General features: G+C 46.1%; 2 protein-coding genes across 3 annotated transcripts; one reads left to right on the forward strand and one right to left on the reverse strand.

Moving 5' to 3' along the window:
• Positions 1–4,912: 4,912 nt before the first annotated feature.
• CCDC157 (coiled-coil domain containing 157) lies at positions 4,913–50,468 on the reverse strand. The gene is made up of 11 exons (XM_044288516.1): positions 50,331–50,468; positions 43,861–44,112; positions 39,992–40,154; positions 39,174–39,810; positions 39,001–39,078; positions 34,132–34,319; positions 26,194–26,370; positions 25,850–26,012; positions 23,976–24,115; positions 11,129–11,226; positions 4,913–6,297 (listed from the first exon to the last, which is right to left on the reverse strand). The coding sequence occupies exons 2-11, from the start codon at positions 44,106–44,108 to the stop codon at positions 6,111–6,113; spliced, it is 2,079 nt and encodes a 692-aa protein (XP_044144451.1). The 5' UTR covers positions 44,109–44,112; positions 50,331–50,468; the 3' UTR covers positions 4,913–6,110.
• Positions 50,469–50,736: 268 nt separating this feature from the next.
• SF3A1 (splicing factor 3a subunit 1) lies at positions 50,737–93,834 on the forward strand. 2 transcript variants are annotated; one of them, XM_044275267.1, is made up of 16 exons: positions 50,737–50,902; positions 56,347–56,462; positions 56,571–56,772; positions 57,144–57,401; positions 74,041–74,115; positions 86,927–87,077; positions 87,421–87,614; positions 89,032–89,149; positions 89,254–89,439; positions 90,428–90,549; positions 90,644–90,934; positions 91,492–91,702; positions 91,817–91,971; positions 92,078–92,179; positions 92,691–92,762; positions 92,963–93,834. In XM_044275267.1, the coding sequence occupies exons 1-16, from the start codon at positions 50,849–50,851 to the stop codon at positions 93,062–93,064; spliced, it is 2,409 nt and encodes an 802-aa protein (XP_044131202.1). In that variant the 5' UTR covers positions 50,737–50,848; the 3' UTR covers positions 93,065–93,834. The 2 variants fall into 2 exon arrangements, with proteins under 2 accessions (XP_044131202.1, XP_044131200.1); XM_044275265.1 differs by having other exon boundaries at positions 50,740–50,902; positions 56,344–56,462.
• The last annotated feature ends 47,746 nt before the right edge of the window (positions 93,835–141,580 follow it).

Here is a 141,580-nt window from a genome sequence, read left to right on the forward strand (position 1 = left end):
TAAATCTCCCCGTTTGTGTATTTTGTACGTGTAGAAATTGACCTGCAGTGTGGATTTTAGAATCCGCGACATGTCAAATATTTGCGACACCATGCCTTGTATATAGTGGCCTTCCTCATAGACTTCAATAGGATTGTCAACATAAACAGAAAATTCACACCAAAAAAACATACCAAAAGCGTGATAAATAATACTGATTTATGTGCCTTTCTATGCGGTTTTGGTGCGGATTTTCTGCATAGAAATATGCAACATGTGCAGGTAGACTCAGGGTCCTCACACACATGGACTTGGCACTGGTGTTTTTTTTTACCAGTAACGTAAGAATGTTTATTTATTTTTTTCCCACTTATTCTTATGTTTTTTTGCACACAATGGGGGTTGATTTATCAAAACCTGTGTAAAGGAAAAATGTCTTATCTTCCCATAGCAACCAATCAGATTTCACCTTTCATTTTCCAGAGCTCCTTTGGAAATCAAAAGGATCAATCTAATTGGTTGCTATGGGCAACTAAGCCAGTTTTTCTTCATGGCTTTTTCCTATATAGAGAAGGTGATGTGAAAATGCCAGAGCTCCAGGATGCAGAGCTTTGGAAAAGAAGCAATAAAGACAAAAACACCAGTAGCAAAAAACAAACAAACACTTGTGTGTCCTGTTTCACAGACCTTCAGCTAATATCTAAAGCTGGTGTTTTTACCACAAAAAAATGCCTCAAGTAAACTCAAAAAGTGCAGAAAAAAGCCGCTATGGGTGTCATTTACAAACACATATACGCCACTTTTTGATGTATATATGTTACAGATTTCGGTGAGTAGGGCCTATTTTAGGCGTAGAAAATTGTCTAAATTTGGTGTAGATTTAGATAGGTGGTGGATACGCTAAAGTTATGCAGAGGCCGGCGACTCTACCACCAGCTAAAGGCATATTAAGACCGGAGTCTAAAACACCAATCTTAATAAATGACCCCCCCCCATGTGTGATACCGGCCTTCAGATCCCAGGTTCCATGTTTCAGATGTTGGACTGGTTCATTTCCATTTGCACCAGTTTGTCTCCCCCATTTCAATGCAACAGACTCCTTGGTTTTTATACCAGGCAGATTATCTGCCCATGAGGTGGCACAGAAACCTGACAGGAGGGAACCAGAGTATTTTTCGGAGGTAATAAGTGTTTATTACAGCCCAGTGGTTTTCAGTCTTCTTACCGCTGTAGAAACACTGGAAATTGGCAGGAAACTTCCACTGTAAGTATACTGGCACATGTAGCCTGAAATGAGCTGGTGTTTGTGGTGGCATTGCTGTTGGCATCTCAAGGTGTCTTCTGCTGTGTTGCAAGGGATGAAAGTCGCAGGTATAAGCCACAGGATGTATTGACATGATACACGTAAAATCCACATGCTACAGATTTTCAGCGCTAAATCGTGCTGCGGACAATCCACCGCATTCACACAACATGTGACCGTACCGTTACTGTTACCTCAAAGAACAGCCGGCTATTTGTGTAGATCAGTTTCCTGTCACAACATGGTCCTGATGCATTTTTTTCAGCAGTATTTTTATTTTTTTGTCATAAACCCATATTTTAAAAAAATGGCATGAAAATCCAGATTGATTAAGGGCTGTATTACATTCAAATATTTTGCAGGCTATGGTTGGGAAGGAAACGTTCCTTCCCGGTAATCACCTGCTTGTTAGTGGAGGAGACCCCACCGTATGGGCTAATGCCAGCATTCTCCCCCATACTGTATAGCTGTTTGCCGCAGCAGATCGCGATTAGACAGCACAATCTACCACTGGCATAGATTTTTAAGACCTGTTTAAAAATCCTGATTGCCTGATGAACGAGTGTTCGCTCGTTCATCGGGTAATCGGCAGCAGTATTACACTGCCAGATGATCGCTAACAAGCGTTACTATGAACGCTTATCTGGCTGACCATCAGCCAATGTAATACAGCCTTTAGACTTCTAATTAATGGAGTTGTAAAGGATTAGAAGAAAACGTGCCTGCTTTCTCCCAAACACAGCACCACACCTGTCCTTAGCTAGTGTATGGTAGCCCCCATTCACTGCAATACCGGAAATAACCCAATGACAGTAAAAAGCAGCTATATTTTTCTAAACCTATAAGCCCCTTTAAGGGCTCTTTCAGACGATCGGCTGCCGTGCGGCTAATCTGCTGCGTGAAAGAGTGCCAAACCCCGCTGCAGAGAACAGAGACACAGTGAGATAAAGTTGTCACCGTGATTTTGTAGTAAAATGATCACAGAGAGGCACGGAGCATTATCAATCATGTCAATGCTCCGTGTCTCTGCTGTCCGGAGCGGGGCTTGGCACTCTTTCACGCAGCGGATTAACCGCACGGCATCTGCAGCCCTAAGTGTTGACCGGGTTCTGAGGAACCATCGTTGAAAAATCAAGCCCTAGACCAGGGATGCTTGGCCTTTTCTGGTCTGAGGGTCATGTCGTCCTATGGAACCACGTCCAGGGATTCCAATCTATCTAAAGAATGGTGGTCCCCTTCTCCAGTCAGCACCGCACAGAGGTGGAGACCTTGTGGGCATGTGCCTCTGTTCATTGAGGATTATAGGTGTGATGGAGAAAACCACCAGCATAGATGACCGCCACTCTGCCGCATATACTCTTTTCAGCAGTGCCAAACTGTGGTCAAGGGACCTAATTCTCCTGATGTAGGGATGACCCAGAGATGGCTACAGTGTCCCATTGGTACTTGCCCATCCCTTTTCCTGAGCTGTGTCCCACATACAAACATGCAGTTCTGTGTCCAGATGGTTGAGGGATGCCCAGAATAACATCATGGGCCTGTCCTACACCATGTACAACAGTAATGTCTTCCTTGGTGATATTTACCCTATTGACTACTGTGAAACATGGAAGGGTTATTTAGTAACATGAAGACCACACTTTTAAAAGAGTTGGACATGTATGACACAACAAAAATGTCTAATATTAGATTTATTACTGCAGTTTACAGCACGTTACTTATCTGCTATCATGTTCTTACATAACGTCTGCTAAAGCTCAAGTAGATAGAACGTGAAATGATAGTGATAGCATTCAATCAACTGAAGGCATAACCTTGAACAATATCATTACAAAGAGGGTAAAGTAAAGCTCTACCGGTGGAGCCGCCGTGAAGATCATGTTAGGAAACTGCAATCCCCTCGTATGGTATGTATTTTGCAGTCTGACAACCGTAAATCCGCAAAAACGGATACTGGCTGTGGGCATTGCTGGCCCATTGTCAAAATGCCTATTTTTGTCCGCAAAATGGACAAGAATAGGACATGTTCTATTTTTTTTTATGGGATGGACATGAGGAGATACGGATGGGGACAGCACACCCTTTGTTGTCCGCATTTTCTGCGGCCCCATTGAAATGAATAAGCAAGCATCCAAAAAGTGCCACAACAAATACGCCCCTGTGCATGAGGTCTTAGTGAAGGGTTATAAGACAGCATTTCATGAATATTACAGGGAGGAGGGAACAGAGGTGTGTAGACCAGATCTTCTACAACTAATTATTTATTTACAATATTACATACTTTCCAAAAATGAAATTTTTTTTATCTAAAAATTGTGTACACTAGCTTGTCGGTGAAATATACATCTTCAAGACTCTGCAACATACAAATACAAGCCCATATGGGACACGCTACAAATTGGGCTACAGTGACAGATATTATTTTGCGGTTTCTTGGTTCCAGAAAACAGGTCACCTCCAAGACCACATAGGAGAAAAGATCTGCTTGACATGGTTTGTAAGACTTGGCAAGAAAAGGACTATTGTCTAATGTGAACGATGCTTATTACAAATGTGTTACATGACAAACTAGTATGGATTATCACTACGCGTCAGTCCCTTCCCTTACATCATATATTGTGGTGAACACTCAGCTAGCGCCGTCTCAGTTGGCATAAGGCTATAAAGAACATATCAAGCTTCTGATTACTCAATAGCCCAAATCCAGTTTTACAGATAGAAAATCAAACAAGTGCAAGGAAATGTGCCCGGTCAGGGTTTTCTCTGCCAGAATCCAGTAGAATCGAGCAGCAATGAGCAGGGAGTGGCCCACAGGATTTAACCATCCATAGAACATCTTTCTGTACACACATTTATTATAGGATGTGCTTGTACTTTTGTCTACACATCAAGCAGTTTTACTGAGGCTCCACTCTAGAGTCTTTACTGTCCCATTCAATGGCATTATGAATATTTGATAAGAATTGTTCTTTATCAGGAGATTTTTGCAGTGTATGGGGGGTGGGGGGGGGATGCTCATTTTTGCAGTTCTGATATATTTTTTAAAAAAGAGCTTCATTCTGCAAGAGGTTTTATGTAAAAAACAAGATTTTGTTGTTATTTTGTTGTCCTCCCGGTAGATAAGCCATCGCTAGAGGTGTCCAGCAGGGGCTTTCTTCTCTCTACCTACTAATGTATTATTATCCATATTGCCTTCTTTGCTGGCTGGATTCATTTTTCCATCACATTATAACACTGCTTATATCCAGGGGTTACGACCACCCTGCAATCCGTCAGCAATGGTTGTGCTTGCACACTATAGTACAAAGTGCTGGCCTCTCTAGTGGCTGAGACCATGAGAGTGCGCGTAGGGATGGCATGGACAGCAACTTTTGTCCTGGACGGGAGCTGCTGTGCATGTGAAACCATTGGAAACGAGCAGTGTATGATGTGATGGAAAATGAATGAATGCCAGCAAAGGAAGCAATATGGATAATAAGAATACATTAGTAAGGGCTCCTTCACACTTATGGCAGGACGGATCCGGCAGGCTCTGCGAAACAGCGGAAGGACTGATCCGACAGGGAGACCAGCCTGCCGGATCCGTCCTGCCGCAAGTGTGAAGGAGCCCTTAGTGCCTTGTATTAAAGAGGACCTTTCACCGGTCCCGACATTACAAGATAAGTACCTGGCAATGTAGGGCATGTTGAGGAGATGTCCTTGCCTTATTATTTTTTGCTATGTGCTGCCTCATTCCCCCGCTGTGCCGCCTCTTCTGGTTTACCGCTTTATATGTTAAATCCATACCAGGGAGGAGACTGTCGTGTTTCTCAGGGGACGTCTTCTTCTCCCTGGGGAGAAGGTGAGCTTTTATTTCTCCCTGGATGTGACACGCTCCGCTGCAAATGAACCGCGCCACAGCCAGAGAGAAGGACACGCTCCCTGAGAAACACGGCCGTCTCCTCCTCCAAGGCGGGAAACCAGAACGGGGACACAGCGGGAAACAGAGCAGCCCATCAGAAAAAAATAAGCGCAAGAAGATCTCCCCAACATTGTAATGTCAGGACCAGTGAAAGGTCCTCTTTAACTTTCTCTACATATTCAATATCATTTACCGAAGTGAGACAACCCCTTTAAATTTATAATACCTTTTAGTCCAAAAAGTGTCTAAAACAATAAATGTGGTGCAAAGCCTGTACGCCAGACTTCTGGGGCATATTGATTAGTAAATCTCCACTATGCAGTCTAGGCAGTGTGATATGTCAGCAGTGCACTGTCCATATTTCTTGTTGTCCAGGTGTAAGAACAGAAGAATAAAGAAAATGGAAGCACCCCGGCACCTAATGTATGACTATGATGGGGTCCATCGGATCTCCGTTATTCAGCCAGGCAAAGCAGGATCACATGCACTCCGCTCATTGATTTCCACAGAGTGAGAACGCTACCTCTCATAGCTCTGCTGCCGAACCTTATATTCTGTCTCATGTGTGTCCCTATAAAAGCATGACTGAAGTGGTCATGTAGCCAAACCACAAAGCAATGGTGCGAGGCAGCCGACAATATCGCAGGAAGGCCTCATGCACATGACCGTGGTGTGTTTTGCGGTCCTCAAATCGCGGATCCGCAAAACACGGATCGCTTTGCGAACAAGAATAGGACATGTTATATTTTTTTTTACAGGGGCCACGGAACGGAGCAACGGATGCGGACCAAAACATCCGTGTGCATAAGGCCGAAGGCTGTAATTCCAAACAGACACGTGATTCTGGCTTATATGAAAAACAATCAATGCATGCAGTAATCCCACCCGATACAATAAGATCTTTTGGGGGAATACTGTACATTTTAGTTACTTGCGATCTGAACTAGGGGTTCGGTTTCTCCCTTTCACTTGTCTGACACGAGCGAAAGCTGCTATGGGGGAGTTCTCAGGTGGGAAAGTAAGAAGGTTTAGAGAGTGAGGGGATCCTTTTCTTTCTTGAGACTTCATTGGGTACTTTTGGAGTGTTGCTGTATTCAGTTCGGGACTAGGAGGTCTACAGACAGCAAAGAGATAGATTTAAAAAAAAACGTTGCAAAATTAAGCAATAACACACAATAAAAAGACAAATCATAATTCCTAAACAAGTCTAAGGCCGTGTTAGGCTACTTTCACACCAGTGTTTTTACTGGATCCGGCAGAGTTCAGCAAAAACGCTTCCGTTACCGATAATATAACAGTCTGCATTCGTTATTAACGGATCCTGTTGTATTATCTTTAACATAGCCAAGACAGATCCGTCATGAACTCCACTGAAAGTCATGGGGGACGGATCTGTTTTCAATTGTGTCAAATACGTTTTGCTCCGTATCCCAGGACGGAAAGCAAACCACAGCATGCTGCGGTTTGCTCTCCGGTATGAGAACGGAACAGAATTCATTTTGGAGCACTCCGTTCTGTTCAGTTACGTTTTGTCCCCATTGACAATGAATGGGGACAAAAAGGAAGCGTTGATCTTTATAGGAAACCTGACATTCATTCTGTCAGACAACCTTGAAGTGACTAATGTGCTGTTAGCAATAACATAGAATATTCTCCTAGCTCGCAGTGATAATCACCAAGGGTAAATGCAGAAAACCATCATGATGAATGATAGCAACATTGGTGAAAATTGATTGCCCCATATAGGATAACTATCCCCATCATCTCTTGAATTGTTACATGTAAATTATCCTTCTCAAACTTGTCTTACAGTATGCTATTAGTTTAATCAGAACACAAAACAGAATCAATCCTATTACAATGATTCCAGGTGTAAATAGCCTAAGGCTACTTTCACACCAGCGTTTTTCCTGGATCCGATATGGATCAGCAAAAACGCTTCTGTCACGATAATACAACCGTCTGCATTATGAACGGATCCGGATGTATTATCTTTAATATAGCCATGACGGATCAGTCATGAACACCATTGAAAGTCAATGGGGGACAGATCCGTTTTCTATTGTGTCTGAGAAAACTGATCCGTCCCCATTGACTTACATTGCGAGTCATGACGGATCCGTCTTGCTCCGCACCACATCGCGGACAGAAAAACTCTGGTGCATTCCATTCAGTTCAGTTTTGCCCCCATTGGCAATGAATAGGGACAAAACTGAAGCGTTTTACCCCCCTACTGACGGATCTCATTAGCGGAAAGGGAAAGCGCAGGTGTGAAAGTAGCCTTAAAGGACTTTTCTATTTTTATTTATTTATTTCCAACTGAGAGTGTGATACTCAGCTTCTCCCTTCTCTGGTCTTCCAGTCCTCACCTATAAACTTCCAGATGGACAGGAGACAAGCCACCGCAGCGGCATATGTGACCCCGTCCGTCTTGACTGGAAGAGCCATGAAAATACCTCACTGAGGGCAGCGTAAAGTAGTGACCGACATGCTGATTTTAGCGGTGTGTCATACAGGAGTTGAAAGCAAGTGGTCGTCAAGAACTTAAATTATAATCATAGCCTGATGATTGGCGGTTCTCGCCAAAGTGAGAAAACTAAGGAGAACGGCGGGGAAAAATGGGGGATTATGAATAACCATGACTCTTTTTAAGCAGCCACGACTCTTTTCCAGGCACAGGGTGCGAAGATTGTGATGCTGTTTCTTGGCAAACTTTAGCTGAAATCAACACGTCCGTCACTACTTTTTGCTGCCCTCTGAGCGGGTTCCCTTTAGAAAGAAAAAGCAAGCTGTAACCCCCCTTTAAATGCTCCGGTATAACTAATGGGCACTGTACTCTGCGTCCTTTTCCTTGCAAGCTGCAGCACAGCAGGGATATGAGATCAACTTCTTTCAATTGCAGTTTGCATTTTGACACCCATTGTAGAGCTATTTATAATCTGATGGACAACTACACCCTCTTTACAATGGAGCCAGGTATGCGGTATTACTAATCCTGTATAAACATGAAAGGCTGTCTATACTGTCGTCACTAGCTGGATTACTTTTTTATCTTGCGTGTGGTATCCCATTCACACATGTATACTCTGACTTCCGACCCATTCAATTTAGAACTATCAAAAGAGCATATCTTAAAACGTCTAAGTGGGAAACAAATTGCCCCGGGGGGATGGGATAGCTGGGGAAGGGAAATGTAATAAAACAATAAAAGAAGCATTACTTACTGCTTGATCCACGCCTCTGCTCGGGTCCACCCTGCCGGCCCCTATACTTACGTGACCACTGCAGTATTCACCAAGTGCTGAGGCCAATGATTGGCTGCAGTAGTCACGTGTGTATATGGGCACAGCACCGCTGCAGCCAAGTAAATGGAGAGGCAGCGTTGGATCGGTGTGGTGAATGAACAGCTAAGTAATACTGCTTTTATTTTTTTTAGCATCCTACTTGAGCATTTTTTTGTCCAACTCAGACAACCCTTTTAAAGGGGTAATCCGATTTTGCAATTTTCAGCATCGATTGCTCATGCTCAGGACCCTGCCCTGTAGATGTGATGTCAGCCATGCTGCTGTGTCTTAGGATGGGGTATTTCCAGCAGGGCTTCAAGCAGGCTGCCATCAGAAATTTCAGGGCCCCATACAGGCAAACCTTGTGCCCCCCATTTTTATTCATACTGTTTACCAATCACCATAAATAATATGTTCACTATATTCTATGGGTTGTTATGATTACAGGGATACCAAATACTGTTTTGTGATATTTAATAAAAAAAATGTAAAATTATAAGGCCTCTTTCAGACGGGCGAGTATTCCGCACAGATGCGATGTGCGAGTTGAACGCATTGCACCTGCACTGAATCCCGAATCTGTGCGTTGCGTGAAAATCGCAGCATGCTCTATTTTGTGCGTTTTTCACGTAACGCAGGCCCCATAGAAATGAATGGGGTTGCGTGAAAATCGCAAGCATCCGCAAGCAAGTGCGGATGCGGTGCGATTTTCATGCACGGTTGCTAGGAGACGATCGGGTTGGAGACCCGATCATTATTATTTTCCCTTATAACATGTTTAAAGGGGAAAATAATAGCATTCTGAATACAGAATGCATAGTAAAATAGCACTGGAGGGGTTAAATAATAAAAAATAAAAAATTTTAACTCACCCTAATCCACTTGATCGCGCAGCCGGCATCTCTTCGGTCTGTCTTCCTTTGCTGTGTGCAGGAACAGGACCTGTGGTGACATCACTCCGGTCATCACATGGTCCATCACATGATCCATCACCATGGTAAAAGATCATGTGATGACCAGAGTGACGTCACCACAGGTCCTGTTCCTGCACACAGCAAAGGAAGACAGACAGAAGAGATGCCGGCTGCGCGATCAAGTGGATTAGGGTGAGTTAAAAAAAAAAATATATTATTTAACCCCTCCAGCGCTATTTTACTATGCATTCTGTATTCAGAATGCAATTATTTTCCCTTATAGCCATGTTATAAGGGAAAATAATACAATCTACAGAACACCGATCCTAAACATGCCGATTTTTCTCACGCGAGTGCAAAACGCATTACAATGTTTTGCACTCGCACGGAAAAATTGCGCATGTTTCCGCAACGCCCCCAAACTTTTTCCCGCAATGCCCGTCTGAAAGAGGCCTAAAAAAATCTTCACAGCCAAACTTTTCTATAGAGGAGTGGGTGAGGCAGCTGTTCACTGTACAGATGGTCTGGGGTTCATATCTCACTGAAACCTGAAAAATAATCCTTATAGTAAAAGTTATGGCAGAAAAACTGAATTTTTACTTTCCAGCTTTTTTTCTTTTATGATTTTGCAAGGTTATTAATTAAAGTTTTTGTAACATCCTTAGTATGAAATATCCCAAAACGATATTTGGTATCCCTGTAATCATAGCGAGCTGTACAATATAGTTAACATATTAATTATCATGATCGGTAGATGGCACATTTGTTCCCTTTCGTTTCAGTAATATATTATTAAGAAAATAGCTTTTTTTAACACAGAAAATCCAGCCCTTCCAACAGAGCATGTCTGTAGTGTAATGGCAACTCTTCTGCCTGACATACAGAAGGTCTGGAGCTAAAATCCTGATGAAGACCTGTTAAATGATTTCTTTAATAAAAGTCTATATGCTGGAAGAGGGCCCAACCCACATCCAACACAGCCATATTAATATTCATGGAAGTGAATACAAATGAGGCTGTCGGCCCTGTTTGGATCTATGATGTTCCAGCTGGGAGGGGAAGGAGAGGCAGAGACCTAATGCTACAGATACTTCCTTTGAGACTTGTGCTGGGATGTAAACACAGGGTGTGTGTCACAGATCACAATTCTGCTGGAGGAGTCAAAATGCACTGATATGACTTATAATGCAGCGAGGTTGACTGCTGATGTTATTTACTTTTTTGTGTAACTGGAAACCCCTTTTAAGGCCTCTTTCACACGGGCGTGTGCGCCCCGTGGTCGTGCTGCGGCCCGCAAAATGCACGAGCACACTCCGTGGGGCAGCCGCAGCGGATCGCGGACCCATTCACTTTAATGGGTCCACGATCTGGCCGTTCCGCAAAAAGATAGGACATGTCCTATCTTTTTGCGGAACGAAAGTACGGGACGAAATCCCACGGAAGCACTCCGTAGTGCTTCGGTAGGGTTCCGTCCCGTGCTTCCGTTCCGCACTATTCTGCATCTCCGGTTTTGCGGACCCATTGAAGTGAATGTGGAATGCCCGCGGAATGGCACCCGTGTATTGCGAATCTGAAAATGCGGTCCACAATACGGCAACGGAGCGCACACGCCCATGTGAAAGAGGCCTAAGACAGAGTGCAAAAATGATATACACTCTTTGGAAAAACTAGATTACTAATGAATCAACAGAGGAAAGCTCCCCATGAAATATGACATTTTCCAGAAGGCTAGTGATAGAATACTCACTTTGTTGTGCTACTTCTGCGGCTGCTTGGCAAAGAGGATTCGGGGGTCAAAGGCTCTACTGTGGCAGGAAGAGTCCAGAGCTGAGTTTGAGGGATTACCTATGATATAACAACTGGATGATAACATTTGTTTCAAAATGTGCGCAAAGTACTTAATATCATCACCAGAGCCAAGAGTGGCCATACAAATAGCAACTGCACGATACAACGGTGAAGGACTGTTGTAGTATACTTGTATGGTAAGGCCTCATGCACACGACAGTATGTATTTTGCGGTCCGCAAAAAACTGATCCACAAAAAATACAGATAACATCCATGTAAATTCTGTTTTTTTTGCGGAACAGAACAGCTGGCCCCTAATAGAACAGTCCTATCCTTGTCCGTAATGCGAAAGATAGTAGGACATGTTCTATATTTTTTGTGGAACGGACATACAGAAATTGAATGCACATGGAGTAACTTCCATTTTTTGGGGGGCAGACCAATTGAAATGAATGTTTCTGTATACGGTCCGCAAAAAAAAAAAAACAACGGAATGGACACGGAAAGAAAATACATTCATATGCATGTGCCCTAAGACTGATTACTGCAAATAATTGCTGCTGGTTTGGGCAACTGTTACAAGAATGTGTAACTGAATGAAAAAATGAATGACCAAACAAAACAAACAAGAAATGTGCATAATGAAATGACAAATGTGTGACTTATGGTTCCATTCCATAATTTGGCTGTTTATGATGCGGTTATGTTATTGTAATATTATCTTTAACCCCTTACCCCCGGAGGTTTTTTTGTTTTTTATTTTTCACTCACAGGGCCATAACTTTTTTATTATTCCGTTCACATAGCCGTATTATGGTTTTTTGGAGAACAAATTGTAATCAAATGGCACCATTTATAATATTGCATACAATTTAGCGGAAACAAAAACGCCATTCCGCCGCAATTTTATGGACATTCCCTATGCAGTAAAACTGACCTGTTAGGGCTCTTTTACACAAGCAGATGCCATGCGTGGAATCCGCTGCGTGTAAGAGTGCCAAGCCCCGTTCCGGACAGCAGAGACACGGAGAGTTAACATGACTGATAATGCTTCGTGCCTCACTGTGAACGTTTTACTACAAAACCACGGTGACAACCTTATCTCACTGTGATTTTGTAGTAAAAAGGTCACAGAGAGTCATGGAGCATTATCAATCATGTTGATGCTCCGTGTCTCTGCTGTCCGGAACGGGGCTTTGCACTCTTTCACGCAGCGGATTCCACGCACGGCATCCGCTCGTGTGAAAGAGCCCTTACCTTCATTCTCATATCAGTACGATTACGGCAATACCACATTTGTATAGTTTTTCTTCCGTTTTAATGCCTCATTCACAAGTCAGTGTTTTGGTCAGTGATTCCCATCAGTGATTGTGAGCCAAAACCAGGTGCGACTCTAAACACAGAACAGGTGCAGATCTTTCCCTTATACCTTCACACGACCATGCCGTGTTTTGCGCTCTGAAAATTGTGGATCCGCAAAACACGGATGCCGTCCGTGTGCCTTCCACAATTTGTGGAACAGAACGGACGCCCTTTATAGAAACGCCTCATAATTTTTGCAGGGCCACGGTACAGAGCAACGGATGCGGACAGTGAATGAACTGAATGGGTCTGCACCAGAGCCGCAAAAAATGCAGATCGGATGTGGAGCCAAACCACGGTCGTGTGAATGACCCCAATGTCTGTATAGCCTACACACTGGTTTGGGCTCACAATCACTGATAAAAATCACTGACTAATGGCTCATGCACACAAACGTATTTTCTTTCCGTGTCCATTTCATTTTTTTTTTGCGGACCGTATGCAGAACCATTCATTTCAATGGGTCCACAATAAAACAGAAGTTACTCCGTGTGTATTCCGTTTCCGTATGTCCTTTCCGCAAAAAAAAAATAGAGCATGTCCTATTATTGTCAGTATTATTGTCAGCATGGACTGCCTGAGGATGCGCCAAATTTATGACGAGGTAACTAAGTTCAAGAAATATCAAAGAAAGACACTTAAAATCACAGTTTTATTAGAATCATTTAAAAAAGGACCTGACCTTGCAGGTCACAATGGATGGCTATCACGGCCCTGATCAGTAGGTAAATACACAATTAAGAAAATCCAAAAAATAGAGAATGAGAAAACAATGGCTATGGATAGTGTAGAAAAAACGGAGGAGGGGGAGGGGGGTCCCTCTCCGGTGGGATGATTTTCCCTATAGAAACCCTATTATTCCCTTAGCCCGGAGAAAACCCCTGATGGTGGAGCCTCTCCGTCCTCGTACCTATCCTAATTCGCCCTAGTAGGCCCTAGTCATTGAGGTTTTCCCTTTTATCCCGACGTGTTTCCCCCAACTCGGGTTCCTCAGCGGGCCCATATGGGAAGGGTAGAAGGGCCAAAGATTCAATACAGAACTGATAAATCCTGATAGACTACATAAACAGACTGGCTATATTGATATCCACTAAGGGAGCTCAAGATATATCACATGTGGTTCCAGGCGATCCGGATAAAACAACTCCACCTAGGACACAAAGATTAAACTATGTCACAAAAGACACAACAAATGTGCAGTAGTGACAATTTGTTGTGCCACAGACCATTACTCACATGTGTAGGTCCCCAATGTTTGGCCAGGTCTCTGAGGGTGCCTGATGCTGCAGAGACATAAGATAGCCGAGGCTGGATTTAAATAGCGGGACATTGTGAGCCTTCCGCCTGCCGGAATGAACATTTCCGGCGGGTGGAACGTATCACTCCATGACGCCAACTATTTCCGGGTGCGCGGAACGCAGGCGCTACTTCCGGATCAATGGGACGCAGCGCTATGGGGCCATGGAACGCAGACGCTGCTATCGGGTATAAGGAGAGAAGGAGCAGGCGCAGAAACTGCTACTGATACCTCACGAGATATACGGGTGTGTGACTAAGACCTGGAGGGGCCTCGGCATTGGGGCGCCTTGCCACTCCCAAGCCCAGCCCATCAAACAGCTCCAGTTCTCAATGTGTCACAAGTATCACCCATCTCCCTCACTGCATTTCCATAATGAATGAGCAGATACAAATAGTAGGTGCCTCCTCTATCATTCTCCCAGTACCCTTACCAGGTACTGTATACACGCCTGATACATAAGGTCATAAAGAAAATGGGGCATGATACCATACACTGACCCAGTTAGCATCACATAAATAAATAGCTGTCCATAAGATCACAATGTCTCCCATCTCTCAATACCAGAAAAGATATTTTTTGTCTGAGAAAGGATAGCTATGTCTAGTGCCTCGGTGTCTCTAGTATTACATTTATGGAAGATAAAATATTCCTCCTTTACGCACTCTTTAATAACCAACTAATCTACTGCGGATGCACCCTTGATATATATGGATCCTGAAAAGACAATAGATCTACGTGGCAGGATAAATGCCACTATAGTCATTTTGGATGCTTCTCGCATCACTGGCTCAGGACTAACGATTACTGAAGACTGAAGCAATTAGAGAGAAAAAGAAAAACGGAAAAAGGAGGAAACGATAAACATAAAGTTCAAAATGTAATCTTCCATCTAAATAAAACAACTGAATGTCAGTCTCTCATTTAGCCCAATCAGGGATTGTAATCTAAATCTATGAATCCATTCGGATTCCTTCTGAAGGATTTTCTTGTCCCAATCCCCTTTTCTTGGCGATGGAGGAAGTACTTCCAAGACCGAGAATCTGAGGACCCGAGGATCACCTGCATGTTTCTTAATTAAATGGTTGGCTACAGGTGTGATGTTCTTTTTATAGATGTCATTAATGTCTTCACACACCCTTCTTCTCAATTCCCTAATTGTCTTCCCAGTGTAGTATTTCTGGCATGGGCATTGACAGATCTAGACAACACCTCTACTCTTACAGTTTACAAATTCACCTATTGAGAAAGTCTGATTCGTTGCAGAGTGTTGAGGGAAGTGTTAGATTTAAATATATATGTATATATGCATATACTGTATATTGGCCCTTTTATATGGGCCTGTCCAGGTGGAGTGGATATATACATAGAGATGTATGTATGCCCCCTTGGCAGCATGCATCTCTATGTGTATAATATATTTTATATGGGTGGGCTTATTGGTGTGTATATATATTTATGGATGTGCCCCAAACATCTATGAATATATATATATATATATATATATATATATGTATGTCTATGTATATATTCCCCCAGAAGATGTGTATATATATGTGTATGGATGTGCCACAAGCATCTATAAACATATCCTATACAACCTCTTTCTGCATCCCTGCAGGAGATGAGAATGTCACCAGATGGCTGGACAATTATGGTCCAGGGTCTGGTGACTTCAAAAGGCATAGGATCAATAGAGATCCAATGCCTTTTGGTTAACTATCTCCAGCTTTGCTGGGGATAGTTAACATAACAGAGAGAGGGAAGCAAACGTCCCTCCCTCTGTTATCTGCATACCTCCGATGCGATAATTATCGCGCCGCAGGGTATGCAGATGCGCTACAGGCGGAGGATCAAAGGATCCCCCCGCCTGGAAGCACACTCCGGGATGCGCGGGCACGTCATAGCACCGTGCCGGCCCATGTGTTCTTGCCTGCGGTGCGCATGCGCGCCACAGCTCGGGGGCGAGCGCCGCTGAACTTAAATAGTCCAGCGGCACTACGCTCAGGCAGTTCTTTCCAAGCCAAGCAGCTGGAGAGGATCATCCCCTGGAGAAACGAGCACCCCCTGGACAACGAGCAATATTGCGGCTGAGTATCATTATTATATCCCTGCATTAACCCTTTAGTATTATTCCCCTGCATTAACCCTTTAGTATTCCCTATACCACCAACGCCCCTGCATTAACCCTTATTCCCCTGCATTTATTTCCCTCATTATCACCCCTGCATTCCCTTGGTACCCCCTGCACAGATAACCCCTGCTCCCCTCGATTCTCCCCTGTTATACCTCCCCTGGTATAGCACCCCATCATTTACCCCTGATCTCCTGGAACCCCTTGATATTGTGTTTTATCCCTTGAACCCTGTAGGGACAGTGAGTAACTAGGCGGGTGGGTACATTGTGCTGTTATAGTGTGTTTATATATTATATTGCTGTGAGCTGCTATAAATATATATCTATTCCATTGATATAGATATATATAGTTATAAGCAAATATTATACGACTGTAACGTGTAGTGTTTTAATAAATACCTTTTATTTAAGCACAGTGTGTAGTCTTTTGTTGTAGTAGGCGCCGCAGCAATAGACACAGGTAGTTCAGTATAGAGTAAGGTAATCAGTAGTGTTTGCTTAATTGGTATGAATAGGCAGAGGCATCACTAGACGACTCACGCCTATTTATGAATATTAATTATTGAGATTGCATAAAGATCAATAATTAATATTCCCTTTAACACAGAGCATATAATTGTGTTTGATACGGAGATGAACTCACATGCTTTACATGCCCCGCAACGAAACATGTCTAAAGGTCTGTCCTGCGTTCCACAGGCCCGGAAATAGTTGGCGTCATGGAGCGTTGCGTTCCAGCCGCAGGAAATGTTCCGGCAGGCGGAAGGCTCACGATGTCCCGCTATTTAAATCCTTGTATACAGTACCTGGCGTGTATACAGTACCTGGTAAGGGTACTAGGAGGATGATAGAGGAGGCACCTACTATTTGTATCTGCTCATTCATTATGGAAATGTAGTGAGGGAGATGGGTGATACTTGTGACACATTGTGAACTGGAGCTGTTTGATGGGCTGGGCTTTGGAGTGGGAAGGCGCCCCAATGCCCAGGCCCCTCCAGGTCTTAGTCACACACCCGTATATCTCGTGAGGTATCAGTAGCAGTTTCTGCGCCTGCGCCTTCTCTTCACATACCCGATAGCAGCGCTCCGTCCCATGGATCCGGAAGCATCGTCTTTGTTCCATGGCCCCATAGCGCTGCGTCCCATAGATCCGTAAGTAGCACCTGTGTTCCACGGACCCGGAAATAGTTGGCGTCATGGAGTGATGCGTTCCACCCGCCAGAAATGTTCATTCCAGTGGGCGGAAGGCTCACAGTGACCCGGTATTTAAATCCAGCCTCGGATATCTTACGAGGATGGACAGGCTCCACCATCAGGGGTTGTCTCCAGGCTAAGGAAATAATAGGGTTTCTATGGGGAAAATCATCCCACTGGAGAAAGCCCCCCTCCTCCTCCTCCATTTTCTTCTACACTATCCATAGCCATTGTTTTCTCATTCTTTAATTTTTTGCATTTTCTTAATTGTGTATTTACCTACTGATCAGGGGCGTGATAGCCATCCATTGTGACCTGCAAGGTCAGGTCCTTTAAATGATTCTAATAAAACTTTGATTTTAAGGGTCTTTCTTTGATATTTCTTGAACTTAGTTAGGCTACTTTCACCAGGGCTGTTTCTAGGGGCGGGCGGGCCGGGCGGCAGGGGCGCCCTCTTGTCGTTTCTCTGCCGTGCGCCCTGGCTCCCTCCCTCTGAGATCTCGCCTGCCCTGCGACCTGCGCCCGAGTGCCGAGTCCTCTTCAGACAGTACGTACTACCGAGTCCAGTCACTCAGCTCCGGTACGTGCGGGCGGCACTTACTGACGTCACGCGCCTGCTCCTCCCACTAGGCGGTGCAGGCGCGTGACGTACAGTGAGTGTGTGAGCGCCACACTGCCTGCCTGTTACCGTCCTCCCTGTAGTGATGGGAAGTTCGGATCTTTGAGCTGAATCGGTTCATTTGAATCAGCTCATTCAAATGAACCGATTCAGGAATCGGATCTTCGGTTCACTTCATGAGCCGGCAGAGGCAAGTGAACTGAAGATCAATGCGCATGCTCAGCTCATCGAATCTTCAGTTCACTTGCTGAGTCGGCTCTCAAGTGAACCGAAGGTCAGGAGGGACTGGCTCCTGGCAAACACAGCTCTGCTGCAGTGGAGCAGACTGTGATAATTGCCTGAGAGTTTTAGTTAAAAGAATCGTGTCTACCCAATTTAATTAATGCTGAACAGGTGGGTTTTGTGGCTGGCAGGGAAGGTAGGATGAACACTGTTAGGATTGTGAATGTTCTACACCAAGCTAGGGAGAAATCCATTCCTTTGGTTCTCCTGGGGACAGACGCAGAAAAAGCGTTTGATCGTATTGATTGGCTTTTTATGCGTCTGGCCTTGGCTAAGTATGGGATTCCGCCCCAGTTCATTGCTGCCACAATGGCTATGTATGCTTCCCCCACGGCTAGAGTGATGGTTAACGGCACCCTATCTCCCAGCTTTACCATTGGCAACGGCACACGGCAATGAGTCTCTGACTCATTCGATTCTTTTAACTAATAGATTCTCTGAGTCCCTGCGACTCCCCCTGTGCTGGGAGTCAGTGCTGCGGCCTCTGATTGGTTGGAGGGCGGGGCTAGCGTCCACTGGCTGCCTCTGATTGGTTGGAGGGCAGGGCTATTACACTGGCTGCTGCTGCCTCTGTGCTGATCTGACTGAGCCGTTTCATTCGGATCAGCTCAGTCAGAGGAACCGACTCTTCCGGATCAGTGAACTGAATCGGTTCAAAAGAACGATTCGTTCATGATCCGGACATCACTACCTCCCTGAGCCCCTGAGCAGTGCTGATGCTGAAAAGAAGCCTGCTGTGAGGCGAGTGATGGTCTGGGGGGGGCATTAATTACAATGGGGGGCGGGGGCCACTGTGGGAGACATGAAAATGGGGGCCACTGTCACTGTGGGGGACATTAAGTTTAATAAGGATCACTATGGACATTATTTAGAATGGAGGCTGCTGTGGGTGTCATTACTCATTATAACTATAATGTCTGATAGGCCTAGTCCTGAGCTGAGTTAGGCTACTTTCACACTAGCGTTCGGGCGGATCCGTTCTGAACGGATCCGCCCATAATAATGCAGACGGAGGCTCCGTTCAGAACGGATCCGTCTGCATTATATTAGCTAAAAAAAGCTAAGTGTGAAAATAGCCTGGGACGGATCCGTCCAGACTTTCAATGTAAAGTCAATGGGGGACGGATCCGCTTGAAGATTGAGCCACATTGTGGCATCTTCAAACGGATCCGTCCCCATTGACTTACATTGTAAGTCTGGACGGATCCGCACGCCTCCGCACGGCCAGGCGGACACCCGAACGCTGCAAGCAGCGTTCAGCTGTCCGCCTGTCCGTGCGGAGGCGAGCGGAGCGGAGGCTGAACGCCGCCAGACTGATGCAGTCTGAGCGGATCCGCCTCCATTCAGACTGCATCAGGGCTGGACGGCTGCGTTCGGGTCCGCTCGTGAGCTCCTTCAAACGGAGCTCACGAACGGAAACCCGAACGCTAGTGTGAAAGCAGCCTTATATTACCCTGCCCATGCCCTGTATAATAATGTACCCATCCCTGATACCCCTTAGTTATATTACCCCGCTGGGTAAATTATTATACAGGGCAGGGTAATATAACTATAACTATCAGACGTCACATTATAGTTATAATGAGTAATGACACCCACAGCAGCCTCCATTCTAAATAATGTCCATAGTGATCCTTATTAAAAATAATGTCCCCCCACAGGCAGGCTCTGCAGGCGGCGCTCACTCACTGTACGTCATGCGCCGCGTGACGTACAGTGAGTGAGGTGAGCACCGCCGGCCACACTGCCTGCCTGTTACCGCCCGCCCGGAGCAGTGCTGATAAAAAAGCCTGCTGTGAGTGAGAGCCTGAGTCTGTGGGTCACTGGGTGCGTCACTGTGACCGTCCGTGCAATGTGGTTGAACATTTTTTACAATGTATTTCATCGAGCAGTTTTGAAGGGGGGGGGGGGGGGAGTTTTTTTGACACTCGCCCTGAGAGAAATTTTACCTAGAAACTGCACTGACTTTCACACTCGCGTTTTGGCTTTCCATTTGTGAGATCCGTTCAGGGCTCTCACAAGCGGTCCAAAACGGATCAGTTTTGCCCTAATGCATTCTGAATGGGAAAGGATCCGCTCAGAATGCATCAGTTTGCCTCCGTTCAGTCTCCATTCTGCTCTGGAGGTGGACACCAAAACACTGACTGCGCCAAATGTCCTGGCACACAATGTAAGTCAATGGGGACGGATCCGTTTTCACTGACACAATCTGGCATAATAGAAAACGGATCCGTCCCCCATTGACTTTCAATGGTGTTCAAGACTGCTCTGTCTTGGCAATGTTACAGATAATACAAATGGATGTGTTTTGAACAGATGCAGACGGTTGTTTTATGTGAACGGATCCGTCCATAGCGAATCCGCACAAAACGCGAATGTGAAAGTAGCCTTAACTTTGTAGATAAATGGAACCAATTCATATCTTTTTGTATATCAGTACATGTGGATGAATACATTTCTGACGAGACCTGCGCCTCATTATAAATTAGGTGCATCCCCCAGCAGAAAGTGCCAGTCTTGATAAATCTCCCCCTATGTTCCTATGGAGCCCTGACACAGACCTATCTGTGGCGGCCTGGGATCATTCAGGACTGAGACTACTGCACACACTATCCAGCTCCCTCAATCCCCACTAGGGGGAGACATTGCACTCCCGGGTTTTCTTAGCAGTCAGATGCCAAAGTCACATTATGGTGACATAGCAAAGGTTTTAATCTGTAGAGGTCTGAGTGCTGAGACCACTACCGATAACTAGGAGGGGGAGAAGCAAGCGTTCGTATAGTGCGCTCTCTCTCCTCGCTATAGTAGATGCAATCAAGATAGGCCCGTGGACTTTCTATTGAGCCTGTCTCCTGCAGCAAGGAGAAAGAAAGTGCTATGTGAGCGATTGGTGGGGATCTCAGCACTATATGCCACCATGACTTATCAAAAGTTTTTCCAAAGTTCAGCTAATTATGTACCATATAGTATATTCCATGTCCTCATTCAATTAGGCTCTTAAGACCCCTTTACACTGCTCAACTCAGCAGAAAGATTGTAGGAGAGGAAGCGTTCCATCACAGAGGAAGGCATTTTAGCCGAAACGTGCAACGGGGTACGTGGCTCTTCTGAGGCGGACACTACTGGTTTATGGGTATGTTATTCTATGGGAGGCTTTTGTAAAAGTGGTTGGTGCCTGCATATGCTATATGCTTTTAGTACATCTGTCCATTTGCTATATGTGATAGAAGGATTATTTGTTGCAATCCCTTTTCTATAGAGTTTGTGTTCACTAACAGTGGACACGGCCATTTAAGTGACTAATTTATATGTATGTATATATCTCTGCTTACGGCCCAATTCTAGGGTATTGATGGTTATTTCCTTCATGTTTACAGAGATATGCACTTGCACTTTGATACGACTTGGATATTTGTGTGATTTTTGTATACATCAGTAGACCTAGTGTGTATTTCAGCCAATTGTGGTTGTTTTTTTTATCGTCCTCCACCTACTGGTCTATTGTGTTATGTCCCCTCAGGTGTAGTCCACTTTTTTATCCGATGTATCACATCTAATATTTTATGACAATTATTCAATAAAGTATATCTATATTTTGCTACAAAAACCCTTTTAGTCTCAGTTTATCTTTGGTTCGTGTATGTTGATGTACACTGAGTGGGTACGTTATTTTAGAGTACTCTTTTCACATAGGATCACTATATGTGAACGTAAATCTATGTGTATTTTATGACCGATATTGTTAAATTTTCCCCTATACACAACCCAGTTCATGGCTAGTTAAAGAATAGGGTTGTTTCGATACCAAAATTTTGATTCGGTTGCGATACTCGATTCCATTCGATACCACGCGAAAAAAAACACCAAAAAAGCATCGTGCATTCAGCATTTTATCCTATTTTTTGGGGGGGCAAGGTGACTAAAAAAAATTGCAAATCGTGAGGGTTTTTTTTTTTCTGTTATGGCGTTCACCGTATAGGAGTTTTTTTTATATTTTAATAGTTTGAACTTTTTAGACGTGGCGATATGTAATATGTTTATTTATTGTTTATATATTTTATATGTGAAATTGGGAAAGGGGGCGATCTATACTTAATATTTTGGTGGGTTTTTTTTTACTTTTTTTTTATTTAATAACTATTGCCCTTAGGGACTAGAACCTGGGATCTTTTAATCCCTTGTCCTATTCACCCTAATAGATCTCCCTGTGGGCGTACAGCACACAGCAGCAGGGAGCTGACTATGGCAGCCGAGGCTTTAGTAGCGTCCTGGCTGCCATGGTAACCAATCAGAGCCCCAGGATTACACTGCTGGGGCTCCGATCAGAACTGCCACTGTACCACCAATGAGGAGGGGAGGAGACCCTGTGGCCACTGCCACCAATGATTTTAATACTGGGGGGGGGGGGGGGGGGGGGGCACTGCGCCACCAATGACTTTAATACTGGGGGGGTGCACTGCGCCACCAATGATAATTAACCTTTAATACAGATACAGGAGGAGGATATCGCCGGCACCCGTCTCCTGTATTTGTATAGGTTAATTATCATTGGTGGCACAGTGGCCAGGCACCTGCTATACTGGCTGCTTGACTCTGGCGAGGACACTCAGGAGGAGGAGGCTGCTGCCGTTTGCAGAGCTCACTAGCTCAGACGGCGCAGCAGTGTATTCCCTCCCCTGTCCCCCTCCTGCTTTAATTAATAGCAGCACATTCATTGGTGGCAGTGGTGTGGGCAACTTCAGAGCCCGCTCACTTCATTTGGCTCAGCGCGGCCACCTCATAGGAGGGAGAGACTCCCTCCCTCCCTCCTTCTCCACTGTCTGACCGCGCGGAGAGCGCCATAAGTGGAGAGTCTAGTATCGAAAAAATTAACATCCTGATACCGAATCGATACTGGCATCGATACCCGAAACAACCCTATTAAAGAATATGTACTGTATTTTTCGGACTACAAGACACACTGGACTATAAGATGCATCCAGGATTTAGAGGAGGAAAATGTAAAAAAAAAAATCAAAAAAAAAAAATCAAATAAAAAACCAGATCAGACCCCCAAGCTCCATCAGATCTCAGATCAGATCCTCATCAGATCTCCAGCCTCCATCAGCCTCAGATCAGATCCCCAAGAGCTTCAGATCAGAACCCCATGACTTTCAGATCAAACACCCATAAGCCTCAGTTTAGACCCCCATCATCCTCAGATTAGACCCCCATCAGACCTCAGATCAGACATTAAAACAAACAAAACAATATAATTTACCTTGCATGCTCTGGTCGGCGCTACCAGTGGCAGGTCATAGTGTGCACCTCGTCAGGTCATAGTGTGCACCTACTTGCACTACGTCCTGAAGCTGTACACAGTCAGGCCACAGTGCAGAGCAGGGCCCAGAAGAAGACCAGCGAGGGACAGTACAGCCGCACATCGCTTTCCTTACCGCGCCTCCTGCATACTAATGACCACTTCCATAAAGAAAGCGGTCATTAGCATTCGCACTATAAGACGTACTGCTATTTTTCCCCTCACTTTTCTGGGGGGGAAAAGTGTGTCTTAAAGTCCGAAAAATACGGTATATATTTTAAACCATTTTTAATTGCTTCATTTTTCAAAAAAAAGAAAAAAGAGCAACTTTACTAATTCAACAATTTTGTGTATACAACTCCAGGGCAAATAGTCTGAGTCTGCAGTCATGTTACAAAGCTCCCTCCAACTCCTCTTCTTGCTAATATGACCCCTTCGATAGGAGCGACAATGCATTTTTTTAGATTTGAAATGCAATAGAGCAATAAAAAAGAAAAAAGTTTGTAAAAGTGTACATCTCCTTTGATTAAACTCACACAAAATGCAAGTTTGGATTGTATGTTCTGTAGTTAGACATGTTAACCCTTTTCTTGTTCATCCTCGTCTCTGCACTCACCTTCAGCGCCCCTAGTTTGCTTTTCTCCCCTAGTTTATGCAGGCTGACTCGTAGTTTTGAATTCTCCTCCTCCAGAATGCTTATTCGGATACTGTTGGCTTGAAGCTGTTTTTCCATATCTTCGGTAATGTCCCCGGAGCCTATGAGGTGCGACAACAGTTTGTATTTATTGTGCAACGGAAGCAGAAGGAGCCTCATCAAACTGGACAACACGCTATTTACATTACACCCATATTTTTTTTTTTAAATCAGATAATTTTTATTCGTTTCCAGTGTATATCAATAAGCATCGTACATTAAAGGGAACCTGTCACCTGGATTTTGTGTATAGAGCTGAGGACATGGGTTTCTAAATGGCCGCTAGCACATCAGCAATACCCAGTCCCCATAGCTCTGTGTGCTTTTATTGTGTAAAAAAAATGATTTGATACATATGCAAATTAACCTGAGATGAGTCCTGTATGTGAGATGAGTCCTGTACGTGAGATGAGTCAGGGACAGGACTCAGCTCAGGTTAATTTGAATATGTATCAAATCATTTTTTTTTTTTTACACAATAAAAGCACACAGAGCTATGGGGACTGGGTATTGCAGATGTGCTAATGGCCATCTAGCAACCCATGTCCTGAGCTCTATACACAAAACCCGGTGACAGGTTCCCTTTAAGGTTACATCAAGGAGTAGGTCTCAACAATTCAATGCACATGTACATCTACAAACATATTATGACATGTATAATGCCCTTTTAATCATGAACCTCCCATCTACCCTCCCCATTCTGGTATCGGCTGCATCTTTACCCCGTGATATTTTTCAATCGCACAAACTCCAACCACGGTTCCCATAACTTCTCATATTTGAGGGAACATCCTCTTTTCTGGAAGACCGCTTTTTCGTGTCCTTAATAAGGCTACTTTCACACTCACGTTTTGGCTTTACGTTTGTGAGATCTGTTCAGGGCTCTCACAAGCGCTCCAAAACGGATCAGTTTAGCCCCAATGCATTCTTAATGGATAAGGATCCGTTTAGAATGCACCAGTTTGCCTCCGTTTCGTCTCCATTCCGCTTTGGAGGCGGACACCAAAACGCTGCTTGCTTAGGAGGTGAGGTGCGCGAGTGTGAAAGTAGCCTAACCTGGTACATGGCTGATCAATCTGCTCCTTTTATTAGGTTAGTGTTTGTTTTAGTCGATATACGGCGGGTGTATTGATAAGGTCTACACAAAGCATTCTGCTCTATTTGGGGGTGTGAGAGTGTTTTTTTTTTCACTCATAGTATCTGGCGGATTTTCTTTCCTTTCTGTGGGTGGGCATTTCCCAGGATGCACTGCAATGAGCTCCAGTTAATCACTTTCTCCCATGCATAGAAAATGGTCCCTGACATATAGCCCCAGAGATACATATGGTATGTAATGCCCCCACAATTTCCTTCCCCCCTATCTAGAGAGAGATAAAAATATATTTCTATGAATTCAGAATTAGGAATGAATGAATGGTGCCTGGGCGTCTTCACCCGCCTTACTATGAGATCACTATGACAGCACTGAGGGGAGAGGAGCAGGGAAGCTGCTGAGCATGTGCGTCCACCACCAGGGGAAGGTGGACCAGAAAGATAAACAGCAGGGGGCGCTACCAGAGAGGAAAATGTAATGTACATAGAAAACCAAACAATATTTTTAAAGCCTGTATATTGCAGTAATATTTCCTATTCATTGAATAGTAATACTTTTTGTTGGATAACCCCTTCAAATCAACATACACTTTTGGTAAAGATATTGTATAATATCTAAAAGCCTACATAACAAGCCAATCTAAATCTAATCTATAGTCTGAAACGTAGATCTGTTGTGATAAAAGACAATTCTCTTGACTTACTCTCAAATTCTGGGAGAGGGTGCAAGTCTGGGTAGCACACCAGCAATCTCTCGGTTTCCTTCTGTTCCTGTAGGCACCCTTGTAATTCTGTTAGCTGGCTGGTCACCGCTGCAACGGACATCTCCAGTGTCACCTTCTCCTGCCGAAGAGTCTTTGTCGTGTCCTACATGTGGTAAGATGGACGAATAGAGAATAAGAGCAGCAGATCACTGCATTTTGGTCTTTTGATCACACAAATAAGTAAAATGGCCATGCATCAAGTGGAGCTGGAATGATATTCCTCTTCAGACCTCTGTATAGTAATTTACTTTTTGGTACAAAAAGAAATCAGTCATTAATAGCACCTGCTGTTCCCTCATTTGGCTCCTTAGACTTTCCTCCTGTGTCTTCATTTGCTCTATTTGATCTTCCAATTTGGCTCTTTCTTCATCTGCATCCCCCAGGATACCGTGCAAGTTTTCACACTCTTGTGATGATCTGTCTAACTGCTGTAACAGTGATTTCTGCTTTGCCTGTAGGGACTGGTTCCAGAAGGAGAATTAGTTTAATAACATTATGTACAAATTATGCCAATAAATGAAAAAAATTATATTTAAAAAACATAAAAAATATCTAGAAGGGTACAGAGATCATTATGTCAAAAGGTAACCTGCACCTAACTGAATACTCCTCTAGGAAATAAGCTGTCATGTGGGAGTACGTAAGGAGTACCACTATTTCTGGCCATTATATGACTTACCCAGTTTCCTCTTCTGCAAGCTTCATATCTAATTCTCAGTTTCCCTCAGCACAAGCTGCTCAGATGTCTCCCATACATAGTGCACAGAGAGAGTGACTCTCCCTCAGACTCACTTAGACGCAGAAGTAGCATGTAGTACATTATACAACAGTAATGAGCAGTGTTGCTGTGAATCCAGAACTAGGATGAGATAATACAGCACAGTAATACAGTTGCAAGAAAAAGTATGTGAACCCTTTGGAATGATATAGATTTCTGCACAAATTGGTCATAAAATGTCATCTGATCTTCATCTAAGTCACAACACTAGACAATCACAGTCTGCTTAAACTAATAACACACAAAGAATTAAATGTTACCATGTTTTTATTGAACACACCATGTAAACATTCACAGTGCAGGTGGAAAAAGTATGTGAACCCCTAGACTAATGACATCTCCAAGACCTAATCGGAGTGAGGTGTCAGCCAACTAGAGTCCAATCAATGAGATGAGATTGGAGGTGTTGGTTACAGCTGCCCTGCCCTATAAAAAACACACTCCAGTTCTGGGTTTTCTCTTCACAAGAAGCATTGCCTGATGTGAATGATGCCTCGCACAAAAGAGCTCTCAGAAGACCTACGATTAAGAATTGTTGACTTGCATAAAGCTGGAAAGGGTTATAAAAGTATCTCCAAAAGCCTTGCTGTTCATCAGTCCATGGTAAGACAAATTGTCTATAAATGGAGACAGTTCAGCACTGCTGCTACTCTCCCTAGGAGTGGCCGTCCTGTAAAGATGACTGCAAGAGAACAGCGCAGACTGCTCAATGAGGTGAAGAAGAATCCTACAGTGTCAGCTAAAGACTTACAAAAGTCTCTGGCATATGCTAACATCCCTGTTAGCGAATCTACGATATGTAAAACACTAAACAAGAATGGATTTAATGGGAGGATACCACAGAGGAAGCCACTGCTGTCCAAAAAAACATTGCTGCACGTTTACAGTTTGCACAAGAGCACCTGGATGTTCCACAGCAGTACTGGCAAAATATTCTGTGGACAGATGAAACCAAAGTTGAGTTGTTTGGAAGAAACACACAACACTATGTGTGGAGAAAAGTGAGGCACAGCACACCAACATCAAAACCTCATCCCAACTGTGAAGTATGGTGGTGGGCACATTATGGTTTGGGGCTGCTCTGCTACGTCAGGGCCTGGACGAATTGCTATCATCAAAGGAAAAATGAATTCCCAAGTTTATCAAGACATTTTTCAGGAGAACTTAAGGCCATCTGTCCACCAGCTGAAGCTCAACAGAAGATGGGTGTTGCAACAGGACAACGACCCAAAGCATAGAAATAAATCAACAACAGAATGGCTTAAACAGAAGAAAATACGCCTTCTGGAGTGGCCCAGTCAGAGTCCTGACCTCAACCCGATTGAGATGCTGTGGCATGACCTCAAGAAAGCGATTCACACCAGACATCCCAAGAATATTGCTGAACTGAAACCGTTCTGTAAAGAGGAATGGTAAAGAATTACTCCTGACCGTTGTGCAAGTCTGATCTGCAACTACAGGAAACGATTGGTTGAAGTTATTGCTGCCAAAGGAGGTTCAACCAGGTATTAAATCCAAGGGTTCACATACTTTTTCCACCTGCACTGTGATGTTTACATGGTGTGTTCAATAAAAACATGGTAACATGTAATTCTTTGTGTGTTATTAGTTTAAGCAGACTGTGATTGTCTATTGTTGTGACTTAGGCCTAGTTCACACTTCAGTGTTTGGTCAGTGATTTCTATCAGTGATTTGTGAGCCAAAACCAGAAGTGGAGCCTCCATAGACATTAGGTAAAAAGGAAAGATCTGCTCCTTTTCTATGTTTAGAGCTGCACCTGGTTTTGGCTCACAAATCACTGATGGAAATCACTGACCAAACACTGAAGTGTGAACGAGGCCTTAGATGAAGATCAGATCACATTTTATGACCAAGGGATTCCAAAGGGTTCACATACTTTTTCTTGCAACTGTATGTATACTATAGTGTATTCAATTTACCCGGCATGCTTCCCTCAGCAGATTTTGCAGTGAATCCATGGCAAAATCTATATTATTTACAGTAAAGGGTAGTGACGACATTTCAGAAACAAAATAGGCATACCCTGATTTCTACGCTTTGTACAGTAAATAATCACTTATTTTTAGTGAATTTGTACTGAACTATCGTGATATCTCCAGCACATCTGAACATGGACTTGCACTTTGTATAAACAATTGTAATCTCTGCATTTCTGTTCACAAATTTCACCATTGCCAAAGTTCCCTGAAGTTCATGCCCTTTTAAAAGCATAGACGTCAGCCATGAGCAGAGTTTTTCCAATACTAGAATGTATACAAAAAAATGGATGTTTGTCATAGTAATGTGCTCAGACAGGCAATAATGGTATCTAATACAGCTGATTTTACCATGTTTTCCTTATATCAGAAGGGGGTACCCCATGGCCTGTAACCTGTTTAGTATATACTGTATGGAGTCCTAACAACATATACTAAGGGGATGTCATGAAAAGTGCAAATGGAAACGAATGGCACATGCCCTATGTTCCAATGTCTAAGGCTACTTTCACACTAGCGTTTTTCTTTTCCGGCATAGAGTTCCGTCAAAAGGGCTCAATACCGGAAAAGAACTGATCAGGCATATCCCAATGCATTCTGAATGGAGAGTAATCCGTTCAGGATGCATCAGGATGTCTTCAGTTCAGTCATTTTGACTGATCAGGCAAAAGAGAAAACCGTAGCATGTTACGGTTTTATCTCCGGTGAAAAAAATTGAAGACTTGCCTGAATACCGGATCCGGCATTTTTTTCCATAGGAATGTATTAGTGCCAGATCTGGCATTCAAAATACCGGAATGCCGGATCCGTCCTTCTGGTCTGTGCATGCGTGAAAAACAAAGCATGTTCTATATTCTGTGTTTTTCACGGAGCCCTGGCTCCATAGAAGTTATTGGGGCTGCGTGAAAAACGCATTGCATCCGGAAGCAGGTGAGGATGCGATGCGTTTTTCACTGATGGTTGCTAGGAGAGGTTGTTTGTAAACCTTCAGTTTTTTTATCACGCGCGTGAAAAACATATAAAAACGCATTGCACTCGCACGTAAAACACTGAACAACTGAACGCAATTGCAATTCACTGAACGCATCCGGACCTAATCCGTCACTCTTGTGTGAATGGGGCCTTACAGTGAAAAAAAGGCTGTCTGTCGTGATTGCTGGGAACACATGGTGACGCCATCATGCTGGGAGCGCAGGTCCTTCTGCAAGTGAAGAGCAACTGTCCCTGTGCGTGCTGGACATTGATTCTGTTGGGGTCCACTCTGGGGGACATTATTACTGCTGCGGGCCACTATCAGAGACATTATTACTGCAGGGGGACATTATTAAAGCTGGAAGACATTATGTATACTGCACTCTGTGGTTTTTGTCCGGCGGCCTTTCTCCATGTTTGCGGTGCTGCGGCCGGATGTCCGGCCAGTCCACATTATAGTGAATGGGCCGGCAGCACATGTGTGCAAACAGTAGTACGGAGCTGGCAGGCTGTTCCTCTGCTAGAATAGCTTAACGTGAGTTTTAACAGCTGTTAAAAATGGCCAGAAAAATGGATGCAAAATGGTTGAAAAATAACCATGAAAAACTGAGTGTGTCCATTTTTCTTCACTGAGGTGGTATTTGTGAGTTATTCCTTGACAAGCCTGTTTTTACACCCAGCACTCTTAAGGGTACTTTCACACTTGCAGTTTTCTTTTCTGAGTTCCATCCTAGGGGCTCAATACCGGAAGAGAACTGATCAGTTTTCTCCCCATGCATTCTGAATGGAGAGAAATCCGATCAGGATGCATCAGGATGTCTTCAGTCTTTTTTACTTTTCAGGACGGAGATAATACCGCAGCAAACTGCAGTTTTATCTCCATCCAAAATTCCGGGATACTTCCGGACCTCTAAAAATGTGGGGAAAAAAAATAGAAACGGATCTGTTCTTGCAATGCATTTGTGAGACGGATCCATCTACAAATGCTTTCCGTTTGCATACAGATTGCCAGATCCGGCGACGGAACTGCTTGCTGGATCACTCTGTTGCAAGTGTGAAAGTAGCCTTACTCTTCATTGACATCTTGGGACTGACCAGTGTCCCCTAATGAACGTGCAAGCAGAGAAACGAGTCAGGGCTTGGGAGTATATGCATTATCAGATATATGCTATGAATAGCTGGCAAGGTTTATATAGACCAGGGTTCCAGCATTTTTTTCCGTTTTCTTGGACAGAGTTACTTTTTGCAGTTCTGGTATCTGTTGATTCTTGATTTATGGATAATTACAGGTGAAACTTGAAAAATTAGAATATTGTGCAAAGTTTATTTATTTCAGTAATGCAACTTAAAGGTGAAACTAACATATGAGACTCATTACATGCAAAGCGAGATATTTCAAGCCTTTATTTGCTATATTTGGATGATTATGGCTTACAGCTAAGGCCTCTTTCACACTTGCGTTGTCCGGTCCGGCGTGTACTCCACTTGCCGGAGGTACACGCCGGATCCGGAAAAACGCAAGTGAACTGAAAGCATTTGAAGACGGATCCGTCTTCAAAATGCTTTCAGTGTTACTATGGCAGCCAGGACGCTATTAAAGTCCTGGTTGCCATAGTAGGAGCGGGGAGCGGTATACTTACAGTCCGCGCGGCTCCCGGGGCGCTCCAGAGTGACGTCAGAGCGCCCCATGCGCATGGATGACGTGCCATGCGATCACGTCATCCATGCGCTTGGGGCGCCCTGACGTCACTCTGGAGCGCCCCGGGAGCCGCACGGACGGTAAGTATACTGCTCCCCGCTACACTTTACCATGGCTGCCAGGACTTTAGCATCCCGGCAGCCATGGTAACCATTCAGAAAAAGCTAAACGTCGGATCCGGCAATGCGCCGAAACGACGTTTAGCTTAAGGCCGGATCCGGATCAATGCCTTTCAATGGGCATTAATTCCGGATCCGGCCTTGCGGCAAGTGTTCAGGATTTTGGGCCGGAGCAAAAAGCGCAGCATGCTGCGGTATTTTCTCCGGCCAAAAAACGTTCCGTTCCGGAACTGAAGACATCCTGATGCATCCTGAACGGATTTCACTCCATTCAGAATGCATTAGGATAAAACTGATCAGGATTCTTCCGGCATAGAGCCCCGACGACGGAACTCTATGCCGGAAAAAAAGAACACAAGTGTGAAAGAGCCCTAAGGCCCAGTTCACACATCAGTTATTTGGTCAGTTATTTCCATCATTTTGTTTTAGCCAAAACCATGAGTGGAGGCCACTCAAACATAAGGTGTGATGGAAAGATATCCACCTGTTCTGTGTTTTTCACCCGCACCTGGTTTTGGCTCACAATAACTGATTGAAATAAATGGACTTTTGCACGATATTCTAATTTTTCGAGTTTCACCTGTATAGCAGCAACAAGAATATTTTTCTCTATGGTAGGGACTCTGCATGGCCAAACAGGACCCAGATTCCAGATTTTGGGGCAACGACCCTGCTATTTCTCTGGGGTCTGCTTTTGGGTGAAGGTTTGAGTGGAAAAACTGCAAGGCGGGACAACACCAGTGGCACGTAGTGCGCTGCAGAATCCCACCCAATTCCCTTTTGCCCTCCACACAGTAATAGTACCCCACATGGTAAGGATGCTCGATTATTGCCTCTCAAACAGTAATGAAGCCCAGTGCACCACAGACATTAATGATGCACCCTTAGTGCCACCCCCCACAGTATGATGCTCTCATAGTGCCGCCACACAGTATGACACCTCCAGGTGCCCCCTCACAGTAGGATGATAAGTAAGTGGCTACCCTTCCAGCAGGATGATCCCTTGGTGCCCCCCACATAGTATAATACTCCCTTAAAGGGGTTATCCAATTTCAAGAAAACCCCCCACATGTGCTTAGCCCCTCACCGGTATTATACTTACCCTGTGCCGCCGCTGCTGCTTTTCCCTGCACACAGATGAAAACATCCGGTGTCGGGGGAAGCAGCCAACAGCAGGGGACGAGCCTTTCTAGCATCACGGGGGATGCTAGGGAGACTCGTCCCTGTCCCCGCCTGCCATTGGCTGCTCCCTCCCGTTTGTTTTCGAATGTTTTCATCCGTGTGCAGGGAGAAGCAGCAGAGGCGATGCGGGGACCAGGAGCGGCGCCGGGAGCGGGGTAAGTATATTACTGGTGAGGGGCCTGGCACATGTGGGGGATTTTCTTGAAACTGGATAACCCCTTTAAGTGCCTCCCACACAGACTGATACCCTCACATGCCCCCAGGTCTGCTCTGTGCCATGGCACAATGACGTCACTGCATTGTACCTGCCTGCGCTGAAGCACTGAAGGCAGGGAGCTGACCCTTGTACTCCACTGTATCTGTGTTCACAGAAAATTAGGACATGCGTTGGTCTGGACAGCTGGCATCCGCAGTTCGGCAGTTGAGTATCCCTGGTATAAGGAGTATTAGGGTGTATTACAGACCTCTAGGCTCATATCTTGCTGTCCTTCCCCTCAACACTACTTGACTTTTCTTTTTTTTTTTTTTTTGCCCCCGCTGACATTAGAACCGATGAAATATACAATAAGGGCCTTATTATTGGACCTATGTATCATCACATACATGTGTGCTTTCTTGATGGGTGAAATTTTGTATTCTGTATTTTAATATTTACTATTACATGTTAAGTTTTATGGATTTTCAGTGAATACGATACTTTGCAAACTATTTGACATTGGGTGAGATTTATCAAAACTGGTGTAAAGTAGAACTGGCTTAGTTGCCCATAGCAACCAATCAGATTCCACCTTTCATTTTCCAAAGGAGCTCTGTAAAATGAATGGTGGAATCTGATTGGTTGCTATGGGCAACTAAGCCAGTTCTACTTTACACCAGTTTTGATAAATCTCCCCCATTACGTTTCAGTGAATTCTGGTTTAGGAATAGTCACTGATTAGTTTGGAAACTGATACAGGGAGGGAACTCGTCTCAGGAGTAAATACATAAAGTATAGTTCCTAAATTTTGCTGGAGTGGCCTCCTGGCCCTGGAGATCCAGGGCTGGTCTAGGAGAGGTCTAGCTTCTCTGGTCAAAGCAGATTCCTGTGTGGAAAGCAGGAGTTTGTTTCACAGTTGGTAGTAGCATAAAGTGACTTGTACAAGGAAACAAAACCTGCCACTACTTGTCTTTCTGAAGGGGGTTCAACGTTTCCATTGCTTAAGGAATTCCCACCTCATGTAAGCGGACCTTGCTTGGAATTGTACAAGCAGCCAGAAATGTATACTTTCAGGAGGTCCAGGATCCCCCTTGTCATTTTTGTAGAACACCGAGTTCAATTGGAAAGTAAGAGGGGAGTTGGGGGAGCGAAGTAAACCCAACAGGGTTCATACACCATAAGGAACCTGCGGGGCATCTCATGTTTCCTGAGCAAGGAGGACAAAAGTCATCGGAATGCTACTCTACTGCCTGAAGGCACTGGTATCTTCATAGCTCACCTCTTTGTGGTGCTGAAGGCTCTCTCCACGAGCCCTCTCTTTAGATACGGCCTCCTCAGATTCCTGAAGTCTCTGTAATGTATTTTCTAGATGGACTGTCAAGTCACTGACTTTTTTCTCCAGTACAGACACTTCTTCCTTGCGCACCATGCTCTGCATCTCTCCTAAAAGTTTCTGTCTTGCCAGTTCTAATTACATGAACAAATTCCATCACTAAGACACAAGCTGCTAATTATGTGAACATATTCCAGAAAGATGTATGGAACATTCTGGCAATTTACATTCAGACACATTCAATACAGCATTGGTTCAATAGATTATAATGCAGTCTAGAGCCGTATTCTCTGCAGGAAGGATGATGATTGATGAATAGTAAAGTACCAAGCGCCACCTACATGTTGTAACAAGTACTGCAACATCTCTAGGGGCTAAAGGCCCTGTACTTTTCTCACTACCTAAAAGTCTGTTCAATGAATCCGATTTTCATGCATTGATCCATTATCCACAAGTTCCCACAATATTCAAGTAATTTACTGGTACCGTGTTTATAGCAATGGGCCTCATGTATAAAACCTGTTCTAGTGCAAAGTATCAGTGTTACCTATAGTAACCAATGGACGGTATCTCTGTCCTGCATGTGATGTCCCAAGTCACCACATTCTTCTATACAGTATATACAGAGTGGGGCTAGAGGTCCATCCACCAGGTTCTTTATTACATTACTGGGTCTACTATCATGCTTATGGTATGACCTTATAATATGGGAGCTACTGCTTGAGTTCTCTCTGTAGTATAATAAAATGTATGTTTTAATGAAGATATTTTGTGTATTTAATGCAAATATCTTTTTCACTTTCATGTATAATTAACTGTTTTCCACTGAAGACAACTATAATTGCTAGTGAAATAAACTGATGTATCGGTAATGGGTACCATGAGAGCCAGTATTTGACTATTTATTACCTATCTCCACCTATACGCAGAAGATGTCTGTGTAAGGCTACATGCCCATAACCGTATGTGTTTTGCGGTCCGCAAAAAAAAACGGATGACAGCCGTATGCTATCCGTATTTTTTTTTTTTTGCGGATCCATTGTAACAATGCCTAAAATGGACAAGAGTAGGACATGTTCTATTTTTTTGGGCTGGGCTACGGAACGGACATACTGATGCGGACAGCACACGGTGCGCATCCTATCCGCAAAAAAAAACGGAACGGACACGGAAACAAACAACGTTCGTTTGCATGTAGCCTAATGTGTATGCTCAGTGGTTAGTGGGCAGCACGGTGGCTCAGTGGTTAGCACTGGTGTCTTGCCACGCTGGGGTCCTAGGTTTGTATCTGACAAAGGACAACATCTGCATGGAGTTTGTATGTTCTCCCCGTGTTTGTGTGGGTTTCCTCCATGTATTCCAGATTCCTCCCACACTCCAAAGACAGACTGATAGGGACCTTAGATTGTGAGCCCCATCGGGGACAGTTGGATGCTAATGTCTGTAAAGCGCTGCGGAATATAGTAGTGCTATATAAGTGCATAAAATAAATATACACCTCTTAGGTATTTCATTCAGTCCCATTGCTGCAGGCGTGTAAAGTAGCCATGTAGTCTGCTGTTCTTGTAAAAGAATGAGTCATTCTAAAGAGCTTGTGGAATTCCAGTGTAGTACTGTCATGGGATGCCACCATTATAACAAGCCAGTTCACGAAACTTTCCTCCTTGATATTCCACCATCAACTATGGTAATATTGTAAAGCCATAGCATTGCGGAACCAGAGAAAGTCAGCCATGAAGTGTCAGACCACATAAAGTTACAGAGCGGGGTCACCATAAGTCACCAATGCTCTGCTGACTCAATAACTGCGGAGTACAAACCTCCTCTGCTATGAACATCAGCACAAAGACTGTGCCTCAGGATCTTCATGGCCTGGGTTTCCATGGCTGAACAGCTGCATTCAAGGCTCACATCACCAAGTGCAATGCCAAGCGTCTGATGTAGCGGTATAAAGAACGCTGCTACTAGACTGTGGAGCACTGCAAATGTTCTGTGGAGTAATGGATCCCGCTTCTCTATCTGGTGGTCTGGGATTGGTGAAAGCCAGGAGAATTCTACCTACCTGACGGCATTGTGCCAACTGTAATGTTTGGTGGAGGAGGGATAATACTATGTTTTTTTTTTTTCAGGGGATGACCTAGGCCTCCTAGTTACAGTAAAGGGAAATCTTAATGCTTCCGCATAGGCTAGTTTCACCCTAGTGCTAAATCGTCTGGCAGGCTGTTCTAGTAGAGGGACAGCCTGCCAGAGTTAATTGTATCCAGCATAGCCGGATACTACCTTCCCATTGGAGCCCATTGACTATAACAGGACTCGGCGGTGATCTGGCCTGTTTCCAGCATTAGCGCCAGGATCCAGCCGGACAAATCTCGGCACTAATGCCAGAAACAGGTTGGATCCTATTTCAGTCAATGGGGCCTGGCGGTGCTCCGGTAGTTTCCAGTTATGCTAGATGTGATGAACCCCGACAGGCTGTCCCTCTGCTGGAACATCTGTAAAGAATAAATCAAGGCAACTGGACTTACTGTAGATTTCTTGAAAACGTTTCACTCGTTCTTCCAACGAGCTTTCTCAATTCTGAGTGACTGTACAAGAATTCTCTGGGAATAAATATGTAACTTATTCAACATCTGGTAATTATACCCAGCATGGGGTCAGAGGTCATTATACCCAGCATGGGGTCAAAGGTGTTGATTCCATTATCCTAATTGGAGTCAGTAGGTGATAATGACCTCCCAGAAAAAGGTGTCAAGACAGCATTGTATGTGGCAGACAATAGATGTCTAACCCCCCCCCCCCCCCCCCCCGCCTCTATTCAAGCTTGGCTTCTCCATTTTTAGGTAGATGGCCTCCTTTTACACCTCGTTTGTACCAATCGGCCTCCTTATCCAAAATACGTACTTGACTGGCTTCAAAGGTGTGACCTGTTCCTTTTAGATGTAAGTACACGGCTGAATCTTGACCAGAGGTTTTGGCTCTTCTATGCTGAGCAATACGCTGATGTAGTTGTTGTTTTGTTTCACTAATATACAGTTCTGAGCATTCCTCATTGCATTGGACTGCGTACACAATGTTGTCCATCTTGTGTTTAGGCGTTGGGTCTTTTGGGTGAACCAGTTGTTGCCTCAGTGTGTTGCTGGGTTTAAAGAAGACAGGGATGTGATGTTTATTAAAAATCCTTTTGAGTTGCTCAGACACCCCAGCTACACGTGGGATAACCATATTTTTTCCCAGAGAATTCTTGTACAGTCACTCAGAATTGAGAAAGCTTGTTGGAAGAACGAGTGAAATGTTTTCAAGAAATCTACAGTAAGTCCAGTTGCCTTGATTTATTCTTTACAGATATACCATGACCTGGATAAATGAGAACCTTCACAGACACTCTGCTGGAACAGTCTCTCAGACGATTTTAGCTCTAGTGTGAAACTAGCCATACCAGGACATTTTGGACACTTCCAACTCTGTGGGAACAGTTTGGGGGAAGGCCTTTTCTGTTCCACCGTGACTGTGCCCCAGTGCACAAAGCAAGGTCCATAAAGGCTTGGTCGGGTGAGTATATTATGGAAGAACTTGTCTGGCCGCTCAGTCCTGATCTCACTGGGAGGAATTAGAGCGGAGATTGTGAGCCAGGACCTCTCATCCAACATCAGTGTCTGACCTGAATTTTTGCCCAATCATGTTCTTCTGCATGATTGGGCAAAAATTCCCACAGACACACTCCAAAATCTTGTAGAAGAGAGGAAGCTGCTTTATCTGCAAAGGTGGGGAGAAGGGGGCAACACCATATTAATGCCTATGATGGAGGAGTCATAAAAGCTCATGTAGGTGGAATGCGTATGTATTGGTATAAATGTCTGTCATTCGTGTAAAGTGTGTGAGTAATGTGAATGTGTACAGTATGTGTGTCATTTATATGTTATGATGTATCTTTATGTGTGATTAGACATATACTGTATACTTTTTTATATAGGAAAGGTCCATATCATGTTTGTGATTCATATTTAGCATGTACACCAGGAAAGTGGCTGACATACAAGGTAAATGTTTCCATGGGGTTACATTAGTGATACAGACGCCAAGAGCGTGCTTTTGGCCTCCATTGGGCCGGTATTCATCAATATTCCATACAACTCTATATAGTAAAAAGGATATGTTAAATGTCACTGTACAGTATCTTTCTGAGGCATCTGTTCAACATATATGTCAGGCGGCACATATGTGAAATAGAGCCCATAAATCAGATATGAACAGAGTCCTTTCTGTACAGTACATGACGGTATTATTTATATGTATATGCTATTATATGTACAATATTATTTTTATTCAATTTGTATGGGAGATAGAAGGTGGGCCCTGTATAGCTCAGTCCGACACTGCTAGTAATACATGTTTGATCTGAGTGTCTAGAATTAAAGTGTTTTTCCAAGACTTTAACCCCTTCCTGAGACAGCAATTTTCCAGTTTTTGCATCTGTACCCTTACTGCAGACTGCTAGCAATTCATTCATAACTTCTAGTAGAAATAATAAAGGGACGGCACAACCTAGAGTCATAAGAATAGATGCTCCAGAACTGTTATTACATGGGGGATGTATGGAGCTATTAAAACAGGCAGGTCAGGAGTGGTGACAGGTCCTCTTTAAGTTGTTTTTACCTTTAATATTACTAGCTCTTCTTAAAACTGTAGAAGTCATATTGATTGGAAAAAAATAAGGGCTGTAATTATTTTAATGAATACAAATCTGTACTTTCCCCATATGGAGGACCAGACTGACTATTTTCTTTACATGTAAAATATCTTTAAGCTGGACCTTACCCAGATCTCGTATGGTACAGTGCTGAAGTTTCAACTCTTCTTTCAGGATGGAAACTCTTTCTTCTAGGACTGCAGACCCTAAACAAAGCATGGTCATTCATTAATGCACACCATCAGCAGGGATGTCTACATAAATATGTATTAAAAAAAACTTTGTAAGATAACTTTTTAACCTTTCCTCAGTTCATCTTTGTCCCTCTCAAGCCGGTCCAACATATCCCGGTTCCGTTGTCCTTTCTCTTGTAGCTTCTTCTCATGGTCATTTGCCTGTTGCTGCAGCTCTTCTTTCTGGAGCTTTAGCTGGTGCTTGTAGTCTTCTAGGTTTTGTTCTAGACGCTGATTCTCTATCTTAGCTGCCTGACACTGATTTCTCAGAGGCTGAATGAGCTGTGTGAGCTCAGTCAGATGTTTGCCGATTCGAACTAGATCCTTGCTTTCTTCACTGGCCCAGTACTTCATTTCTGAAGGAGACAGGGTTCCCTCACGTGGCAAGACTTCTTGAATTTTTATAAGAGAAGATGGCAAGTTCTGACTTTTGCATACACCAACAATGGCATCACTAACCTCTTTTAAACTACTCTGAGCAATGGCACACGCATCGCATGGAACAAGAGCAGACTCTAAAGTCTGTGAGCCAACGGTGCATACATGTTTTGCAATGGAAAGGTCAGTTTCCTGAGGGACACCAGTAGGATGACGGCTTTCTGGGCGTGATAGGACCGAATGGGCCTTGCGTGAAGACAAACAAGGACGTTCCTGCGGTGTCTTGGGCTCTTTGGTCTTAATGAAATTTTCAGGTGAAGAAGATTTCTGGAGATAGAAGCAAGTGTTAACTGCCAACAGAATTCAAATCTATGCATATTCATCAAAATCTTCCTGAAAATGGCAAATGGACTACAAAATGCAAATAAATACAGTCCAGTTTCATAATGAAAAATATACTATTGACTGGACAAGGATATATAACACTGATGTGAATGTGTAAACTCACCGCTTTTTGGTAAATTTTCCCCAACTTTAACATGTTGCTCCAATACTTCCGTACTGTAAGTCCAACTGACATTGAGGGTCCGTGATCTCGAGGTTGTACGAAGCCACCATCACTGTTTATTAATTCTGCGTACACATCAAAGCTCTGAAGAAGCAGCAAAAGTCTAGACATAGAAAGACAGTGTTAAAAAGGCTGTCCCACGAAAAATATTCTACAGTTTTCATCGCTCCCTGCTGTTTGTTCTTCTTATTTCTTTGTCCTGCTCACTGAGATGGCCGCACATGCTCAGTTTCATCCTTCAACTGCCTCCTGAGCTGTTATAAGAAAATAGCTGCAGCAGAGAGGACACGTCCCTTGAGCTACAGCAGAAAGGACACTACCCTTGAGCTGCCAGCATGATATAAATCTAGTAGCGTAATTAGAGCAATGAATGTGAGTAGGGATGAGCGAATCGACTTTGGATGAAACATCCGAATTCGATTCGCATAAAACTTTGATTCAATACTGTACGGAGCGAGCGCTTCATACAGTATTAGAATGTATTGGCTCTGATGAGCCAAAGTTATTATATAATAACTTCAGAAATTGATTTATACTGTAAAAAAAACATTTCCCAAACTCGGATTTGGTTCCAAGTGGAGCCAATACATTCTAATACTGTACGGAGCGCTCGCTCCGTAAAGTATTGAAACAAAGTTTTATGCGAATCGACTTTGGATGTTTCATACGAAGTCGATTTGCTCATCCCTAAATGTGAGGTACAGGGCTGGTTTTAACGTTGTTATAAAGTGACTATCATGTACTATAATGATGTCTGATTTTCATTTTTTTACATTAATCATGGAATAACCCATTGGAGGGCATATTAGATTGCATGATTATTGGCAAACTATCAAGAACAAGCGTTCATAAGAACACTGACTCGTATCAATCAGCTGATGAATGAGCAAGCACGTTCTTCGACTAATATGCATTTTTCATCAGGATGAATGATGCCCAATTATCGGCAGCACATGACCCTGTGTGATTAGACATGCACTGCCGATAATGAATAGAACAGAATGATTCAATCCTTCCGCATTCTGTTTGAATCAGCCTGTGTAATTGAGCACCAATGTACATTTTATCATCCGTCGGTGCTTGCACTGCCTATACATCAGCCTGTGTAATCAAGCACCGATGTTTTATCATCCTTCGGTGCTCACAATGCTCATCCATCGGGCTGTGCAATACCAACTTTCTCAAGCAATGGAACAAACTACAAGGAATAACACACACAGTATAACTAATGTAACAAAAGTCAATTGAGAAGGTTCTTTCATAATGGGCATGTATCACCTATCCACATGTCTAACCGGATCCCGTCCGAGCGCTTCCCCCCCCCCAATTCTCCAACACTGAACGAATGAAGTGAGTAGTCACTTGAGAGGTGCGGCAGTTGAGCATGTGTCCTGCAGATCCTTTCAATGTCTATTCTTTTAGCATATATTAGTCAATATAAAATGTAACTTTTTCTTTTCATTCACTATGTCTTAGGCCTCTTTCACACTTGCGTTCTCCAGATCCGGCGTGTACTCCACTTGCCGGAATTACACGCCGGATCCGGAAAAACGCAAGTGTACTGAAAGCATTTGAAGACGGATCCGTCTTCAAAATGCTTTCAGTGTTACTATGGCAGCCAGGACGCTATTAAAGTCCTGGGTGCCATAGTAGTAGTGGGGAGCGGAGGAGCGGCATACTTACAGTCTGCGCGGCTCCCGGGGCGCTCCAGAATGACGTCAGAGCGCCCCATGCGCATGGATGACGTGCCATGTGATCACGTGATCCATGCGCCTGGGGCGCCCTGACGTCACTCTGGAGCGCCCCGGGAGCCGCACGGACGGTAAGTATGCTGCTCCCCACTACACTTTACCATGGCTGCCAGGACTTTAGCGTCCTGGCAGCCATGGTAACCATTCAGAAAAAGCTAAACGTCGCATCCGGCAATGTGCCGAAACGACGTTTAGCTTAAAGCCGGATCCGGATCAATGCCTTTCAATGGGCATTAATTCCGGATCCGGCCTTGCGGCAAGTCTTCAGGATTTTTGGCCGGAGCAAAAAGCGCAGCATGCTGCGGTATTTTCTCTGGCCAAAAAACGTTCCGGTCCTGAACTGAAGACATCCTGATGCATCCTGAACGTAATTTACTCTATTCAGAATGCATTAGGATAAAACTGATCAGGATTCTTCCGGCATAGAGCCCCGACGACGGAACTCTATGCCGGAAGACAATAACGCAGGTGTGAAAGAGCCCTTACAGGAAAGTCCATTCAGTTCTCACTTTACAGTAACCCTAAGTTCAGACCTGAGCGTTTTACAGCGCGTTCCTACGCGCTGTAAAACGCTCAACACGGAGAAACCAATGATTCCCTATGGGAATGGTTCTCACCTGGGCGTTTTACAGCGCGTACGATCGCGCTGTAAAACGCCCGACGCTCAAACAAGTACAGGAGCTTTTTTTGGCGCGTTTGACGCGCGTTTGGGCCATAGACTCTTTGGACAACACTGCTGTCAATCACCCAAACGCGCGTCAAACGCGCGTTCACTATTAAAAAAAACGCGCATAAAAACGCGCGACAAAAACGCGCATAGAAACGCCTAGGTGTGAAACCAGGGTAAGTCTTGAAACATTAGCTCAAGTGTGTGTTGTTCAGTAGATTTTGCTAATTAAAGGGAACCTGTCACCCGGATTTTGTGTATAGAGCTGAGGACATGGGTTGCTAGATGGCCACTAGCACATCCGCAATACACAGTCCCCATAGCTCTTTGTGCTTTTATTGTGTAAAAAAACCGATTTGATACATATTCAAATTGACATAAAAGAGTCATATCTTACTTGTGTGACCAGAGAAGAGTCATATTTTCAAGCTCTGACTTATCTCAGGGTGATTTGCATATGTATCAAATCGGTTTTTATACACAATAAAAGCACACAGAGCTATGGGGACTGAATATGGCGGCTGGGCTAGCGGCCATCTAGCAACCCATGTCCTCAGCGCTGTACACAAAATCCCGTTGACAGGTTCCCTTTAAATACTTCTTAGGCTACACTCACGCGGCTGTGTCAAAGACTTTGGGGCTATGCATATGGCCGTTTTTTTTAACTCATATTCACTTTAATGGGAGCAGCATTGCAGTAGCCAGCTCTGTCTGCTGCACAATGGACGGAGCTACTGCAGAACAGCTGATCGGCAGGAGTGCAGGGTGTCAGATCTCCTCCAATCAGATAGTGATTGCTTATCCTGAGAATAGGCCATCACTTGTAAAAGGAGTGGTCAACCCCTTTAAATGGAACAGGAACAGATTACATTATCTCATACAAGTCTATGAAGAGGGAAAGTGGGAGAAGTAAATAAGTTTATATCCCAGCCCAAGTGCTTTATTCACATCCATATAGGGCAGTACTTCTCCCTAATGCCCTTCATAATCCTGGGGCTGCTTCTGAGTAAGTAAGAGAAGGTTAGAAATCAGATTCTCATCTACTGTATGTGTGCAATGGATGGCAGTTAGTCTTCACTCTCCAAGTTTGGGAGAACTGCAGACATTCAGCATGCACAGAAAACTGCTAAAAATGGCAGATACAAGTCATATAGTGGCCAGAAATAGTGTTATTCCTCATGTACACAGACTGTACAACTGATTAATGCAAAGTCGATTGAAATATTAGGATCACTTTAAAGACAACATTGAGGACATGAAGAACAGAAGGTCAGGTACTCTAGACAGTGAGGGGGGGGGGGGGGCAACATCTAGCTGACAGTTTCCCTTTAAGATGCTAAACATGCAAACTTCATACAATTATCTGATACATAATGGAGGATTAGCCATACCTGTCAATCACAAGCTCCAATAAAACCATGTGTGAAAGCTGCGTGTAGTCTGGATCATCCTCTACAAAATCATATCTATCCAACAACTGCACCAAGTCCAGATCACAGGACATCTTATCGGGGAACTTCCAGGATGGGAAGCGTACAGCACCAACTCTAGAGAAGACATCGATCAGAGTACCCTGAAGATCTGTAATGTCCTTTCTTAGACCTTCCATACACGCACGATCTCCCAACAGACACATCATGTTTCTAGTATTAAAGCAGAAACATAGGATAAAACACAGTAAAGGGACATAAACTGCAAAAGTTTTATATTCAAGGGGGCCATACACATTAGACGATTCTCGGCCAAATCCACTGATGTATGGAGGCCTCCTGATTGTGATGAAAAAGGGATTGGGTTTTTTAGATTTCAGCATGGCAGAGGGGTCTGGCCAGCGGCTTACTCCTCTCGCCTTGTTCAGAACATGCATGCTCAGCCAAGCCAAATGTGAATGTGCTTAGGAAGGTCAGGAAGAATAATGAAGGAGCCCATACACTTTACATAGCGGCCAGCAAATGCTCGCTTCGGCATCTTCATATTGTCAGAAAGAAAAGAACACTTAACAGTAAACTCAGGTGCAGATACAAGAAACCTATTTTCAAAGCTGTGTTGCTTACAAGGGTTGTTCACCTTTATGACATTTTGTACAGACCCCGCAGTGGTAATCATACTTACCTGATCCCCACTGCTGGGCTCTGGCTCCATCATAGCAACACCGACTCTGCAGTTCCTGGGTATCCCTATGTCGCCATCTAGTTAGACATGGGGTCATGTGCAGAGGTGGCACTACATTTTTCAGGCAGTCCCATGTAAATACCAGCTTTGCCATTACTCCAGGAGAGGGTTAATAGGCCTTTAGGAAGGGTCTGGAGTGAAAGCAGTGCAGGCAATTATAGCCAAGTGATGAAGTACAGTCCAATATACGGTGTCTGACTTCCCTGTACTTTATCACTTGGCTATTATTACCTGTTCTGCATTCACTCCAGGCTAAACCTCTCTCAGGGACTTAGAAACCCCAGGCAGGGACCCAGGCAACATTCACTAATGCTCACTGCCCACCAGAAGGCTGCCTACCCTGCCAGGCCACCACTCCGCTAGCAGCATTGGTGGAGAAGGCAGCGCCACTGCACCAGTCTCCCTCCACAGCTTCAGAGCAGTGCGCCAAATGGTCCCACAACCTGCCCAAACTGACCAATCGGCAGCTTCCTTCCAAAGAAGTACCTTGCTGTATAGAGCTTTGTTACTGGATAGTTCAGACCCCAGCAGTATCACTGTGCTTTCGGTGCCGTTCACAGCACTCTTGAATGGCAGCGAAAAAGTCTAGAACGTATTAATACGCCTAAGATTTCTTTTAGAGAGTCAAATGTCCTGTACAAGCGTCTATGACACTTGTACAGGCATTATTGTGATCTCTGGTCATGCGACTGCTTCGGAAGTCACATGTCACCCATGGGCCACCTGCTGCATGTGTGAGATGCACTTACACACCTTGGCATGATATCAATGAGATTATTAATGGTTGTCTGAGGAATGTTCTGCCATGCTGAATGCACTTGGGCATGCAAATCATCAAGATCCGCTGCTGGCAGCTCCCTTTGCAATAGCTGACCAATGACATTCGAGATGTGCTCGATGGGAGAGAAATCTGGAGATGCTGCATGCCATGGTAGCATGATTAGGCCACACAGTCTACTCACAGTAGCATGAGGAACATGAGGCCCGTCCTGTTGAAAAACTGCTCCTGAGACACTCTGGAAAGATGCCCGTACCACCGATTCCATGACCAAATCAATGTACTGCTGAGCTGTTAGTGTACCCGAAATGAAGACTAGACGGGTCGAGATACCATACATTATGTCATCCCACACCATAATCCTAGGAGTACGACCAGTGTGACATTTCCTTGTGAATGGCTGTTTATAGTGTTGCACACATGGTCTCCAGACCAACCTCTGGCTAATATTGCATCCGAGACAAAAGCGGGACTCATTGCTGAAGAGGATAAACCTTCCATTCCATTGCCATACTCTTACTGTGCACCAGCCTTTGACAGCGGTGAAGTTCAAGGGGTTCTCCAGGAATAAAAAAAAATGAAAATACTTAAATATTATTTTATTATAAATATATTCACAAATACGTTTCATTACTTAGAATGGCTTGTTTTGTCTAGGGAGCAATCATTAGGAGAAATAAAATGGCCGCCGTCCTATCAGTACACACAGAACCTGTCCTAATCACACAGGAGGACAAGTTACTTCACCACAATGAGCCATAGTGCTGCCTCATCCTCCTCTCTGCTTGTCAGGAATCATAATCCTGAATACAGGGGAATCTGTGGGAATGGAGATGATGAGGAGACATGAGAGGAGGGTGAGGTGTGGCTAATGAGCAGCAGCACTTGTTTACAGTCTCCATTACCACAGCCCCACATTACCACAGCTTGTCCTGTCTGTCCTCTCTGTACTTCATGTCTCCTCATAAACTCCATTCCAATGGAGATTCAGCTAAAGTTCTTATCTGTATTTAGGATCATAATCCCTGACAAGCAGAGAGGAGGACGAGCTCTTTACCTCAGTGTTGTAAAGCAACTTGTCCTCATGCGTGATCAGGACAGGTTTTGTGTGTACTAATAGGACAGCGGCCATTTTGTTTCCCCGGATTATTGCTCCCCAGACAAAATGAGCCATTATAAATAATGAAAGGTATTTGAGAATATATTTATAATAAAGTAATATTTAAAGGCAGTCTGTCACCACAATTTGACAATATAAAGTGCTTACATGGCGCTCTAGCACAACTACACATTCTAATGGTACCTTTCTTGTATTCTTCTGACTTTCACCAGCGTAAAAAATTATGTTTAATCCATATGTTCTTGTAGGTGCCCAGGCCGCTCTGCCTTCTATTCATATTACCCCTCCCGGGCCTCTTGCTGGTCCCGCCCTGTAAGGCTGTTTCATCATCCAAAGTACCGTCCGAGATCCGGCGCGTGCGCAATTCACTGCTGGCCCAGGCATGCGCACTGTGATGGGGATATACTTACCTTTCTCTCACTCGGCTTGCCTCCAGTCTTCCTGCTTGCCGCTTGCTGGCACATGCGCACAACATGAACCGATGCTGCTGCTCACAATAGGCATCGCAGTGTGCATGCCCGGGCCGGCGGTGAACTGCGCACGCACCGGATCGTGGCTGGTACTTGGGATGATGAAACGGCCTTAAAGAGCGGGACTAGCAAGAGGCTGGGGAGGGTTAATATGAAAAGAAGGCAGAGCAGCCTGGGCACCTACGACAACAACCCCGCCCCTAGGCACTTGCATATGGTTTAAAGAGGACCTTTCACTACTCTACAAACGAAAAACTAACTATACCTGTGGGCAGAGCGGCGCCCAGGGGTCCCCCTGCACTTACTAGTAAGTCTGGGCGCCGCTCCGTTCGCCCGGTATAGGCTCCGGTGCCTGCGCTCCCTCTGACTGTTTGCAGGGACACGCCTCCTACAAGAAAACAGTCAGAGGGAGCGCAGGCACCGGAGCCTATACCGGGCGAACGGAGCGGCGCCCAGACTTACTAGTAAGTGCAGGGGGACCCCTGGGCGCCGCTCTGCCCACAGGTATAGTTAGTTTTTCGTTTGTAGAGTAGTGAAAGGTCCTCTTTAAACATAGTTTTTTTCAGCAGTGAAAGTCAGAAGTATACAAGAAAGGTACCATTGGAATCTTGTGTAGTTGTGCTAAAGCGCCATATAAGCAGTTTATATTGTCAAATTTTGGTGACAGGCTCCCTTTAAGTATTTTAATTTTCTTAATTCCCCGAGAACCCCTTTAAGTCAATGGAACACCTGCAGCTGGACATCTGGCTCGTAGCCCACTGTCGTGCAAATGCCTTCTGATAGTTTGTGTAGATAATGTTTGCCGCCCTATGCTTGGGATGCGACGTCCACTTGCGCTTGCAATACAGAATGGATGACTATGCGCCATTCTTCTAAACAGACGATTAGTCTGTGCAGAGGTTCACCTCTCTGCACCTCCAGCTGTTATTCTAATTCTTCACTGTTTCCCAACCACGGGGACATTACATATGTAACATTGAACAGTCCTGACATCTCAGCCTCAGCCTAGGCACAGTACAAGGATTCTGTCCCTCTCAGTTTGTGACACGTGGCGATAACTGGCATGTTGACGAACAGGAGACATCACACTATAATCCTATGTGACTTGATCAGATTTGTGAGGTGTCATGTGGCTAATAAAACTACTTTCAATCTGGATTTCATTCTCCTCTCATATATATGATTGGAGCAAGGTGCGTGAAAATGCAGAACACCAGCTACTTCCTCGATTTGTAAACGCTACAGTATGTCCTTCATGATGTTGCAATTTCAATGTTGAGTTCAACGACAGCAGTAGATTTTATAATACGTTTTTATGCTGGGACTTCTCACGGTGAACCAATTTATATACTCTTATATACTCCCAGGGCGGATTGGCCACAAACCAGGGAAATTTCCTGGTGGGACGATGCCCCAGGGGACACCCAAGACCTCCTCTCTGCAGCTGACCAGGTAAATAATGAACTCTCAACAGTCAACAGTAACTAGCGCAGTTAGAATCGGGTACCCATGTGCCCAGCCAGTGACCACACATGCCCTCCTGAATTCAACTGCTGTGGCCCACACCTCACCTCCTAAGCCTCCTGCTCCATAGACAACTGGAGGAGGAGGACAGAAGATGGTAGCTATTGATGGTCACCACAAGAGGCCAGCTTTTGGGACAGTATATTGTGCTACACTGTGTTATTTGGTTCTGCTGGGATGGTATTTTGCACTATGGTATTGTTGAACCCACCTACTTGTCTTGCCCTGCCTTCTGTTGATTTGGACCCGCATACAAAATGGGGCCACTTTTAGTTTTTCCCCCAGGGCCACTTTGAGTTCCCAGTCCACCCCTGGACCAATCTTCGGGCAGGACAAGCACGAATTGATGATAAATGCGTTGATCTACACTCATTTGAATCAGCCTATTACATCGGCCAATGCGAAGTATATGGTGGGGGGACAACTGCTACTGCGATCGCTCCTCGCTCATTCATTTGGGAGATGTGCTGCTGATAATTAAGCATCTTCTACTTTCAATGAAAGATGCAATCAGGCAACAAACAAACATTTTCTCATTTATCAGATGATCGCCAGCACCATTACATTAGCGCTTTTTCCTGCTGTTTGGCCCAAAAATCAGGTGTTGTAATTGAGGCTTTATATTATCATTACCATTATCTAATAAACAGCATGTATCAACTCCCACTGATGTCCGATTAAGGGCTCATGCACACGACTGTATGCCCTCCGAGACACACGGGGTCCGTGAGCGGGCCATATGTCCCGGAGCGGCATACATCGTACGCACTGGAGCGCACCGCATTGTCCCGCACTCATAATATCATATGAGTGTGGGACAATAGTAACAGTAATAGTAATAGTAACCTATGATGCTGTGCGCTCCCGTGCGCACTATGTATTCCGCTCCTGGACATATGGCCCGCTCACGGTCTGTGTGTCTCAGAGGGCATACGGTCGTGTGCATGAGCCCTAAAGGAGTATTCACATCTGAAACATTTCTGGCTTATCAACAAGATATGCCATAAATGTCTGATAGGATTGGGTCCCAGAAGTGGGACCTGCACCTTTGTGAAGAACGGGGCCTTCACAGTGAATGAAGAACAAGCTGCCCATGCGTGGCCTCCGTTGACCACTGCGGGACTTCCGAAAACAGCAGAGCAATGGCTGCTCTCTGTTCACTTTGGGGTCCCTTTCTGGAGATAGGAGTGGGTTCCAGAGGTGGGACTTGCATCTATCACACATTTATGGCATATCCTGTCGATAAGCCATAAATGTCCCAGAGGAGACTACCCATTTAAAGGAATTTCACATTACAATTCAATTCACTATCAACAGGATTGGGAGGAGGAGGGGGATGCTACTGTTTCTAAAGATTTTGAAATGCATTTTGTAAACCCAAAATGTATTGAAGGGGTGACAACTTGTCATCTATGTATCTGATCTGTGCAGTTCCAAACACTGGGACCCCACTGATCACACGCGCGGAGGTCTGTGTCCCTCATATAAATGGGGTGTGGGTCCGCCATGTGCGCTGCCACTCCATTCAACATTTAGTGTACTACTGTAGATAACCAAGTGCAGCACAAGGCTATTTACAGCAGCCCCATAGAGATGCCACATGCTCAACCTGTGGCTTCATTCATTTCAGGGGGTCCCCATGGGGTACAGGGTCCCCATTTTTCTGGATCAGTCGGGATCCCATAGATCGGACCTTCACTGATCCTGAAAATACTAACAGGTGGCACAAAGATACAGCCTTTTCCACAAAATACTATTTCTAGTCGCAGGACGACTTTTGAAGCAATCTAGACTTACATCTTAACTTGAATGTTAATGAATCAGGCAGGTCACACAGGATACAGACACGAGCCTTGGATAATCAATGAAAAGTGTCCTCCATGTTTTTAACGTCTAGCGACATATGTGCGCACGACAGTTGGCGGCGAAGACTTCTTTTCCATCCGTCAACCAAAGTCATTGCCATGACAACGACGCACTGTGCGTTTGACGACAGACGTCGTGCGTGCGTACACTTGGCAGTACGTACGTTGAGGTTTCGAATGTACCATTTGAAAAAAAGGGGTGTGTTTTATTTTCTTGTCGACCTTTTGTCTAACATTAGGGGAATTAGTATACTCCACCTAGACTCCTATCTCGGTAAACGCTGACTGGCGGTGTGTGTATGCATCACGTAAGATGAGGTTTACTTTGACTACCTAGCGCCCTAGTGGTACGTCCCCCTGCTTCAGTCCAATCCTCCTGTTCCGCCTGAGCCGCCATTTTGGTGTCCTGCGACTGTGTTTTCCGCCTGCGCACCGGGAAAGGAGGACAACATGCCGGCGGGACCCGTACAATTGCTAGCGCCTCAGGCGCCCGATGGAGGGCAGGTAGGTAATATTTGTAGGTGCCCTGCGTTGTTTATAGAGAACACTGCCCGGGTCACAGGTGCCATGAAAAGTGCCCACGCGTCCATGGCTGGCCTCCATGTGTGCGCGCCTGTGCCCTGTAATGGCAGTAATTCGCTCTGGGTTTTTATGTGTGAATACAGATAAGGGAAACTCTGTTATTTAAGGGGCATTTCCAGCAACCAGCATGCCCACCGCCATCATTGGGACTGTGGTGAGAATGGGGAGAGATCAGTACTTCCCATAGAAGTGAATTGAGAGGCCTATACACAGTGTGGAGCCACTTCACCAGTATGGTCAGGAAACCCGTTGGCGGGATAGTTTTAATATATGCAAATTAGCCTTTAAGAGCAATGGGGGCGTGGACATTACACCTAGAGGTTCTGCTCTCTCCCTGCTGCGTCCTCTGCACTTTGATTGACAGGGTTGAGTGTGATCATAATTAGGCTACTTTCACACTGGCGTTTCTCTGTCCGCTTGTGAGATCCGTTTCAGGGCTCTCACAAGCGGCCCAAAACTGATCAGTTCAGCCCCAAAGCATTCTGAATGGATAAGGATCCGTTCCCCATTGACTTTCATTGTAAGTCAAGACGTTTTGACTTAGACTTTTTTTGAAAGAATAATGCAAACGGATCCATTATGAACAGCTACAAGAGTTTGCATTATCAATGCAGATACAAGACGGATCCGCACAAAACGCGAGTGTGAAAGTAGCCTAACAGTGCTTGGCCCTGTGAATCAAAGTGCAGTCAGAGCAGAGCCTCTAGGTGTAATGGGAACGCCCCCATTGCTCTTAGAGTCTAATTTGCATATATTAAACATCATTGTTCACAGCAATGCGGCACATATGTACATAGGACCAACTAGGATGGCCAGATGTCCGGTTTTCAGGCTCCCTGTCCTCCGTCTAGCACGGACCCAGGGATTTCCACCCTTTCAGTAGCCCAGACAGCAGTGAGCGTGAGCTGCAGCAACTGACTGAGGCTTCTCTCACCCCCAATCAGTCCCTAGAGCCGCAGACATGGTTGACTGACCCCGGGCTGCCCCCAGCTCGCCTTCCATTCAGAAAGTCCTTCCCTGTCCTCCCCCTGTTTTCCCGGCCGGCGATACGGGCGTGGCTTCACAGAGCCAGCGGCGTGGTTTGCCCCGTTTGGGTGCGTGGCCGGTGATGTCCGGCTTTCTGGGGTGAAGCCAGTTGACGCCCTAGGACCAACACAGATGTCTTCAGCTGCCAAGCGCACGTGGAACGGGTCAGCCAGTGTCATAGATACAAATCTGCTTTCTTGATTAGCAGTGAGGGGCTCGCCACAGATGACCCCTGTAATATACATGCTGTAGATATGGCTGCCGCATAGGAAGTATTTGGCCTGCTGGGGAAAGTAGTGTTAGGGAATGTTCCTGTGATGGCTAACCTCCGGCTTCATAGAATAGAATGGAGCATGCTGGGAGTGGTAGCTGCACCACAGCTAGAGTGACGGAGGTTAGCCATCACTGCATACTGATCCTCAGGTTCCTGCCACGTATTTTGTTGGATGGATTCTGAATTAGGCCTCTTTCACACTTGCGTTGTCCGGATCCGTCGTGTACTCCATTTGCCAGAATTACACGCCGGATCCGGAAAAACGCAAGTGAACTGAAAGCATTTAAAGACGGATCAGTCTTCAAAATGCGTTTAGTGTTACTATGGCAGCCAGGACGCTATTAAAGTCCTGGTTGCCATAGTAGTAGTGGGGAGCAGGGAAGCAGCATACTTACCGTCCGTGCGGCTCCCGGGGCGCTACAGAATGACGTCAGAGCGCCCCATGCGCATGGATGACGTGTCCATGCGATCACGTCGTCCACGCGCGTGGGGCGCCCTCACGTCACTCTGGAGCGCCCCGGGAGCCGCACGGACGGTAAGTATACTGCTCCCCCGCTCCCCACTACACTTTACCATGGCTGCCGGGACTTTAGCGTCCTGCAGCCATGGTAACCATTCAGAAAAAGCTAAACGTCGCATCCGGTAATGCGCCGAAACAACGTTTAGCTTAAGGCCGGATCCGGATTAATGCCTTGCGGCAAGTGTTCAGGATTTTTTGGCCGGAGTGAAAAGCGCAGCATGCTGCGGTATTTTCTCCGGCCAAAAAAACGTTCCGGTCCGGAACTGAAGACGTCCTGAACGGATTTCTCTCCATTCAGAATGCATTAGGATAAAACTGATCAGGATTCTTCTGGCATAGAGCCTCGACGACGGAACTCTATGCCGGAACAGAACAACGCAAGTGTGAAAGAGCCCTTAGAAAGATCTGCCAGTGACTTCGACCCCATGCATTAGGGTGGAGGTGCCCATGGCTTAGTACTCCCCCATTGTGTTGAATGGGCCCCCCCCCCCATGCCTGGACCCCTCACACTGAATCTACTTACCTGGCTCCCCGTGCCGCTCCTGGTCCCCGCGCCGCCGCCGCTGCTGCTTCTCCCTGTTCACGGATGAAAGCATTATGGGTTCGTCTTCGTCCCAACCGGCCATTGGCTGGGATCAAATAGAAGAAATGTCCTCGGCACTTTATAGAGAGCCCCATTCAACACAATGGGGGAGTACTAAGCCATGGGCACCTCGACCCTAATGCATGGGGCCAAAGTCACCGGCAGATCTTTCTAATTTAAAATTTTTAACTTGAACCCCATTCACTTACAGCATTAAAAAAAAAAACACACACACCGGTAGATTAGAGCCCCGCAGCATGCCTCATCTGTTGTGAGAATTACACAGGTTGACATGGGGTTCATTTATGGCTGTGCAGCTAAACTTGCTTTTATGGCCGACTTTCTAGGCTGGACCTATTTGCAGTGTGTGAATCCAACGCTCCTGGCAATTCAGTTGCTGACACTTTTAGGCCTCATTCAGACATGCCACGTTTGCAGATTCTGCACCACTATGCAAAGTACAGTACATGCGGTTATTAAAACCCGACCCACATATAAGCATGCTGCAAATCCCTTTCAATGTATAGTGTGAAATCCTGGATAATCCTCCGTGATCTGTACACTGTACTGTGAGTCTGGAGGAGCAGCTAGGCCGTGTACACTTGTAGTGGATAATACACCATAGAAATATTTCCTTGGTCCTTATAGTAGAAGAGTCTCCTGAGAATAAGCCCAGGTTATTCTGCTCCTAGGGCTCCCAGTGATCAGCCGTAATCCTTGGGGGAACCTGGTAGTGTCTCTATTCCCTGGATGGAAGAAAGAATTGTATGATGTGTGAATGGGGCCTTACACAGACGAATGAGTTTTCCGCGCAGGTGCGATGGGTGACATGAAGGCACAGCACCCGCACTGAATCCTAACCCATTCATTTTATCGGGTCTGTGTACATGTTTTTTTTCACTCATCAGTTCTGTGTTGCGTCAAAAACGCAGCATGTTCTTTATCCTGCGTTTTTCACGCAGCCCTGGCCCCATAGAAGTTAATGGGGCTTCAGTGAAAAACGCATTGCTTCCGGAAGCAAGTGCGGATGCAATGCGTTTTTACTGGTGGTTGCTAGGAGTTGTTGTTTGTAAACCTTCAGTTTTATCACGCGCGAGAAAAAAAAACGCATTGCACCCACGCGGAAAAAACTGAACGCAATCGCATACAAAACTGACTGAACTTGCTTGCAAAATGGTGTGAGTTTCACTAAACGCACCCTGAACGCATCCGGTGCCAATCCGTATCGTTCTAAGGCCTTGTTCCATGTCATTGTCACGTCCATGAAAAAAAAGCGTACGTGTTTCACCTGTGAAGCTGTCCGTGAAGGATCCTTGGTAGGGCCGTGTGTCAGTTTTTACCATCCGCGTGTCATCTGTAATTCACTGATGTTGTTCAGCTGAAAATTGTATTCCAAAGAATCTCCTATTAGTCTTCAGTGAAAAACGGTCACAACACGGATGTGTGACCCATAGACTTGAATTGGCGTGCTTTGTCTGCATCACGGATTAAAGTAGTGCATGTCCCCGTTAGGGTTGTTTCTGGTATCGAATTTTCGATACCCAATTGATACTTTTGTCCCGGTATTGATAGGATACCGGAATTAGCCTTTTATCGATACTAAGCTGTGCTACTGCACAGCCCAGTATCAGAGAACATGGATCGCGCTGCTCTCAGCGTGGCCATGTTCCCTCAGCAGCACGGGGAGAAGGAAGCAGTCTCTCCCTCCCCCTGTGCTGCTGCTGCACCTGAGGGGTTAATTGCCGCAGATCGCAGTGCCCTGTCAGAGGATTTCTAAACCTTGCGAAAACGCTATACCGGAAGTGACGCGGCCCCACAGGAATCAGCTGGAGGAGGGTGTGTGTGGCGCTGCGCAAGAGCACATGCACTGAATTAGCAAAAAAATTGCAGCGCCACGGGAGAAGGACTTAATAAAATGTGGAATGCACGCTGCTTTTTTTTTTTTTTTTTTGCGTGGTAGCGAATGGGATTCAGTATCGCAATACTTTTTTATGGTATCGAAACAACCCTAGTTTTTTTACTGACCCACACAGTAAAAAAAATACTGAAATGTGAACAGACACATTTAAATCAATATGTACAAGTGCTGTCCGTGGAAAATGCGAACAGCATTCATGAGACAAGCAGCTGTAATTGCTCTATGGCACCTCTACAAAGGAAGAACGCGGAGGTAATTTTGTAGCCGAAACAGCACTCGCATAAGCGCCACCATTACTTCAAACAGCTGATCAGCGGTGGTGCCGGCAGTCAGAAGAAGGGCACACCTGGCTGTTACCCGTTGGGGTGTCCCAGCAGAGTCTGTTATTGGAAGCATTGACTGGATAAGGCCCCTTTCCGGAAACCACATCCTGACACTGACTTCCTCTGATAGGACAGGAAAAACACAGAGGTTTAAATCCCTTCCCCTCCATCACCAGTGTTTTTCCTGTCCTACCAGGATAGGACGCAGGAGAGGTGCATGGAGGCTCTTTGGGGCCCACCTGTGAAACGCAGGCCGAGGTCGGATCCACCGTGCGGCTCTCCCTCCTCTTCTGGTGGCCTGTGCACGGGCGCAGACTGTTGCTGTCCCCTGCGGCGGTCCAGGCGGATTTCATGCAGTGGGGAAGGAAGATGGCGTTCAGAGCGACACTGATGTGTCGGGGTCGCATAGCATTATAATGATTTATGATGCTATGTAATCGTTAGAGGTCTGGAATGTATTGGATAACACGGACATAATGGTGTCAAGGTTATCCAATATAAAGTGGAAGAGCGGAGATATACATTACAAGTTACACTTTTCCTATAAAACGATATGTCAGTCTGCTCAGCTCCTCCTGCTCTATAACCTGCTGCCTGCAGATTACACTGTTCTCTTTAATCCTGTTTTTATTTGGATCCTTCCTATATGATCTGTTTCTAGACCAGTATGTAATTGTGGTATAAAAGTTTTTTGTTTTTTTTGTTTTTTTTTTCTCTAGCAGCAGATGGAGGAGGAGAAGAAAGAAGATGTTATTCCATCTAAGCCCATCGTGGGAATCATCTACCCTCCTCCAGAGGTCCGCAATATTGTTGACAAGACGGCAAGCTTTGTGGCAAGGTGATTGTATGACCTTTGACTACTTCCCCTGCTCTTTTACAGTATAGCTCCTTCGTGTAGGAAGTCAACTGGATGGTAAAAACTAATCTGGTCTTTCTCTTCATCCAGAAATGGCCCAGAGTTTGAAGCCAGAATTCGCCAGAATGAAATTAACAATCCCAAATTTAATTTCTTAAACCCAAACGATCCTTACCATGCTTACTACCGTCACAAAGTCAATGAATTCAAAGAGGGGAAAGCACAGGAACCGTCTGCAGCCATTCCTAAGGTCATGCAGCAGCAACAGTCTGTACAGCAACTTCCTCAAAAGGTAAGTCCATGCTCTTGAACCTTAGCTAGAAGCATTAGGTTGGTATATAGCACAGATGCTTTGCTAAATGTAGTTGGCAAAGTTTGACAAAGTTAAAATATTAATTTGAATGGATAGTCCAATCAAATACATTAATATTTAGATGGGGGTCCTACATTTCAGTACTCCCCACCTTAGTGGAGTGTGATGGCCCCTGTAGATGTAGGTGACTCTAATTATAGTTAATGAAAAGGGGCCCTTAAAGATCAATTGAAACTTTATCCTGTTGGGCAAAAGCAAAGAGAATTCTCTCATTTAAAAAAATGTTTGAAATGAAGCAGAACTCAAGCTTTAAATCTAATATATTCAGTTTTTGACCAATTTCTTGTCAGGTCCAGGCTCAGGTCGTTCAAGAGACCATCATTCCAAAGGAACCTCCTCCAGAGTATGAGTTTGTGGCAGATCCGCCTTCTATATCTGCCTTTGACCTTGATGTGGTGAAACTGACGGCTCAATTTGTTGCACGTAACGGTCGCCAATTCCTCACACAACTTATGCAAAAGGAACAGAGAAATTACCAGTTTGACTTCCTTCGGCCTCAGCACAGTCTCTTCAATTACTTCACCAAGCTTGTGGAGCAGTACACCAAGGTATTAGCTCAAACAGTGCATTGTTTTAAAGGGGTTAACCCACAAAAAATATTATACATTTTTCAAACCAGCAACTGGACCTGATTAATTTTGTGATCAAATATTTAGTATAGACACTGAGTTATTCAGTAAATGTATCTACAGCAGAAAGGACGCGCTTCCTCAGCTGTTATAGGGAGGAGCTGCAGCAGATGGGACATGCCCCTGCAACTTTAAAGGAATTTGTCATTCGTTTTAGGGCTTGCATACCTGATGACATTTGTCGCAGCAATGTTGCCTGATATTTTTTTGTAATAATAGTCAATGGTGTCGCACTGCGACATACAACATACTGCCACGCGACAGTGGCAGAAAAATCCATCCAAGTTGGACTTTTGTGCGATATCATTACAAAAAACAACAAATATTGTCCCGTAGCTGTACCCTTATGCTTTCCTTACTCCTTAAGGCTCCAGTGCATGTTGATGAGACCTCTTATTCATGAGCTCCCAGCCAGGACCACATGAATAATAGGCCTTCTCGGCATGCTCTGGAGCTATTCAGTCCTATATTAAAGAAAATGATCCAGTGTTTTGCTTAGAGGATCTAGCACTAGTTAAAGGGGTTTTCCCTACACAGACAATGGGGCCATATCGCTAGGATATGCCCCCATTGTCTGATAGCTGGGGGGCATATCCTAGCGATATGGCCCCAATGGGGGCTGTGACACAGTGAGGGGAATGGTCTGGGAAAATAGGTATTTTCCTCCCAGCGTGTGCTGCTGGGCTGATTTGCAGCCAGATGGGGTCAAATACCAGACTGGATTTTAATTGCTGGTCCGGGTTTTTGGCAGCACCTGGCTGTCCTTAAAGGGGTTGTCCGAGTTCAGAGCTGAACCTGGACATACCCTTATTTTCACCCCGGCAGACCCCCTGATGTTGGCATCGGAGCATCTCATGCTCCAATGCGCTCCCTTGCCCTGAGCTAAATTCTGCAGGGCCCTGGCTCTTTTGTTTTCAATAACACACTGCAGTGTGTTCGGTGACGTCACCGGCTCTGAATGGCGGGCTTTAGCGCTGCCCTAGCCGTTTTTACTGGCTAGGGCAGCGCTAAATCCCGCCCATTAGTGCCGGTGACATCACTGGGGTTCCTGGCAGCCCCATGAAGAGCCCGGTACGTCACCGGATCTCCAAAAAATGCCTTTGCCCTGCACAATTTAGCGCAGGGCAAAGCAGAGCATCGCAGCAGTTCATGTCTTGTCAGGGGGGCTGCCAGGGTGAAAATAGAGGTATGTCCGGGTTCAGCTCTGAACCTGGACAACCCCTTTAAATAGGCAGTTGGGCTCAGCAGCAGGATCTCTGTGTTGGGATCTGAGGCTTGGTGCCAGGTTGGAGGGCTGAGACCCATGGGCCGAGGAAACGGGCCCCCTTTAGCATGCCGTGGACTGCTGGAGGCAGAACTGACATCAAGGTGACTTGTCTTATATGAACTTTCCAATTTGTGTGAAGTTAACACCAAGATATACTTTCCATTGTATGTGAAGTAAACACCAAGACTGCAAAGTAACGCATTGTTTTGTACATTTGCCTCAAGTGTGAATAAACACTGAAGTTTCCAGGACGTCCCCCATGACAGCACATGGGAGGATGTCCAATCCAATCACTGTTGGGACAGGAAGTGAAACAGATTAAAAGCCCCCCCCTTCCCTCCAATCTCCAGTGTCTTCCTGTCCCTACTGGGATAGGAGTGAAGCAGGTCATAGACTAAGAATCGGGTGCTTACCTAGGCACCAGGGGGCCAGGTCGGGTCGGGGGTCCGGTACTCCCCTCTCAGGCCAGGTCGGGCGGCGTCCCGTACGGCCCCGCTAGCTCCCCCTCCGGGGGTTCTCTAGCTTGTCCCGACCTGCCTGGGACGGCGGCAGGCGGGACGCTGATGCCGCTTCTCCTCCGGGAGCTCTGGGCTCAGCGGCACGCTCCGAACGGCGTCGTCGTCGCATCATCATGACGTCACTTCCGGGTCAGCCGGAAACAAGATGGCGGCGCCCAGCACAAGCGCTGGAGGCCTGGAAGCCCGGCCTCGCGCTCAGGGGTTGACTCCCTCCCCCCGGGGGGGTTGAGTTCTCCTTATAAGAACGGAGCAGCGCGGCAGCAGAGGTGGAGGTAAGCCCCAGTGGGGAAGTTGTGAGCGGCGGTGTGTTTTGCTTAGCCACCATGGAGCCCCAAGCGTCAGCTAAATCCGAGATTGTGCCTGACCCCTCTGCTGCGGCCCATGTAAGTGCCCTTATCCTTATACCCTGGTGTACTCTCCCCAGTCATTTAGCACGGTTTCTCGGATTTCTTCCTAGGATAAAAAGAGTTCTGGGCAGTCGGCTTCCCAAGACCCCAGAAGGAAACCGAAAAAGTGTGCGACTTGCGGGGAAAAGATGCACATATCCTACAAGAAGCAGCTATGTGCTGATTGCATTGCCAGGTTAATGAAGGAGGAGCAGCCGTCCTTTCTCACAGAACTTAGGAATATCGTTCGTGAAGAAGTACAGGCTACGGTTTCTTCTCTAAACCCTCCGCCACCTCCTTCTCAACCTGACTCCCCTCCCCCCAAAAAAAGGAGGACTCAGGAGGACTCTGATTTTGATAATCAGGAAGTCTCGGACGGAGAGATTGAGGACGACACCATCTCTGCTTCCGGCTCTTCAGACCACCCTAAAAGATTTTTATTTTCTACTGAAGACCTAGACGCCCTCCTCCATGCGGTTAGAGATACCATGCAAGTAGAGGAAGCTAGCCCTCCCATATCCGTTCAGGACGAGATGTTTGGGGGGTTAGGGGCAAAAAAGACTCGCCTATTCCCAGTAAACTCCCATCTGAAGGAGATAATTCTGGAGGAATGGAAGGAGGCCGAAAAGAAGCTAGTCATGCCTAGGGAATTTAAAAATCGGCTGATTTTTAATCCTGAGGATACTAAACTATGGGATGAGATTCCCAGGATAGACATTCAGGTGGCGAAGGTCACAAAGAAGACCACCATCCCCTTTGAAGATTCCTCAAACTTAAAGGACCCTATGGATAGGAAGGCGGAGGGACTACTTAAGAAGGCCTGGGAGTGTTCATCTGCTCTTATTAATGCCAACATTACTGCCACCTCGGTAGCCAGGTCTATGGGGTTATGGCTGAATCAGCTAGAGAACCACCTTAGACTAAAAACCCCAAGGGAGGACATTCTAGAATCCATTCCCCTTCTTAAGATGGCTACGGCCTACCTGGCGGACTCTTCGGCCGAATCCATCAGGATCTCAGCTAGAAACAGCACACTGGCGAATTCGGCTAGAAGGGCCCTATGGCTAAGAAGTTGGTCAGGGGATGTAGCGTCTAAGAATAAACTTTGTTCGATCCCTTTCTCAGGTTCGCACGTGTTTGGCCCAGTCCTAGATACAATCCTTGAGAGTGCCGCGGACAGGAAAAAAGGCTTTCCGGAAGAGAGGTCTAAGAAGACTCAGTCCTTTCGGAGGGATTCAGGCCAGGGACAGTCACAGAATTTTTCGGGTAGAGGGAAAGGCAAATCGGGCAGGTGGAGCTACCCCAAAGGGGGGAAGGGGAGGGGGTTCCTTCTCAAACCCAACACTTCCTCTTACCAGAATAAATGACGCCAGACCAGTGGGGGGGAGACTTCGGTTCTTCAGTCATCAATGGCCTTTAGTAACTCAGAACCCCTGGGTACTTCAGACGGTACGAGAGGGGTACAAAATAGAGTTCGGTCGTCCTCCCCCTCAGAGATTCTGTGTTACCACTCCCCAGTCTCCGTCTCTAAAGAACCAGATGGTTCAGGACTTGGAGAAACTTTGCGCAATGGAAGCAATAGTTCCTGTTCCAAGACCCCAACAGGGCAGAGGTCACTACTCCAAACTGTTCTGGGTAAAAAAAACAGACGGTTCACTAAGAACTATCATAAACCTGAAGTTCCTGAACAGATGGATCCAATATTTCAGGTTCAAGATGGAGTCAATACGTTCAACGGTTCCACTGATTCCAGCAGGGGCATTGATGTGCACCATCGATCTCAAAGATGCCTACTATCATGTCCCCATACATCCAAGCCATCATCAGTTCCTCAGGTTCGCGGTGACGTTAGACGGCATAGTGCATCACTTCCAGTTCCAATGTCTTCCATTCGGGATTTCAAGTGCTCCACGCATCTTTACGAAACTAATAGTAGAGATAATGGCGTTCCTGAGACAACAGGGAATAACAATAGTCCCGTACTTGGACGACTTCCTCCTGACAGCATCCTCAGAGGTCCTTCTGCGGAACCATCTGCAGACAACGTTACAGGTTCTACAAGATTTAGGCTGGATTATCAACCTAGAGAAATCAGATCTTTGCATGAGCGAAAGGAAGATCTTTCTAGGCACCCTTCTGGACTCCCAGAGACAGATGTCCTTCCTTCCAGATTCAAAGCGCGACGCTTTCATAGAAGAAATATCCTCCTTCCAAAGAAAAAACCTCTGCTCCATCAGAGAGGCTATGCGGATACTAGGCCTGATGACATCCTGTATACAGATGGTCCAGTGGGCCCAGATCCACTCAAGGCCACTTCAGGGTCTAGTCCTCACCAAGTGGGACAAAGACCAGAGGTCTCTAGACAGGAAGATCAGGATCCCAATGTCCATAAAAGAGTCCTTGAACTGGTGGATAACTCCCGGCAACCTACAGAGAGGGGTTCACTGGTTGAGAAGACCTTGTTTGACGGTGGTGACCGATGCCAGCATGACCGGCTGGGGTTCACATATAGAAGACCATCTCTTTCAGGGTTCATGGTCCCTGGCAGAGAGTCAGCGTTCCTCAAACGTAAGGGAATTAACGGCGGTACTAAGGTCTCTCCAAGCAGCAGAACTTCTCTTAAAAGGGAACCACGTTCAAGTTCTGTCAGACAATATAACTACAGTCTGCTATATAAGGCATCAAGGGGGAACTCAGAACCCAGGCCTTCAGGAGGTCGCAGAAAAAATCTTCCTTTGGGCACAGGAAAATATCCTATCTATCTCAGCCCTCCATATCAGAGGGAAGGACAATGCTACAGCAGACTACCTGAGCAGAAGAAGATTCCATCCGGGAGAATGGATGCTGAACAGGCAAGTCTTTCACCAGATCTGCAGGAAATGGGGGTACCCCCAGGTGGATCTCCTAGCCTCCAAAGAAAACGCCCAGGCGTCTCAGTTCTTTTCCCTAGATCCCAGCGGGGATCCTCTGGGGATAGATGCCATGTCAAAACCATGGGACATGGATTTAGCTTATGCCTTCCCGCCAATCCCGCTTATCCCGGCCACCTTGAGGAAGATCAGCGAGAGCTCGGGGAAGTTCATTTTCATAGGCCCAGCCTGGCCGAAGAGGAGCTGGTATCCCCTGTTAGACAGGCTAAAGGTAGAAGAACCAATATCACTCCCTCTGAAGCCGGACCTTCTCACTCAGGGGTCCCTTCTCCACCCGGATCTGGAAAAGTGGAATCTGAAAGCCTGGATCCTGAAAGGAGAATGCTGAGCAGGCAGGGCTTGTCACATGCTGTAATCTCCACTCTACAAAAAAGTAGGAAACCAGTGACAAATGCTATATATAGGAAGATCTGGAACAGATTTAATTCCTGGTTGGCTGATACACATCCGTCCAGATCAACTCCTTCCATCGCGCAGATTCTTGACTTCCTACAGAAGGGCTTTGACCTAGGGCTACGCCCTAGCACGATCAAGGTGCAGATATCAGCCTTATCATCCTTCCTGGACTACCCACTAGCAGAGCATCGTTGGATAAAGAGGTTCGTAAAGGCTATATCCAGACTAAAACCCACTCTGAGACAGACCGTTCCTCCTTGGGACTTGTCTATAGTTCTAGATACCCTCTGTAAGATGCCCTTTGAACCCTTGGACACCATTCCGTTAAAATTGCTCTCCTGGAAGACGGCCTTCTTGGTAGCCATCACTTCAGCACGCAGAATTGGTGAACTTCAGGCCTTATCCATGAAGGAACCTTTCTTAAGAGTCTGCCCGGATCGAATAATTCTTCAGTTAGACCCAGCATTCCTCCCTAAAGTCGTCTCTACATTCCATAGGGAACAAGAAATATTCTTACCTTCTTTTTACGCCTCTCCTAGAGATCCGGAAGAGGAGAAATTCCACTGCCTGGACGTCCGTCGGGCAGTCCTTGAATACCTTCGCCGAACAGAGCCTGATAGGAAGGACTCAAACCTCTTTGTACAATTTGGTAAAGCAGGAAGAGGGAAGAAGGTGACTAGAAGGACTCTGACACAGTGGATCAAGTCAACAATTATGGAAGCATATCGTCATCAGGATAGTCCCTGTCCTATCTCTATCAGGGCACATTCTACTAGGGCAGTCGCAGCTTCCTGGGCGGAGAAGGCGAACGCCTCTATAGATCAGATTTGTCAGGCTGCCACCTGGACAAGTTATAACACCTTTTGTAGACATTACAGGTTGAACCTACCGTCCAATCGTCAGCTTTCCTTTGGGCGTAAGGTTCTACAGGCTGTGGTCCCTCCCTGATGGCTAAGTTGGTAACTCTCCCATGTGCTGTCATGGGGGACGTCCTGGAAATCGGTAGTTAGTCTTACCGGTAACGTTCTTTCCAGGAGTCCAACATGACAGCACTACTTATTCCCTCCCTAATATGTGATTCAGTGTGATGTTAACATTGCTTATCATATTAGTAATAAAATTGTGTTGCATCCATCCGGTGTAGTAATTTAGAAGACACTGGAGATTGGAGGGAAGGGGGGGGCTTTTAATCTGTTTCACTTCCTGTCCCAACAGTGATTGGATTGGACATCCTCCCATGTGCTGTCATGTTGGACTCCTGGAAAGAACGTTACCGGTAAGACTAACTACCGATTTTGCGTTAAGAACTTGTCTTTTGCCTCTGTACTGCGTCTGCTTACCCTATTTACCAGAGTGAAACCCCACAATTGGTGGAGGATGCGGGAAAGCGCAGTGAGGCAGGGGTGATCGCCAAAGTATTTTTTCATTTTTGCTCTGGGCACGGTTGTATGTCTTGCATTAAAACCGCTAAATTTCAACCCGTGACTCTCGATAAAGTGGAGGCCATAATGAAGGCTCTTGTGGAGGCTAACCAGCAGCAGCGAGAAACTAACCTGCAACAACGGGAGGCTAACAGGCAGCAGCAAGAAACAAACCAGCTGCTGTTACAACACGTGATGGCTATACAGACTGCAGGAACATCCCAAAGCGTCCATGATGTCCAGAAAACAGTCCGTGCGGCTATCCCCAAGATGACACCCTTAGATGACGTTGAAACCTACCTGGCGATGAACGAGAAGGTGGCCACAAGGGAGAAACTACCCCGAGACCAGTGGGCTGAGGTCGTGGCTCCGTTCCTGGCATCCGATTGTCAGCGGCTGTATTTAGACTTGCCGGACGATCAAGCAGCCGACTACCAGAAAGTAAAGGATGAGATTCTGGCAAGACTGGGGGTAAATGTGTTGGTCCGGGCCCAGCGGGTACATCAGTGGGGGTTTAACCCGGCTGAGCCCGCGAGACCCCAGTATTAAGACTTATTTTACCTCTTGCAAAAGTGGCTACAGCTACAGTGAGTCCCACGGCTATGCTGGATCGACTATTAGCTGATATGTTCTGGAGGGCTTTGCCACCCCCTTTCCAGCACTATCAGCCAGGTGTCCCCTGGCAATGCCCTGGAGATGGTGGATCTGGTGGAACGCTATGAGGCTACTAAGAATCTACAGGGGGGTTCTTTTGGGAGGGGGGCAGTCAAACCCCGGAAATCTCCATCCCAGGCCCGGAGATTTGAGCCATTGAAATCCACCCGGGATGTACCCACTATGGGCCTGGCTCTGTTAGTCTGCTGGCAGTGTCAGGCGCCTGGCCATGTAAGAGCTGACTGTCCTCATCGGGTTGAGCCCATGGACACTAATTGTGGTTACCGTCAGTCGCTATATGCCAGGAAACTGTGTGCAACAGGTACCCCGGAATCTTTAGACCACTTGTGCCAGGTGGAAGTGGGAGACACTCGAGTGGAGGCGCTGCTGGACTCGGGGAGCCTGGTGACCCTAGCAAGGGCTACTCTAGTGCAGCCCACTAAGTATATTGGCCAGAAAGTCGGGGTGATGTGCATGCATAGAGACTTAATACTACCCTACCGCGCTGGTGTCTTTAACCATGGTAGCCGGCAGGTGGACCCACGAGGTGGCAGTAGCTATGGCCGGTTGTGAGAGTTACTGATACCTGTGAGTCAGGGGTAAACCCAAGAGATTGGCCTTGTTCAGGAGGAAGAACCCTGGGAGCCTGAGGCCGAATGGCCAGCACTAGGGGTGACCTCCACTTCAATGGAAGAGGGGGAGACGACCCCGCTGAGTGTAATGGTGGGGGATGTGAAGGACTTGCCACCGGTTCCTGAGTTGGCAGACCTCAATATCTCCGGGGAAAGTTTTGGCACAGCACAACACCGGGACCCAAGCCTGGGAGAATGTGGTGATAATTGATGGTGAACCACAACAACCTGGGGCCGAGTCGATGTTTCCCCGTTTCATCAGAATATGCTGTATCGGGTAAACCAGCTGCGGGGTGAACATATTGAACAGTTGGTGGTGCCCCAGGCTTATCGCAAACTCGTGTTAGTTAGCCAACCTTCATGTTCTCGAGGGTCATCTGGGAATGCAGAAAACACAGGACCAGATATTACAACGGTTTTACTGACCCAGTGTGTTTAGAGAGGTGGACGAATTTTGCAAGTCTTGCCCGACCTGCCAAACAACTGGCCCCCAGCACCTTTTCCGCAGTCCCTTAGTACCTCTCCTGATCATCGAGATACCATTTGAGCGAATCACTATGGACCTCATATGTCCAGTACTGAAGTCCGCTAGAAGACACCAACACATCTTGGTCGTCCTAGATTACGCCACTTGGTATCCGAAGGTGGTGCCACTGTGACATACATCGGCCAAACTTATAGCTAAAGAGTTAATGGAGATGTTTTCCCGAGTGGGGCTACCTAAAGAGGTTCTGACTGACCAGGGGACCCCTTTTATGTCCAAGGTCATGAGGGAACTCTAAGTTGCTGCACATCAAACAGCTACGGACGTCCGTTTATCATCCACAAACTGATGACCTGGTAGAAAGGTTTAACCAAACATAAAAAAAACATGCTAAAAAGAGTGGTGTCTAAGAATGGGAAGGACTGGGACCTCCTTCTGCCCTATCTTATGTTTGCAGTGCAATAGGTGCCCCAGGTCTCTACTGGGTTCTCGCCCTTCGAATGCTATATGGCAGACATCCCCGTGGTCTGTTGGACATAGCCAAAGAGGCGTGGGAGCAACAACCCACCCAATATAAAAGTATTGAATACGTCACCCAGATGCAGGAACGTATGGAAACAGTGTTGCCTCTTGTAAGAGAGTATATGGAGGCAGCTCAGCGAGCTCAAAGTCAGGTCTATAATCGGCAGGCTCTGTTCCGGATCTTTAATCCGGGAGATCGGGTTTTGGTTCATGTACCGACTGTGGACCGGTAAGTTCCTGGCTAGGTGGCAGGGACCCTACAGTAATCGAAAAAGTTGGAGAGGTAAACTACAAGGTACACCAGCCAGGCGGCGAAAGCCAGAGCAGTTGTACCATCTGAATTTACTCAAACCTTGGAAAGATAGGGAGACTGGTACTGAAGACAGCCCACGGCCTAGTTTTCTAGGGGAAGAGGTTCCGGCCCCTTGGTCTGATGCGAGGAAAGCAGTTGCCACAGTGAAGATTGCTGACAGCCTCTCCTCTAAACAGACTCGGGAGGCCACAGAGTTCGTCAGCAGGAACACGGATGTGTTCTCGGACCTTCCCGGACGCACAATTCAATTCAGCATGACATTGTCACTGAGCCTCAGGCAAAAGTCCGGTTAAGGGTACTTTCACACTAGCGCTTTTCTTTTCCGATATTGAGTTCCGTCACAGTTTTATCCTAATGCGTTCTGAATGGGGTGCGTTTTGTTCAGGATGCATCAGTTCAGTCCCTCTTACGGTTTTGGCCTGAGAAAATACCGCAGCATGCTGTATTTCTCTCCGGCCTAGAATCCTGCACACATGCAATTGACATGTATTAGTGCCGGATCTGGCATGAAAATTACCGCATTGACCGATCCGTTCTTCCGTTCTGCGCATGCGCAGACCTTTTAAATTTGTGGGGGGGACACCAGAGAGAGAGAGACGGTATTTCAATGCATTTCAGACGGATCCGTCTGACAAATGCGATCCATTTGCGTCCGGATTGCCGGATTTGGTAGACAGTTCCGACGACGGGACTGCCTGCCGGAATTCTCGGCTGCAAGTGTGAAAATACCCTTAAACCATACCGGTTATCTGAGGCTCGGCGACAAGCCATCTCGGAGGAAGTGCATTTAATGCTGCAACTAGATGTTGTTATTGAGGAGTCTAAAAGTGAGTGGGCCAGTCCTATGGTTTTAATACCCAAACCGGACAGGAGGTTACAGTGCTGTAACTATTTTCGTAAACTAAATGAGATTTCCAAGTTCGACGCGTATCCCATGCCCCGGGTAGACAAGCTGATTGAGAGGTTAGGACAAGCCCGGTATTTTTCTGTTTTGGACTTCACCAAAGGGTACTGGCAGGTACCCTTAACGGAGGCTGCCAAAGAGAAAACGGCCTTCATCACACCAGAAGGGCTGTACCAATATAAGGTATTACTGCATGGGATCCCCGCCACTTTCCAAAGGCTAATGGACTTTGTGCTGCGACCACATCGTCTGTACTCTTCGACTTACCTGGACGATATTGTCATCCACAGTACCGACTGGGAAAGTCACCTACCCAAAGTGCAGGCTGTAGTGGACTCCCTTCGGAAAGCTGGACTAACCACTAACCCAAAAAAATGTGCGATAGGGTTAGAGGAGACTAAATACCTGGGGTATGTCATTGGGCGCGGAGTCATCAAACCCCAAGTGAACAAAATAGAGGCGATACGGAATTGGGCCCCGACCTGTCACTACTAGGGAAGTAAAGTCGTTCTTTGGAATGGTGGGCTATTACAGGAGGTTTGTCCCCCACTTTGCTACGGTGGCCACGCCATTGACAGGGCTCTTGAAGGGAAGCAAGTCAGTGATGGTTCGCTGTGATGATCAGGCGGAAGAGGCTTTCTCTGCTTGGAAGTCAGACCTGTGCGGGTCCCCGGTTTCGGTGACTCCTGACTTCAAAAAGGTATTTATAGTACAGACCAATGCCTCCGAAGTAGGCCTTGGTGGTGTATTGTCTCAGGATGTCAACGGGAAGGAGTATCCCGTTGTCTTCCTCAGCCATAAGCTCACCCCAGCCGAGACAAGGTACAGTATAGTGGAGAGAGTGCCTGGCCATCAAGTGGGAACTCGAGTCTCTTCGTTATTTGTTGGGGAGAAAATTCTGCCTGATAACTGACCAATCCCCTCTCAAATGGATGAGCCAGGCCAAAGACAGAAATGCCTGGGTCACCAGATGGTTCCTTTCGCTACAGAACTTTAAATTTACAGTGGAACACAGGGCAGGCCGAATGCAGGGAAACGTGGATGCCCTGTCCTGAGTACACTGTCTAGCGAGTGTTCACCCCCTCAGGGTTGAACAAAATGGGGTGGGGGTATGTGACACAGAGGAATGGTCTGGGAAAACAGGTATTTTCCTCCCAGCATGTGCTGCTGGGCTGATTTGCAGCCAGGTGGGGTCAAATACCGGACTGGATTTTAATTGCCGGTCTGGGTTTTTGGCAGCACCTGGCTGTCCTTAAATAGTCAGCTGGGCTCAGCAGCAGGATCTCTGTGTTGGGATCTGAGGCTTGGTGCCAGGTTGGAGGGCTGAGACCCATGGGCCGAGGAAACGGGCCCCCTAAAGCCTGCCGTGGACTGCTGGAGGCAGAACTGACATCAAGGTGACTTGTCTTATATGAACTTTCAAATTTGTGCGAAGTAACACCAAGATGTACTTTCCATTGTATGTGAAGTAAACACCAAGACTGCAAAGTAACGCATTGTTTTGTGCATTTGCCTCGTGTGAATAAACACTGAAGTTTTGCGTTAAGAACTTGTTTTTTGCCTCTGTACTGTGCCCGCTTACCCTATCTACCAGAGCGAAACCCCACAGTTCATATCCTAGCAATATGCCCCCATTGTCTGTGACGGGAATACCCCTTTAAGCTGTTCTTGGGACACCATAAAACGGGTGACAGATTCCCTTTAATTCTAGCAGAACAATGAATGGGAAGATGCCATGTGAGGTGCAGGGCTGGTTCTTGCTTTCTTAGAAAAAAATTGTCATGTACTATATGATGTCCAAGTTTAATTTTTAAATGTATTGATCTTTAAAACTTGGTATACATTGGTCAACCATAACATTAAAACCATCCTGTGACACTGGCACCTTTCAAGGTGTAGGATATTAGGCAGCAAATGAACAATGCTCTTGAAGTTGATATTTTGGAATTGGGAAAACTGACATTGATGTGGATCAAATTGTGATGGCTAGACAACTGGGATAGAACATCTCCAAAATGCCAGATCTTGTGGGGTGCGTTTTGATGTGCATGGTTTAGTACCTGCCAAAAGTGGTCCAAGGAAGAAAAACCAGGGTCATGGGCAGCCAAGGCTTATTGGTACCAGCATGTGGGAAACAAAGGCTAGCCTGCCTGGTACATTGCCGCAGAAGAGCTTCTGTGGCACCAATTGCAGAAAAAGTGAGTTAGCTATGCTAGAAAGGTATCTGAACGCACAGCACATCCATGTGTGGAGCAATGGAAGGCGGTCTGGTTTGATAAATCAGTTTTCCTTTACATCATGTGGACAGTCAGATGCATGTGTTTCGCTACCTGGGGGGGAGAAGGCAGTGTGATGCTCTGTGCAGTATTCTGTTCATGGCATGCATGTGGATATAGTTTGACATATTTCAACTGTCACAGACCAAATGCATCTCTTTATGGCAACCATATTCCCTAACCCTGCTTTCACACCTGAGCGTTCCGAAAGGAGCGCTCTGTATGCGCGCTTGTACGGGCGTTTACAAGCGCGCATACAGAGACAGCCGTGCACACATTTTCACGCGTTCCCGAATATCTATGTGCGGGAACGCGCGACAAACGCCCAAAAAAAAAGCTCAAGCACTTGTTTGAGCGTCGGGCGTTTTACAGCGCGATCGTACGCGCTGTAAAACGCCCAGGTGAGAACCATTCCCATAGGGAATCATTGGTTCTTGTCTGTTGTGCGTTTTACAGCGCGTAGGAACGCGCTGTAAAACGCTCAGGTCTGAACCCAGGGTAAAAGAAATGGTGTCTTTCAGCAGAATACCAGGTCCTGCCACATTGCAAAAATCGTTCAGGAATGGTTTGGGGAACATGACAAACGTTCAAGGTGTTGTCTTGGTCTCCAAATTCTCTAGATCTCAATCTGATCCAGCTTCTGTGTAATATGATCTGTGAGGTCCTACCTTATAATTTACCGGACTTGAAGATGTCCTGTCATATCCATAACCAACAGTCTTGTTGAGTCCATGCCTCAGTAGGTCTGATCTGTTTGTCTGGTGTGTAACTTTAAGGCCTATTGCACATGAACGTATTTTCTTTCCATGTCCGTTCCATAGATAGATTTTTTATTTATTTTTTGCAGACCCTATAGGGTCCGCAAAAAAAAAAGTTACTCCGTTTGCATCCCGTTTCCGTTCAGCAAAAAAATAGAACATGTCCTATTATTGTCCACATTACGGACAAGGATAGGACTGTTCTATTAGGGGCCAGCTGTTCCATTCCGCAAAATACGGAATGCACACGGATAAAATACATATGGTCGTGTGCATGAGGCCAAAAGGGGTTGTCGTCATTTTTTAAACCAGCTCCTGGTTCTGAATACTTTTGTAATTACATGGAATAAAAAAAAAATTGTATAGCCAGTGAGCTATTCAATAGACTGTAGCCCAGATTTATCATTAGCTCAAGTCAAATTAATGTAGTAAAAAAATTGCAAATTTTTGCGCAATCGCTAAAACTGCGCAAACATTTGACTTTTATTGGCTCTGCACTTTGCTCGCCAATTTTCTGAAAGTGGGCGTGTTTTCTTATGTAAATGAATCTATAGACAGATTTACTATTGCGATAATTTAAAGTCGCAAAAAATTTAGCATTTTCACTCCAGTGAGGACCATGCTTATCCTATGCGACTTTTTAATAGAACATGCGACTTTTTCGTAAAGACGTGACTTTTGTAAAGCCGCTTACTGAAGGATAAACTGCTACCGTCAAACCACATTTATCGCTGTATTAAAGGCCCATTAATAAATCTGACTTAGCCAAAAGTGACTTTGGACATATGTAAAAGTGGAGTAAGATGTAAGTGTAATAATAAATCTGTCCCTGTATCTTTATAGTGCAACCTGCTGTAATTTTCGTCTCACTGAGCTAGTCGAACATGCTCCGTTTAAATCTTCAACTGCCCGCAGCCTTATGTTCTGTTAGAAGTTAAAGAGGACCTTTCATTACAATAAAAAAATCTATACTAAGTATACAGACATGGAGAGCGACACTCAGGGATCTCCCTGCACTTACTATTATCCCTGGGCGCCGCTCCGGTATCTTCATATGTTCGGCTCAACTGGGTGGAGCCTGCCGGCGTCTCCTTCTCCCAGGCTGTAGCGCTGGCCAATCGCAGCACTCAGCTCATAGCCTGAGAGTTGTTTTTTTTTTTTTTTTTTTTTTTTTTCTCGGTCTATGAGCTGAGCGCTGCGATTGGCCAGCACTCCAGCCTGGGAGAAGGAGACGCCGGCAGGCTCCACCCAGTTGAGCCGAACATATGAAGGTACCGGAGCCTATACCGGGAGAACGGAGCGGCGCCCAGGGATAATAGTAAGTGCAGGGAGATCCCTGGCCGCCGCTCTATATGTCCGTATACTTAGTTTAGATTTTTTTTATTGTAGTGAAAGGTCCTCTTTAAAGGGACACTGACAGGCCCAATAACCATAATTAGCTGTACATATCCATGCACAGGTCTTCTAATGTGCATTAAAAACATATAAGTATCCCCCCTGTCCACATTATGAATACAGTAAACTCATGTTTTATAACCTGATAGAATCGTCTTCTTTCTGCCCAAGGGGCGGGGTTTCAGCTCCACTTGCGCCCAGCCAGCATCAGCCCAACCGCCGTTCTGAAGCGCCGCCCAGCTCATCAATATTCACTTCGCTGGGCGGCTTCTGCTGTCCCCGACCTTCCGAGATCCGGCGCATGCCCAATAGAAAGCTATGGGTGCCGGGCGCATGCGCAGAAGCTGAAAGAGTCCGATGCCCATAGCTTTCTATTGGGCATGCGCCGGATCTCGGAAGGTCGGGGACAGCGCTTCAGAACGGCGGTTGGGCTGATGCTGGCTGGGCGAAAGTGGAGCTGAAACCCCGCCCCTTGGGCAGAAAGAAAAGCGATTACTTCAGGTTATAAAACATGAATTTACTGTATTCATAATGTGGACAGGGGTTATACTTATGTTTTTAATGCACATTAGAAGACCTGTGCATGCATATGTACAGCTAATTATGGTTATTGGGCCTGTCAGTGTCCCTTTAAAGGGACACTGACAGGCCCAATTAGCATATTTAGGTATATATATGTCAGTACAGGTCTTATAAAGTCTATTAAAATCATCTAAGTAGCCCCCCTGTCCACCTTATAAATACCGAAATATAAAGTTTTATAACCTGCTTGTCCGGTCACCAATCTGCCCAAGTGGCGGCGTTTCATCTCAAAATGCGCCCAGCCAGCCGCTCCCAACTGCCGTTCTGAAGCCCCGCCCAGCTCATCAATATTCACTTCGCTGGGCGGCGGCTACAACTCTCCTGACTCAAGTGCCCGGCGCATACGCATAAAGCAGAGGCTGCAGCGCTCTGTACGCAGGCGCGATGTGACCCCGGCCGGGTGCATGCGCTGAAGATTGGACGGAGGACGTGCCCAGAGGATTGAATGGGCCATGCGCAGGATCTTGAGTCGGGAGAGTTGTAGCCGCCGCCCAGCGAAGTGAATATTGATGAGCTGGGCGGGGCTTCAGAACGGCAGTTGAGAGAGGCTGGCTGGGCGCATTTTGAGATGAAACGCCGCCCCTTGGGCAGATTGGTGACCGGACAAGCAGGTTATAAAACTTTATATTTCGGTATTTATAAGGTGGACAGGGGGGCTACTTAGATGATTTTAATAGACTTTAGAAGACCTGTATGTGTATATATATATATATATATATATATATATATATATATATATATATATATATATATACTACACTAATTGGGCCTGTCAGTGTCCCTTTAAGGACTCATTTTTTTGCATTCCAATCATGGCATATTAATGCAGATTTCTGATACATTCACATTATGGTAGTCCAGAATATTTGAATGATGCAGTACTTATTGTTTTACTGTTGAACTTGACATTTGTTAAATGTATGAGGCTGCCAAGTATTATTGCCAGTGTATGAATATTTTCCGACGGTATGCTTCGCGAGGCAGCTGGTAAAGCTGCTGCGAGTCGGTTATCTGCACCGCTCTGGCTTTATTTCAAAGTTATTAATAAAGATGACTGTGCGAGCTCTGCAGCCCTGACAACGGACAGCACTTTGTAAGTGATCCTATTTATCTGTTCCAGATCCTGATTCCTCCAAAGGGATTACACATCAAGCTGAAGAAAGAGGCTGAGAACCCCACCGAGGTGTTAGATCAGGTAATTGTAAAACCTGTTGATTTTATGGATCTTATTGTGTTTGCTGCTGTAATCTTCTTGCGGAAAAAATGAAATAATGTAACTTACCGTATTTATCGGCGTATAACACGCACAGGCGTATAACACGCACCTTCATTTTAAGAGGGAAATTTCAGGAAAAAAATTTAAATTTCAAATAAAGAACTATAATAAGGGTAGCTCAGAACTTTTTTTTATTAATATTATTACCACTTATAAAGGTAAATAATGTAAAAGGATGACACTTATAGGGCTCTGTGGATGACACAGATCCCCATAAGTGTCATCTACAGATCCCCCATCAGATGGATCAGTGTGGAGAGAGGAGGCGGGGACACTCATGGCGGGGCCCGGTGCAGTGACTCTACTCTAATACACCGGGCCCCGCAACTGTTAAACATTCAATCTGATCTCTATAATTGTAGACGCTCTGTACAGTGTACGGTACTTACTGTAGTACCGGAGGTATTACATTAAGACGGCGCAGACCGGCATCTCCCTCGGTCATGCGCCGCCTGTCTCAGCTCCCTCCTCATGCGCCGCCTGTCTCAGCTCCCTCCTCATGCGACGCCTGCCCCAGCTCCCTCCTCATGCGCCGCCTGCCTGCTTATCTCACTTTATGAATGAACAGGCAGGCGGCGCATGACAGAGTGAGCTGGGGCAGGCGCCGCATGACAGAGTGAGCTGGGGCAGGCGCCGCATGACAGAGGGAGCTGGGACAGGCGGTGCATGAGGAGGGAGCTGCGGCAGGCGCTGCGCCGTCTTAATGTTATACCTCCGGTATGTAAAAACATGGCTTCTTAACATTATATCGGCGTATAACACGCATACATCATTTGCCCCCTATTTTCAGGGGGAAAAAGTGCGTGTTATACGCCGATAAATACGGTACTTTCTTTCCTGCTTTTTATGCCTAATGAGCATCTTAACTGTTTAACCATTTCAAGACCAGGCAATTTTCCTTCCCCCCCCCCCTGCCTTCCTGGGGCCATAACTTTTTTTTTTTTTTATCTTTCTGTTCACATAGCCGTATAAGGGCTTGTTCTTTGAAGGACAAGTTGTACTTTCTAATGGCACCATTTAATTTTGCATAGTAGGAAGCGGGATTAAACTTCCGTATGGGGTGGTATTGGGGTTTAGTTTTTACAGCTTTCACTATGAAGTGAGTTAACTGTTCCCTTTTTTTTCTCCGTCAATACAATTAAAGCGATAACCCCTTTTTTTTTCTCCTCTTTTTTTTTTTTTCTTGTGTTTTAATATTGAAGAGAAAAACCCTTTTGGAGAAAACTTTTTTCTTTGTATCGCCATATTCTGACCCAAATAACATTTTTATATTTATGCCTACGGACCTGAGTGAGGGCTTTTTTTTTTTTTTTTTAATCACTTTTTATTAAAATTTTTGGGAGGTGAAGAGACAGAAAATGGCGACTTTGCCATTTTGATGTTTTGTTTTTCCATTTCAGAATTCACTATATGGGATAAATACAATTTATATTTTAATAGTACCAGCGTTTTGGGACATGGCAATGGCTATGATTTATTTAATTATTACATTTATTTTCCCCTTAGGGAGCTTGAATATGAGATCTTCAGATGGCTTCTCTCTTACACTGCAGTGAATTACTGTTGCAGTGTATGGGAGATTCACAATTTTTCCTATGTAGCACTGCTACTTGCAGGCCTCCATGGGAACTACAGCTTCAATAGCCTGCATTCCTTCACAGAGACCCCATGCTATTACAGAGAACCCACGGCTTCCCCCATCTCTGTGTGGGGAAGCCATTCGGGCCCCGGGAGTGCAGTGCTCCTGGGGAAAGCCCCTCGGATGCTGTGGTCATAATTGAATGTCTGTCTGCGATCTGCGTTAACAGTAGAGACCCAGCAGCCAAACCCTGGACTCCGCCGTACATGTACATCGACAGCCCTGGAGTATATAGTAATGCAGCTCATGATGAAACAGGAATTTTCTCGCTCGTATCATTGGGGGACACAGGACCGTGGGTATAGCTGTTTGCTGACACTAGGAGGCGACACTAGACTGAAAAGTGATAACTTCTACCCTGCCGGCTATACCCCCTCCAGCCTGGATAGAGCATATCCGTTTTTAAGCTTAGTGTCGTAGGAGGCTGACCTCCCTGCTTTTTGATCTTTTCATTTTGTTATTTTTTTGCAGATTTCCTGGATGGGGCACTGGAACGCTTTCTCCGGTCGGCCAAGCGCTGCATCTCCTCGGCAGATCCATCCCGGGCGCCCACTAATGCCGTTCTGGGTCACTTTGTTTCCCAGAGGGAGAGCAGGCAGAACGGATACCCCAGTCGGCCAGACGCCGCAAAATCTAGGCCCCGGCTTTATTCGGGCTTACTGTTTTGTTTACATCTTCGGGCTGCACAGTTTTGTTTTTTTTTTGTTTTTTGTTTTTCCTTTCGGCACACGGGGTAGGCCACCACGGCCAGTGGAAGGCAGCCACATTCCGGACACCAATTTAGGTACCGCTGTGTTCCGACCAGTGGTGAGTCCCAGTCGCCCTGCGTAAAAACTCAGCCCCCGGCTTTGCAGCTTTCTAGGCCGCAACTTGCACCCTCAGGTATGGGGAGGCTGGTCCATCTTTCTGGCGCGAATCTCCCCGGGAGCCTGCTGGCTACACCCCGGTCCTTGGGCAGTTTAACCCTCCTTGCACAGCCACCTCTTTAAGGCTACTTTCACACTAGCGTTCGGGGCTCCGCTTGTGAGTTCCGTTTGAAGGCTCTCACAAGCGGCACCGAGCGGATCCGTACTGCCCTAATGCATTCTGAGTGGATGCGGATCCGCTCAGAATGCATCAGTATGGCTCCGCTCAGCATGCATCAGTATGGCTCCGCTCAGCCTGGCCGTGCGGAGCCAAACGGATCCGTCCAGACTTACAATGTAAGTCAATGGGCACGGATCCATTTGAAGTTGACACAATATGGTGCAATTTCAAACGGATCCGTCCCCCATTGACTTTCAATGCAAAGTCTGGACGGATCTGTCTGAATAACTTTTACACTTCGATTTTTTTTTTATTTATTTATATTTATATATATATATATATATATATATATATATATATATATATATAATGCAGACGGATCCGCTCTGAACGGATATCGTTGTTTGCATTATAGGAGCGGATCAGTCTGTGCAGACACCAGACGGATCCGCTCCGAACGCAAGTGTGAAAGTAGCCTAAGGCCGTCACCAGTTTACCCTAGATTTCTATCTGCAGGCACAATGTGCCTTAATATTGCAGTATTCAGCCCTTCCTGCCTCTTCTCCATGTGAGGCTAGGTCCTCACAAAAAAAAAAAAATACGCCATACAGATCCTGCACTCCTCAGCCCACATCACCGCAGGATCACCCTGGGTGGTGTACCAACTGGGCCTGTGCCCTATCCCTGACAGTGAAGGATTTCTCACAATTCCCAATCCGCCCTCTGAGGTAGTTTGGTTGATAATGTTCCAACTGCGCAAATCCAGTGGAGTACATCTGAAGGATTCCCAATCCGCCCTCTGAGGCAGTTTGGTTAATGCTCCAACTGCGCAAAGCCAGTGAAGGACAACTGAAATTTTCCAATCCACCCTCCAGGGTCGTTTGGTTAATAGAGCACCGTCTGCACAATCTGGTAAGCGGACCTTTAGTTCCATTCCACCTCCGGGGTAGTTGGGTTGTTATATCAACACCGGCACAGCCTGCAACAGCCATGGGCTAGAGGCTGACATGAATCCAGTTCAGTCTTCCAAGATTACGTCCGTGCTAGCCGGCGGTGTATGCATTACCCCCTTCCTTAGGCGTTATGTGCACTTCTACTGGATACAGTACTTACCTTATGTATTGCCTCCTTTCTTAGGTGGACTGACCGCACTGGTCTCAATGCCAGCCATAGGCGTCCCCCGTTCCGTAAATGGCGGAATTGCAGTTCCACTGGGCACAGTACTGTCAGTATGCATTAGCCTCTTGTATAGGTGGCATTCTCAGTGCCGTTGCAGTGTTTACGTATGCATTACCCCCATTACTGGGGTGGAATAATTCCACTTCCCACCGGGTACAGAACTCGTCATATGCAAGTTCCTGCTAAGTGCGTTACCCCCTTCGATAGGTGATGTGTTTGCACTACCTCGGGTTACAGTACTTACTGAATATGTTTTCCCTATCATAGGTAGAGTGATTGCACTGCCACTGAGTGCAGTGCTTACAGTAGGCATTACCCCTCTCCATAGGGTGGTTAATAACACTTCCGTAGATTGCGGTTCTGACTATCGCGCTACCCCCTTCCCTAACCGGGAGATTGCACTACCATTGTTTGCTATTCCATCACTCATTTGCCATCACATATTTCCTGTGGCATTACCCTCTACAAATGATCCGTTAACGGGGGAATCGCTAAGCATCTTTGCATGCTATAATTCAACTACGCCACAACACTTGGCTTCCTTCACAGGTGGTCTGTGGCAACAGTCGGTTCCCGCTGGTGCCTGGTACTTTCCATCTAGTGGCATATGGATGCTGCCACTGGATACTATGGCTACTCCCATATTGTATCCCTCTTTTTTTTTTTTTCTTCCGGCACTGGTTGGGGACACAATGTCGACCTTTGTGCTCTCAAGGGGGTCACCCAGCAACACTTGTGTTCTAGAGACCCCCCCCATCCCCATGAGCCTCCACCGTTCAGGTCAGTCACATTACACAGAATACTGTGATCACGTTCCAGCAAGCAGAATATTCCACTGACTCTGGATGCTTCGTCCACCACTTTTCCTTATCTAGATGAGGGTGTTATGCTGGCACTCTGCAGTGACTACTACAACAGGTTCTCCTTCGCAGGGAAGTCTTCACGCTAGGGCTAGATGATCAGCACCTACCTTCGAGTGCGCTCTACTGAGTAGCTCAGTCCCTGCGGCACTCGTCAACCACTAGATTGCCGTTATATGCGGGTTCTACTAGTGATGCCGTGACGCCATCAGTGCTACCTCTCTTCAGATATCAGTAATGTCTACGTCACCTCAAGCCAATGGTGGTCATTCTTTCACTGCCCATTCCGAGGGTGGACTAAGAGTCTTCCCACGACGGGTAGAACGGTTGTCTGTCACGACCGCTGGTAGGGGTTTCGTCCCTGGAACGGAACACACTTATCCTTCCCTGTCTCTCCTCGAGCTGGATAACTGATCACCTTCTCCTTCTGTCTAGCTGACAGTAGCCATGGGTTGTACGATTCTGGAATCCCATCTCTATTTCTCGCCCAGTTTCCTTGGGGGACACAGAAGACCTTGGGGTATAGCTCATCTCCATAGGAGGCGTGACACTAAGTGAAAACTGTTAAGCCCCTCCTCCACAGCTATACCCTCAGCCTGGAGAGAGAGGCTGCCAGTTTTTTGCTTAGTGTCCAAGGAGGCAAGACACTCCCTGCTACTGCAGGGCTGTTTTCTCCTTTGTTGTTTTTTAAAAATTTTTGATTTTTACTTTTTTATTTTCTTTTGTTCCAGAATACGGGACAACAGAGACGCACTAGACCTCTCTGTTTCTCCCGGGGTTGAGCTGCGCCAGTGCCGGTATCCGCACTGCTGCCTCCCCCACAGAAGGCAAGGTGGACCAGGGCAGCCCAGCTCCCCTGCATCCCGCCAGCGTAAGGGTCGCCCGCACGCCAAGTCCCTCTTCCAGCGTCCTGCCACTACGGTGCCAGTAGCTGAAGGGGCGACCCTGCTGGAACGGACCGAGGGTGAAGACGGCTGTGGTGAGAGAGTGGCTTCTCCAGCCCTACGACCCCCTCCCCCCCACCCCGGTCTCCTGCTTGACTGACCCCCATACTGGTCTGGCCACCCTAGTTTGTTTTATTAGTTCCCTCTCCTCCCCTCCACTATAGGTGCATCCACTGAGGGGTTATGCTGGCGTCCCTATCATGCCGCCCAGGGAGCTGCCTCTCTCCTTGCAGGGTCCCCCATCCCCCCCCTATCGCCTTACCGGTGCGCAGGCATCCCTCCTTGAGACGGCTCAGGGCCTGGGCCCTCTCCTGACTGCTGCGGCGTAGGGCCCTTGTTTCCGGTCCGCGGGGTGGGCTCCCGCGGCCGGCATGACTGCGGTGTTCAGCGGACCCCGGCCGACCGCAGGTGCTCGGAGAGGCTGTCTTCCGGTCGGTCGGGCGCCGCAGAAAGGTTCTATCCCGGGCTCCTTCTTCCGGGCCCCCTGATTCTCCGGCCCGCGGGGTGGGCTCCCGCGGCCGGTATTGTGCATGCGCCGCTTCGCTCCCTCCAGATCCCGGCCGGTACCTCCGGGCACCGCAAACTTTAGGCCCCGGCTTCGCGGCCTACTAGGCCGCAATATTCCGGCCTCGATTGGAGGGGGCGGGCATTCGCAGGCGCGAATTCTTCCCGCCGGAGGTCCCCCCGCCCCCAGGGGATCGCTGCACCGCCCTCAGGTCCGATCTGTATTAACCTCTTGGACGCTGACGGCTGCCATCTGGAGGAGACCCTGGGATGGCTAGCCTCTCAGTGAGGCTGTGCTCTTATATGGTGGCCCCTTCCTGCCTAAAAGAGGCTGTGTTTTACAATAATAAATAGAAAAAAAAAATAATTAAAATAAAATAAAAAATATAATAATATTAATAATGAAGTGTGAATATATATCATATATATGAAATATCTGTATTTTATGTTGGCTGCGCAGGATACTGCAGCCTGACCTTAGAGCGCTGGCCGTATGCCTGCCCCTATTCTATAGGTGGCATGTTGCGCTCCGTGGCACTGGCCAGGTATACATGTTTCCCTTTCTAGGCGGACCCTTGCCCTCTCCTGGGGTACGGCGCTGGCCAGGTGCAGGCCGCCTTTTTCTATAGGCAGAATTAGTCGCCCTCTCCAGTCGCGGTGCTGGCCATGTGCATGACCCCCCATTATAGGCGGCATACTGCACTCTCTCTGGCTGCGGGCTGGCCTTGTGCATGACCCCCTTTCTGTAGGTGGAATACTGCCCTTTTACCGCATACGATGCTGACCATGTGCACGACCCCCTTCCATAGGCGGAACGCTGCACTCTCGCTGGATTTGCTACGGCCATATGCGTGACCCCCTTCCATAGGCGGAACGCTGCACTCTCGCTGGATTCGCTACGGCCATATGCATGACCTCCTTCCATAGGCGGAACGCTGCACTCTCGCTGGATTCGCTACGGCCATATGCATGACCTCCTTCCATAGGCGGAACGCTGCACTCTCGCTGGGTTCGCTACGGCCATATGCATGACCTCCTTCCATAGGCGGAACGCTGCACTCTCGCTGGGTTCGCTACGGCCTTATGCATGACCTCCTTCCATAGGCGGAATGCTGCACTCTCGCTGGGTTCGCTACGGCCTTATGCATGACCTCCTTCCATAGGTGGAATGTTGCACTCTCTCTGGCTTCGCTGCTGGTCATACGCATGACCTCCGTCCAAAGGAGGACTGCTGCGCTCTCTCTCTCTGGATTCGCTGCCGGCCATATGCATGACCTCCGTCCATAGGCAGAACGCTGCACTCTCGCTGGATTCGCTGCCGGCCATATGCATGAACCGGCCATGGGCATGACCTCCTTCCATAGGCGGAATGCTGCACTTTCCGGATTCGTTGCCGGCCATACGCATGACCTCCGTCCATAGGCGGAATGCTGCACTCTCTCTGGATTTGCTGCCGGCCATGTGCATGAACTCCTTCCATAGGTGGATTGCTGCACTATCATTGGATTCGCTGCCGGCCATGTGCACGACCCCTTCCTTGGGTGGTGTGCTGCACTCACTGGAATCGCTGCCAGCAATGAGCATGTATCCTTTCCTCAGGCGGCATACGCACAACACCGCTGACTGTGGTTGTTTTCTCGCCAGTGCGTTGCTGGCCATGTGCATGTCCCGCATCCTTGGCGGGGTGCTTGCATTTTTGCTGGATGCGGTGACGGCCGTGTGCATTACCCCGCCCCTTTCTGGGTGGAATACTGCTCTTTCGCCGGATGTGTTGCGGGCCATACACGGCCCTCCTCATCCATGGGCGAAAAATTTGCACCCTCACGTGACCCATGGCTGTCCGTGATATGCTGTGCGGGATTCTTGCATGTTCTCCTTCATTGTGGAGTAGTTGCACTCTCACAGTATTCGGTGTTAGGTGGGTTATTGCGCACTCGCTTAATGGTTGGATAACCCCGTGCATGTCCCCCTTTCACTGGGCGGACCTCCCTCCTGCGTTCCCGCTGGGTACTGTGCGGCCATGTGATTGGTCACCTTCTGGGCAGACTATGGTATGTTCTACTTCTCTGAAGTTGTTACTGGCCTTGGGCATCCCCCCTTTGGGACGGGCCTTTGCATTCTTACCAGCTGCAGTGTTGCCAGATACGTTTCCCCCTTTTCTGGGGGGCCTGCCTGCATTTCCATCGCATGCCATACTGATGTCTTGTGCATAACTCCCTTTCAGGTTGCACTTTGCACTTCCGTTGATACTGTTGGACTCTGTGGCTGATCCCCTTCACTGGGTGTCTATTTTTTTGCGGTGAGCGGTATTTCTGGTGCACTCTGTCCGTTGTTTGGGCCGTGTATGCCTTCTCCTCCCATAGGTGGGTTGGCCTTCTCACTGCTTGCGGGGCTGCTCGTACGTATGCCTCACTTCCTCCTGCGACATTCCCTCTTTTTCTCTTGGGATGTGGTGCTTGTCACGGGCCTTGCGCTCTTCTCTAAAGAGATCATTCTGTCCACCTGTGTAACCCTTGGGTGCTGTCATACAAGCATTAAAAGAATGCCATTGTATTCAAAGGTGTATTCCTTAGATATAGTAGATGGGCTCTACTGCTCTCTACTTCGCCGAGCTGGGTGGTGCTCGTTTCTCTGGTTTGGCCTGTATATTGTGGTCCCGTTGGTCGGCATCCACCATGTCCGTTGGCCTTTCCACCTGGGGAGTGTTCGTGGTTCTTTGATAGGTGCCCTTTCGTTCTCCCGTGCACTCGCTTCCCGGCGCAAGTGGTCACTGGGTCGAGAGTGCCGTTTGCAGTGCCACTCGTTTTCGGCGTTGGCTCTGGCGGGGCTGCTGTTCCCTCGCCTGCTACTGTTTCCTCCTCTTCGGGTGTCGTGCAGTATGAGTCTTTTCTTTTGGCGCCCCCTCCGCGCTTCAGGCTGGTCCGCTACCGGGTTCGGGCCGCTTTTCTCGGGATGGTCACCCAGCTTCTCTTGGGTGCTCGCTTACCCAGGTCCGTAGGACCTCCACCTTGGGTTCTTCAGGGTACTCGCCTTCTGCGTGGCAGTGAACCGGGCGTCTCAGTGAGCGGGGTTCTGCCTTTGAGCTGTCCTATGGCTTCCCTGTTGCCCACTCCTCCTTTCGGTTGGAGGGTGTTATGCCGGCCTCTGTCTCGACTGCCTTTTCTCGCCGGCTCTGCTTGGCTCCCGCTCGGTTCGGCTCGGCTCCCTCCGGTGTGGCTTTTGCCCCGGCCGCGCTTCAGTGGCGGTTCCTTCACTGCCCTCCCATCTGGGGAGAGCTTGGTTGTTCATGTGGATGGTTCTGATGTTCCTCTTGGCCTCGTACTGTCTCCCTTGTTCACTCTGGCTGTAACTTGGGAGGAACCCCCATTCGGTCGAGATTGTCATTAGATCTCCCACACCGGGACTGTAGGACGTCTTCCTGTGGTGGCTACATCGACATGGACTTTAGCCTGTCTTGTCCTGGCGGTTACTGGGCGGACCCTTCGGTTCCTTTCCGTCTGTCCTTCTGCTCCCCCACTCCGGGTGGTTACAGGACAACGTTGCTCGGGGGCCGACGGGACCAGTTTTTGCCGACCGTACTGCCCGTGTTTCGGGTCTGCGCCTGTTCGCATTGGGTTTTCACCCGCTTGCCCAGGCGACTCTTGCGTGCTCGCTAGTGTTCGCTCCTAATGGTTCTGTCTTTCTCCAGTCCGACCTAGATCTGGGACTGGGACTCTGTTGCTTGAAGTGTCAAGTGTCGGCGCTGTCCTTCCCCTTTCAGCGTTCCCCGGCCCTCTGGGCCTGTCAGGACCCTCTTCCATGGAGCGGCTTTGGGGTTCCCTTGTACTGCCCCTGGGTACCGCCCTGGGCATTGCATGCTGGGCTCTTGGCACTCCAGTCTTTCCCTTGGAGCCGTTACAGAAGCTCTCTCTACTCCTTCTGTCCTGTACGGTTATGTTTCCGTAGCCGTCGTGTCTCTGGCGGGTGCCTGGGTGGCGGCCCTTCTTGTTCCGGGCCTTCTCTTTCCTCAGGACAGGGCTGTTCTCCATCCCGTCTCTTCCTTCCTTCTGAAGGTGGTGTTTGTCTTTCATTTTGACGAGGCTTTCGTCCTCCCCTTTCCACCCCCGGGAACGGACTCTTCTTCAGATTTGGGAGTTGTTTGGGCCTTGCGGTTTTTACTTGGAGATCTCCGGCTCTTGTCGACGTTGGGTCACTTGGTTTTCTAGGAGGTCCGCGCAACGGGTTGGTGGCCTCCGGGGTGGCTTTCCTCCGCTTTCTCACTGTGGTTATTGCTGTGGTTACCGCACCAAGGGCAGGGTTCTGCTTTTGGTGTCTCCGTTCATTTCACCAGAGTTGTCGGTGCCTCCTGGGCCGGAGGCATTTGGCTTCGGCCATGCGTCTGTGCGAGGCGGTCACTGGTCTGCCTTACAGCGTTCTACAGGGTGCCTACTCTGGCTTCGGCAGGTGCTGCCTTGGGCCGCCTGGTCTGCGGGCGGCGGTTTCTTGATGCCTTCGGGTGCTTCGCCTTGGTGCTGTGGTCCCTCCCCCTTTTGGACTGCTTTTGAACGTCCCAAGGTCTTCTGTGTCCCCCAAGGAAACTGGGCGAGAAAACGAGATTTTTGTATAACTTACCAGTAAAATCTCTTTCTCGCTCTTTCCTTGGGGGACACAGCACCCACCCATTCTTTGTTTTTCTCTACACGGTTTCCGAGTTGTTTTACCCGTTGGGTAGTTGGCTTGTTGGTTCCACTTTTGGACTTTGCCTTTTTTCACTACTTGGACACGCAACTGGCAGCCTCTCTCTCCAGGCTGAGGGTATAGCTGTGGAGGAGGGGCTTAACAGTTTTCACTTAGTGTCACGCCTCCTATGGAGATGAGCTATACCCCAAGGTCTTCTGTGTCCCCCAAGGAAAGAGCGAGAAAGAGATTTTACTGGTAAGTTATACAAAAATCTCGTTTTTTTCCATGGGCCCAGGGTTCCTCGGGTACGGTGGAGGTGTTGGACGTCGTAATCGCACTCCACTGGGCAAGAGTATTTTTCTCATCTTTGTTCCACTCATCTGACCAGGGTTGCCACGTTGTCAATATATGGTCACTGACGAGGCTTCCCATCACTGGTGATGCTCACATCTGCTTTACTTTACTTTTCTCTCGAGGTATTGATTCTTTGGCCTGCAGTGGGGCATGCCTGGCTCAGGCGTTTTTTTTTCCTCGGTGGTTTCTCAGGCAGCTTCTCTCACTAGAAATCTCACCACAAGCCTCTACGGCTATAAAGGCATTGGTCTACCAATATTCCGCTCCCTAGGGGCGTTCTCTTGGCCAGAGGAGGATCCCTGCAGACCTGTTTTTTTTTTTTTAGTTCTACTTCCACAGTTGCGGCCAGGAGCCAGCTGTTTGGCGTTTTTTTTTCGGAGTTGATACGCCTTCTTGTACGTACTTTTTTTCTTTTATCACGAACATAAGGCAGTGCTCCGCCCAGTATCCTCTTTCTTTGCAGAATGTTGTCGCCCTTCCACGTTATCACAGACATGGATTTCTCTTCTTTCTCTCCCGCATTATTCAGACCGAGCTCTCCATCAGCCATGTGATTTGGCCTCTCAGGTTTGCTTGTCCATGACTAGCCCTTACCGCCGTACGGACTTTTTTTTACCAGTTTTTTCCTGGGGTCCTTGTCAAAGCTGAAAGCCTCCAAAGGATGTTTTCCAGATATATCTGTTCAACAGTTGATTGGGAATTTCGCTACCGGGGTGAGACACCGCCCAGCTTAGTCTTTGCCCACCCGACCAGCGGTCGGCGCTTCCCGGGTCCATCTCAGTCATGCAGTAGCTTTCCAGTGTGGAAGGCAGTATCTTGGTCTTCCGGGCACACGGTCAGTATCCTCCAGGCAGCAAAGTCTTGCAGGCGGCAGTGAGTTACGCATCCTCGAGGGCGTTTTTTTCTCCATGTGCGTGTGATTTGTTTCCCTCCCCATGGACTGCTTTAGGACGTCCCACGGTCCTGTGTCCCCCAATGATACCAGCGAGAAAACAAGATTTTTGTGAAACTCGCCTGTAAAATCTTTCTCGCTTAGTTCATTGGGGGACACAGCTCCTACCCATTAATTTCTGTTTGCCGTAAATGTTGGTGGTTGTGGAGCCAGTATGGCCCTCAGTTCTGGTTCGATCCGACTGGCATTGGTCAGTTATTGGTGGTTTACTGTATGTTTTTATTTTATTTTTATTTTTTTTCCTCTCCTACTCCTATTGCTTGGGCACAAACTGATATGCTCTCTCCAGGCTGGAGGGGGTATAGCCGGCAGGGGAGGAGTTATCACTTTTCAGCCTAGTGTCGCCTCCTAGTGGCAGCAAGCAGCTATACTCACGGTCCTGTGTCCCCCAATTAACTAAGCGAGAAAGATTTTACGTGAGTTTCACGAAAATCAGGTTTTTGCTTAAAGTAACTGTTTTCAGCAGGGATCTGCTGTTGTACAAAAATACTTCTGCATCAACAGTATGCTTTAACATATAAATTGTCTTGTTAAATGCTTCCTATAAAGCTCTCGTATGCTTTTTTTTTTTTTTAATTCTCATTTTGCCTTTCTGTTTTTTTTTTTTTTTTAGGTTCGTTACCGTGTAGAGTGGGCAAAGTTTCAAGAGCGGGAAAGGAAGAAAGAGGAGGAGGAAAAAGAAAGGGAGCGAGTGGCGTATGCTCAAATAGATTGGCATGATTTTGTTGTGGTAGAGATTGTTGACTTCCAACCCAATGAGCAAGGTAACAGGAAAACTAAATATTACCTTCAAACTTGGGGATTTGCTGAATGAGTACCTCCGTTTCTTACACACTTGACATGGCTGCACAACCTCCTGCACTTCAGCTGTTTGGAAACTACAAGTCCCAGAATCTCCTTTTTACTTTTATAGGAGTTAAAAGAACAGCAGGTTCAGTGTGAATGCTGGGAGTTGTGGTTTCACAGCAGCTGGAGGGCTGTGGGTTGCGGATTCCTTGCCTAAATTGTAGTTCCTGAAGTTTGTCATGTTTCCTTTAAATTTTCATTATTAATAGTGGTAATGTGAATTGAGAATCTTGTTAATAACTTAACATTGTGTTTTTAAAGGTAACTTTCCTCCTCCAACAACGCCTGAAGAATTGGGTGCTCGTATTTTAATCCAAGAACGATACGAAAAGTTTGGAGAAAGTGAGGAAGTGGAGATGGAGGTTGAATCTGATGATGAGGAAGACGCTAAGAATGGCAAAAATGAAGAATCTTCTCAAATGGATCAGGATACTCAAGTGCAAGACATGGATGAAGTAAGATTTTATTTTGATTGTCAACTTTTGTTTTATGGACATTTCCTTTATTTGACCAAAGTTCAATGAGGATCCAAGTGAAACACAAGTGGCAGAAAGATATGTGCTCTTAGGCCTCTTTCACACGGGCGAGTTTTCCGCGCGTGTGCAATGCGAGAAGTGAACGCATTGCACCCGCACTGAATCCGGACCTATTCATTTCTATGGGGTTGTGCACATGAGCGGTGATTTACACGCATCACTTGTGCGTTGCGTGAAAATCGTAGCATGCTCCTCTTTGTGCGCTTTTGACGCAACGCAGGCCACATAGAAGTTAAGAGGCTGCGTGAAAATCGCAAGCAAGTGCGGATGCGGTGCGCTTTTCACGCATGGTTGCTAGGAGACCATCAGGATGGCGACCCGATCATTATAATTTTCCCTTATAACATGGTTAGAAGAGAAAATAATAGCATAGTACAAAACTCACCTTAAGTGTTAAAACGCTTGTTTGTCGTGCATTTAATATTCTCATAGACTTCCATGTAACTGGGGATGGTGTTTTTGCAAATAAAAATTGGAACCATACGTTGCCTGTAACAAAAACGGTTTACAGAATACTGTATGTTTTCTTTGGGAAATTACTGTTTTTTAGTAGTATTTGTTACCAATCTCTAAAAGGATAATGTGAAATCCTGCTGATTTGTCTTAAAATAGTATTCTTTGACAGAAAACATTAGTATTCACATGCAGCATTTTAATGCTTTTTTTTTTCATGGCGTCTCGAATATATATTTTTTCTTTAACGTAGTACAAGAAAGCTGCCAGATGTTGCTTTAAAATCTATAATTGTACTTTAAAGGGTTTGTGCAGTGGTGTAATGTTGATGACCTATCCACAAGATAAGTCATCAGTATCAATCAGCTGGGCTCTGACTCCCAGTACACCCACAGATATTTAAAGGGATCGCTGCGCTTTACCTGTGCGCCATCTTCTTTGTTGCGGCAGTGCAGGTAAATTCAACTGCTTGTCCCATTCACTACATTGCACCGCTGCTGCAAAACTGACAACGTGTAGGTAAACATTGAAGAGAGAGCAGCACTTGCATGAACTGCTGAATGGCAGGGGTGCCAGGAGTCATACCCCCTCCGATCTGATATTGATGACCTATCCTGAGGATAGGTCATCAGTATTATGCCATTGCACAACCCCTTTAAGTCCACATAATATTGAAATGTCTTTTAAAATGTAGCATGCTCTGTACGTAGCCTTTTTGGCAATGAAAAAATTAAAGCAACTAATTCTGCTTGTCAAAAAAAAAAAGCCTTTAAAAATGCTCAAAACTTATGCTGTTTTACAGCTTAAAGCTCTAAGCAATTTGTGTGAATGAGCCCTTGCTTTCAATGGTTTTACTCTAACTGGTGTATGGTCTTTCTCTCAGGGCTCAGATGATGAGGATTATGCTCAAAAGGCTCCTCTTCCTCCAGAGTCGCCAATGCCTCCACCTTTACCGCCAACTCCAGATCAAGTAATTGTTCGTAAAGACTATGATCCCAAAGGTTGGTACATTTTGTTTTCGTTGTCTTACAGATGACCACTTCTTTGCAAATCTTGTACTTAATTTATGTTCCACGTTTTTATTTATTTTTTCCTATACTTACAGCCTCTAAGCCACAGCCGCCTGCACCTGCATCAGATGAGTATCTAGTATCGCCTATCACTGGTGAGAAGATTCCTGCCAGCAAAATGCAGGAGCACATGCGCATTGGACTTTTGGATCCACGTTGGCTGGAGCAGAGAGATCGCTCTATTCGTGAAAAACAAGGAGATGATGAAGTATATGCTCCAGGTGAGAGGAGTTTTACCTTTGCTATTTACATATTGTCCTCTGCTCCTAAAAATATTAGTTCTTCAAAAGGCACTGAACTTTCAACACAATTAGCCTAAATCACAAGTACAAGCAAATATAAGAAGTTTTATAAGATATCTTATTGGAGAAAATGCCTCTCTCCATGTATGAGCCACTTCTTATCTCCCCGAGTTGATAATTCACCCTTGGTTCTCAGCTGTTTGATGGATCAGGTTACATGCTGCCAATAGAAATCCATGGAGAGAGAGTTAGGTGGAGGAAGAGTGCTCTGCTGGAGTTAGGAGGCAGACACAGACTGCTCACTCCGGTGCTGGATTCACAGCTACACTGCTTATTACTGCTTTTTGTTGCTGCTTCTCTGCTATAGTGAAAAGGAAGCAGGATTTCTTGTGCTGTGTTTGAGTCGCCATAGCAGCTAGTCTCCGCTCACTAGCTAAAGGAAAACTGACAAAGGGGGAAATTGCTGATAAATGCAGAATACAAGTGAAATAATGGCCACAAATAGTGTAATTCCTCATGTACGTAACTGGTTATCCTGAAACGACAGTTGTGAGTCTTTAAAAACGTGTTTGGTATAAATGGTGCCAAATAAAGTACACCTCTGTTAATTAATTATTATAAAATTAATGCTTAAAAATGGTTCCGTGAAGTAGCTGAAGTGTTGCCATGTGAACAACAGGTGAATTTACTGCTGCTTCCCTCTTCTGTTTTTTTAATTAAAAATTAGATGAGATGACATTCTTCAAGTAATCCAATAGAACAATACCTCTATACCTTTCCAAGTTTTTGGAGCTGATATAACTACCTAGGACTGACTTAGTTTATGTGCTATTACGATGCAAGTGCTGGTCTAAATTGCAAACAGCATTACCCCCATTACTTTATTATTAAATATAAGATTTTTGATGTGGTTATAGGAAATGTTCTGTTTTATTATCCTCACTATTTTTGTTCCTTTTTTTTTTAGGATTGGATATTGAAAGCAGCTTGAAGCAGCTGGCTGAACGCCGTACCGATATTTTCGGTGTTGAAGAAACGGCTATTGGTAAAAAGATTGGAGAGGAAGAGATCCAGAAACCAGAGGAGAAGGTATACGTTTTGTTTTTCTCCCTTTTAGGCTGGGTAGAATTATAACTGTGTACTGCTGACCACTTCACTATTATTAATATTTTTGTTCTAATAGGTCACGTGGGATGGGCATTCTGGCAGCATGGCACGTACGCAACAAGCGGCACAGGCAAATATAACTCTCCAGGAGCAAATTGAAGCTATCCATAAGGCTAAGGGGTTGGTACCAGATGAAGATGGCAAGGACAAAATTGGTCCTAGCAAGCCTAATGAAATCAACCAACCACCACCACCTTCTGCACCTACCATTCCTAGTTCTGCACCACAAATGAATTCTGCTCCAAGGCCACCTCCACCAGTGTCACTTCACCAACAGATCAACCCTCCTGTGTCTCGACCACCAACCGTAAGTACTACATTTAAGGTCCAAGGCTCCCTTGCAGTGCACTGCATCACGCAGGGCAAGGTCTGTTTGTTGTGAGCCGGTGACATACTGGGCTTCACATCATTATGCTAGGCGGAGACTAGTGGGTGGCAATGTGTAATGCAGCGGACGCCGGACCACGATGACTGGGAATACATGGGAATGTTTGGAGAGGGAGCAGAACATCTAAAAAAGGGCAACTCGCATAGGAAAGCACAAACAAGACCGTTTGTGGAGGGAAGACAGCAGCATCCTGGACTCAGTCCTCCAGGCATGTATTACTGGGTGACATGTCTACGTCAGAAAATTCTAAAGCTTAGAGCAGGTTGAAATTCATTAATTTTAATTAAGATTGCAGACAACCTTGGTGCAACTTTTTATTTCCCCTGAAAAAACATATGGCAAAATGATTTTTCCCACATTGAATGCTCTAAACAACTGTAACTAATATATAAAAATATAACATAAAATTGTATTGCAAGGCTTAAACTGTTTAACGAAAATGTGGTTACAGAAATAACCAGGTCCTGTCTTTTTAGATGCCGCCACCTATGCGTACTACTATGGTGTCTGCTGTTCCTGTAATGCAAAGGCCCCCGATGGGATCTGTGGTTCGTCTTCCTCATGGTTCTGTATTGGCTGCTCCTATGCCACCAATTTTGCACGCACCTAGGATTAATGTGGTGCAAATGCCGCCAAACCCACCTCCAGTGATGGCACAGAGAGCACCACACATGATTGTTCCAGCTGGTGAGTATGGAATGTTAGTTTGTGATGTACCTCATTCAGTTGTTTTTACACAAGTGCAAACTCTGCTAGTGTCCTGGATTAAACAGCTTGTAATTAAAGTTCTCTAAATTTCAGCATTTGTTCCTGCCCCACCTGTGGCCCCTGTACCTACACCAGCGCCACTGCCCCCATCTCATCCTCCACCACCAATGGAAGATGAACCATCTGCCAAGAAAATGAAGAATGAAGATTCATTAATTCCAGAAGATGAGTTCTTGCGTAGGAACAAAGTATGTAAAGATATTTTAACATCGTTTTCTCAAACCTTGACTATAAAACTAACCTCAGTATTGGACACTGTTCACTTATGTTTTTTTTTTTTTTTTTCTGTTACAGGGTCCTGTCACAGTCAAAGTACAAGTTCCCAACATGCAAGATAAGACTGAATGGAAGCTGAGCGGTCAAGTGCAGGCGTTTACTCTGCCTCTCACTGATCAGGTAAAATTATAATACAGATTGTAGCATGTGGTATAAATACTAATTTTCATAAAATCTGTGGTTAAAGGGGTTGTCTGAATGTTTCAAACTGATTACCTATCCTCAGGATAAGTCAACAGTATCTGATTGGTGGGGGTCTGCCTTCAGGCACCACCCCCTTCAGCTGTTTAAAGAGAACGGAGTAGCCAGAGCCCCTCTTCCCAGGCTAGTGATATCGCGTTCGTTGGTCACATCGCCTAGGCGCAGCTCAGTGCCATTCAAGTGAATGGGACTGAGCTGCAACACAAAGCACTGCTGCTATCCAATGGACACCAGGGTGCTTGGTATGCAGCTGGTGGTCAGCTGAGCTACGCAGCCTCTTCAAACAGCTGATCGACGGAGGTGCCGAGTGTAGGAGCCCCCATTAATCAGATACTGATGACCTATTCTAAAAATAGGTCATCCGTATTAAACCCTCGGGAAAACCCCTTCAAGAAGACGCCCATCAATAACTTATGTTTTTCTGTTATAGGTCTCTGTAATAAAGGTTAAAATTCATGAAGCAACTGGCATGCCAGCTGGGAAACAGAAACTTCAGTATGATGTAAGTACAAGTTTCCAGTAGATTTAAACTGACATTTACAAAGCAATTCCATAATTGCTGCCCTTTATAAATTACAATACATGTCCTATTTCTCGTAAATGAATGTACCTTATTTATTTGTATCTCCACGGTAGTTGCCAATTGATAGAGATGCTTAGATAAGTTGTGTCTGACTAAATGTTGCCTTTGCTATTCTACAGGGTATCTTTATTAAGGACTCAAACTCCCTGGCTTACTACAACATGCAGAATGGAGCGACAATCCACCTGGCTTTGAAAGAGAGAGGAGGCCGAAAGAAATGAGATTTAATAACGGCAAAGTTTGGGCTCTATTTTGACTATTGTCTGTTCTCTGAGATTCAAATACATAAGTTGCGCTAATTTACAGTTTCTTCATGTCTGTATCACAAACATTTAGTTTTAATGTTAGATATGAGAGAACCTCATCATTGCCATAAATGAGCATGCCATCATGCTGACTGCACTGTAACATATGGATGATGTGGAAAAAACTGATTTGTATTAAAGTCTCTGAGAATGAAAAGGTTTTGTCGTTTTATCTTGAAAATTCTAAATACCACAAAAAATTGGATTTGAGATATATGTTGGTTTTGTTGCCATTAACACCCAGTGAAAGTAATTCTGCTGGTTTCTACATGGGGTATATATGTGGTTTACTTCTAGGTGATCATGTGCTCTGACTGTAACTGTGATATTAAGGCCCAAAGTGCACTGCGCTCTGCTCACCAGAAACCAGCAGCTTTTGATGTAACATTCTGTCTGAGTGGAGAATAAAATATAATTAAAATGGAAAGCAAATATATTCAGCATTCTATGTGGATTTGAATTGTGGAAGGTTGTAAATTCTGTGAATGTGGACTTTTTCGTTAACAAAATGTTTTGGGGAATGTGGCTTATCTGCTGCATCTTCTTTTTATCACAGCTCAGGGGCCATGACCTTTCTGGTGCTGCTCTCTCCCTGTAACTGTCCTCCTGATTAGGTGGATGTTCACATTATCATGCAGATTTAAGCACTGTAGAGGCATTATAATAAAGTATATTTCACAACTGGAGTATTTTTGTGACCGTAAATCACAAAGGTAACTTTTCATGCTGACATTAAAATATTTAATGGTAGCACAACCCCTTTATGGGAGCATCTTACTCTATTATGCTGTTTTCTGTCAGAGCAGCATAAAGGTGTCACGGGCACACCAAATTAAGTAGTCTATCACTTATGTGTTTAAGTGCAAACCATTTTGATAACTTACTAAGGCCCCATTCACACGGGCGAGTATTCCGCGCGGATGCGTGAGTTAAACGCATTGCACCCGCACTGAATCCCGACCCATTTGTTTCTATGGGGCTGTTCACATGAGCGGTGATTTTCACGCATCACTTGTGCGTTGCGTGAAAATCGCAGCATGCTCCTCTTTGTGCGTTTTTCACGTAACGCAGGCCCCATAGAAATGAATGGGGTTGCGTGAAAATCGCAAGCAAGTGCGGATGCGGTGGGATTTTTCACGCACGGTTGCTAGGGGACTATCGAGATGGAGACCCGATCATTATTATTTTCCCTTATAACATGGTTATAAGGGAAAATAATAGCATTCTGAATACAGAATGTATAGTACAATAGCACTGGAGGGTTAAAAAATAATATAATTTAACTCGCCTTAGTCCACTTGCTCGCGTAGCCAGCATCTCCTTCTGTCTTCGTCTTAGCTCTGTGTAGCAACAGGATCTGTGGTGACGTCACTCCAGTCATCACATGATCCATCACACGATCTTTTACCATGGTGATGGATCATGTGATGACTGGAGTGACATCACCACAGGTCCTGTTGCTACACAGAGCTAAGATGAAGACAGAAGGAGATCCTGGTTACGCGAGCAAGTGGACTAAATAAGTTAATTTTTATTTTATTTTTTACCCCTCCAGTGCCATTTTACTATGTATTAATATCTGTATTAAGAATGCTATTATTTTCCCTTATAACCATGTTATAAGGGAAAATAATACAATCTACAGAACACCGATCCCAAGCCTGAACTTCTGTGAAGAAGTTCTGGTTTGGGTACCAAACATGCGCGATTTTTCTCACGCGAGTGCAAAACGCATTACAATGTTTTGCACTCGTGCGGAAAAAATCGCGTGTGTTCCCGCAACGCCCGTCTGAAAGAGGCCTAACACTTTTCCCTTGACCCACAATAGCAAAGAGAGAGGAGGATTTGCCCTCCATAGACAGGAAACCTGCAGAATAAAAGGGAGGACACTCTCCTCCCAATTCAGTGTGTGGTTTCCTGTCTGGGGAAGCCTGCAATTTTCTTCTCAGATCCTTCCCCCTGGTGGTGCTCCTATGCTGACCCCGATTTCTAGGCTGGAACGTGGGTTTAAACCTTTTGGGCATACCTGCAGTCCCCGGAGGTAAGAAGTGGCATTGTTTAGTGAACTGAGGGGACAGCAAGCCTCTGGAGGGAGTGTCTTGGGTGCTGGAGCACTATGTGCCTGGCGGCATCGCTGATGCTCTAGAGGCATGGACTTCCTGGCCACAGGGGGAGGATGAGCTTCCGGCAAGGAGATGGGCCAGGGAAAGCACGTGCACTGGAGTGCAGCACAGAGAAGCTGCGCATAACAATAAAAGATTTCCGGGTTTTCAGGGTTTCTTCTCGTGAAGTACAGGTGAAACTTGAAAAATTTGAATATCATGCAAAGTTAATTTATTTCAGTAATGCAACTTAAAAGGTGAAACTAACATATGAGAGAGACTTATTTACATGCAAAGCGAGATATTTCTAGCCTTCATTTGTTATAATTTGGATAATTATGGCTTACAGCTTATAAAAAAAAAACAGTCACAATTTTGAGGTACCCTTTGCTCAGGTGGTATGGAGTAATAAGCTAACTAGAGTGTGACACTTTGAGCCTAGAATATTGAACCTTTTCACAAAATTAAAATTTTAAGCTGCATTAATGCAATGCCTTTTAATTTGCATTACTGAAATGAATGGACTTTTGCACGATATTCTAATTTTTCGAGTTTCACCTGTAGATTTAGCTATCTTTGTACCCTTATGAACAGCAGAGAAGGAGGCAGAAAATCAAGGGATGTTAGATTTAAAACCCAAATAAAGGGAAGAAATTATTTCTTCAACCATTCCTTTGACAACAAAAAGAAACAGGACCCCAGCAAGGTCAGGTAGGGGGGCAGATTAAAACACTTTCCCTGCCTGGTCTCAGATTTCTCGCAACTCGTGGATTCCAGACACTATTCACACCAGACTAAAACTAGAATTTTGTATGGTCCCTCCGGTAAGATTCTTAATGACAAACGCTCGGACTTCGGCTCAAGGGAAATCGGCTATAGAAGAAGTGCTAAAATTAGTCAAAAAATCTGTTTTAGTGCCCATCCCAAAAGGAGGAGAAGGTGAGGGATTTTACACTCCCCTATTTCTAGTTAAAAAAAGGTGGTTCTTTCAGAACGATAAACTTAAAAGAAGCTAAACCGGTTCCTACAAATAAACAAAAATTCAAGATAGAAACTATAAGATCAGTAATAAACCTTCCTCCTCACGGTTTCATGGCAGTACTCGATCTCAGGAATGCATACTATCACATTCCAATCTTCCAAGGACATCAAAAGTTCTTAAGCGTTGTGGTAAAAATAGGAGGGCAGCTACAACATCTTCAGTTTCATACCCTCCCATCAAGGCCTCTTCCTACCAGAACTGAAACATTTTTGGGGTTGAGCCTGGACTCATCCTCCCAGAAATGTATGTTGCCAGAAGAAAAGCTCAGACATATTCAGGAGAGAATCTGATCAGAAACCTATTGGTTTCTCTAAGGAATAGAACGTCTGTCTTGGGGTCACTCACGTCATGTATTCCGGCAGTAAAATAGGCACAGCTTTACTTAAGGGTTCTCCAGTGGGAAACGACTCCCTAGAATCAAAAATAAGAGTCTCAGACTAAACTCTCATTAACTTAGGATAGTGGTTAGAAAGAAAAAAAACTTGATTCAGGGAGTTCCATGGAGGTTAGAAGACCTGGTATGTCTAACAACGGATGCAAGTCCCTGGGGGTGGGGGCTCATATTCAGGAAGTCTCCCTACAAACCAAAAAGGGGGCTCCTCCAACCTAAAATAACTGGCAGCAGTAGGTCTAGCAATGAGGTCAGGCCTTCCGAGAATAAGGGGGAAGAATCTCAGTTATGACGGACAACAAATTAGTGGTCTTTTATCTGAACAGACAAGGGGTACAAAATGCTAAATTCTAATAAGGAAACAGAATATCCTCTTGTTAACGAAAAAAGAGTGCCTCAATTTCAGCGGTACATATCAAGGGGGTGGAAAATGGGCAGGCAGACTTTGATTAGCCATCTTCTATCGCAGAGCGAATGGAGTCCGAATCAGTCCATTTTCGAGAAAATAACGGTTCTCTGGAGTCATCCAGTAATAGACCTTTTTGCCACTTTCCAAAACAGGAAAATTTAGAATTTATTTTTCCTAGACCCAGTGAGATCCCCTTGTGGGATAAATGCCTTTCTCCAGAAATGGAGTTTTCCTTTTAGCTTACGCCTTTCCTCCTCTTCCATTAATTTCAAGAGTTCTAAGAAAGATCAGGGAAGATGGTGTGAGGGCTGTCTTCATAGCCCCGTTTTGGCCGAGGAGATTGTGGTTCATGTGGCTTCAGATCATGTCTGTCTCAGACCCTTGGGTACTTCCAGAGATCCGGAACCTATTTAACCAGGATCCAGTATTTCACCCCGGCTTAAAAAATCTCCATCTGACTGCCTGGAACTTGAAAGGTACCTACTAGGTAGGAAAGGGTTTTCTGATGCCTTAATCTCTACTGTTCTTAAGAGTAGAAAAAAAGGTGACTGTGGCCATTTATGCTAGGGTTTGGCGAAAATTTTAAAAGTTTTCCGGTATCCAGTTAGAATTTCTTCAAAAGGGATTAGAAGTAGGTCTTGCAGGTAGTACCTTAAAAGTTCAGGTCTCTGCTCTTTCTGCCATGTTTGATCAGAATATTGCAGGGTGCCTGTGGGTTTCAAGATTTTTTAGAGCAGTAAGCAGAGCCACTCCGATAATATCCCGTACACCTCCTCCATGGGACCTTAATCTAGTTTTAGAGGCCTTGAAGCAGCCACCATTTGAACCATTGAATGCAGGTCCATTAAGGTTAGGTCTACACGACGACATTTGTCGTACCAATGTCGCGCGCCAATTTTTTTAGTGGCAGTCTATGGTGTCGCACTGCGACATGCTGCGACTGCAATGCAACAGTCGCAGAAAATCCATTTGAGGTGGATTTTTCTGCGACTGTCGCAGTCGCAGCATGTTGCAGTGCGACACCATAGACTGCCATTATAAAAATTGTTGCGCGACATTTTTGCAACAAAATGTTGCATTATAAATGTTGCAGTGTAGTTGTGCCCTATCTATCGCGCAACAAATGTCGTGTAGACCTAGCCTAAATGTCTTAACTTGAAAGTATGTCTTCTAGTAGCATTAACATTAGCTCGAAAGGTTAATGAAATCCAAGTCATATTCATTAACCCTCCATACACCTCTTTTTTGGAAGACAAGGTGTTGATTCGTCCTGATCTAGCTTTTTTTTTTAAAAAAAGCGGCTTCCTACCTTTTAAAAAAACCTGAGGTCAGAAGAAGAAAAGTCAATTTATTGCTTGGATGTAAGAAGAGCCTTGATTATTTATCTGTCTCACACGGAAAGCTGGCGAAAATCTTATTCACTCCTTGGAAGAGGACAAAGTGAAAGAAGGGAAAAGTGGCCACCAAATCGTTAATTTCTAACGATAATTTGTTTTCCCTTAGTCCTAACAGCAGCACACAAATATCCCTCCCTAAGTTACATCATACTTGTTAAAGACACGGTGGGCTGGGGTGTGATCTCCTCCCTTTCAGGGAGCTGAAGATCGTTTATTGGTTCTTGGGCTCATTAAAATTCCGCCGGTCCTACCAGTCCACAGGGGCAGTTAACCCCCATCTGTGCTGCTGTTAGGACTAAGGGAAAACAAATTATCGTTAGAAATTAGCGATTCCCTTACGTCCTACCAACAGCACAGATGGGGAGATAGCAAGATAAAACCCCTAGGGAGGGTCCTCATGCCTGGCAGAAGTAAGAACTGTCTGCCCAAAAACCGAAAACTCTGCCATCCTAGCATCTATCCTATAATGGGAGATGAAGGTTGACTCAGAGCTCCAGGAGGCCGCCTTACAGATCAACTCTAAGGGGAGAAGGCTTCTTTCCGCAACCGAGGTGGAGACCGCCCTAGTAGAATGGGCTCTCACAAACTCGGGAGGATCTAAGGCTTGGGAGACAAAGGCTTCCCTAATGACCTCCTTGATCCAGCGACTAATAGTGGCTTTAGACGCTTTACGGCCTTTAGACTTACCGGCAAACAGGATAAGGAGATTCTCATCTATCCTGAACTCTCTGGATCTATCCACATAGATCTGGAGGCATCTAGAAATATCCAGCGGATCTCTAGCTGGAGTATCAGCGGAGGAGGCTGTAAACAAAACTGGTAAAGAGATTACCTGGTTGATGTTTTGAAAAGTAGGCACCTTAGGTCTGAAGTATGGTAAAAACTTCAGGAGTACTCTGTCTTGTAAAAAAATAATATATGGGTGAATTGCAGAGAAGGCCTGCAATTCAGAGACTCTTTTGGCTGAGGCTATAGCCAGAAGAAAAACCATCTTTAGAGTTAAATATTTGAAATCTACCTCCTCCAAAGGCTCGAAGGGGGGAGATGCTAGCCCCCTGAGCACTACTGAAAGATCCCACTGGGGAATGGGTTTCAGTATAGTAGGCTTTAGTCTTTCCGCTCCCTTCAAGAAGCGTTTGATGAGTGGGTCCCGAGAGTATGGCCTGTTGAGACAGGCCGAGATGGCACAAATTTGTACCTTCAAGGTAGCTGGAGATAGGCCTCTATCTAATCCGTCCTGAAGGAAATGTAGTATCGCAGGAAGGGGCGGATCTGCAGACGCCACCTGTTTGGAATCACACCACGCCACGAAGATTCTCATGATCCTGGAGTAGGCCTTGTTTGTAGACTCTGCTCGGGAATGCGACAAAGTTCTCAGGACCGACTCGGAAAGCCCTTCTATGTTGGGAAGGGACTGATCAACCTCCAGGCTGTCAGGTTGAACCTGTGCAGATCTGGGCAGAGGTGAGTGTCCCACGACACCAGGGTCTGCTCCGGGTGGAGTCTCCAGTATTGTCCCCGACTCATTTGAATGAGCTGGGTAAACCAGGATCTTTTGGGCCAAAACGGTATGATGGCTATTACCGAGGCCTGATCCTGACGGATTTTCATCAATACCCTCGGTATCATGGAAAACGGAGGGAAGATGTAAGCCAGCCTGAACCTCCACGGTATCGACAGAGCATCTATCGCCAGGGGGTTGTCTTCCCAATACAGGGAACAGAACCTCAGCACCTTGGCGTTGAACCTGGTTGCCATGAGGTCCACCTCTGGCATACCCCAACTGTGAACTAGCTGCCTGAAGACCTCCGGATGCAGAGACCACTCTATGGTCGGTAATCCTCGACTTAAGCGGTCTGCTATCATATTGAGGGAACCTCGGATATGAACGGCAGATAGATGGGAAAGGTTCAGCTCAGCCCACCGAAGGATCACCCCGATCTCTGATAGAAGGGGTAATGACCTTGTGCCTCCCTGCTTGTTTATATAAAGAACCGCAGTCATATTGTCTGACTGGACTTTCACCGCTTTGCCCCGAATCTGAGGGGCGAAGTGAAGGAGGGCTAGCCGGATAGCTCGCATCTCGCGAAGATTGGAGGAAAGATGCCGCTCCAGGGGGGACCAAGATCCCTGCACTTGGGATCCGTCCAGGTGAGCGCCCCAGCCTACAAGGGACGCGTCTGTAGTCAATATGACCCAAACTGGTTGGGTCATAGACTTCCCTGCTGGCAGTCGAAACCACCATCTGAGGGAATTCCGGGTTTGACCGGACAGGGAGCACAGGGAATCTAGCCCCGCAGGGCTGCCGTTCCATAAGTGTAAGACCTCCGCGTCCGCAGCCGCTGACATGAGCCCCACCATCTTCATGAGAGTCCGAATAGAGACTCGACGAGGGACATGAAGGACCTTTGCCAGGTCCTGAATCCGTGCTTTCCTTTCTTGAGTCAACCGGAGGGACATCTCCACAGAGTCGACCACGAATCCTAAATAATGGATTGAAGATGATGGGCTCACATTCGACTTCTGCCAGTTGATAATCCAGCCTAGGCGGAGAAGAAAGGAGATTGCGACCTGAAGATGGTGGGTAAGGATCGGAACTGAAGAGGCTATGAAAAGCCAATCGTCCAGATAAGGAATAATAGTCAGCCCTTGAAGTCTCAATGCTGCCACCACCGATACCACCACCTTGGTGAAGATAAGGGGGGCAGAAGAGATTCCGAAGGGGAGCGCGGTGAACTGAAAGTGCCTGCGAACCCCTGAAATCTGGACAGCGATCCGGAGAAATTTCCGGAAGGCGGAATGGATCGGAATGTGAAGATAAGCATCTTTGAGGTCCAGAGTAGCCATGACATCCCCGAGGTTGAGGATATGGGTGACTGACTTTATGGTTTCCAAGCGAAACCTTGTTTTCCTTATAAATCGATTGAGAAATCTCAAATCGATGATAATCCGGAGGTCTCCCGTCTTTTTGGGAACCAGGAACACTGGTGAGTAAATGCCTAGGCCTCTCTCCCCTGCCGGCACCTCCTCTAGGGCTCCCTTGGAGAAATAGTCCTGGATGTAAGATTCCAGGACCACTTGTTTGGCCGGCCCGAAGTTTCGTGTAGCGACGAATCTCTCTGGGGGGAGAGAGAGAAAGTCTACCCGGTACCCGACGGAGACTAAGTTCAGAACCCAAGGGTCTGCGATCAACTGACTGCAAGAGTCTTTGAAATGGGAGAGACGGCCCCCCACGGGCGTTTGGGGGAGTGGTACGGGAAAGTCTAGAGGAGACACTGCAGGGACAGCAGGGCTTATCCAAGAGCCTCGAAGAGGCCCATAGTCAGGAGGGTTTTGCCTCCTTAGCGGGTTTACGGGAGCGCCTCGAATATTTACGAGACGGTCCCCCCCAATCTCTGCGCCTAGAGTGCTGCCCCGGACGTCCTTCGCGCTTCTTTTCCTGCCTGGGGCGTCCCCGAAAGGGCTGCTGGGGGAGGCTCTTCCCCTTTTTGTCGGAGAGCCCCTCCATTATTTTATCCAATTCGGACCCAAACGGCCTGTCTGGTTCGAAGGGGAGCCCACAAAGATTAAACTTGGACGTGTTGTCCGCGACCCAAGGTTTCAGCCAGAGTGGTCTGCGGGCAGCCGAAACTAAGGCCATAGTTTTGGCGGCCAGCTTCAACTGCATCTGGGTGGAGTCGACTAAGAAATCCATAGCCAGGTTGGCTGACTTGAAAGCTGCTAAGATATCATCCCTGGATACGCTCTGGTCCACATCTGTCTGGATCTGATTGAGCCTAGAGCGTAGATAGGTGGCTACTTCAGTGGCCGCAATCGAAGTTGATGCGGAGGCAGCGGCCGCCGCATAACTCCTTCTGAGGGTGCACTCTGCCCTCCGATCTAGAGGGTCCTGCAGACTAGACCCATCATCTGCAGGGACTAGAGTGCGCCGGGACAACTTGGCTATCGCCATGTCCACCTTGGGAATGGAACCCCACGATTCCACCAAGGGTTTAGCCATCGGGTACATAAGTTTAAACTTTCTAGTGAGAACTGGGCCTTTCTCAGGCTTTCGCCATTCTGTGCGCATCACAGAGAGAAGGGTCTCATCCGCTCTGAAGACACGCTGTGTCCGTACGGCGGGATCGGAGGACTCCCCAATGTCAACATCATGGTCCCCCGACCTGATGGACTTAAGTAGCTTCTGCGTCTTTTCTGGAGGGAAAAAGCAAGAAGTGATCTCTTCTTCCTCAGAAGAAGACCCCACCGAACAGGGGGTGGGTCTTTCGGCTGGTGCGACTGGAGCGGCCACATCCATGGGAGTCTGAGAGGGTCCTGGTAACCTCTCATTCAATAAGCGCACCACTCCCTTAATGGAATCATCCACGTATGTCTTCGTCCACTGAAACATCTCCTGCATCGTGGGTTCCGTGGACGCCGTGCGACAACTCTCACACCTAGAGTAGGGACAGCCGTCGTCTAAGGGCGTGTTACAATCAAAGCACGCCAAATGCTTCCTCTTGGCCCCAGTTTTTCGCTGATCCGGATCCTTGGGGGAAGCCATAGTCTGTGATTGGAAACAAAAAAGACAGGTCATAACACCTACAAAAAATTGGAGGTGGAGAAACGAGACCTTAAGGGGGCCCACCAGCACTAGAGAAATATAGAGCTGCAGAAGAGGAACACACAAACCCACGTCAAGTAATAATATAAGGATATCACAAGGCACAGGGAACTCTGGAGCTAGCTTGTCAAAGCAATGCAACCAGAGCACTGAATGACAGGCTCTGGGCGCTTAAAAGGAAGAAGCCCCGCCCCCTGGGCGGGTCCCAAATCGTAAGTATCCTAAGATATAAGAGAGCTAAACAAACTAGCTCAACATGCTTTGGATAGCTGCCCCGGGTCATCCTGGATCACAGGATGTCTATAGGGAAGTAATTCTTATCAAGAGGGTGAGGATAGAACCTCAGCCGCGCTGCGAAAAAACCGGAAGTGACGTAGCGCAGCTAGTGCGCGTCACTTCCGGAAGATGGCGGCGCCCATAGCGCCACACGCATGTGGCGATGGGAGGAACGGGAGACCAGGAGAAACTGAAAGAAGAGCGGAGGGGGACACCCCGCTCCCCGCGGTCCCCAGGTATAAAAAAATCGCCGCAATCCGCCTGAAATAAAGGCAAAAAGAGAGCCATGTAAAAAAACGGGGCGATCCTTTACAAGAAAGAAAAGGAGCCCCTAACTCTCAGCTCCCAGAAGGAGCGATACGCCAGTCCAACCTGTCCAAAGGACAGAAAAAAACACGGTGGGCTGGGGGGTGATCTCCTCCCTTTCAGGGAGCTGAAGATCGTTTATTGGTTCTTGGGCTCATTAAAATTCCGCCGGTCCTACCAGTCCACAGGGGCAGTTAACCCCCATCTGTGCTGCTGGTAGGACGTAAGGGAAGGTTCCATTGCTAAGTGTATTGTTTCTGCCATTTCTTTGGCCTATTCTTCAGGGCAGTTGCTGCCTTCAAGGCAGAAAGATCCTCGGTTTCCATAGAGCAGGGATGCCCAACCTGCGGCCCTCCAGCTGTTGCAAAATTACAACTCCCAATATGCCCAGATAGCTGTAGGCTGTCTAGGCATGCTGGGAGTTATAGTTTTTCAACAGCTGGAGGGCCGCAGGCTGGGGAACCCCTGCCATAGAGGATAGTTGCAGGGCGGCTACCTGGTCTTCTCCTTCAACCTTTTTTTAACCCCTTAGTGACCAGCCTGTTTTGGGCCTTACTGACTAAGCGTTTTTCTTCCTTTTTTCATCGTCGCATTCCAAGAGCTATAACTTTTTTATTTTTCTTTCTATATAGCTTTATGAGAGCTTGTTTTTGTGGGACAAGTTGTAGTTTTTAATGGCGCCATTTTGGGGTACACATAACTTTCTGATTAACTTGTATTAACTATTTCTGGGAGGGAGGGAATTTTTCATTTACGTGATATTTATGTAGTCTGGGTAGTTACGGACGGGGCAATACCAAACATATGGGGGAGATTTTTTTTGCAATTTTTTCTGGGATTTTTTTTACCACTTAATAGTCCCACAAGGGGATTATAACAGATAGCTTTTTGATTGATGTTAACATGCAATGCATTATCCCTATAGTGCATTGCATTTTAATGTCAGTGCTATTCTGACATTGACCAGCTGCTGGAAATTACTCAAGGCTGGTCTGGGGCCTACATCAGACCCCTTCCAGCTTTCACACACATCGGCACCTGACTCCTGCCGGTCAGGGCTGTTACAGCAGGGCCCCCGCTCCCCCTTGCAGCGCTTAGATTGGGCCGCCATAAAAAAACGGCGGCCTAGCCTAAGGCCCCTTAGTGACCGTCATAAAAAGGCGTATGGGTGGTCAATAAGGGGTTAAGCACTATCAGCTTGATTTGAACTCTTCTTCTTCAGATTTTTCCTTTGGGGAAAAGGTGCTTCTTTCGGCTCTCCCACCCCAATTTTTTTCCTCTGGTAAATGACTTGTTGTGCTGTTGTGGGTGAAGGGAAAAATGATGATTTCTCGGCAGTAATTCGATTTTCCAGACCCCACGACAGCACCCTTATTTTCCCCCTCTTCTGGGTTATTTCTGGTTCTCCTAGTCTCACACGGGTATAGCATTAAAAAAAAAGAGAAGGAATCATATGTATATTAGGTTGAAAATTATTGTCTGTTATCTAAAGATTTTATTCTGCAGGTTTCCTGTCTATGGGGGGCGGATCCTCCTCTCTCGTGGTACTGTTGTGAGGTTTTGGAAAATCCAATTACTGGTGAGTAATCATCATTTTCACTGCCAGAGAAGTGTCAGTGATATGCACCCCCAGCCCTTGCCCTCCAGATGCTGATTGACAGTTTACTCCATATGCCCAGTAAGTGCTCATGCACACAGCCGTCGTTTTTTTCTGCATTCAATCAGCATTTTTTGTAGATCGGATGTGGACCCATTCATTTCAATGGGGCCACAAAAGATGTGGATAACACACCATGTACTGTCCGCATCCACATGTCCGGTCCATGACACCGCAAAACAAAATAGAACATGTCCTATTCTTGTCCATTTTGCGGATGAAGATAGGACATTGCTAGGAAAGTTAAAAAATATAAATGGTGGCAGGCACTCGAACATAGTTTGTATTTCAGAGATCTGCAATTTGCACACTCCCGAACACGGCAGTGTGCATGAGCTCTAATGATATGGAGGCTTTGTTTGAGGCCTTTGTCACAGATTCCATTTGTCTACATCCCAAATGAACCCCATTCTAGTCAGTGGGGTCTGTTCAGCTCTATTTGGTTCAGTTATGTGCCAAATTCGATACTTATTATTTTTGTTCTGCTTGTCTAAGGCTTCTTTCACATTAGCGTTTCTTTCACAAACGCTTCCGTTACAATAATACAACCGCATGCATCTGTCATAAATGGATCCGGTTGTATTATGTCTTATATAGCCATGACGGATACGTCATGAACACCATTGAAAGTCAATGGGGGGCGGATCCGTTTTCAATTGTGTCACAGAAAACGGATCCGTCCTGACACACAATGTAAGCCAATGGGGGCGGATTCGTTTTCTGTGTGTGACACAATTGAAAACGGATCCGCCCCCCCCCCCCATTGACTTTCAATGGTGCACCACATCGCGGACAGAAAAATGCTGCTTGCAAAGTTTTTTTGGTCCGCGATGGGGACGCAACCAAACAGAACGAAATGCATTTTGGTGCATTCCGTTTCATTCAATTCAGTTTTGTCCCCATTGACAATAAATGGCGACAAAACTGAAGCGTTTTCTTCTGCTATTGAGATCCTATGACGGATCTCAATAGCGGAATCAAAACCGCTAATGTGAAAGTCGCCTAATAGAGCAGAATAACAGAACTTGCTAGCGCTGCTGTGGACCCAGCCTGAGCCCTCATACACATGACCTTAAATATTTTGCAATCCTCAAAATACGGATGATTTCAGTGTTGCATCTGTTGACGTCATTGACTTCAACGGGTCCATAAACTGCTTTTTGTGGCCAAGAATAGGACATATTCTAGCTTTTGTGGAACGGACCAACGGATGCGGAAAACACGGATATTTCATGTAATGTATTTAAATGATGTTGCAACGTGACTTGTGACAGGTTGTGACTGCGACAGTCGCAAAAATTCTATGCAAGTCAGACACATGTTGCCATGTAGCCCTACCCTTAAAGACCATATTATTATGTGCAACTTATAGCTTCCTAATCCATGCAGAGTATCTCAGAGTGTATTCTGTTGTGAGTTGTGTGTATGATTCAGCCAATTTATAGCTTCCTAATCCATGCAGAGCATCTCAGAGTGTATTCTGTTGTGAGTTGTGTGTATGATTCAGCCAATTTATAGCTTCCTAATCCATGCAGAGCATCTCAGAGTGTATTCTGTTGTGAGTTGTGTGTATGATTCAGCCAATTTATAGCTTCCTAATCCATGCAGAGCATCTCAGAGTGTATTCTGTTGTGAGTTGTGTGTATGATTCAGCCAATTTATAGCTTCCTAATCCATGCAGAGCATCTCAGAGTGTATTCTGTTGTGAGTTGTGTGTATGATTCAGCCAATTTATAGCTTCCTAATCCATGCAGAGCATCTCAGAGTGTATTCTGTTGTGAGTTGTGTGTATGATTCAGCCAATTTATAGCTTCCTAATCCATGCAGAGCATCTCAGAGTGTGTTCTGTTGTGAGTTGTGTATATGATTCAGCCAATTTATAGCTTCCTAATCCATGCAGAGCATCTCAGAGTGTGTTCTGTTGTGAGTTGTGTGTATGATTCAGCCAATTTATAGCTTCCTAATCCATGCAGAGCATCTCAGAGTGTATTCTGTTGTGAGTTGTGTGTATGATTCAGCCAATTTATAGCTTCCTAATCCATGCAGAGCATCTCAGAGTGTATTCTGTTGTGAGTTGTGTGTATGATTCAGCCAATTTATAGCTTCCTAATCCATGCAGAGCATCTCAGAGTGTATTCTGTTGTGAGTTGTGTGTATGATTCAGCCAATTTATAGCTTCCTAATCCATGCAGAGCATCTCAGAGTGTATTCTGTTGTGAGTTGTGTGTATGATTCAGCCAATTTATAGCTTCCTAATCCATGCAGAGCATCTCAGAGTGTATTCTGTTGTGAGTTGTGTGTATGATTCAGCCAATTTATAGCTTCCTAATCCATGCAGAGCATCTCAGAGTGTATTCTGTTGTGAGTTGTGTGTATGATTCAGCCAATTTATAGCTTCCTAATCCATGCAGAGCATCTCAGAGTGTATTCTGTTGTGAGTTGTGTGTATGATTCAGCCAATTTATAGCTTCCTAATCCATGCAGAGCATCTCAGAGTGTATTCTGTTGTGAGTTGTGTGTATGATTCAGCCAATTTATAGCTTCCTAATCCATGCAGAGCATCTCAGAGTGTATTCTGTTGTGAGTTGTGTGTATGATTCAGCCAATTTATAGCTTCCTAATCCATGCAGAGCATCTCAGAGTGTATTCTGTTGTGAGTTGTGTGTATGATTCAGCCAATTTATAGCTTCCTAATCCATGCAGAGCATCTCAGAGTGTATTCTGTTGTGAGTTGTGTGTATGATTCAGCCAATTTATAGCTTCCTAATCCATGCAGAGCATCTCAGAGTGTATTCTGTTGTGAGTTGTGTGTATGATTCAGCCAATTTATAGCTTCCTAATCCATGCAGAGCATCTCAGAGTGTATTCTGTTGTGAGTTGTGTGTATGATTCAGCCAATTTATAGCTTCCTAATCCATGCAGAGCATCTCAGAGTGTATTCTGTTGTGAGTTGTGTGTATGATTCAGCCAATTTATAGCTTCCTAATCCATGCAGAGCATCTCAGAGTGTATTCTGTTGTGAGTTGTGTGTATGATTCAGCCAATTTATAGCTTCCTAATCCATGCAGAGCATCTCAGAGTGTATTCTGTTGTGAGTTGTGTGTATGATTCAGCCAATTTATAGCTTCCTAATCCATGCAGAGCATCTCAGAGTGTATTCTGTTGTGAGTTGTGTGTATGATTCAGCCAATTTATAGCTTCCTAATCCATGCAGAGCATCTCAGAGTGTATTCTGTTGTGAGTTGTGTGTATGATTCAGCCAATTTATAGCTTCCTAATCCATGCAGAGCATCTCAGAGTGTATTCTGTTGTGAGTTGTGTGTATGATTCAGCCAATTTATAGCTTCCTAATCCATGCAGAGCATCTCAGAGTGTATTCTGTTGTGAGTTGTGTATATGATTCAGCCAATTTATAGCTTCCTAATCCATGCAGAGCATCTCAGAGTGTATTCTGTTGTGAGTTGTGTGTATGATTCAGCCAATTTATAGCTTCCTAATCCATGCAGAGCATCTCAGAGTGTATTCTGTTGTGAGTTGTGTGTATGATTCAGCCAATTTATAGCTTCCTAATCCATGCAGAGCATCTCAGAGTGTATTCTGTTGTGAGTTGTGTGTATGATTCAGCCAATTTATAGCTTCCTAATCCATGCAGAGCATCTCAGAGTGTATTCTGTTGTGAGTTGTGTGTATGATTCAGCCAATTTATAGCTTCCTAATCCATGCAGAGCATCTCAGAGTGTATTCTGTTGTGAGTTGTGTGTATGATTCAGCCAATTTATAGCTTCCTAATCCATGCAGAGCATCTCAGAGTGTATTCTGTTGTGAGTTGTGTGTATGATTCAGCCAATTTATAGCTTCCTAATCCATGCAGAGCATCTCAGAGTGTATTCTGTTGTGAGTTGTGTGTATGATTCAGCCAATTTATAGCTTCCTAATCCATGCAGAGCATCTCAGAGTGTATTCTGTTGTGAGTTGTGTGTATGATTCCTTTAACTTTGTTGCAGCTGTGTGTGATGTTAATATACTGTACGTATACTTTGGTAATCTTACCATATTTGTTGTATTTGTGATAATGGGCAGTTGGTGGCTCTCATTGTGTGACAGATATTGGCCTCCTGCACTGTAGCAAATAGGAGAAATACTAAAAAAAGAAGGAAGAAAATGAGTGAACAATATTAGCAATCAGTATAAATACAAAGAGAGGTATAATGAGTTATCTGAGCTTCATAAACATGGGATAAATAGGATATATGTATACGGTAGTTTATGGTAGAATGAACAGGATACAAGGCATTCTGTAAGGCTTCAGCCTTTGACTTTGTTCTCTATGTTGCGGCCTTGTGCTAAAATAAAAAAAATATCTAGTTTGTCTCCATCTATCTGTACTCAATACCACATAATGAGAAAGTACACCAGAATGTTAGAAATCTTTACTAATTTATTGAAAAGGAAAAACTGAACTATTTCATTGACATAAGTATTCAGACCCTTTCCTCCGTACTTAGTGGAAGCACCTTTGGCAGTGATTACAGCCTCCAGTCTTCTCGGGTATGATGCCACAAGGGTTGTACACTTGGATTTGGGGATTTTCTGCCATTCTTCTCTGCAGATCCTCTCAATCTCTGTCAGGTTGGAGGAGGACTGCTGGTGGACAGCTATTTTCAGGTCTCTCCAGAGATGTTTGATTGGGTTTAAGGCCCCTTTCACACGGCAAGTTTTCAGCGCGGGTGCAATGCGTGAGGTGAATGCATTGCACCCGCACTGAATCCGGACCCATTCATTTCTATGGGGCTGTGCACACGAGCGGTGATTTCACGCATCTCTTGTGCGTTGTGTGAAAATTGCAGAATGCTCTATTTTGAAGTGAATGGGGCTGCGTGAAAACATAGAAGTGAATGGGGCTGCGTGAAAATCGCAAGCATCCGCCAGCAAGTGGGATGGGGACCCTTATTATTTTGGTTATAAACATGGTTATAAAGGGAAAATAATAGCATTCTTAATTAAGAATGCATAGTACAATAGGGCTGGAGGGGTTAAAAAAAATAATAATAATTTAACTCACCTTAATTCCACTTTATCGCGCAGCCCGGCTTCTCTTCTGCCTTCATCTGTGAGGAATAGGACCTGTGGTGACGTCACTGTGCTCATCACATGGTCCATCACATGATCCATCACCATGGTGGTCCTTTTCCTCACAGATGAAGGCAGAAGAGAAGCCGGGCTGCGCAAACAAGTGGATTAAGGCGAGTAAAAAAAGTGTAATTTTTTTTTTAACCCCTCCAGCACTATTGTACTATGAATTCTGTATTAAGAATGCTATTATTTTCCTATATAACCATGTTATAAGGGAAAATAATACAATCTACACAACACAACACCTAACCCAAACCCGAACTTCTGTGAAGAAGTGTTAAAGATGTGTGAATTTTATTCTATATTTTGTATATCTAGGATTGTAATGAGTTAACTTTTTCTACTTCCAAGTGCCCACCCACCCCCCTCTTTGTTTCAAGACTGGAGAGGAGAGAGGGGGGGGGGGGGGGGCAAAGAGCTGTGCTGTGAGAAGTGTCTGATTTCTCATCTTTCTACAGGTGTCCAATAGAGTGTGGTGGAATGCGTAAGCCAATCATATGGCTTGATGATATGTATATATTATTCACTGCCTATAGAGAAGCACCTCTTTGAAGTGTCACATATGACGTAGGCAGTATTCTTGTTAGAATAAACTCCATTACAAAATGGCGATGGTAACCAGATGTTTACATTAGTTCACATTCCAAAGTAGGACGCAGTGCGCAGAAGCCAGGGTGCTATCTCCTCTCTCTTATCTCTTCTTCCTTTTTGACCAATGAAACAATGTTTTAGCCTCAGAGAGGACTGCCCTCTTCTGAAGATGTATATACGCTTACCCCCATGTAATTAAAGTTAGAGATTGCTTTGACCAACTTCTGTGTCAGTGTCTAGTCTCTCAGCCACGCGTGGATATTAACCCCTGGGGGGGGGGGGGTACATTGATTTGGCACACCAGAGTGTATCTTAAATGCCCTAATTTAGGGCGGCTTCATCAGAAGTTCAGGTTTGGGTACCAAACATGCCGATTTTTCTCACGCGTGTGCAAAACTCATTAAAATGTTTTGCACTCGCGCAGAAAAATCGCACATTTTCCCGCGACGCACCCGCATCTTATCCGGGCCAAAAACATGACGCCCGTGTGAAAGAGGCCTAAGTCAGGCATCTGGCTGGGCCACTTAAGGACATTCACAGAGTTTTCGCTAAGCCACTCCTGTGTTGTCTTGGCTACATGCTTAGGGTCATTGTCTTGTTAAAAGACAAACCTTCAGCTTAGTCTCTAGAGCACTCTGGATCAGGTTTTCACTAAGAATATCTATGTACTTTGCTCCATTCAGCTTTCTCTCAACCCTGACCAATCACTCTGTCCCAGCAGCTGAAAACACCCCCACAACATGATGCTGCTACCACCATACTTCACTGTAGGGTTGGTATTTGGCAGAAGATGACCACTGTGTGGTTTCCTCCAGACATAACACTCAGTACTGAGGCCAAAGGGGTTGTGTCCAAAAATCACTCAATATAGACAATTAAAAGCTCAGCTCCTGCCTTCCACTGGACTTACATTAGCCTAATGCTGTGGTCAGGGTTGCCAACTATAATTTTTCTGGAAAAATGTATCCCAAAATCATGGACAGCCAATATTTTTTATGAAAAAATTGGAAAACCATAATGAATAATAACGATAATAGGTAATACCTGTCTATAGCTCAGTATACTGATAAGAACTGTGATCTGTAAATTGATTATAATTACCACCAAAATAATCTAGTCAAGTACCACCAGCCTCAAAAATCATGGACACATCTTTTTTTTAATGGACACTTTACTTTATTTTTACAGACTGTCCAGAAACTTCTGGTCAGTTGGCAACCCTAACTGTGGTGCCTGGCCCTAATGGGGGGGAACAAATTCTGGCTCAGAAGCTTACAACATCCTCTAACCATCCTGTGCCATCACAGACTCTAGACACCTACTGGACAAGGTCTGGGAGAATGAACACTCCGGCCCCATTATCCACAGCTTTCTTTCTCCAGCACGTCCCCTGTGAGCACAGCAGTGTGGCTGCCCAGCTCCCTCTCAGGTTTGACCCACCCAGGCTGATCAACAAAATCAGTAGACATACTTCTAGATCCCAACTAAGGAGGACTTTAAGGCTGTTATTTCTGAAGTCAAATTGACCTGCAGGTCAGAGATCCCGGCTGTCTGCAATGTTATTAAGTACTTGGCAGAGCAGGCTGACTCTCTGGAAGGTGCTCACGTTGACATCAGACAATATATATCACAGCTTCACTCCACCATTACAGCCAATGCCACAGCATTACGAGAAGTTAACTGTCATTTAGAAGACCTGTGAGAGAATCAGCGTGAGAGAACTTCTTGAGCTTACAGGAGAGGAGGACTTATTTGTGATTCTGGGAGCTATATTTAATCTAATATAACAAAAACAGGTGCACACTGCGGTCTTACTAACCCTCGTACTGGTGTAAAATTGAGAGATTAGCCAACATATCCTTCTTGGAGGACATGTCTGTGTTAGGTCCCGGGCTACTTGAGAAACCTTGGCGCGGTGCTCGGGCTCAGACATGTCCTCTAAGCAGGATATGTTGGCTAATCTCTCAATTTGACACCAGTACAAGGGTTAGTAAGACCGCAGTGTGCACCTGTTTTTGTTATATTAATTTTACTGTTTATTACATCCACACATTTGCTATCCTGTGTAGGATGTCCATTGTGGTACTTATGGTCCGCTGCAGGCATCCTCCATTGTATGCATATTTGCTGGGGATTGCCATTAGCAACGGACCACAAGTGCAGGATCTGCTCCCCCTGTATAGATGCACCACTGCATATGGGGTTGAGCACTTCCTGATTTAATACAACGCCAATCTATAGTTTGTATATTTAATCTAATCCTTGTTAAACCTCCCTCTCATAGGATCAAATTGGAGCGGGCCCACATAAGGGTCTACTTCGCGTCCGCATGATGTAATCTGCTGCTTGCATGACTTTGCTCCTAAAGATTCCATTATGATGAAAGCCTGGTCACTGCGTAACTTTGAGTTTGGTGGTGCCCCACTTAAGCCATTTCCAGATCTTTCCTGGTTTACTCTGCAGAAACAACATCACCTTCAATCCCTTCTTACACTACTGTGTGATCGTCTCTTCTCACACAGATAGGGATTTCCTTTTGCTCTAATAGACAAGATGGTTGTTCAGGGTCTATTCGCTCTTATGCTGATCTGCAGCATTTCTGTACTACCCTGCACTTTCCTGTGCCCTCTGTTACCGATTGGGATTTAGAGCCCCCCTTGCAACCCTTGGTGATGGATCATGTGACGGACCATGTGATGAGCGCAGTGACGTCACCACAGGTCCTTTTCCTCAAAGAAGACGAAAGAAGAGAAGTCGGGCTGGGCAAACAAGTGGATTAAGGTGAGTTAAATTAATTTTATTTTTTTAACCCTTCCATCACTATTTTACTTAGCATTCTGTATTAAGAATGCTATTATTTTCCTTTATACCCATGTTACCATGTTATAAGGGAAAATAATAAAATCTACACAACACCTAACAAAAACCCGAACTTCTGTTATTACTGGCACAGAGGGGCTGTTATTACTGGGGGCTGTTATTACTGGCACAGGGGGGCTGTTATTACTGGGGGCTGCTATTACTAGCACAGGGGGGCTGCTATTACTGGCATAGGGGGCTATTATTACTGGCACAGGGGGGGCTGTTAATACTGGCACATGATTGGGGGCACTATAGGGGCATCTACTGAGGCCACAAAGAAGGGGTATTTTATATGGGCTCTCTGTACAGTACAATTTTATACTGGGACACATGGTGGGTACTATGGGGAAGGGTAAAAGGAGTACTATTGGGTCATCTATGGGGAGCACTAAGGGGTATTTTATATTTGCAAATTAAGTGGGGACACTGAGGGCATCTACTGGAGCATTTTATACTGGTACATTATGGGGGGCACTAGGAGGAAGGAGGGTGTGGAGCACTATGGGGTCATTTACTAGGGGCACTATATAGGGGTATTTTATACTGGCACATTATGGGGGCACTATGAGGACATTAGCTCAAATGGGGGCATTACAAGGGGGTACAGGGGGGCTGTTAATACTGGCACAGGGGGGCTGTTAATACTGGCACAGGGGGCTGTTAATACTGGCACGGAGGGGGGCTGTTATTACTGGCACAGAGGGGGGCTGTTATTACTGGCACAGGGGGGGCTGTTATTACCGGCACAGGGGGGGCTGTTATTACTGGCACAGGGGGGGGGGGTTGTTATTACTGGCACAAGGGGGCTGTTATTACTGGAGCAGGGGGGCTGTTATTACTGGCACAAGTGGGGGAGGGTTTGTTATTACTGGCACAGGGGGGGGCTGTTATTACTGGCACGGGGGGGCTGTTATTACTGGCACGAGGGGCTGTTATTTTATACTTGCAAATTATGGTGGACACTGAGGGCTTCTACTGGAGCATTTTATACTGGTACATTATGGGGGCACTAGGAGGAAGGAGGGTGTGGAGCACTATGGGGGCATTTACTGGGGGACCTATATAGGGGTATTTATACTGGCACATTATAGGGGCACTATGGGGACATTAGCTCAACTGGGGGCATTACAAGGGGGTATTTTTTGCACTGTCACATTATAAGGAGAATTATTACTACTGGGGGGGCATTATGGTGGGCTTTATTACTCCCCCATGGTATGACCCCCTAGTAGCAGCACCGGCCTCTCCCTGCTCTGCTATCCCTCTGCCCCTTCTCCAAATACTTATTATGAAATCTTTCTCATTAGGATAAAACACCTCATCAGCTCCGCCAAGCCCCCGGCCAAAGTGTGGAAGTGGTGTCCGAGATCCCCAAGGGCCAAGCCAAGTAACTGTAAGTTTTCATGTGGAATATGTTTGTACACATATAGCATACACTGTGCCACACAATATTTTTTATTTATTTTTTTGAGGGGGGGGGGGGGCGCCACAAGGTTAGCTCGCACAGGGCGCCTGAACACCTAAGGCCGGCCCTGGGTTTGGGTACCAAACATGGCGATTTTTCTCACGCTCGTGCAAAATGCATTAAAATGTTTTGCACTCGCGTAGAAAAATCGCACATTTTCCCGCGACGCACCCGCATCTTATCCGGACCAAATCTGTGACGCCCGTCTGAAAGAGGCCTAAGTCTACTTTCACACTGGCGTTTTGTCTTTCCGTTTGTGAGATCCGTTCAGGGCTCTCACAAGCGGTCCAAAACTGATCAGTTTGCATTATAATGCATTCTGAATGGAAAAGGATCCGCTCAGAATGCATCAGTTTGCATCAGTTCAGTCTCCATTCCGCTTCGGTCTGCTAAAACTGAGCCAAACGGATCCGTCCTGGCACACAGTGTAAGTGAATGGGGTCGGATCCGTTTTCACTGACACAATCTGGCACAATAGAAAACGGATCCGTCCTCCATTAACTTTCAATGGTGTTCAAGATGGATCTCTCTTGGCTAATGATGTATCTTTTCTTTAGCTGAGTGCTCACTACTACTTAGCACTGTTTGACCTTACTTCAGGATGTGTTTTCCTGGGCATAGCTTTCTAAATTTTTTATGTTCCTGTGTTTGGTGTCTGTCTTATCTTATCTTGTCTGCCCTTATTGTGTTTTCCCCTCACCTACTCACTTTGTTTCCCTTTCCGGTAGAGCCCCATATATTTAGAACATGTCACGTCACCCCAAGAATCTATTACTACAGTTACCTTAGGGCTCGTTCACACGAACGTGTGAAGCCCGTGCCCGTGCTGTGGACCGCAAATTGCGGTCCGCAATGCACGGGCACTGTCCGTGGGGCAGGCGCATGGGAATCGCAGACCCATTCACTTTAATGCGTCCGCGATCCTTCCGTTCCGCAAAAAGATAGAGCAAGTTCTACCTTTTTGTGGTGCAGAAGCACGGAACCCCAGAAAGCACTCCGTAGTGCTTCCGTAATGTTCCGTTCTGTTCTTCCGTTCCACATCTCCGGATTTGCAAACCCATTGAAATGAATAGGTCCGCATCCGTGATGCGGAATGGCCACAGAACAGTGCCCGTGTATTGCGGACCCGCAAATGCGGTCCGCAATACGGTAACGGCCATCACACATTTGTGTGAACGAGCCCTTAACTAAATGCTCCATTTATTCCTGCCTCCTGAGTTGACTCTACCTCTGTGGGTGAGTGTACAATTTGCATTTCCCATGCAAATTATCATGGTAAAGTGTGTCGCTTTAAATGTGAAAGGGCTCAACTCTAATGTCAAAAGACACTTATTGCACAATTAGTTGAAATCCCTTAAAGCTCATATAGTTTTTTTTTGCAAGAAATGCACTTTGATTAACATTGTATGTTTAATTTGACCTGTAGATACTATCCAGCAGTTTACTCCGCGATCCAGCCTTGAAAAAGGCTATTCTTATATCCCGCTCATGCCCCCTCCAGATCCCTTTTGCACCCTCAGGGTCCTTATATTATTCTTCAGGGCTCTTTGGAGGGTAATTCTGTTACTTTGTGCAATATCTATGCCCCTAACACCTCCCAGGTCCATTTTTAACTCCACAGTTCTTTTGGGTAAGGGGAGGGATTTCAACATAGCCTTTTCTGACACCATGGACAGAGTTTCTGGCCTCCCAATGCATCCCAGTTACGATTATCTAGGGACTTCCATAAACGAATCCGCTGATATTCCTTACACAATCTCTGGCGATTAACCATCGCACTGATAGATCCTTTTACTTTTACTCACCCCTTCATGAAACCCATACAAGAATTGACTACTTTTTTAAGTAATATTCTCATGTTACACCTTTTGACGATGGCAACTATGGGTTCTGTGATGTGGTCAGACCATGCCCTTGTTGAGATCTCCCGCCTGCCCTCCCAAGATCATATATGGATAGGTCACTGGAGTTTGAATGACTCCTTCTTTAAAAGACCGTTGATTAGAAATTGCGTGCACACCTGATGAACTATTTCAATACCAATGGAAATTCGGTTTCCACTGACGCCTGTTTATAGGCAGCTCTTAAAGCTGTCATGACAGGCCACTATATTGCCATTGGATCTAGGCTTATGAAGGACTCTGCCTGAAAAATGCTGTATCTGCGGGCTAGCTTACAGTCCAACACGGCATTTTGTGCTTCCAGGCTTCATGAACTTATTACAGATGCCCACACCCAGTTAAAAAGATTGTCCCTTTTTAAAGTGAATAAACTCCTACTATATTCTAGGGAATGATATTACGAAATGGGTCATAAATAGGGATGAGCGAACCCGAACTGTATAGTTCGGGTTCGTACCGAATTTTGGGGTGTCCGTGACACGGACCCGAACCCGGACATTTTCGTAAAAGTCCGGGTTCGGTGTTCATCGCTTTCTGGGCGCTTTTTGAAAGGCTGCAAAGCAGCCAATCAACAAGCGTCATACTACTTGCCCCAAGAGTCCGTCACAGCCATGCCTACTATTGGCATGGCTGTGATTGGCCAGAGCACCATGTGACCCAGCCTCTATTTAAGCTGGAGTCACATAGCGCCGCCCATCACTCTGCTCTGATTAGCATAGGGAGAGGTTGCAGCTGCGACAGTAGGGCGAGATTAGGCTGATTAACTCCTCCAAAAGACTCCATCCATTGATCGATCTGCAGCTGTGGATGATTGAACTGCTGCTATTGAATTGCTCACTGTTTTTAGGCTGCCCAGAGCGTTTTTCAGTCACTTTTTTCTGGGGTGATCGGCGGCCATTTTGTGTCTTGTGTTGCGCCAGCACAAGCTGCCACCAAGTGCATTTAACCCTCAATGGTGTGGTTGTTTTTTGGCTAAAGCCTACATCAGGGTGAAGCTGTCACACCAAGTGCATTTAACCAGCAATAGTCTGTTTATTTTTTGGCCATATACTACATCAGGGGCAAGCTGCGCCTGTCACCAAGTGCATTTAACCCTCAGTAGTGTGGTTGGTCAAGCTGTCACACCAAGTGCATTTAACCAGCAATAGTCTGTTAATTTTTTGGCCATATACTACATCAGGGGCAAGCTGCGCCTGTCACCAAGTGCAGTTAACCCTCAGTAGTGTGGTTGGTCAAGCTGTCACACCAAGTGCATTTAACCATCAATAGTGTGGTTATTTTTGGCCATATCCCAGTGTAATTCTGTCAGTAAACGGATACCTGTCACCCACGCCTAAATACTAGCCTCAAGTTTTATATCCAGCTAAATCTGTCGTTACTGCTGTACGTTGTGGCTGGGGCAAGTTATTTAGTGTCCGTCAAGCACATTTTTTGTTCTGGGTTGAAAATAAAATTCCCAATTTAGCAATTTCCTAATTTAGTGGTTTTCTGCTGTATCAGGCCTACTTTAAAATACATCCCTAAAAGGGTATATCAGAATCAAGGTGCTGATAGGGTTCATTCTCAATACGTCCACACACACGCTACTGTGCATATCCCAGTCTAATTCTGTCCGTAAAACGTAAGCACATTTTTTGTTCTGGGTTGAAATACAATTCCCAATTTAGCAATTTCCTAATTTAGTGGTTTCTGCTGTATCAGGCCTACTTTAAATACATCCCTAAAAGGGTATATCAGAATCAAGGTGCTGATAGGGTCATTCTCAATAACTTCACACACACGCTACTGTGCATATCCCAGTCTAATTCTGTCCGTAAAACGTATACCTGTCACCCAGCGCCTAAATACTCGGCCTCAAATTCATATCCTGCTAAATCTGTCGTTACTGCTGTACTGTTGTGTCTGGGCAAGTTATTTAGTGTCCGTCAAAGCACAGTTTTTGTTCTGGGTTGAAATACAATTCCCAATTTAGCAATTTCCTAATTTAGTGGTTTCTGCTGTATCAGAGCTATTTGAAATCTATCCCTAAAAGGGTATATAATATTCAAGGTGCACATAGGGTCATTCTGAATAACTTCACACACACGCTACTGTGCATTTCCAAGTCTAATTCTGTCAGTAAACCTATACCTGTCACCCAGCACCTAAATACTCGGCCTCAAATTTATATCCTGCTAAATCTGTCGTTACTGCTGTACTGTTGTGGCTGGGCAAGTTATTTAGTGTCCGTCAAAGCACAGTTTTTGTTCTGGGTTGAAATACAATTCCCAATTTAGCAATTTCCTAATTTAGTGGTTTCTGCTGTATCAGGCCTACTTTAAATACATCCCTAAAAGGGTATATCAGAATCAAGGTGCTGTTAGGGTCATTCTCAATAACTACACACACACGCTACTGTGCATATCCCAGTCTAATTCTGTCCGTAAAACGTATACCTGTCACCCAGCGCCTAAATACTAGGCCTCAAATTCATAGTCAGCTAAATCGGTGGTTACTGCTGTGCCTGTATTAGTGTAATACGGTACCTAAATAGATAGCCAGATAGTGTTAGGTGTCTGTAAAAAAAGGCCTGAATTTGAATTCAATACATTGGGCCAAATAATATTTTTGTTGTTGTGGTGAACGATAACAATGAGGAAAACATCTAGTAAGGGACGCGGACGTGGACATTGTCGTGGTGGTGTTAGTGGACCCTCTGGTGCTGGGAGAGGACGTGGCCGTTCTGCCACATCCACACGTCCTAGTGTACCAACTACCTCAGGTCCCAGTAGCCGCCAGAATTTACAGCGATATATGGTGGGGCCCAATGCCGTTCTAAGGATGCTAAGGACTGAGCAGATACAGGCATTAGTCAATTGGGTGGCCGACAGTGGATCCAGCACGTTCACATTATCTCCCACCCAGTCTTCTGCAGAAAGCGCACAGATGGCGCCTGAAAACCAACCCCATCAGTCTGTCACATCACCCCCATGCATATCAGGGAAACTGTCTGAGCCTCAAGTTATGCAGCAGTCTCTTATGCTGTTTGAAGACTCTGCTGGCAGGGTTTTCCAAGGGCATCCACCTAGCCCTTCCCCAGCGGTGGAAGACATAGAATGCACTGACGCACAACCACTTATGTTTCCTGATGATGAGGACATGGGAATACCACCTCAGCAAGTCTCTGATGATGACGAAACACAGGTGCCAACTGCTGCGTCTTTCTGCAGTGTGCAGACTGAACAGGAGGTCAGGGATCAAGACTGGGTGGAAGACGATGCAGGGGACGATGAGGTCCTAGACCCCACATGGAATGAAGGTCGTGCCACTGACTTTCACAGTTCGGAAGAAGAGGCAGTGGTGAGACCGAGCCAACAGCGTAGCAAAAGAGGGAGCAGTGGGCAAAAGCAGAACACCCGCCGCCAAGAGACTCCGCTTGCTACTGACCGCCGCCATCTGGGACCGAGCACCCCAAAGGTAGCTTCAAGGAGTTCCCTGGCATGGCACTTCTTCAAACAATGTGTTGACGACAAGACCCGAGTGGTTTGCACGCTGTGCCATCAGAGCCTGAAGCGAGGCATTAACGTTCTGAACCTTAGCACAACCTGCATGACCAGGCACCTGCATGCAAAGCATGAACTGCAGTGGAGTAAGCACCTTAAAAACAAGGAAGTCACTCAGGCTCCCCCTGCTACCTCTTCTGCTGCTGCCGCCTCGGCCTCTTCTGCTGCTGCCGCTTTGGCCTCTTCCTCCGCCTCTGGAGGAACGTTGGCACCTGCCGCCCAGCAAACAGGGGATGTACCACCAACACCACCACCACCTCCGTCACCAAGCATCTCAACCATGTCACGCGGCAGCGTTCAGCTCTCCATCTCACAAACATTTGAGAGAAAGCGTAAATTCCCACCTAGCCACCCTCGATCCCTGGCCCTGAATGCCAGCATTTCTAAACTACTGGCCTATGAAATGCTGTCATTTAGGCTGGTGGACACAGACAGCTTCAAACAGCTCATGTCGCTTGCTGTCCCACAGTATATTGTTCCCAGCCGCCACTACTTCTCCAAGAGAGCCGTGCCTTCCCTGCACAACCAAGTATCCGATAAAATCAAGTGTGCACTGCACAACGCCATCTGTAGCAAGGTCCACCTAACCACAGATACGTGGACCAGTAAGCACGGCCAGGGACGCTATATCTCCCTAACTGCACACTGGGTAAATGTAGTGGCAGCTGGGCCCCAGGCGGAGAGCTGTTTGGCGCACGTCCTTCCGCCGCCAAGGATGGCAGGGCAACATTCTTTGCCTCCTGTTGCCACCTCCTCCTTCTCGGCTTCCTCCTCCTCTTCTTCCACCTGCTCATCCAGTCAGCCACACACCTTCACCACCAACTTCAGCACAGCCCGGGGTAAACGTCAGCAGGCCATTCTAAAACTCGTATGTTTGGGGGACAGGCCCCACACCGCACAGGAGTTGTGGTGTGGTATAGAACAACAGACCGACGAGTGGTTGCTGCCGGTGAGCCTCAAGCCCGGCCTGGTGGTGTGCGATAATGGGCGAAATCTTGTTGCAGCTCTGGGACTAGCCGGTTTGACGCACATCCCTTGCCTGGCGCATGTGCTGAATTTGGTGGTGCAGAAGTTCATTCACAACTACCCCGACATGTCAGAGCTGCTGCATAAAGTGCGGGCCGTCTGTTCGCGCTTCCGGCGTTCACATCCTGCCGCTGCTCGCCTGTCTGCGCTACAGCGTAACTTCGGCCTTCCTGCTCACCGCCTCATATGCGACGTGCCCACCAGATGGAACTCCACCTTGCACATGCTGGACAGACTGTGCGAGCAGCAGCAGGCCATAGTGGAGTTTCAGCTGCAGCACGCACGGGTCAGTCGCACTGCGGAACAGCACCACTTCACCACCAATGACTGGGCCTCCATGCGAGACCTGTGTGCCCTGTTGCGCTGTTTCGAGTACTCCACCAACATGGCCAGTGGCGATAACGCCGTTATCAGCGTTACAATACCACTTCTATGTCTCCTTGAGAAAACACTTAGGGCGATGATGGAAGAGGAGGTGGCCCAGGAGGAGGAAGAGGGGTCATTTTTAGCACTTTCAGGCCAGTCTCTTCGAAGTGACTCAGATGGAGGTTTTTTGCAACAGCAGAGGCCAGGTACAAATGTGGCCAGCCAGGGCCCACTACTGGAGGACGAGGAGGACGAGGATGAGGAGGAGGTGGAGGAGGATGAGGATGAAGAATGGTCACAGCGGGGTGGCACCCAACGCAGCTCGGGCCCATCACTGGTGCGTGGCTGGGGGGAAAGGCAGGACGATGACGATACGCCTCCCACAGAGGACAGCTTGTCCTTACCCCTGGGCAGCCTGGCACACATGAGCGACTACATGCTGCAGTGCCTGCGCAACGACAGCAGAGTTGCCCACATTTTAACGTGTGTGGACTACTGGGTTGCTACCCTGCTGGATCCACGGTACAAAGACAATGTGCCCACCTTACTTCCTGCACTGGAGCGTGATAGGAAGATGCGCGAGTACAAGCGCACGTTGGTAGACGTGCTACTGAGAGCATTCCCAAATGTCACAGGGGAACAAGTGGAAGCCCAAGGCCAAGGCAGAGGAGGAGCAAGAGGTTGCCAAGGCAGCTGTGTCACGGCCAGCTCCTCTGAGGGCAGGGTTAGCATGGCAGAGATGTGGAAAAGTTTTGTCAACACGCCACAGCTAACTGCACCACCACCTGATACGCAACGTGTTAGCAGAAGGCAACATTTCACTAACATGGTGGAACAGTACGTGTGCACACCCCTCCACGTACTGACTGATGGTTCGGCCCCATTCAACTTCTGGGTCTCTAAATTGTCCACGTGGCCAGAGCTAGCCTTTTATGCCTTGGAGGTGCTGGCCTGCCCGGCGGCCAGCGTTTTGTCTGAACGTGTATTCAGCACGGCAGGGGGCGTCATTACAGACAAACGCAGCAGCCTGTCTACAGCCAATGTGGACAAGCTGACGTTCATAAAAATGAACCAGGCATGGATCCCACAGGACCTGTCTGTCCCTTGTGCAGATTAGACATTAACTACCTCCCCTTAACCATATATTATTGTACTCCAGGGCACTTCCTCATTCAATCCTATTTTTATTTTCATTTTACCATTATATTGCGAGGCTACCCAAAGTTGAATGAACCTCTCCTCTGTCTGGGTGCCGGGGCCTAAATATATGCCAATGGACTGTTCCAATGTTGGGTGACGTGAAGCCTGATTCTCTGCTATGACATGCAGACTGATTCTCTGCTGACATGAAGCCAGATTCTCTGTTACGGGACCTCTCTCCTCTGCCTGGGTGCTGGGCCTAAATATATGACAATGGACTGTTGCAGTGGTGGCTGACGTGAAGCCTGATTCTCTGCTATGACATGCAGACTGATTCTCTGCTGACATGAAGCCAGATCCTCTGTTACGGGACCTCTCTCCTCTGCCTGTGTGCTGGGCCTAAATATATGCCAATGGACTGTTGCAATGGTGGCTGACGTGAAGCCTGATTCTCTGCTATGACATGCAGACTGATTCTCTGCTGACATGAAGACAGATCCTCTGTTACGGGACCTCTCTCCTCTGCCTGGGTGCTGGGCTTAAATATATGCCAATGGACTGTTACAGTGGTGGCTGACGTGAAGCCTGATTCTCTGCTATGACATGAAGACTGATTCTCTGCTGACATGAAGACAGATCCTCTGTTACGGGACCTCTCTCCTCTGCCTGGGTGCCTGGGCCTAAATATATGCCAATGGACTGTTGCACTGGTGGCTGACGTGAAGCCTGATTCTCTGCTATGACATGCAGACTGATTCTCTGCTGACATGAAGACAGATTCTCTGTTACGGGACCTCTCTCCTCTGCCTGTGTGCTGGGCCTAAATATATGCCAATGGACTGTTGCAGTGGTGGCTGACGTGAAGCCTGATTCTCTGCTATGACATGCAGACTGATTCTCTGCTGACATGACAGATTCTCTGTTACGGGACCTCTCTCCTCTGCCTGGGTGCTGGGCCTAAATATCTGACAATGGACTGTTGCAGTGGTGGCTGACGTGAAGCCTTATTCTCTGCTATGATATGAAGACTGATTCTCTGCTGACATGAAGCCAGATCCTCTGTTACAGGACCTCTCTCCTCTGCCTGGGTGCTGGGCCTAAATATATGACAATGGACTGTTGCACTGGTGGCTGACGTGAAGCCTGATTCTCTGCTATGACATGCAGACTGATTCTCTGCTGACATGAAGACAGATCCTCTGTTACGGGACCTCTCTCCTCTGCCTGGGTGCTGGGCTTAAATATATGCCAATGGACTGTTACAGTGGTGGCTGACGTGAAGCCTGATTCTCTGCTATGACATGAAGACTGATTCTCTGCTGACATGAAGACAGATCCTCTGTTACGGGACCTCTCTCCTCTGCCTGGGTGCCTGGGCCTAAATATATGCCAATGGACTGTTGCACTGGTGGCTGACGTGAAGCCTGACTCTCTGCTATGACATGCAGACTGATTCTCTGCTGACATGAAGACAGATTCTCTGTTACGGGACCTCTCTCCTCTGCCTGTGTGCTGGGCCTAAATATATGCCAATGGACTGTTGCAGTGGTGGCTGACGTGAAGCCTGATTCTCTGCTATGACATGCAGACTGATTCTCTGCTGACATGAAGACAGATTGTCTGTTATGGGACCTCTCTCCTCTGCCTGGGTGCTGGGCCTAAATATCTGACAATGGACTGTTGCAGTGGTGGCTGACGTGAAGCCTGATTCTCTGCTATGATATGAAGACTGATTCTCTGCTGACATGAAGACAGATCCTCTGTTACAGGACCTCTCTCCTCTGCCTGGGTGCTGGGCCTAAATATATGCCAATGGACTGTTGCACTGGTGGCTGACGTGAAGCCTGACTCTCTGCTATGACATGCAGACTGATTCTCTGCTGACATGAAGACAGATTCTCTGTTACGGGACCTCTCTCCTCTGCCTGTGTGCTGGGCCTAAATATATGCCAATGGACTGTTGCAGTGGTGGCTGACGTGAAGCCTGATTCTCTGCTATGACATGCAGACTGATTCTCTGCTGACATGAAGACAGATTGTCTGTTATGGGACCTCTCTCCTCTGCCTGGGTGCTGGGCCTAAATATCTGACAATGGACTGTTGCAGTGGTGGCTGACGTGAAGCCTGATTCTCTGCTATGATATGAAGACTGATTCTCTGCTGACATGAAGCCAGATCCTCTGTTACAGGACCTCTCTCCTCTGCCTGGGTGCTGGGCCTAAATATATGACAATGGACTGTTGCACTGGTGGCTGACGTGAAGCCTGATTCTCTGCTATGACATGCAGACTAATGCTCTGCTGACATGAAGCCAGATTCTCTGCTACGGGACCTCTCTCCTCTGCCTGGGTGTCGGGGCCTAAATATCTGAGAATGGACTGTTCCAGTGGTGGGTGACGGGAAGCCAGATTCTCTGCTATGGGACCTCTCTCCAATTGATATTGGTTAATTTTTATTTATTTTATTTTTATTTTTATTCATTTCCCTATCCACATTTGTTTGCATGGGATTTACCTACATGTTGCTGCCTTTTGCAGCTCTCTAGCCCTTTCCTGGGCTGTTTTACAGCCTTTTTAGTGCCGAAAAGTTCGGGTCCCCATTGACTTCAATGGGGTTCGGGTTCGGGACGAAGTTCGGATCGGGTTCGGAACCCGAACATTTCCGGGAAGTTCGGCCGAACTTCTCGAACCCGAACATCCAGGTGTCCGCTCAACTCTAGTCATAAACCACATTCTCTTTTAGCTAAACAGCTTTGAAATCAAACTAAGCAAGCCACACTGTTTGTTATTATGGGTGCGGATGGACATCTTCTTTATGATCCAATGGCTATATCAGGCAGATTCCATTCTTTTTATTCTAAATCAGTTGTTCTCAACCTTTCTAAAGCCGTGACCCCTTAATAATGTGGTGACCCCCAACCATTAAATTTTTTTCCTTGCTACGTCATAACTAATTTTGCTACTGTTATGAATTCTAATGTAAATATCTGATATGCAGGATGTATTTTTATTGCTACAAATTGAACATAATTAAAGGAGAGTAATTAATCACAAAGACAAAATGTTGGGTACCCCTCAAATAAATAAATCTGTGGTGCTTCAAGTCCACCCCAAATAAATAAATCAGAAGTGCTCAGGGTCCCCCAAATAAATAAATCAGCGGGGCTTCAGGTCTCCCCCAAATAAATAAATCAGAAGTGCTCAGGGTCCCCAAATAAATAAATCAGCGGTGCTTCAGGTCTGCTTAAATAAATAAATCAGAAGTGCTCAGGGTCCCCCAAATAAATAAATCAGCGGGGCTTCAGGTTTCCCCCAAATAAATAAATCAGCGGTGCTCAGGGTACCCCCAAATAAATAAATCAGTGGTGCATCAGGTTTCCCCCAAATAAATAAATCAATGGTGCTCAGGGTCCCCCAAATAAATAAATCAGCGGTACTTCAGGTCCCCCCCCCCCCAAATAAATAAATCAATGGTGCTCAGGGTCCCCCAAATAAATAAATCAGCGGTGCTTCAGGTCCCCCCCCCCAAATAAATAAATCAATGGTGCTCAGGGTCCCCCAAATAAATAAATCAGAAGTGCTCAGGGTCCCCAAATAAATAAATCAGCGGTGCTTCAGGTCTGCTTAAATAAATAAATCAGAAGTGCTCAGGGTCCCCCAAATAAATAAATCAGCGGTGCTTCATGTCCCCCCAAATAAATTAAGCCTTGCTCAGCCAAATAATTAAAATAAAATTAGCCAGGCTCAGCCAGGCTCAATTAAATCATTGGTGGCAGTGGTGCTCAGCGGCGGTGTCATTAACGAAAATTAAGTACAGGCAGTGATAGGACATCACTTCCTGTGCGCGAGGATAAGGGGCCGCTGCCGTTGTGTGGGCGACTCACAATAGGAAGCCTCAGGCGACCCCCCGGAAAGGGCCGATCGACCCCAAAAAGGGGTTGCGACCCCTAGGTTGAGAACCACTGTTCTAAATTGTATGCCATACAGGACAACTTCAAAAACAAACACAATGCAGCAGCACTCTGCAAACACAAATAACAAAGTAAATTCAATAGTGCCATACTCACTATAGTAAATGTACTAATGATAATGTTACATTATAAATGTGAGATTCTTGGCAAATACACTTTGTAAAAAATAATTTGTGCCGGTCCACCAATGACAAGGCGATCTTTTTAGGAAAGGAACCTACACTAAATACTACTTCCTCTGGTTAAATTCAGGAAATGCAGGTTCCAAATGCACGCTCAGCCCACAGGACAACATGCCAGCTAATAGCCTATCCAAATTGCAGCTCCGGGGGTCCTATCTGAGTTCTTGTAAATTGCCTACCCACTCGCCTTAAGCGCTTGCATTTCTTAATGCACCTATCACAGGAGAGGAGATTGCAGGTATTATTGATAAGCTTCCAGCAGCTAAAGCACTGGGCCCAGATGGTTTTTCATATTTTTATTACAAGACCTTTAAGCCAGAATTGATCTCTCATATGTCTTCTCTTTTTAACTCCTTTCCACGTGGTGCCCTGATTCCTACTTCTATTTCTCACTCATATTTATAACTACAGGGAGTGCAGAATTATTAGGCAAGTTGTATTTTTGAGGATAAATTTTATTATTGAACAACAACCATGTTCTCAATGAACCCAAAAAACTCATCAATATCAAAGCTGAATATTTTTGGAAGTAGTTTTTAGTTTGTTTTTAGTTTTAGCTATTTTAGGGGGATAGCTGTGTGTGCAGGTGACTATTACTGTACATAATTATTAGGCAACTTAACAAAAAACAAATATATACCCATTTCAATTATTTATTTTTACCAGTGAAACCAATATAACATCTCAACATTCACAAATATACATTTCTGACATTCAAAAACAAAACAAAAACAAATCAGTGACCAATATAGCCACCTTTCTTTGCAAGGACACTCAAAAGCCTGCCATCCATGGATTCTGTCAGTGTTTTGATCTGTTCACCATCAACATTGCGTGCAGCAGCAACCACAGCCTCCCAGACACTGTTCAGAGAGGTGTACTGTTTTCCCTCCTTGTAAATCTCACATTTGATGATGGACCACAGGTTCTCAATGGGGTTCAGATCAGGTGAACAAGGAGGCCATGTCATTAGATTTTCTTCTTTTATACCCTTTCTTGCCAGCCACGTTGTGGAGTACTTGGACGCGTGTGATGGAGCATTGTCCTGCATGAAAATCATGTTTTTCTTACCTTGCAGACTTCTTCCTGTACCACTGCTTGAAGAAGGTGTCTTCCAGAAACTGGCAGTAGGACTGGGAGTTGAGCTTGACTCCATCCTAAACCCAAAAAGGCCCCACAAGCTCATCTTTGATGATACCAGCCCAAACCAGTACTGCACCTCCACCTTGCTGGCGTCTGAGTCGGACTGGAGCTCTCTGCCCTTTACCAATCCAGCCATCTGGCCCATCAAGACTCACTCTCATTTCATCAGTCCATAAAACCTTAGAAAAATCAGTCTTGAGATATTTCTTGGCCCAGTCTTGACGTTTCAGCTTGTGTGTCTTGTTCAGTGGTGGTCGTCTTTCAGCCTTTCTTACCTTGGCCATGTCTCTGAGTATTGCACACCTTGTGCTTTTGGGCACTCCAGTGATGTTGCAGCTCTGAAATATGGCCAAACTGGTGGCAAGTGGCATCTTGGCAGCTGCACGCTTGACTTTTCTCAGTTCATGGGCAGTTATTTTGCGCCTTGGTTTTTCAACACGCTTCTTGCGACACTGTTGACTATTTTGAATGAAACGCTTGATTGTTCGATGATCACGCTTCAGAAGCTTTGCAATTTTAAGAGTGCTGCATCCCTCTGCAAGATATCTCACTATTTTTGACTTTTCTGAGCCTGTCAAGTCCTTCTTTTGACCTATTTTGCTAAAGGAAAGGAAGTTGCCTAATAATTATGCACACCTGATATAGGGTGTTGATGTCATTAGACCACACCCCTTCTCATTACAGAGATGCACATCACCTAATATGCTTAATTGGTAGTAGGCTTTCGAGCCTATACAGCTTGGAGTAAGACAACATGCATAAAGAGGATGATGTGGTCAAAATACTCATTTGCCTAATAATTCTGCACGTAGTGTATAGTGTCAAAACCAGGCAAAGACCCTTTGGACTGTCAAAACTATAGACCTATTGATCTCCTTAATACCATCCTTAAGCTATTTAACAAAATCCTAGTCTCTCAATGAAATTATTTGCTTACACCAATAATACATAAGTATCAAGTCGGCTTTGTTCCGTGTCAGCAGGGGGGATTAAATATGTGACTACAGAATCAGGGCCATAAATATTGAGTTTTGTTTGGCTGTTAACCCTTGCTTTGTAACTGGAAAAAATGAATTCAAATGGAAAATCTGCCAAAAAAATGAAATTTTGAAATGTTATCTCTATTTTCCATCAATTCTTGTGGAACACCTAAAGGGTTAACAAAGTTTGTAAAAATCAGTTTTGAATACCTTGAGGGGTGTGGTTTGTAGAATGAGGTCATTTTTGGGTGGTTTCTATTATATAAGCCTCACAAAGTGATTTCAGACCTGAACTGGTCCTGAAAAAGTGGGTTTTAGAAATTTTCTGAAAAATTTCAAGATTTGCTTCTAAACTTCTAAGCCTTCCAATGTCCCCAAAAAATAAAATGGCATTCACAAAATGATCCAAATATGAAGTAGACATATGGGGAATGTAAAGTAATAACTATTTTTGGAGGTATTACTATCTATTATAAAAGTAGAGAAATAGAAATTTGCAAATTTTTCAACATTTTTGGTAAATTTGTATTTTTTTTATAAATATATATTTTTTTTTTACTCCATTTTACCACTGTCATGAACTACAATACGTGACTAGAAAACAGTCTCAGAATGGCCTGGATAAGTAAAAGCGTTTTAAAGTTATCACCACATAAAGTGACACTGGTCAGATTTGCAAAAAATGGCTGGGTCCTTAAGGTGAAATATGGCAGGGTCCTTAAGGGGTTAATTCATCGGCCAGGTGTATAACTGTGTACATCAGCAAATGAGGGCGTCTTTGTAGAGTTGTGTGTCTAATGGCTATAAGTGCCTGTCCATAAGGGGAGAGGCGTGGCCCTAAAAGGCAATTTATGTGTAGATTGGAATACTTTCGCAGTATATTTTGGCAAGTACAGAACACACAAGCCGCCATATCGGTTTCTGCCCGAAGGGCCCTCTGGACTTGGAGAGTGCACTTATGTGCCCTCATTGCTTCAACAGGGGGGTGCCACGCCACCACCATTGGTGCAGAACCATTTCTGAATGTTGCTTATTTGTAGCTGCATTGCAGTTTCACAACCGTGTACCATCTACACCGCCCCCTTTCATGGAATCCCAAATGGTCTATTGATTTTTGAGCCAGGGAGATGGAGAACTTTTTGTCCAGTCTATGTAATGTGCTACTTCCATAGTTCCCCAGCTTCGCTGCACCTGCCCAACCTGACCTAGGATTTTAAAAGCAGGATCCATCGCATGTCACAATGGGACCCCTCAGCATCCAGGAATGATGACATCACAAAGGGCTCCAACTGCTAGTTGACAGCTTTATTATTTGGTCAGTTGTGCAGAGACCCACATCAGTAGGTAAGGACATGTTTGTGTGTCTGTTTTGGCCAAAGGTGTGTGCCCAAAGGGATGAGTGGTGTGGTACAAAAAGGAAGTTTGTTTAGATTGGAATATTGCCACAGAAAGGGGTACACCACCAATGAGGTCAGTTGAGGTGATTGCCTCAGGAGGCAAGACCTAGAGACAAGTGGGGGCAGTGGTAGGGCTGTGGGAATATCTCTCTATAGTCAACTGTATCACAGTATGGCTTAAACAGTAGGCTGTAGGGGTTGGGCAGCTTTTTAATTTTCGGTAGCAGAGAGGCTAGGTGCACCCTGGGCCACAACATATTTTGGCAAGTGTAGAACACACAAGTTACCTTACTTATTTCTTAATGGAGGGCCCTCTTAACTTGGGGAGTGCAGCACTGCACCCGCACCCCCCACACCTCAACCCTCCTGTTACATCAAGGAGGGACACCAAGCATCCATCGCCAATGCAGAACAATTTCTGGTTTTGCTTTGTTGCCACATTTCAGGTTTACGTCAATTTAGCCTGGTCTGTCCAATTTCAAATTTCAAAGTGGCAGCCTCCATAAAATCAGTATGGCATAGACAGAGCACCGCGTGTTTCACAATGGGGCCCCTCAGCATCCTGCAGGATAACATCACAAAGGGCCCCAACTGTACCTCCCTGACAGCAGCCATGATATCTTCATTTGACTTGGTAAGTACACCAATGCACTACCAGTCACTTCAAGCAAGGATGCCAAGTGGCCACCTCTGATGTGGAACCATATGTTCCATGGATTTTTGAGCTAGGGAAATGGAGAGTGTGCCTGTCTATCTTCTCCACTCTCTGTGCTGGTACCACACTTCCCCAGAACTGCTGCAATGACCTTACCTGGTCCAGGTTTCTGAAAGCCAGATCCATCCCAGTGGTCTGCAGCTGCAAGCAACAGTGTATGGAAACTAGGTTGCCTTCTTGCTGGCTTCTTCTGTTGCAATCCAAACCATTCAAATGGTACTAATTAATTGGATTTAAAGATCTGTCCAATTTATAATCAAAGTATCACCCTCCAGAAAATCAGTATGGCAGCCCTCATGAAAATTTGCATAGAAGGAACACTGTGCATGTCACAATGGGGCTCTTAGCATCCATGGACAATGACATCACAAAGGGCCTCGGCTGTTTACCTCCCTGAGGCAGCCATGACAGCTGCATTTGTTGGTCAAGTGTGCAGCTGTGCACATCAGCAGTTGAGGACGCTTGTGTTTGTGTGTGTTGGCCAAGGGTGGGAGGGGATGGTTCAAAAGTGCACTTTTGTCCAAACTAAAATAATGCCACAGTATATATTGGGAGTGCACAATTGCACCCCCCGTCACTTCAAGAGAGGATGCGAAGAGGCCACCGCCAATGTGGAACCATTTCTGGTTGTTGCTTCTTGGCCTCTGCATTTTGAATTTGCATCAATTTTGTGTCTATGCTGTCTCATTCTGTGGGATACCATATGGATTTTTGAGCCAAAGAATATAGAGAATGCACCTGTCTTCCTCTGTAGCAATGCAACCCATTCATGAGAGCTCTAATTCATTGGAGTGACTGGTGTGTCCTATTTCAAATCAAAGTGTCAACCTCCAGAAAATATGTATGACAGTCCTCATTAAAATTTGCTCAAACTGATCACTGCAGGTGTCACAATGGGTCACCTCAGCATTCAGAAATGATCACAAATGGTCCTAACTGCAAGTGCAAAACAGTAGGCTCACCTCTTACTGCCCAGAGGGCTCACTGAACTTATAGAGTGCACTGATACACTCTCATCGTTTCAAGTGGGGGTGCCACTTCTTTTGCTGAACCATTTCTGGTGGTTTTGCATCTTTCAGCTCCCTGGTGGCAGTCATGATGGCTTCATTTGCTTGTTAGTTATATAACCATGCACATCATGCGACAACTTGTTTGTGTGCATGTGTCCAAAAGGACTGCAACATATTTTCGCAAGCGCAGGACAAACAAGACACCTCACCTATTAATTTTGGAAGGACCCTCTGGACTTGATGAGTGTACCATTGCACCTCGTCACTTCAAGAAAAGGCACCAAGTGACCACCGTCGGTGCAAAACCATTGCAGGTTGTTCTTGGTCACTGCATTGTGAGTTCACATCAGCATTGTGTTTACGTTGTCCTCCTCTGTAGGATATGATACCTTCTAAAGAGTTTTAAGCCAGGGAGATGGAGACTGTACCTGTCTTCATTGCTGTAATCCAACCCACTCGCAACAGCTCTAATTCACTGGATTGACATGTCTGTCCAATTTTAAATTTAGGGTGTCAGCCTTTAGAAAATTAAAATGGCAGCCCCATGAAAATTTGCATAGACAGAACACTGTGCATGTCTCAATGGGGCCCTTCAGCATACAGAGACGAAGACATTACTAGGAGTGTAGGCTGTTCAGTACCCTGGCAGCAGCCATAAGGGGTTCATTCGATGGTCAGGTGTGTAACCATGCACATCAGCGGGTGAGGATGTGTTTGTATGTCAGCCGAGGGTGCATGTCAATAGGGAAAGGTGCATGGCCAAAATGACACTTCAGTGCAAACCAGAATACTGCTGCAGCATGTTTTTGCAAGTGCAGAACAGGCCAGTAACCCATTTCTGATGAGTGGGCCTTCTATACTTCATGAGTGGCTTAAACGTTGCTTCAGTGGAGGGGCACCAAATGGTCACCACTGATGCAGAGCCATTTCTGGTCATTGGTTCTTTGCTGCTGCATTGCAGGTTGACATCAGTTTAGCATCTATACCAACCCCTTCTGTTGTTTATGTTGGAAATCGGCCGCAGCAACACAAAACTTCTTGAAGCAACTTCTTCTCTGAGAAGATTCTTTGGTTTATTCAGAGACAAGAGCAGCAAGACAGCGTAGAAATAAATATAAAAATCAGGCAGATTATGTCATGAAGATGAAAGTGTTAGGCAGCAGAGGCAGAAGATAGTACTAGCTTAAAACCCCCCAGACACAGTTTCTTATACCGCAGAGAACAAAGGAATAATTAGTATTATAATTCAGGTTTTCCACAGTATGCTGCAGTCCATAAGTGTCAAAGTTACTCACACAGATTACATTATTAATATATGTAACCACTGATCTACATAACTTACACCTACAACAACTTCTAGTTGACCACTTCATGCGGAAATAATTTATTCCTTGGGTCTTTCATTAATCCAAATTTTTGTACCAATCTCCATTTTTCTTTCCAAGGAGCCATATGGGCTATAAAACCAAAGAGGGCCGCTTCATTTATCACCTATCCCAACACCAAGGATCAAACTTGATCATAAACATGCTAATGGCCCACTTCAGTTTCAATAGACCAGTATATTTATCTTAGCCCACCATTACATTATGACCCTTTTAATCGCTTACTTAAAGGGGTTCTGCACTTTCATTTAACTGATGATCTATCCTCTGGATAGATCATCAGCTTCTGATCGGCGGGGGTCCGACACCCGAGACCCCCGCCGATCAGCTATTTGAGAAGGAAGCGGCGCTCCAGCAGCGCCGCGGCCTTCTCACTGTTTACCGCCAGCCCACTGACGTCACGACTAGTATCAACTAGCGTGGGCAGGGCTAAGCTCTGTTCACTTGAATGGAGCTTAGCCCCGCCCACGCTAGTTGATACTAGTCGTGACGTCAGGCCGCCGCCGGTAAACAGTGAGAAGGCCGCGGCGCTGCTGGAGCGCCGCTGCTTTCTCAAACAGCTGATTGGCGGGGGTCCCGCGTGTAGGACCCCGCCGATCAGAAGCTGATGATATATCCAGCTGTCCACATCAGTAGGTGAGGACGTGTTTGTGTGTTGGCTGAGCATGCATGTCCATAGTAGGAGGGGAACGGTCCACAAATGAAATTTGTGCAGATTGGAATACTGCCACAACATATTTTAGCAAGTGCAGAACACACATCTCACCTTACCTGTTTTTGGCCAAAGAGCGCTCTGGACTTGAAAAGTGCACTGTTAGGCTGAATGCACACAGCCGTTGTGCACGGCCGTGAGCGGTCCGTGGAACCGCGGCCTGGATTCCTGCTGAGTACAGGAGCGCATGACGCCGTGCATTCGGCCTTACACTTACGTTGCCTCAAGAAGGGGGCAAAGCAGCCACCACTGGTGCAGAACCATTTCTGGTTGTTGCTTCTCTGTTGTGGCATGGCAGGTTCATAATAGTTTAGTGTTTACATGCCTTTTATTGGGATGCCATACATTCCATGGATTTTTGAGCCAGGAAGATAGACAACACATGGTGGCTCAGTGGTTAGCACTGGTGCCTTGCAGCCCTGTGGTCCTAGGTTCGAATCTGACCAAGTACATCAACTGCATGGAGTTTCTATGTTCTCCATGTGTTAGTGTGGGTTTTCTCTGCGTACTCTGGTTACTTCCCACACTCCAAAGACATACTGATAGGGAACTTAGATTGTGAGCTCCATAGGGGACAGTGCAATGCTAATGTCTGTAAAGAGTTGCAGAATATGTCAGTGCTATAAATAAATCTGTGCTGTGCTGCTACCACACCTTCCCAGCACTGTTACACTCACATTACCTTCTCCAATTTTCCAAAAGCAGGATCCAGCCCAGTGCTGCGCTGCATCTGCAACCAATAGTGCATGGAGACTAGGTCCTACACTGGTACCACACTTCTCCAGTGCAGCTGCTACCTGGTCCATGTTTCAGAAATCAGGATGCAGACCAGGGGCAGGGCTCTAGAGAGGCTGCAAGGAGACTGGGGTGACTCCTTGTGGCTTCTGCTGTTACCATCCAACCCATTAAGAACAGCACTAATTATTTGGATTGGCAGGTCTGTTCAAATTCAAATCAAAGTCACAACCTCCAGAAAAACATCATTGCAGTCCCCATGAAAATATGCATAAATGGAACAGTGCAAATGTCACAAATTCACTATCCAGGAATGATGACATTACAAAGGGCCCTGGCTGTTAATCCTCCTGGAGGCAGCTATGACAGCTCCATTCATTGGTCAGATATGCCGCCGTCCAGATTACCAGGTTAGGACATGTTTGTGTGTGTGTGTTTTGGCCAAAAAGGCAATTTGTGCTGCATATTTTGGCAAGTGGAGAACACACAAGTCGGCTCACCCTCTTATAATGGGAGGGTCATCTGGACTTGGAAGTACACCAATGCACCAAGGGGGATGCCAAGCAGACAACGCTAGTGTGGAACCATTTCTGGTAGTTGCTGTTACATTGCGGGTTCACATTAGTTTTGCCTTTAGATGACTCCCTTCAAATCCCATAGAGTCTGGGCCTCCCGTCAGGTTTACGGCGACACAATTTTGATGTTCTGGCAGACCAGCCTCTGGTTCTGAAATGGCCGGTTGCTCTCCCTACTCATGGCAGGAGAGTTCCTACATGAAGGTCACAGTTAACCTATCAAGGTACAGTTCTTAAATAGTTCCAACAAAATTGCAGTAGGATCTGAGGCTCAATCAGTGGGTTATCTCCAGGGGCTAAATCAGTGTGTTATTTCCAGAAGCTGCCTACAATTCCCACTATGGTGTGTAGATCCCCAAAAGCAGCACTGGCAAGCTCCCACAATAATATGACTGAGGGCCTGGAGCCTTTAGATTCAATGAAGGCTGTAAAGTCCAGCAGCCTTAGACAAGCATTACCTTTACAGATTCCATGCACATCCTCTTTGTATGGCTGCTCAACCTTCTTAAAAATGCTGATCTACAAGCCTTCCCTGGGAAGTTTCCTAGTTTTCTCACTGAGTCCCAAATATGTTGTCGTTAAAATATAACTTTTATTCTAATAGTTAAAAAATGTGGGTATTTTCAACTTAATGTGTAGATATAAAACATATAAACTGTCCTAGGTGGCGTAATTACCAGGCGTGAGTAATTACCAGCGGCTACGTGCTGCACGCCATGTACTAGAGCCTGTAGCACTTTCTGTTTGTTTGTGTGTTCTAAATTGCTCCTGATGATTTGGTTGCGCACCTAATAGCAACCAAAGAAACGCGTCGAGCGAGTTAGGTTACTCACCCTGAATGAGATAGGGGTTAGCCTTTATGTAAGAAGCGACACATATATGTAGCCAGGTGAATTAGTTTACAGACAAAGATTTGCAGACCAATATAGATTGATTCTGGGTAACTTGCTGTATGTTGAGGGAATGTAGGTGGAGGAGCACTCAATGCAACAATTCCACCCCCTAACTTCCAGTCACCTATCTGCTCCCTTTGTAATATACACAGTCCTAGGTTTGGGTCTGAGCAGGACTGGTGCAAGGATTTTTGCCACCCTAGGCAAAAGATAATTTTGCCGCCCCATTGACTCCGCCTATTGACCACGCCCTTTGACCCACCCCTTTTTTGTTACCCACCTATTTATACAGACTGTACCCTTCATTGTGGAAAGGCCACGTTTTCTCCCTCCAGCTACATACCATGTTATCCACAGATCCCCATAAGTGTCATCCACAACAAGTGTCATCGACAGATCCCCACAAGTGTCATCGACAGATCCCCACAAGTGTCACATCCACAGATCCCCACAAGTGTCACATCCACAGATCCCCACAAGTGTCACATCCACAGATCCCCACAAGTGTCACATCCACAGATCCCCACAAGTGTCACATCCACAGATCCCCACAAGTGTCACATCCACAGATCCCCACAAGTGTCACCCACAGATCCCCACAAGTGTCACCCACAGATCCCCACAAGTGTCACATCCACAGATGCCCACAAGTGTCACATCCACAGATCCCCACAAGTGTCACATCCACAGATCCCCACAAGTGTCACCCACAGATCCCCACAAGTGTCACCCACAGATCCCCTCCCACGCCCAGTGCCGCCTCCTAGCTAATTTATTCACTTCACTTGCCGCTGAGGTAAATGCAGAGAAGCGCCGTAATCTCGCACAGGCGCACTGGATACAGTATCTGCGCCTGTGCTGACTACTGGCAGAGGCATCGTCGAGCGAGGTGTGCTGGAAGACGCCGCATGCGCACTTCACTCGACGATGCCTCTGCCAGTAGTCCGCACGGCCCAGGCGCAGACTACTGTATCCAGTGCGCCTGTGCGAGATTACGGCGCTTCTCTGCATTTACCTCAGCAGCAAGTGAAGTGAATAAATTAGCTAGGAGGTGGCGCTGCAGGCCAGATAAAAAGGTCCTAATGCTAAGCCTGGCCAGAGCGGCGCCCCCAGCAAGAGTGCGCTCTACGCGGTGGCGTACTTTGCTTATGGGTGGCGCCGGCCCTGGGTCTGAGTGGCTGACAATATACTCACAACTGGTAATTGCGCCACCTAGGACGGTTTATATGTTTTGTTTTTTTTTAACAAATCTTTATTTAAGATTTTCTTCATTTGAAAGACATTAATCAAATGCATAACAAATAAGGTACAGGACATAAAAGTAAGAACATAAAATAAGAACATAAGTGTACATCCTTGATCTGATACAGATAATTCAAGATACATACTCAGGTTCGCAAGAGATAGGAATGTGCAAAATACAAGTAAATTACAGTTACAGGTAAATTACATTTACACTTCACGGTTGTAGGTAGGGGTTGAGAAAAACACATCGGATTAAGTGCGCCTCACACCACAAAATTGTTAGTTGCTAGGTCGACGTCCCCCTGAACACTAATATTACGACAGCTTGATATGACCTGATACTTATTGTGGGTACAGCAATACATAGGAAGACAGTATTCGTTAGCTACTACTGACAGGTACTAACAGGTAGGGATGCTGTCAATATCGCCGGGTCAACATGATGGTTGGTCTGCCACTTCAGCCATGGAGTCCACGCCATCAGATATTTGTCGTGAGACAAGGACTCCCAACTAGACATCTCTTCCAGTAGGCGTATCTCCTGTACCTTATCAATCCAATCCGATAGCTGCAGTGTTTTGTTGGTAAGCCAGAACATCGGAATTAGTAGTTTTGCCGCAGCTACCAGAGAGGACAACAAGGAATGCTTAGTAAGAATGAACTTGAAGAATGAAGATGAGACTATCTGTGAAGTTCAAAATGTCCAGATATGGGCACGTTATATTGATGACGTGCTGGTCATCTGGAAGGGCTGTTCAAAGTCCTTTTCTGAATGGGCAATTGGTCTCAACAGGAATCAGATTGGCTTACGTTTCACGTCAGAGTGTGACGAGAAACGGCTGCTATTTTTGGACATCCTTATTATTAAAAATCAAGACGGTAGTCTTGAAACCACAATTTTCTGTAAGCCGACCTCGACGAATTCCCTCCTGAGGTGGGACAGCTGTCACCCTTTCCCCCTCAGGAGGGGGATTCCTCGAGGCCAGTATCTAAGGATAAGGAGAAATTTCTCCAAAGAGGCAGAATTTCAGAGACAAGCAACCACCCTGAAAAAACGATTCATGGATCGGGGTTACCCCATTAGCACATTAACACCAGCCTATCAGGCCGCAAGAGCTCGTGCTCGTAGCTCTCTTCTTACCCCCAAAAAGACAACCAGCAGTGACAATGTGTCCCCAACAAAAACCCAAGAGATACATCTAATCAGCACATTCAATAAGGCCTCTACAGGCATAAGAGAAATAATTGCGAAACACTGGCATGTATTCAGGATGGACCCTGACCTCTGTGCTACCATAAAAGAACACCCAAGTTTAAGGCCGAATGCACACGGCCGTGAGCAGTCCGTGGAACCACGGGCTGGATTCCTGCTGAGAGCAGGAGCGCACGGCGTCATTGGTTGCTATGACGCCGTGCGCTCCCTGCTGCCGCCGCAATACAGTAATACACTGGTATGATCTTTTTCCCCTCCTGTATGATCTATACCAGTGTATTATTGTACTGTGGTGGCAGCAGGGAGCGCACGGCGTCATAGCAACCAATGACGCCGTGCGCTCCTGCTCTCAGCAGGAATCCAGCCCGTGGTTCCACGGACCGCTCACGGCCGTGTGCATTCGGCCTAACATACAGGAGGGGAAAAAGTGTATGTGACTGGACGGTGAACAGTCATTTCTCCCCAAAACCAGCACCTAAAACTTGGCTGGAAAAAGGAATCCATGGTAACTACAGATGGCCTCTAAGTACATGCAGTGTGGAAAAACCTTTAGGAGCAATAACACGGGGAAAACGTATGTGATCAGAGACCTGATCAACTGCAAGACTATAGGAGTTGTCTATAAAATCACATTCCTGTAACAAGGAATATGTCGGCAAAACAAAGGGGGAACTGAGAAGGAGGATTGGCGAGCATATAAGTGACATCAATAGATGTAGGGACACCTCTGTCTCGCGCCATGTACGTATTGAGCATGGTGGGGACTCGAGGTGCCTCTCTTTTATAGGCATTGAAAAAGTGAAGCCACCACTAAGATGCGGCGATTGGGATAAGAGAATCCTCCAGTGTGAGGCAAGATGGATTTTTTATCTGAAGACGGTATATCCCAATGGCCTCAATGAACAACAGAGTTTTACTTGCTTTATTTGAGCGACCACTGATGATGATGACGCAACTGCTGTAGGAATATAATGATCTGGCTTACACACGGTCGCGTGCTTCATTCGAGTGGCCACCAGTGATGATGTAATCCGGAATGACCTAACTGGTGTAGGACTATAACCATCTGTCCTATATATCCCTCCCATCTGTTTCCCACAATTAACCTTGTGTGGGTATATGTATGGAAGCGAAATCTGTCAAATAAATTCATATCAAAATGATCGCATTGAATAAATTTACCGTCCGGCACTTGAGACGGCATGCGAGCGTGTAGTGCCTGTGCGTCATCCGGTTGCTAGGCAGTGGGGACGCACAGACACATACGCATGGAGCTTCCGGTGGCCCCGTTGATCATGTGACGCCGACTTCCGGTGGAAATGGTGCGCACAGTAACAGCGTGCGTTCCTTATGCATTCCACCGTGCGAGGACGCGTAGTAAGGGGGTGGTAACAGCCGGAGGCGCCGGATTTAAAAGGCGACACAGCGGTGTATGCTGTGTCTCTGCATTTCTGGCATCCTGCGGTGAGGCGTGGGAATTTTTGGGGACACTTTCCCATACCCTGGTAAGGACGAGTACCACTGACCGTCCATACTCCCTCCTATCTACAAGGAAAGAAACTTTATCCTGAAGTAGTAAGTAGAGGATACATACTAAATAATGTCTCTTGAATGTATATAAGACTAAGCACATCTAGTGACCACGTTTTTTTTCAATAAGCCCCTGATGAGTTCCAATTTCAATGGAATGAAACATGGCATGTAGGGCTATACAGTAAGGGCTTTACAGGGACTAGGCCCCACTATAGGGACAGGTTCCGTATGGGGTCGCCCTGTCCCGGCGGGTGCTCTGTGTCGTTGAGGCAGGTCTATGAGGATAGCCCCTAACCATCTATACAGGGAGGGCTCTAGACCAGGGCATTATAGGAGTGTCCAGACTGCCATACCCACAGACGCCATCCACTGTCTATTTTGGTCGTGTGTCTACAGGACGGGGTAAGATCCACCCATTACTATCCTACCGCGGCCCCAGATGGTGGCAATATATGTGTATATATGTATGTATGTTATTTTGTTTTCGTCCCACTGCAACCACCTATGCTTTTAGTGATTCAATAGTAAAAGTTAT

The sequence above is a fragment of the Bufo gargarizans genome, chromosome 1 (genome assembly GCF_014858855.1).
Source record: "Bufo gargarizans isolate SCDJY-AF-19 chromosome 1, ASM1485885v1, whole genome shotgun sequence".
Classification (NCBI taxonomy): domain Eukaryota; kingdom Metazoa; phylum Chordata; class Amphibia; order Anura; family Bufonidae; genus Bufo; species Bufo gargarizans.

Excerpts from the sequence above, each read along its gene's own strand:
- CCDC157 (XM_044288516.1), bottom strand. The coding sequence starts at position 44,108 with ATGATGTGTCTGTTGGGAGATCGTGCGTGTATGGAAGGTCTAAGAAAG. Across the intron at positions 26,013-26,193 it reads GCCAAATGAGGGAACAGCAG|GACACGACAAAGACTCTTCG; the intron begins GTGCTATTAATG and ends TACCACATGTAG. Across the intron at positions 6,298-11,128 it reads CGCAGAAGTAGCACAACAAA|ACCTCCTAGTCCCGAACTGA; the intron begins GTGAGTATTCTA and ends TGCTGTCTGTAG.
- SF3A1 (XM_044275265.1), top strand. The coding sequence starts at position 50,849 with ATGCCGGCGGGACCCGTACAATTGCTAGCGCCTCAGGCGCCCGATGGA. Across the intron at positions 91,703-91,816 it reads ACACATGATTGTTCCAGCTG|CATTTGTTCCTGCCCCACCT; the intron begins GTGAGTATGGAA and ends TCTAAATTTCAG. Across the intron at positions 92,180-92,690 it reads CTCTGCCTCTCACTGATCAG|GTCTCTGTAATAAAGGTTAA; the intron begins GTAAAATTATAA and ends TTTCTGTTATAG.